General features: G+C 46.7%; 1 protein-coding gene across 2 annotated transcripts; it reads right to left on the reverse strand.

The window, feature by feature from the left end:
• Positions 1-28,651: 28,651 nt before the first annotated feature.
• NUAK1 (NUAK family kinase 1) lies at positions 28,652-102,068 on the reverse strand. Of its 2 annotated transcripts, XM_036297515.1 has the most exons (7): positions 101,423-102,066; positions 68,323-68,443; positions 53,722-53,873; positions 50,026-50,091; positions 37,966-38,085; positions 35,793-35,925; positions 28,652-33,136 (listed from the first exon to the last, which is right to left on the reverse strand). In XM_036297515.1, exons 1-7 carry the CDS (start codon positions 101,675-101,677, stop codon positions 31,983-31,985), a joined length of 2,001 nt encoding a protein of 666 aa, XP_036153408.1. In that variant the 5' UTR covers positions 101,678-102,066; the 3' UTR covers positions 28,652-31,982. The 2 variants fall into 2 exon arrangements, with proteins under 2 accessions (XP_036153408.1, XP_036153409.1); XM_036297516.1 differs by lacking the exon at positions 37,966-38,085 and having other exon boundaries at positions 101,423-102,068.
• Between the last annotated feature and the right edge of the window lie 42,111 nt (positions 102,069-144,179).

Consider the following 144,179-nt stretch of genomic DNA (forward strand, 5'->3'; position numbering starts at 1 on the left):
TGTGCAATGCACAGCCCTGCGATCACAGCCCCAGCGTCGGCCAAATTCGCCTAATCACCAGCGTCGCCTGGGGCGTTTATTAAAAATGGGGACTCCCAGCCCCTCCTTGAAGATTCTGATCTAGTAAGTTTGGGGTGGGGCCTGGGAATTTTTATTTTTAACAAGCTCCCCAGGGAATTCCGACAATCAGTCCAGTTTGGCAAGCAATGCACTGTGCCGCCTTTACCAACCTCCTTACTCGGGTCTATCATCTGCCAGAGTCCCGCCCAGCAACGCCCTGCTCCTGGGTCCTGCTCTTCCTTCTGCATCCTCAAGCTCGACAATGACCCCCCAGCCACCCCAACAGCAGAGCCTGGAATCTGGGGCACAGTCTTGCTGCACTTTCTCCTTCGCTCACCATTTGCTAGTAATTTCTACCTCCTACCAAATACCAATCAGCCCTCCCCTCCTTTGCCACTGCCCAGATGACACTCTAGCCAGGCCAGCTTACTAACAAGGCTTTCTGCCTTCGTCCTTTGCCCCCACCTCATATCTGCCACCCCATAGAAGGCAAATTGCATATTCCAAAGGTGGTTACAATACTATCGCCCATCTCATATGTTCTTCTGGAATCACACCACTATTCTACCAAGAGGTGAGGTCTAATTCCCCTTTTCTTGAACATGAGTGCCTTTTGGTGATTATTTCAATCCATAGAGTATCTACATGCTCTACAAATGATGCTACATGACTTCTAAGACTAGTCCAAAAAGGTGATTCATGTGCCCCTTTTCCCACTATGATACTCACTCTTCACACTCTTATTTAGTCTCTATCTATGCCTCCAGATCAACAGTCAACTGTCTGAGCCTGCCATGTTGGGAGGAAGCCCAAGCTAGCCCACGCAGAGAGAGCACATGGAATGGCCCCGAAGCAACCAGCTAAAGAGAGATGCGTGACCAGCCCCCAGCTGCCCCAGCCCTGACTATTTGGTCTATCACCACCATCTGGCTGCAACCACACAAGAGACCCCAAATCAGAATTGACCCACCCAGCCCTTCCCAAATTCCTGACCCGAAGAAATGATGAGAGATAATAAAGTAATTGTTGCTTTAAGCTAGGAGTTTTTATGCAGCAATAGCTTAACAGGAGCCTCATTTAATGGGCACAATGGCCAGAACTGTATGGAGCCATGCTACTCAAAGTACGGCCCCGGCCTAGGGCTGGAGAGCAAACTGTTACTAGTCAGTGTAGATATTGAGGATAAGTGTTGAGAAGCTTTTGATGGGGTGATTTTTTTTTTTGCTCATTGAATCTAATCATTTTTTGAAAACGGACTTGTGCTGTGTCTGGATTTGGGCAGACTTGGGCTCAAAGAGTGGAGGGGAAACCACTTTGGTTGGGTTGGTCAGACACAGCCCGGTCTCGGGAACTGCACTGCATTGAAAGAACGAAGAGAGGCCATGGGGAGTAGTGAGGGGCAAGTGGGCCACGCAGAGGCAGTACATGAGGGCGTCTCTCTAACGCAGGAAAACGTGTGATGTGTTCACTGGACTGAAAGAAGGCAAAGTGCCCTTAAAGAATGGCTGGCTTTGGGAATCCCTTCAATTGCAAACAACAGAAAACCCTACTCCGGTGACTTAAACCAAACTTGCTTTATTTTTCTCATTGTATCAGAATCTTGTCCATGACACTTGGCACTGGACGCTATGTACCACAGTGAGTCTCCCAACTGTATGAACTGGCACCTCTAGGGGGGTTTTCCCCAAAGTCACAGAAGGTCACTCTGCCCGTGGCTGTGATAACTGACGTGTGTGTTCTACACCGGCTCCCACAGTCCCCCAGCAGGATTAAGCTCCAGGTGCCCAAAAGAGATCATGTGTAATAACTCACCCTTTATTGCCTTCCTTCCATCCTTGTCTCATGTGCCCTCTCCCTTATCAGCGTTTCCTGGAATCCCTTACCGAATAAACAGCTTGCATTCTGTGAATTAAAGCAGCATACGCAAGATGGAGAATGCTAAGTGATAACACTGGAGAGGTAGGCAGAGACGGGGGCGGGGGGGGGGGCGGGGGAGGGGAGGCGGGACTTGCCCAAGAACACACAGGGGTTAGGGGTACGGCTGGAATTAGACCGGGCTCCTGGGATTAGCCCTTCCCATCAGGCTGCATGGCACTCACTGAGAAGTCAAGAAACGAAGTCGCAAACCCACAGTTGCCTCCAAACTCTCTTGGTGATTCTTCTTACAAATGACCTCACCTGAAGTTTTACTTTTCACAGCTTCCTCCCACCAAGCAGCACCTTAAAGGGGAAGCTTAAAGGGGAAGAAACGAAGCACTTAAAGTCAAACAGACTCTGTTCAGCATGTGCCTCCTCCGTTTGCTAGCTGTGTGACTGAAGGCAACTTTCTTAACTTCTCTGGGCCTCCTCTGTAAGTATAGGTATGCTTATAAAGCTAACTTGCTGGATCATTGCAAAGTAAAATGGATAACATGAAAAAGCACCCAGGGCATGGCTGGCACACAGTAGGTGCTCAGTAACAGCTGACCTCCTCTTCTGTCTTTCCACACACTCTCTTTTTCACAACAGAATGAAAGACCAAGTAAAGATGCATTGGCCAAATACTCAACTCCCTTTGTCTGGCATTTCTCAACCCACTTGCTTCCCGTGATTATTTCTATGAGGCTAATACCTCATTACAATAACACTGCACTCTAATACCGGTGGGCCCATAAACAGAGGCCCAAGTAAAATAAAACCATTATAATCATGGCCCAGATTTAATCACTGACTAGTGGGCTCCCCAGTGGTTTGATCAAGAGCCAGGCAATAGTCAAATAATCAAACTGCAGATGCTGGGATAGCAAATCGGCTTAAATTTAAACAGTGGCAAAGACCCAGACTACAGTGGGGAGAATAGAGCGACGGGGGGGGGGGGGGGGGGGGGGGGGCGGGAGCCTTGTACAATGCTGGAATTTCCCTTCCACAGCCTCCCAAGTTAATTGGCCCATAAAATGACCAGGCTTGTTAACGAATAATGGGCTCATTCCTGAGAGGCACCTAGGTCTGGCGTTTGCTGGGGGCCTGTTGACTCCGCTCTTAGAGCTGAAAGGGCTCCCAAGGGTGACATGAAGGCAGAGGCGATGATCTCCGTCCTGCTGGCCACTCACAGGCGCGCAGCTACTTACGAAGTGGATCCTAAGTCACAGAACCAGTAATGAGAAGGAAGGAGAGGCAGATCAGTTTTGGGGGTCCTAATGCTTATACAATCTGGGGCCCTCTTTGAGAAAAGAAGATGCAACTGTGCATATAAAATATGCTCAGTCACCCAACACCATCTTGCACAAAAGAGTGGTCACCCCAGTGCCACCCAACCCAAGGAGAAGTGTGAGGGAGAGGAGGTGAAGTGGAAAGAGACAGCAGCTTAGCCACTGCAGTTAAACATGGTACAAGACCATGTGACCCTGTGAACCCGAAGCTGGGGATGCCCCCAGGCCAGTGAGAGGCCCCGAAGCTTCGTTAGCTTCATGGTAAGCCCACCTCTAACGAGGAACTAAGACCATGACCTTCTGAGTTTTCCACATTTTGCTTCCCAATGTCATTCCATCAAACTAGGAACCCTGGTGCTACCTAACTTTGGAGCTGGGCTGCCACTAAGAGCACAGCCTAACAGGCATGGTGAGCGGAGTCCATCCAGGGGCGAAGGCCTGAGGGCACATCAGATTGTTCCCCAAACCAAAACACCCAGGACTTTTGATTACCCAGGTTTCAGTTGTCTCTGTGATTCATAAGAAACAGTGCATTTAAAAACGACATGCTTTGTGAATCAGACAGAACTTAAAGTGCAAATTCTTCCAAGGAACCTGAATATTCAAAGAGAATTGTGGTTTAGACCCTCACTGGCGCAGGCAGTCTGTGGCTGAAAGCATTATGGTTAAGATTATAGGTGTGATTTTTTTAAATTGTATCTTTATTATTGAAAGTATTACATATGTCCCTTTTTCCCCCCATTGATCCCTTCTAGCCTGCCTCTCCCCTCCCCCCCAGGCCTTCACCATCCTATTGACAAGTTCTTTGGTTGATCTTTTCCCACCCACTCACCCTCCCCTGCCTTCCCTTACAGAAGACTAGAACAGATTCTGCAAACTGTTCTATGCTTCTATGTCTCTGGATCCATTTTGTTCATCAATTTATTTTGTTCATTAGATGCCACACATGAGTGAGATTATGTGATACTTACCATTCTATTTTGCTTAGGATATGCAAAGACCCATGCAGATACATAACAGAGAGACACACACACATTCACCTGTGTGGAGTTTAGTTCCCAGCACCCTCCTTAGGCAAGTTCACAATCCTGTGATGCCTGTCTTCCTCCACTGAGCCAATTCATCCAACCTGCAAATTCAGTCCCCACACCTCCCTGTACCAGTGATTGCATCCAGAATTCAGAGATCTGAATCTTACTTTACTTCCAGCCTCTCACTGCTGCTCCGGGGGCTGTTCTGTTGCAACAGCCGGAATAAAATCTGTCACGAGCATATGTGGAGATGCAGCAGAGAGGAGGCGGGAGCCAGTGGAAAGTTCACTGGTGCCAAAGCAGGAGAAGCAGAGCATGCAGATAGATAAAAAGCCAGAGTCCGTATTCACTAAGATTGGGACTAAATCCCAAGTAATATTCACAGACCTAACTTAGCACCATAATAAAAGAAATAACAAAAATCATGAAGTAAGACATCTATGATTGTAATGCATTTACATGAACTCATTCAAAAATATGTATTGTATTATTTGAACACTTACTCTTTGCCAATGTAGTATTGGTTCAAGGGCAGAGCAATCGAGCAAAATAGATGGATAATTCCATCTACGAACATATTCATGGAATAGATTTCAGAGCTAGACCCATATATATAGGACATACTCTAATGATGTGATAATATGTGGGGCCCCACTTCTAGCATTATGCTGGGGTTATACCAGAAGAGAGCATAGGAGAACATCTTTACAACCTTGAGATGGGGCAAGGCCTTTCTATGCAATACACAAAACTCAAAAGCTGAGGGGGAAAAAAAAAGGCTGATTGATGTGACCATCAGAATTCAAAGCCCTGTCTAATTAACACCAAGGGAAGTACAAGGACAAAACACTACAAACAACTCAAACCATGTTCAACAGAGAAATCATTTATAAATTTGATAACATAATTTATCATACAGCCATTTTATGGAAACTTAGGGCCATAGTTACATAAAACGATGGAAAGTTATATATACACGGGTGTGAAAAAAAATTTCCAAGACAGAGAGCTAAGTGTCAAAAATGAGTCATAGAACTGGCTAGATGGATAGCTACCATTCCTATTTTAAAAGCATGTGTGAAGATTGTGACAAAGCTTCATAAAGAATGGACTACACCAGTGATGGTGAACCTATGACACGCGAACTCATTTTTTTGGTTGATTTTTCTTTGTTAAATGGCATTTAAATATATAAAATAAATATCAAAAATATACGTCTTTGTTTTACTATGGTTGCAAATATCAAAAAATTTCTATATGTGACATGGCACCAGAGTTAAGTTAGGGTTTTTCAAAATGCTGACACGCCAAGCTCAAAAGGTTCCCCATCACTGGACTACACTCATCCATGATGAACTGTTAATGGTGGTTATCTCTGAGGAGGCCAATGAGGTCAAGAGATAAATTTCACTTTTCACTATATAGGCTTCTGCATTGTTGGGTTTTTTTTTAAAGAAAAATAATGCATTTGTGCATTTCATTTGTATGATATATGAGGCAAAGAAAGTCGTAACATTTGGAATCAGATAGGCTGTCGTCTTGGTTCCAACGTATATTAACTTTGTGACCTGTGGCAATTTGCTCAGTCAAAATGGGGCAACAACCCCTACATAGCTCTGAGCACCAATGTGATGAGCACTGAATAATATTGACTTATAACTACTGTTTATTGAGCACCTATATTATCCCGGGCTTTTCAAATGCACTATTGCCTTTTAAATACACTCCCATGCTGAACTGTAGTAGCAGCCTCATAAAGTAGCTATTGTTGTGTTTTGCTTGTAAAGAAATTGAGGCCCAGAGAGGTGAAGTAACTTGCTCAAGGTCACAGAGCAAGTAAGTAGCAGAGCTGGGGGAAAACCTGGATCTTTTCACTCCAAGATCTATGCTGGTCCTTCCCATGTTTGCCACTCCAGGTCCTTCGCTTTTCTCTCGCAGAGGGCTGCTGCTCACAACTCGGCTTTAGGCAACCCCCCAGCATAAACCTTAGACCAGCTCCAGGACTGCTCCCCGCCCAGACCCTGCAGAAATGGGACCAGGAATTATTGACTCACAGTCGCGGCCTATTGCTCACAGACAGTGTCTGGAAGCACCGTCTCCCACTTCCTCTGAAAGAGATAAGGACGGCTATTTTAGCCTGAAATGTCACTGGTATAAACACACAAAGAGTAATAAATCTGAACTGAGGGGGTGGGGAGAACTCCTTCTAAAAGAGCAATCAGGAACTTGTGTTATAAACCACCCCCCCCACCCTGCAACAGCCAGCTAGGATCCCCCATTGTGGCGACCCCAGCCACAGAGAGCTGGGAACAGGTGCGACATACAATAGGGGCCTCATTAGAACCTTCGGCGGCAGAAGCTGAACAGACGTTTAAGACCAGGAATAGCTCATCGGATCATTGACGTGTTTACAGCAGGGCACACAATCTGATTTCTCTCTGTGAGCCCCAAATGTTCAGTGAAGTCTAAACGCCTGCAAATATTAACTAATTGCTTTTGAGGATTTATTAAATGCTAAGAACTGTTCTAGTGATTTCCACTAAACTAAGTGGATTCAATCAACCCATTTAATCCCACAACAACTCAAGAATTATTCCCATTTTCCAGGTAAGAAAACTAAGGCAGAGAGAAGTTATGGAAGTTGTCCAAGTCCCCAAAGCTAGTACGTGCCAGGCCCTGGGCAGTCTGATTTCAGAGTCTATGCCCTCAATTACCTCTCCACACTGCCTCTCGAACACTTGGCATGGTGGAGTTTTTGCACTGAGGTTCATGAAAGAGCTGAAGGTCAGGACTGGATAAAGACTTCTCCCCACACCACAACACGTACCCAAGGCCTCCCCACCCCAAACACTCCTGGACTGACGCAGCCAGAAGAACAATAAGATCCAAAGTCCCTCTCCAATTACCATCATCCCTGACAACTGGCCCACAAGAATGTCCTGTGGGGCTGGCCTTTCCCCCCTGTGGAGAGCTGAGTGAAATCAGCTCTCTTTGCCTTAGTCCAGTGAACCATATCCCACCTCCCTTAAAGAAGGGGATTTGTCATTTTAGCCACAATTTTCCCCTCTACCCAGTGCCGGTAATGAACAGAATTTCTCTGGCTCCATCTCCACACTGTCAGGAAGCTCCAACCACCATCAGATTCCCCAGTGAGTTCTGGGGGTCCCAAGGTTTGGTTGTGGTGAAGATTAGAAATAACATCGCTAAGATGTCTGAGATTTCACAGATGCTCAAATAAAAATGGTAGTGGCCTGCAATGGTAAGCATAGAGAGAAATACATTGCTATTTTATTTCATTTTATTTTTTTAATATTTTTATTGATTTCAGAGAGGAAAGGAAAGGGAGAGAGAGATAGAAACATCAATGATGAGAGAGAATCATTGATCGGCTGTCTCCTGCATGCCCCACACTGGGGATCAAACCCACAACCTGGGCATGTGCCCTGACCAGGAATCAAACCGTGACTTCCTGGTTCATAGGTCAACGTTCAACCATCAAGCCACACTAGCCGGGCCATTGCAATTTTAATTAACTCTTAGAGAGAGCCTACTCCATGCCAGACACTGGACTAGTGACACCTGTCATGTGTGGTCATGGTGATCATTTTATGATCAGGACAGAGGATTGCTTATTCCCACAGGGCAAATAGATAGGGTTGTCCAATTTAGTAAATAAAAGCATGGGATGCTTGGATAAATTTGAATTTCAGGCGAACACTGAGTCATTTTTCAGTATATGTGTGTCTCATGCAATATTTGAGACCTACTCCTGCTTTAAAAAAAAATGAAGCACAATGAAGTAACTGTGTTTTACATTGAAATGTGTAGTATGCATTAATAGATGCCAGGCATGGCCCAGTAAACAAAAGTAATAAAACAGAATTGCAGCCCTTGAGAGCATTCTGGGTCAGGGGTCAGTCCTTCAGGAGGAAATTTGGTAATGAACATCAAGGGCCTTAGAAATATTCTAATTCTTTGACCTAGAAATTCATATGACTTTTGGCTATATTAGCTAATTTTCTAAGTCTTTAACATATTTCATAATTTTTTGCACAGCAGGTTACAATTGCAAAACATCAGCACTTCCATCAGGACAAATAAAAAAGAAATTATATGAACTAATGTCTTTATGGTGATGATTAGGAATTATTATGGAATGAATTGTGCCACCCCACCCCCTCCAAAAAAATTATGTTGGAGGCCGAACATCTAGTACCTCAGAATCCTATATAATAAAAGGGCAATATGCAAATTGACCCTAATGGTGAAATGGCCTGGAACAACCGGTCGCTATGACATGCACTGACCACCAGGGGGCAGACGCTCAATGCAGGAGCTGCCCCCTTAGTGGTCAGTGTGCTTCCATGGGGGAGCGCCGCTCAGCCTGAAGCCGGCTCATGGCTGGCCAGCACAGCGGCGGTGGTCAGAACCTCTCCCGCCTCTGCAGCAGTGCTAAGGATGTTCGACTAACAGCTTAGGCCCTCTCCCAGCGGGGAGAGGGCCTAGGCCATTAGTCAGATACCCCCTGAGGGGTCCCCGACTGTGAGAGAGCGCAAGCTGGGCTGAGGGACACTCACCTCGCCCCCCACCCCCGGCACACAAATTTTCATGCAACAGGCCTGTAGTGTGATGTTACTTGGAGATAGTCTTTCTAGAGGTAGGTACTCACATTAAAATGAGGTTGTCAGGGTAGACCAGGGGTGGGCAAACTTTTTGACTCAAGGGCCACAATGGGTTCTTAAACTGGACCGGAGGGCCGGAACAAAAGCATGGATGGAGTGTTTGTGTGAACTAATATAAATTCAAAGTAAACATCATTACATAAAAGGATACAGTCTTTTTTTTTTTTTTTAGTTTTATTCATTTCAAACGGGCCAGAACCGGCCCGTGGGCTGTAGTTTGCCCATGGCTGGGGTAGGCCCTAATTCAGCAAGACCAGTGACTTTATAAAACAGGGAAGTTTAGATACAGAAACAAATACACAAAGAGAGAAGATAATGCGAAGTGACAGAAAAGATGGCCATCTACATGCCGAGGAGAGAGGTCTGGGGAAGAGCCTTTGTTCACAGCCCTCAGAAGAAACCAACCTCACTTGGCCGGTGTGGCTCAGTGCTTGAGCATCGACCTATGAATCAGGAGGTCACAGTTCCATTTCCTGTCAGGGCATATGCCCTGGTCGCGGGCTCGATCCCCAGTAGAGGGCGTCCTGGAGGTAGCTAACCATTGATTCTCTCTCATCATTGATGTTTCTATCTCTCTTCCTCTCCCTTCCTCTCTCTGAAGTCAATAAAAACATATTTTAAAAAGGAGAAAATGGAGGAGGAGGAGGAGGAGGAGGAGAAGGAGGAGGAGGAGGAGGAGGAGGAGGAGGAGAAGGAGGAGGAGAAACCAATCCTGATGACGCCTCAGTTTTGGGCTTCTGGACTCCAGATCTGTGAGGCAATAAACTTTGCATGTAGCCACTCGGTTTGTGGTATCCTATTAGAGCAGCCCTGGTAAACTAATCCAGGAACATCTTAGCTCGCTTTCAGAGTTTGGAATGAAACTGATCATGAGTTTCTTTTTCTTTCTTTCTTTCTTTTTAATTTGGCACATGGTTTGAAATCTGTCTACCACCCTGGGTAAAATGAATTGTGGTACAATAGAAAACTTTGCAGCTAGACCTATAGAAAAGGATTAGAATGGCAAGCTATTCCCATCTATTTCTAAATGAAAAAAAAGTTTGAAGTCAAACTGCCTCATTCAAATACTGGCTTCAGCACTCACTGCTGGGCTACTTTCTGTAACCTCTATGGGACTCAGTTTTCTTGTCTCTAAATTGGGCATGACCATATTAATACCTACCTCATAGTGTTATTATGAGGACTAAATGAGAATGTGTAAGACATTGGAATAACTCCTGCACATAGAAGTTCCTCTATAAATATTAGCTATTAACAATTTGTAGTGTGGTTTGATCCCATGTTTGTAAAAAATCACTTACAGGCTTTTATGTAATTTACTTCTATATCTATAAACTAGAGGCCCAGTGCACAAAAATTTGTGCACTCGGGGGGGGGAGGGGAGGGGGCCCCTCAGCCTGGCCTGTGCCCTTTCGCAGTCTGGGACCCCTCGGGAGATAACGACCTGCTGGCTTAGGCCTGCTCCCGGGTGGCAGAGGGCAGGCCTAATCCCTAGGTGCAGCCCCTGGTCGGGCTCAGAGCAGGGCCGATTGGGGAATTGGGGCGCCGCCCCCTGTCATGCACAGAGCAGGGCGGATTGGGAGGTTGCGATGCCACCCTCAGTCACACTCAGGGTAAGGCCGATTGGGGGGTTGGGGCACCGCCCCCGTCACACTCAAGGCAGGGTCGATGGGGAGGTTACGGCACCACCCCCTGTCACGCACAGAGCAGGGCCAATCAGGGGGTTGGGGCGCTGCCCCCTGTCACGCGCAGAGCAGGGCCCATCAGGGGTGTTGGGGCTCCGTACCCTGTCACGCACAGAGCAGGGCCGATCAGGGGGTTGAGGAGCTCCCCCCTGTCACACTCAAGGCAGGGTAGATGGGGAGGTTACGGCACCACCCCCTGTCACGCACAGAGCAGGGTCGATCAGGGGATTGGGGAGCTCCTCCCTGTCACACACAGAGCAGGGCGGATCAGGGGGTTGGGGCGCCGCCCTCTATCACCCACAGAGCAGGGCCAATCAGGGGGTTGGGGCGCCACCACTGTCACACTCAGGGCAGGGCCGATGAGGAGGTTATGGCTCTACCCCGTCACACCCAGAGCAGGGCCGATCAGGGGGTTGGAGTGCCTTCCCCTGTCACGAACAAAGCAGGGCAGATAGGGAGGTTGTGGCCCCGCCCCCTGTCACACACAGAGCCACAGGGCGATCAGGGGGTTTGGGCGCTGCCCCTGTCACACTGATCCCGGTGCTGGGAGGCATATTACCCTTTTATTATACAGGATATAGGCCTGGTGCATGGGTTGGGGCCGGCTGGTTTGCCCTGAAGGGTGTCCTGGATCCAGGACAGGTGGGGTCCCCACTGGGGTGCCTGGCCAGCCTGGGTGAGGGGATGATGGCTGTTTGCAGCTGGTCACACACCCTTCAGGGTGGGGGTCCCCACTGGGGTGCCTGGCCAGTCTGGGTGAGGGGCTGAGGGCTGTTTTCAGGCTGGTGAGTGACTAAAGCTCCCAACTGCTCCTTTTTTTTCTTTTTTTTTATTCTGGGCCAGCTTTAGCTTTGAGGCTCAGCTCCAGCTCTTAGGCCCCCACTGCTGAAAGCAGGTTTCTGGCCTTTGTTTACCTTCTGTATTTGAAACAATGTTGCGATCCTGCTGGCTGAAGCCCGAGGGACTAAAGCAGGTTTCTGGGGTTTTGTTTAGCTTCTATATTTGTAACATAGTTGCTTAGAGTTGCAGCTTAGAGGCCTGCAGCGGCAGGCGGGGAACATTGGGGTCCTCCGTCACTGAAGCAAGCAAGCCTCATGTTCACTTTAAGCTGCCTGGCTGCCGGCCGCCATCTTGGCTGGCAGTTAATTTGCATAGTGCCCTGATTAGCTAATGGAAAGGGTAGTGGTCGTACACTAATTACCATGTTTCTCTTTTATTAGATAGGATATTTTCAAATCCTAGATAAGTAATGGTGACTAATTCTGGTTGGTGGAATTACAGGTGATTTCCATTTACTTCCTTTTGTTCATATTTATTAACTATTCTACAAGAAACATGTGTTACACACATAACACATCTTTACAGATGTTTCTATTATTTCAGAAATGTATTTTTTGACATTCCTAAAATTATATTGCAGCAAAGTAACAAACAAGGAGTTGACTGACAGCCAGTTAACAAACATCTTCATCCCTGTGACCTGGGCTGGGGGTTTTGGTGTCAGGAAGAGACCCACAGTTTGCCATTGGTAGGTTGAGCCCTTCTTCCTATTCCTGGCCAGGCTGGCATGGGGAAGGGGGTGTGGATAAAAAGGAGAAGGACCCATGGAGATCACAGCCCATGAACAGAGGGAAGACTCAACCCCTGTCTAGATGATCTGGCTTATGATGTGAGTCTACACTAGGAAGGCCTCATGTATTCACTTATGCTCATTCTATTTGCACTCAAGAAACATTGATTAAGCACTTACACACAGCAGTTCCTGTGTTAAGGACAAAAAGATGACTCAGATGTGGTCTCTGACCTCAGAAAGCTCAGAGTCCAATGCTGAAGACAGATGGCAGCTGCCATGACAATACCTGGAGCTAACACATGACACACAAGAACACAAAGACCCTGAGGAAGGCCAACCGAGCCACAGAAGCTGTGGGCAGAATTCTCTCGAGAGCTCCTTCAGAGCCTGCTCGGTGGATTCTGAGATTTCAACCTCACATCTAACCTCCAGTACCCCCAGTCCAGGGGAGAGTCAAACACTACCCTGGAAATTTTGTTCTTTGACATTTATACAACCAGCAGAAGAGATAAACCCAGACATCTGAGAATGAAAGCATTCCAGTTCCACAGAACGTAACTGTTCTGTTTTTCACGCAGGTGCACCCCTGCCAGGTCCATAATAGCTAATAAAAAACAATTTGAAAAGTTCTTTGCAAATCCGATAAGAGGCATTGCCATAGATCCTGTCCAACGTTGAGAGATACGTAAATGTGCAATAGCAAGCAATCAGACCTGGATAGCATTCTATAAACTCACTCCAGCACCTCAGGCCTCCGGCCAAGAAAACTGTGCTGCTTCATGTCATAACCTCCCAAAGGCCCTGCCTTCCTGCACTGCCTACTGTCCTCAAGCCCTGCACTGCCTACTGTCCTCAAGACACAGCAAGACACAGGGAGGGGCTCTGAAGCTGAGGCAGGTCAGAAAAGAAGCCAGAGGAGTAGATTAACGAGTCCTCATCACCAACAGTCATTACCATCGTCACCACGGTCATTCTCTCTTTCAAGAGATTTTCTTGAGCACCAACTACAAGTATCTCAGTGCTACCTCGGCTACCACATGAGTAACATAGATAGAGGACATTTCTGCCCTCATGGAATTTTCATCCTCTTGGAAAAGAGGCAATGAAAATTTTTCAGAAAATTCCAGGTAACGATAAATATTATGACACAGAGTGATGTGGTAAAGAGGAGTTTGGATGAGGGAGGAAAAGGTAGCACTCTTGGAAGTGAGAATTTAGTGATAAGGAGAAGCCAGAGTTCTCCACACAGAGGGAACAGCACACGCAAAGACTCTGAGCTTGGAATGAGCTTGGCATGTTTGAGGAGCCTGAAGAAGGTCGGCATGTTTGCACGTGTACAATAAACCACAGGAACGGGACGGGAGGCGGGGTGAGAAACATGAGGGCCCAGATAGCTATTGGTGGGGAGCTCTCTGTGTTCCCACCTGTTGCCCTGGGAAGTAGGCTTCTTGCAATGTCAAGAGAAAAGGAATTTTGTGAGACCCACACGGAGGAATAAGTGGCATTTATTTGTGTGGATTTAAATCCCTGAGTTTGCAAGGTCCCCTCTCTCCAGTCCCACCATGGGAGAAGTATAGCTGTGTCCTTAGCAGAGCCAGGATTAAAGCCATTGCCCAGAGTTTCCATTCCGTATTTGCACAGTCCCGTCCAGCATCAGACTAGCTCAGCTTGTGTTCCAGCTGCAGTCTCTCAGATATATGTGTGTGAGGTCTGCATGGCCATGGGTCATACGACTTCTAGGGTCACATGGGTATGGAGGGAACACAGCGAATGCAGGAAGCACGAGCGAAGCAGAAGGAACAAGAGAGGAACCAGAGAGAGAATTCCTTTGTCTGGGGATTTTAACTTCCTAAGATTCCATGGGCTTGCGGTGGCTCCACCCTCTCTGGCTAATGGTCAATGTTCCAGGTGAGACTGAAAGGCACCTTCCCTACATCACCTGACTTCACTGTGTGTGAATCCATCTCCCCCCGTTGTGGGACCTCTTCCCCCGGTAATATGCAGGGAATAGACCAGTGGTTCCCAAAATGTCTATAGACCTTGACAAATGTCCCCTGGGTTGTGGGGGAGAGGATCACCCCCGATTGTAAACCACTGATCTAGACCAAAGCCATGAATGTCCAACCCATTGCATAATCTCAGTGGTAAAATGTGAAACCCAAAGATCCCAACATTTTCAAGGACACAAGCAGTATGAAGTTTGGAGAATCGAATGGACAGCTTGGAAATGCAAATTACATGATTGTGGCGAGAGCAGCAACATAGGTAAAAAATAAAACAGCTTCTAGAGGCATTTTCTTCATCATCATCATCATCATCATCATCATCATCATCATCACAAGGTAGCATGTATATTGTGTGCTACCAGGCACTTTTCACTTTTCACTTATTATCTCTCTTAAAGTCTCACAACAGCCCTGTAAGAGGAACCTGTATTAGGGATAAATCACAGGTGGATAAACAGAGGTCTAAGGAAGTTAAGTAACCTGCCCAAGGTCACAGCCAGCAAGGGGCAAGGGGAATGTCTGGGATTCAAACATAAGTAACTTGAATTTACAGCCCAGACTTTTAGCCATGATGATGTACTGACTTTGTATGAGATTCCATCAACTGAGTGCTGAATTTATTTGATAATAAATCATAGGTGATATCAAAGGAATTCCTGAAATAGACAGACAGGTGATAGATGATAGATAGATAGATAGATAGATAGATAGATAGATAGATAGATAGATAGACAGAATCAGAAATATGGAACCAGAAAAGGTCTAAGATATTATTGAGGCCTGTGGGTCCCATTCTGGAGACCAAGTCCAGCAACACTGCTTCCCAGATGCTGATTAGAATCTGTGATTGGCCGTCCATAGAATTCCTAAAGGCAATTTTATTACATAAGCAGAAATATATGTCTGAATCATAAGTAGCAGGAAAAGAATATCAGCTATTATTTAACAAATAGTTTGCTGAGAAGACAATATCTTTCAAAACATGGGAAGAAGAGAAATAAGAAAAATGGCCCCAGGCATTACAAAGTCTGAGACCTGCTCCAGCACAACCTAGTTGCTTTTGATGAAAGTGGGAAATAATGAAAGCCAACCTGGACAAGACTATAAAAGAAAACACTCAATTTTCCTAAAGTCACAGTCCTGAGGACGCTATCAGAGGAAGATGTGCCCGCACAAATGTATTTCTTTTTTCTAACTATATGTTAGAAAAAGACTTTCTTACTGTGGCAGACCAGTTGGCCAACCTTTCTAGATATGGAAACATTCACCTAGAGCCTCTTAAAATGAGCATGTGACCAGCAGGGAGACGTGGAGAAAGCAGAACAAAACCACCAGACTCGTTCATCCTGCTCAGACTTGGGCAAGAGTAGGAAGGCTGGCGTGGCCTGATCACACAGACCATCCGCATGACTCATGCGCACGGGAGATGGGCGTGTGTAAATGCAGACCATAGCCATGTGCTTATTTGCTGATCTCCCTTTCACGACTATATAACCTCCTCTTTGTATCTCCTGTGCCCAGTGCCTTTCTTGCCATGCAGTAAGCACTCCATAAATGGTTGTTGAATTCATTCATTTGTAAGGGCTAAGGCATTAGTCGATAATGATCAATATGAATTTCAAGGGCCAGAGTTCAAATCCTGGCTCTTCCTGGCAAACTTTGTGACCCCATCCAGGCTTCCTTGCCTTACCTGTAAAATGAGTCAATTCGAAAGTAAAAACTCTATGCCATGTTGGTGGAAAGTGAATGGTTACAGACATTTTAGAAAGCAATCTGTCAGCCCTGAGTGAAATTAAACGTGTGTATGCCCTGCTGGATACATATACCCCATGTTTATGGTAATGGGCGTCACCAGGGGAAGTAACACAGTTAACTGTGATGAATGCACTCTCTGGGATGCAATGCAGCAGAAGCAACAAACTAGACATCCTAGAGCATCATGGGTAAATTCCAAAGGTGCAGTGTTAACACACAAAATGAGCAAGCAGCCAGAAACACCTGAAAAGACCTAAAACCTAACTCATAATAAGAAACAATGCGAATTAAATCTATATTGATAAGCTGTTTCTCATCTATTAGACTGTTAAAAATATAAAAATTTGCCTGGCCAGTGTGGTTCAGTGGTTGAGTGTTGACCCATGAACCAGGAGATCAAGGTTCAATTCCTGTAAGGGCACATGCCCAGGTTTTGGGCTCGATCCCCAGGGGGGGTGGGGGGGGGCATGTGGGAGAATGAATCAATGATTCTCTCTCATCATTGATATTTCTTTCTTTCTTTCTTTCTTTCTTTCTTTCTTTCTCTCTCTCTCTCTCTCTCTCTCTCTCTCTCTCATCCTCTCTAAAAGAATCAATAAAAACATATATATATATATATATATATATATATATATATATATATATATATATATATATATATATTTGACTTCATGCTGGGCAGGACTGCAATTAACTGGCATCTCGTATATTACATCTCATCAATGCTCCACTCCTTGTGGAGGGAATTGGAAAATTTCGCATAAACGGATGTAGCATTTGTCCTTTGATCCTGTAAGTCCATTTCTAGGAATCCACACTGGAAATGTGCCCCCATGTGCAGGGTGGTTCACTGTGGCATTGTCTGTAATAATAGAAAAATGGAAGCACCCTAAATTTCCAGCAGTAGGAAGGTGGTTGGGGAAATGATTGTGCACTGTCACAATGGAATATTGTGCAACTGAAGGACAATGAAGAAGATCTCTGTATACTGATTGGGAGTAACTCCTGGATATATTATTAAATCAAAGGAAAACAAGGTATAGAATGCTTGTTTATCCATGTACTACATTTCACATAATAAGAAAGAGAAAGAAGAATATATGTACAGATATATGTATATGTTTATTTTTGTCCCTTCCAGAAACAACCACTACAAAGAACAACCAGAAATAAATAATAATGGTTACTCTTACGAACAAAGGGGCCAGAAATGGGATGGAGGAGTAGGGATGGACGGGCAATATCTCTGAGTGGAGTTTCTAATTTAGTTTCATCTTTTGAACGATGTGTGTTACATAGTCAAAAAAAAAAACACACACAAAAAAAAAAAAAAAAAAAAAAGAGGGCAGAAAAGACAAACCTCAAAAATGAAAACAAACTTTTGAACACAATATCCTAACTATTTATCTTTAGTGGCATATCGTCTGAGAACCACAACAAGAACACCAGAATCTTGCAGAGAAATCTCAAACTTCACTCAGTAGCTTTACTGTTAGTAATATTTGTGTGTGTGTGTGTGTGTGTGTGTGTGTGTGTGTGTGTGGTTTTAAAACAACAAAACAAAACATAGTATTGAATGAGAAAATGAGGAAAGAATAAGATTTATGGCACAATATCATTTGTGAAAATTAAAAACACAGATCGGCGATATTTACAAAGACACGCCTATATTGAAGGACATCTACCTCACATTAGGATGAGGACCCACCTATTGCAGGGAGAGAGAATGGTCACAGGCAGCGGTTCTCAACCTGTGGGTCACGACCCCTTTGGCGGTCGAACGACCCTTTCACAGGGGTCGCCTAAGACCATCCTGCATATCAGATATTTACATTACGATTCATAACAGTAGCAACATTACAGTTATGAAGTAGCAACAAAAATAATTTTATGGTTGGGTCACAACATGAGGAACTGTATTTAAAGGGCCAGAAGGTTGAGAACCACTGGTCACAGGTATAAGGAAACAAGGGGGAAGGGAATAAAACGAGAGAGAGTCTTTGCAGGGACGAATGATGACAATGTGCGACCACAAATTTAGAAGCCTAAGAAATAACACCCACTTGTTATCTCACAGCTCTGTAGTTCAGACGTCTGGCTTGACCTGGCTGAACTCTGTTTCAGGGGCTCATGAGGCCGAAACCAAGGTGCCAACAGCGCTTCATTCCTTTCCGGAAGCTCTGGGGAAGAGCTCACCTCCGAGCTCATTCAGAGTGTTGGCAGAATTCAGTTCCTTGAAGCTGTAGGACTGAGGTTCCCATTTCCTTCTCTTGTGGCCCCTCAGCCTTCAAGCCAGCAATGGCCGTTGAATCCTCCAGGTGCTAAGAAGTCTCTGACTTTCCTTTCTGCCTTCTGCTGCTGCTTTAAGGCAGTGGTTCTCAACCTTGGCTGCACATTAGAATCACCTGGGAATCTTTTTAAAATCCTGATTTCTGGGCCTCATCCTCTGGAAATTCTGTTTCTTTGTTACTAATGTTGTGGCCCCACCCCATAACAAAGAAACAGAATTTCCGGAGGATGAGGCCCAGAAATCAGGATTTTAAAAAGATTCCCAGGTGATTCTAATGTGCAGCCATGGTTGAGAACCACTGCCTTAAGGGTTCTTGTGATTATACTGAGCCTCCCTGGTAATTTACCAGGGTAATTTCCCTCCCTTGGAGTGAACTGATTCTAACCTAAATTACACCTGCAAAGTCCTTTTTGCCAATAGGGCTGGAATCTTGTTGGGCCATAAGTGTGCCCATCCCCCTCCCCAAAGCCACCCTGCAAAGCCTCCAATTTATCTCCGTGCTAAGATCGTTGGTATCACCTAGAAAATGTTTTGAAGGGAGGTTTGATCTGTGTTTTAGAAAGACTTGGGTGTCAGTGAGAGGAGGGAGTGAAGAGGCAGACAGGGAGATCAGCTTGTGAGAGATGATGAGGGTGAAAACCAGGGCGGTGGCCATGGAAGCAGGCCTGACACTGAGAGTAGTTGAGAAGCCAGCTGGGGGCCAAAGGAAGGCCACGGGGAGGCAAGGCAGAAAGCAAGGCCTCTCTCCCTAGGTTTCTATCCTGTCCATCTAGTGCCCTTAAGCAACATGGGAAACTGGGTTTGCTGGGTGAGAAGAAAGTGGTTTTGATTTGAAGACATTGCATTCAAGAGGTCTGAAGATCATCAAAGTGAAAATGCATCCCCAGGCCCTGGGAGGAGGCAGAGGGAACTAGAGAAAGCTTAAGCCAAAGCAAGAAGCAGTGAAAGCAAAGGAGGGAGAGGGAGGAGGAATCCAGAGGGAGTGGGAAGTACAGGCAGGCGAGTGAGAAGCTTCTTAGACGTCCTGACAGCTCGGTTAGGGGACAGAGTGTGCTGGCTGCGCCCACTGCCACATGTGATTTTACCTTCCCATCTGCTGCACAGTCAGACGTGTGGGCCTCCGCTTCCAAGGCACCAGGCTTTCACGCTTCCCGGAGAGGCTGCAGCCCAGCACAGGCCTGCTCTCCTGATTCTGCAGAGATAAAGCTGCTTTGGGACCTTATGGAACTCCAGATGGCACTCTGGGATCCCTGCCCACGGGCCTTATGCTTCCCAGAGGGTCCCTGCACCTGAATTCTCCTCCGTTCCTGCCTGCCATCGCCAAATAGCCTATCCAGCAGCCTCTTCCTTATTTCCCTCACGCTCCCACCCCCTCCAGTCTCGCCTCCCTCATGCCTGAGCTCCATGATCCAGTGGAAAAAATCAGGGCCCGGGAGCCCAACAGACCCGCATTAGTACCTTAACCAGCTGTGTGGCCTCGAGCAAGTTTTGTAATCTCTCTGAGCCTCAGATTATTCACAAGTAGAATAGAGTAAATCAACCCGTCTCAATGAGTCTGTTGTGAGTCAATTGCCTAGTACAGTGCCTGGCACTATACAGTAGAAACTCAATCGATATGGGTCCTCAATCCTCCAGTCTGGAGCACTTTTCAGAGGCAAGAAGGTACAGCCAAGACCCCTAGCATTAGGGGAAGTGTGGTGGCAGATACCTCCAATTATCAGAGGCCGTTCTGAAAAGCATCATTGGCAGTTCACGGGCAATGCTGTGACCACGAGGGCTGGCCTGATTATGTCTCTGCCCGGTAAGTTCTACCACACAATTCTGTTTCTGCGCCTGTAATCTCGCCGTCTGACCCTCCTAAAGGTTCAGTGCCGACCACATAGCCTTCAATAATTTCTATTTCTGCATAAAAGAGCCAGAACTTGCTTCTGGTGTTGGAAGCTAAGAACTCTGAACTGATGTAGCCATTGAAATGACAGCCCCTTGGACCATGAACCATGTGTCTTGATCTCCACTGTAACCACTGAGTTTCGGTTGGCGTTTTATCACTTTTATTCTCAGAAACTGTGTCAGCCAAGAATCCTTCTGTTGCAAGTGACAGAAACCCAAATCCAACTAATTAAACCCCCCACAGAAGGTACTAACTCTCGTAAATGGGGAAGTCTCGGGTTAGCATTTGCTTTAGGGACGGCCAGACCCCGAGATTCAAATGATGCCACAGTACCCATTTCATTCCGTCCTTAGTTCTGGTTTTCTCTCTCATGGCTTCCTTCTCAGGCCATCTGTCTTATCACTTGGTGCTGAAACAGGCCACCATCAGTATCTCTAGCTTTGCATCATTCTCCTGGTAATCCCACAAAAAAGAGAAAGAAGGACACAAACCCCTCGACCCCAACAGTGGCCACCCACATGGGACTGATGGGCCCTGTTTGGGTTTTGGAGGGACCCTGGGTCCGATCTTTGGGTCCAGGAGAAACAGAAATGCAACTAGTTAGAGTGGGTGGAGATCTTGCCTCTGCAGTGCAGAAGGTAACTACAGTGAGGTGATGCCTACTGGAGTCCCATTGCACGGGGAGGAGCAGTTCCCCAAATCAAGTGATGCAAGCGGGCAAAAAGAATAGATTTCCACTCAAAATTCCAGGTGGCACAGAGTATATATTTTTTAAAGCTACTAGGCTTGGCCAGTGTGGCTCAGTAGTTGAGCATTGACCTCTGAACCAGGAGGTCACGGTTTGATTCCCGATCAGGACTCATGCCTGGGTTGTGGGCTTGATCCTCAGGGTGGGGTATGCAGGAGGCAGCCAATCAATGATTCTCTCTCTTACTCTCTGAAATTATGTATATATATTATATATAGTATATATGTATATATATTAATTATTTATATATATAATTATATATATTGCAGCTTTTCAAAAAAGCTACTAAAATGAAAACTAAAGTAAGGAATAAGTAGTTCTCCTACAAAGATTAATACATTTATTTGTCTCCCTTCCTCTTTCCCTTCCTCCATCTTCTTTCTCTCTGTCTCACATACATACACAAGGAAAAGGTTTCAAACAGTCCCGAGGGCCCTAACAGAGGAAAATGGCCATGAGGATCTATCCCAGGATTACTAGGGGGACAGAGCTAAGGTCTCTTATTACATTGAGAGAAAAAAGCAAAACCGTGAACTGAAGCATAAATTTCCTAATTGTGAGAACCATAATTGACCGGCAGTAAACACCTCATCGTTCTCGAATAGACTGCAGCTTTAGGCAGCCTTCATTAAAAAACCTATTATAGAGATGTGAATAAAGTTAAGGAGGAGCGGGATGTACTGAGGCAGTAGAGACTCAAGGGTGGGGGGTGAGAAGGGGGAGTCTGATGCCCCTTTGTATCTCACTTACCCAGACACTAACATTGAACCACCACAGTGAGCCAAGTATCATATTCCCAAAAAATCTGCCAGACATTCCTGCCATTTCAGCTTTATTGAATTACTATGTAGTGCAGCCTTAGAAATATAAATCATGGAGAAGCAGGAAATGCGTTTATTTCATTAACCCGTGCTAGCCTTCATGCAAGGCCTGCTGGGGCCTCTCTTAGGGACAGCCCTGCTACCTCACCCTGCAAATACATTGCATTTTGTTTCCCAGAGCAGACTTAACAATGGGATATCATTTTAACTCCTGCTTCTCCTAAAGAGGCATTTCTTTCTAATGTAGTTGCCCAGATGTAGTGCAGAATGTTAAGACGAGAACATCTGTGTGTTGTTCATTTGTCATTTCTTGGTCTTCCAGGCAGTAGTTGGCCAGACTTGCTTTTCACTTTCATTCCAATCAACCCTCCACGAAGAAGAACTCGTCTCCAGGATTGGCAACAAACATCTGGATGACATGCAAGGACCCAGATGAACTTTGGCACAAAAATTTGGTGCTCAGCGGAAGGGCTGCACGTGCGAATGCTTAATGGACAGCATGAGGAATGAAGACAGAGATTACTCGGTCACCGCAATCCACTTCCCACTCTTAGATGACAGAGCAGAATTAGAATCGGAAGCCCCGGAGTCAGGTGGCCTGAGTTCAGATTCAGGCCACGCACTTCTCAGCTGGATGACGGGAGCCTGTGACTTCCCCTCTCCAAGCTTCCATTTCCTCCGAGGTATTACTGTTTACCTCCAGGGCCTACTGAGAGGCAGCCTCAAGGAAAAGTGAGTTGGAGGAGGAGGGGCTGTAACCTACAAAACATCACTCAGCTTTGTTATTATCATGACACTTCACCAAAGAAGGAAAGAGACATACTTAAGTGGCTTAGCTTGAGGCCAAAGTTCAGAGTCTGTCCTTTCCACCTTTCCTGTGAGAATTACCCTGCTTTCTCATCCTGTCCCATTTTCCAAGGGGCCTATGTTGTAAATTTCTTCTGGCCCTAGTTGGTTTGGCTCTGTGGATAGAGTGTTGGCCTGCGGACTGAAGGGTCCTAGGTTTGATTCTGATCAAAGACACATGCCTGGGTCCTGGGCTCGATCCCTAGTAGGGGGCATGCAGAAGGCGGTCAATCAATGATTCTCTCTCATCACTGATGTTTCTACCCCCCCCTTCTGAAATCAATAAAAATATATTTTTATTTTAATGGCTGGCTAAATTGAGCTGATAACGGCTTAATGTGTGATTGCTCCCAGGAGTACTGGCATTTGTTTTAATAGGGAAGGGGATCCTAACCTCTCTCCTAACCACTCAGAAGCTCCACTAGGGTACAAGGAGTCATCCTGAAGATGTCACTATCTGGGCCTTTCCCACGTGATCTTGAACATGAAGGTTTTGGAGAGTGAGCAAGGAGCGGATGAAGAAAACCTGTTGGGAGTTAGTTACTTCTCACTCCCTGACATGAAGAAAAGGCTGGAACATGCTAGGGGCTCCATAAGTAATCTTGAGTGGGTGAATAAATGATAGGATTAAGTAAATGCGTGAACAGATGAATGTCCCATACACTCTCCTTGAACCAGATGAGTACACTTTAAGATGATTCTAAGAACACAATATGAAATTGCCTCCCTTTGCAGATGAGAAAAATGAAGTCCAAAACGAGAATACAACTGGGTCAAGATCACAAACACCAAGACTAAGGTCTCTGAACTTGGTATAGGCATCTATGTTAGACTAAGACTCCTGACTTTCTTTGGCTTAAAAGGAAGATTCCCAATTATTTATCAGGCACTGGGTCCGACAGCAAGGTCACCTAGTGCAGGTAAAGGGTGAAGGCTGATCCAGGGGTCCATGCTGGGATGTCACAGCAGGGCTCACACTTAAGGAATGGGTGTGAAGATAAAAACAAAGGTAAGCAAGATTCTAAGGGCAGGAGAAGGCCAACATAGTTCAACAGGTGGAGGAAAGAACAAAGCACCGAGGGTCAGAACACTGGCCAGGAGCAATGTGGTTGACATTGGCTATAGTGGCAGAATCCTGAGTAGGTCGACCAGAATGGAAGATGCAAGGGCAGGAAAGACTTCAGGTACAACACCAGTCAAAGCACCAATGTGCAACTGCATTGGAACCCTGGAGGATGACTGGTCTCTTTTAATCTGTTCCTTCACTTCGGAATCCTTTCCTCAACAAGGACAACATTGTCGCACTATCCTGGATCCCCAATGGGCCTGAGCATGCGATTAGGAGTTGTTTCTCTAAAAGGGGAGGCAATTTTTCCATAACCCCCCCCCCACACACACACACACACATACACACACCCTGCTTGTCTCTTTAAATCTTCATGTTGCCCAGGTAGATGTGTTCATGAGAAGCCAGTCTAAGCATCAACTACTGCCAGGGACCATCTGTACTTCCTAGGGACTAAACCCACAACCATGGCCACTTTGGAGCTGACCAGCAGGCCTGGTTCTGAGGTCTGCATCTGGCTTTCTGCTTTGCACACATCCTTTTGTCTGGGCTCCAAAGCCTGACGGCTGAAGCTTCTGGAATGCCCTAGGCACTGCTGAATCTGATGTTTTTCAGCTTCAGTGATTCACAAATTCCAATTTGCAGAACTTTCTCAGAAGAACTGTATTTTGGGAGCCGCTTTTCTCCAGCTGCCTCCAGAATGAACTGTTCCCCATCCTCCGTCTTTCTTGACTGTAAAATGTTCCTCTGGAAGTTTAGTTTGGGACCATGCCCGTGCCATCACCCTGCTCTGGGCTTTGAAGTCGTGGCAATACTCTCCTTTCTGTGTGATTGAAGTTGCTGTTGCAATGCCTGACCCCAGGCAGGTCATGCAGCCCGCCTTGGCATCCTGTGTTTCCATATGGCTCCAAGCAGTGGCTTTGAGCAATTAGCCCTCTAGAAGCAGGGTCCCCTGAGGCCCAACAGCACAGGAAATAGCATGTGGAGCCCTGTTGGGGGATGAGTGTGAATACACAGCTTTGGACAGAAGGAACCCAGCCACTCAAGGTCTACTATCCCTCTAGTGAGTTCTGAACCATAGCAGGTGCTCAGAATGAAGACTCACTCCTCCATCCCATTCCACTCTAGAGGAACTATGAACCCTGAATCATCTCCATTAATTCCATCTGCGGAGCCTGGATCTTAGAACGTAAAACCACTGGGGTTCTGGGGGACAGTTGCTCTTTCCATACTTGTTTAGAGAGAGCATTGACTTGGGCCGGTGTCTTCATTCCTAATGGTGTCTGTTTAGCTCCTGCAGGAAAATTCCATTTACATGAACAGGGATGATAACAGGATGGGGCTTATGCTCAAGGAGCCCAACTTGAAGAAGGACCATCTCAGGAGCACAACAGAGCAATTAAGAACTGGGGCTCAAAAGCAAGTCAGCTGGGCCTGTATTTGAATCCAACTCCACATTTAATAGTTGGGCAACTTGGGCAACTCACTGTACATTCCCAACCCTCAGTTTTCTCATCTGTAGAAAAGGGCACATGAGGAGCATTAAAAGAGATGATGTGTGTAAAGGGTAGACACACTGCCTGCAGTTCAATAAGAACTCAGTTAAAATTAGCAATCATTATTTTTACTTGTGCTGGGACCTTCCCATGGGAAGCAGACATCCGTTATGACAGAGACACTGTTATGTGTCCATCTGACTCTATTTTATTTTCCACTTTTTCAGTACTACAGACTTGAAGACTATCCAGGAAGTTAGCTTGGGGTCAGGTGACTGAGTTCTGGCTGATGGGCTGTGGGCCCAAATGATGTACATCACATCCAGGCCTGATTCTTAAAAGCTCTTGACTTGTGCTTTCTCTCTCCAGCTGCACAGCTGGAAATGAAGGACCCTCTAATGGCAGAACCACTGGATGGAAGAAGTTCAGATCCCCAAGTGTCTGCATGGAGACCACACGATGCAGAGAGCTGCCCAAACTGCATTGAACTTGGTGAGAGTAAGAAATAACCGTTTATCAGATCGAGTCATTTCAGGGCTTGTTACTTTGGCATAACATGGTCTATCTAGACAAAGTCCCAAATGAAAACTAGCGCAGGGAGTAAGTGAGGAACCAGAGATCAAAAAACAGTGGCTATTCCCAGTCAGGTAGAAATGGGCAGTGTCAATTCTTCATCAGTAGAAAAAGATTGTCACAATTTAAAAACTTTTAAATTTGATTGCTAATTTTCCACACAACTCCCTACCAGAACCAGACAGTTGTGATAGCGTGGGGCAGGTTTTATGATTTGGAAGCCTTCGTCTGAATTTTCTGATCTTTATAGAGCGTCACCACTGCTCCACTTCCATGTCCCAAACCCTGCATGATTCTGTGGCTTAAAAACATCCTCGCCATAAATTTCAATAAATTGGCAGTGAATTTCGGCAGTGGAAACATATTCTCATTTAATATGCACGTCATGGCATGTCTCTCGTCTGGGGACCACCTGTCAAAGGAAGCAGCCATTGGTAATTAAGGGTACACCAAGTATTAAATGATTACAGCCAGTCCACATGAGAACAAGCCACATCTGTTTAGCAAAACAACCACACTCCCTGGGCCATGGTTGTCCTATGCCAATGGACCAAAAATTAACCCTGTAAATCTCTGTTTTAAAGACCCAAGGGCCTTTGCACATACTGTTCCTGCTGTCTGAAATGCTCACTCTTCATATAGCTGGTTCTTTATCTTCAGATCTCTGCCCAAAAGTCACCTCTTCAGAGATGCCTTCCCAGAATACTCTTTCTATAAGAGGTAACCCTCCACCCTTAATTCTTTATCTTTGCACCCTATCCATTTCCTTCATAGCACTTATTACAATCTGTAATTTGGTGGGCAAGGGGGCTATTAACTTGTTTATTATCTGTTTCTTCCACCAGACCCAAGTGATCATGAAATCCACCCTTTCTCTAGAATTCCAAATATATGAGCTAATAAAGCCATTACAGTGTTTAAACAAGTTTCAGCTGGGTTTTCTCATATTATAGCTGATTTTACAAATATATTTCCTCTCTATAGCATTATATTGTGTCTTCCTGATGCTAGCTGTATAAATTTAAAAGCTTCTATGTGTCAGGCCCTGTATTAGATACTTTATATTACATTTAATTTCCACAATAACTCTGAAAGTTAGGGATGATTTAATGCTATTTTGTAGATGCAGCCCAAAAGGTGTAACTTTTTTTGTTGGCTCTGCATCCCATTTACGGAGAGAGCTGCCCTCCCCCATTGTGCAATTCTGAAGGAGCTGTCATTCAAGTATACCACAGGGGTGGGCACAGGATTCAGGCTGGCCAATCAGGGCATCTCTCCACCTGGACTCTGTGACTGGGCCAGAGGGAAACACATGATCTCAGCAAAGCCCATCACAATCTTCCCTGGCACATAAATATTGGGATATTAAGATTCTCTCTCTGACTCCAGGATCACACACTAACAGGACCTGTAACCCTATTACTTCCAGGAGCTACCTTGCTGCCATGCAGAGAAAGCCTGCCTAAGAACAAAATCCACATTTAGTGAGAGTGAGTGAAAAGGCCAATGACATCACTTGAACCCTGGATGCAGCTGTACATGAAGTAGTAAGTTTTTCTTATTACTTAACATGGTCTGAGTTGAGTTTCTGCCACATCCATTGACTAATGTGAGCACCATGTAGAAGCTCAATGAATATTAGTTCTCAATATTCCCCCTAAAAGTGACCACTCCCCAGTAACCTCACCAACCTATCCGTTGACAGCATGTCATCTGTGCCACTCCAGCCACCCCTATATTCCTCACTAAGTTACATTGGGTCCAATCCCTAGGCCATGCACATGCTATTCTATCTGGCTGCAGAACTATGTCTTTCCAAAGGGACTCATTTTTAAGCAGACTTCCTCTTAGTCCCTTACCCCGGAAATGACTGGCAGGCCCATTTGCTAACAAGGGCAGGGACCACAGCAAGAATTAAGAGCTTCCAAGCCAGGCAGATTGCCTTTAAAATGTCCAAAGTCAGTGAATAGTGCCCTGTAAAGAAAGGACTATGGTTTCTCATTCATGTTGAGTTTTACATTCAAGGAAACTTGAATATACAGTGAAAGTTGCCATTTCTTTGGAAAGTCAGACTTTCCTTGCATGGATCCCCTCTAACACTGCTCTTCAGTACAGAGCATGACTCTCAAGGTTTGATTCTAGGGCAGGGCATGATGTCATTTGATATTGTGACTGGGTTCCAGGAACTCCTCAACCTCCGGCATTCTTCATCCCTCTTCCCAAGAGCTTCCTGAAGGGTCTGTGCACAGAAGGAACAATAGCACAATGGGACTCAGTGAGTGCCCCTTTTTTACAGGCAGAGCAGTGGCCTGCACCACGGGGAAACATGGTCCATGGATCTGGACTCTGAGCAATTGGAGTAGGGATGTGTCTGCCCTTAGAGTAGAAGGAGGTGCCCAGGACGGGGGCAGGCAGAGGAAGCTGAGGCTGGGCCCGGAGCGTGGCTGTTAACCTCTGCTGCTGTCTCTAGTCCAGGTTGAAGGAATCGGGTCAGTAGTCTCCTTTGGAAACCAGAACTGAGAACATGTAAATGTGAAAGTTATCTGATAAGCCTGGACGGGCCAGAAAATCAGGGAGGGGAAAGCCAGGCTACAAAAAGGGAATAATAAAGCTGATATGCAAAAGAGGAGCAGAAAAGAGAACCTGTCCTTCTCTAAGCTCCCACGTCTCCAGTTCCTGCTCCCAGCTGCACTGCCAACTGCTCCCCGCCTTCTGAGAACTTCGAATAAATCCCCCATTTGTGCTTAAGCTTGAGTGGGTTTCTGTTAGTTATACCCATTTTATCACTTAGTTAACAAAACGAAAAACAAGCAGATAAAGAAGCAAAGTCCCAGTTCAGTTCATTGCAATTTATTTAATTTAAAAATAAAAACAGAAACAAAAAACAAAACAGAAATCAGTTTCCAACGAAAATACAAACACTTTGGGTGGTTATCCAGCTTTTTTTTTTTTTTTTTTTTTTTTTTTGCTTTTTTTCTTTTTCTTTTCCCCCTGTAGGCTATTCTGGGCTCAAACCAATCAAATGAGTGAAAACCAATTTTGACTGGAGCCATAGCGCATGTTGCACCAATTAAATTACACCAATATATTATTATAATACCTTTGAAATGCCTTTCAGACCAATAAATAAGAAAAGACAAATTCAAATAAAAAAGTCAACTTTTTATTACCAAAAAAAAAAAATAGAAATTAAATAAAAGTCACAACTTGGATTTTTTTTTAAAAAATGTGCAGTCAAGTTTCTCTCTCTCTCTCTTTTTTTCTTCTAGGAATGATACCATGCCAGTTAATCCCTACAGAACATTTCCAGTTTGGCAATAAGCAGTCAGTCGATCATTCACATTTGTACTCAAGACAGCAGGCCTGGGCAAGCCTCGCCTGAATCCCACCCTGGAAAGTGCTCCCTGTCATCTGAAGCAGCAGCAGGGATGGAAATTCAGTGAGTTCGTAGCCATTTCATTTCGCCTGGGGTCTTGAAGTACTTCCTGAAAACTGATCGTGCCTTTGAAATCTACCTGTAAAAAGAAGGGTCATTCTATTCCTTTGGCAGATGTGTAAACGAAGACACTGAAAGGCCCAAGAGGCAAGGGAAGGACCAGGAGAGCTGACAGCCAACCCCCTGCCTGGTCCACCGGGTCATAAAAGTGTCTCTCACTTGTGATTCCGTGGAAACGAATCAAGCACGACCTGCTTGGCTGGGGACTGGCAGGTAGGGGTGGTAGGACTTACTCAGGAAGCAGGGAAGTGGCTTTTCTGAGCTTTTCCCTCTCTTCCAGGGTTTTCCTTGAAAAGCAGAGTCAACATCACATCTAGATCAGAGGATTTAGCAGAACTAGGCAGGGCCTGAGAGACCAGCTAACCCACCCCTCCAGCTCTCACAGAAAGGGAAACGTAGTCCCCAAAACTCTGCAGGTGCCCAAGGCCACCAGCTAGTTAGCAGCACACCAGGACTCAACCTAGAATCTCGGCCTCAGGGTGGAAGACTGTCTTTGCCACAATCCAGTCTGGGTTTACTGACAACAGAGAACATACGTGTGTGTTTCTCTTTGAGGGGCTGGGGAAGGAGAATAGTTTTTCTGAATAGTGTCATTTTTATTTAAAGATTAGAAAGTTGGAAAATACTAAACCGAGGTAATCACTTGGCAAAAGGAAAAAAAAACACATCAACCAGTAGGTAGGTGTTATACCTAAGTCATACCGACAGCTACCCACAAGGCCGGCTGCCATGCATGGGGACCAGCAGTGTGGCAGACCAGGGAGCTCCCAAAAGGTTGTGGAAAACGAGATAAAGAGTAGGGAGCTCAGAGGCTGCCGAATGCCCTCCATGCGCCCACACACCCTTTGCCACCTACAGGATTTTCTTTTTCCCTTTGAACCTTTATGGGAGCTCAGGAAGGAGGTGGAATTGAATGCAAGGAAACTGAGACGCTTCCCACAATACATGACTCAGCTGGACCTGAAGGAACACACAAGACAAAACCCCAGAGCTGGTGGCAAAGGGGAGAAATGCCGCCATCTCCTCAGGGAAAGGGTGGCTTTGTTCTCATTAAATGTTCTTCGTGCCTTACGGTGAATTCTTTCTCATCTCCCCATGAGCTATTGCTTGTTGGTTTTCCCAAAAATGCTTCCAAAAACCAGTCCTCCTTGTTTCTCTAGGTGGCTACCGGAAGTTGGCTAACTTGAAACAAGGGTTTCCATTTCCCCAGGCCAGTAGAATCTGAAGTCATCCCAAATTCACAAATAAGACCATTCATTTCAAACCCAGTACCTGAAGATGTCCCATTGTGGGAGTGACAGTCTTGTCACCTGCAATCTGGGTGTCTTTTCAAGGTAAGAGTCCTATCACACCTCTTCTCTGCCTCCTCCAGAACCATCTGGATGGCTTCCCAGGAAATGTCTCCTTTTCCATATGCTTCCTCCCAGCCCACTCTGCTCTTTCAACACCTTATTCATGTGAATGGATGAACATTCTTTCCCCCCAAAGCCTAGGAGTTCAAACCCATGACAGAGAATACCTAGAGTTGGGGGGAAACACCTTCCACCTGACTTTCCTTTCCTCGTCCAAATATCCTACCTACACACTAACTCCCTACAAGCAAACTCGCCTACTTCTGAGGATCCCACACGTGGTGGATGGGGAAACCGTCTGCTATTACTAGACAGGGTCAATGGGTGAGCCAGTTACTCCCTTGGAGACTATGGACAGTATCACATCCAAGTGAGAGCATTCATGCAGATGAGAATGAACCCAAGAGGCAGCATTCCAGTTAATATTGAGATGTTAAAGAAATTGACAAGTTGTCCCCTTGTTGGTGCGGGTCAGTTTCCATTCATCTGTGCAAAAAGCACAGAGGGTCCCAGGCTCTGTTATACACCAGTTTTAACCTCTGACACCACCATCTTTTTCCCATCCACCCTTGGGAAGTTGTGCTGAAGAGCAAGGCAGACATCAGAGAAGAAGCCAAAAAATCACCATAGGCTCTAAGTCCTTAGCTGAGTTCAGAGCATCCTCTCTCTGACCAAGGCCCTATCTTCCATTCAAGATAGAGTAGCAAATGGACAAGTGCCACTCCAGTAGCATTCAGAGATAACATAGATCCCACAGGGTGCCTTAACCTAATTCCCAGGGCTTAACCAGGTCAAGGATGGCAACTACATGGCATGAGTGCTACGGCCCCTCTTACCATACCCATGGCAGCCATGACTAGTTGATCACAGAACTCCTTCCCATGTGCCTGGGCTACTCACACCAGCACAGCCAGCAGCCACTATCAATCAACCACCAATTCAAACTCAGGTTGCCGAACTCTACTTGCCAACCCCAAGCAATCAGACCAGACCAAGCTTGCTAATGTGAGAGAAGGAGCAAGCTCTGAGCTCACCCAAAGCAGACATCTCCAGTCTCTCATGCCTCCTCCAGAAGCACTTGGATGACTTCTAGGGAAACGCTCCCTCTTCCATAGGCTTCCTCCCACCCTCTAAGTGCTGGCCAATGCCACCTCCCCTGATAGCTTGGCCTCTAGGAGGTACCATAAAGCCGATGCCAATTAGGACCCAAATTCTGGATGGCAGCTGACAGGACTGGCAGAGAGCCCACTTCTCCCTTTTAGGTGCTGGCTCAAGGTTGCAACCTTGGCCAAGTGAGATGGCACCAATCCTTTTTCAGTCTATCATCGTGGCCAGCAAAGAGGTAACCAGCTCGTTAGCACAAGTCATTGCTTCCCTTCCTCCCTCGTACCCACCCCCAACCCGCCCCTGCACCCCGGGGGAGCTAGTTGAGTTTGTTGCAGATCTCCAGCGCTTTCTTGTAGACCTGAGTCACGTCATCCATGTCCGTGAGGAGGGAGAAGCTGCTGTCTCCCAGCCGGTTCCGGTACCGCTTCGGGTACTGAGGCCGGGGCCGGTTCTGGAGCCCCTCAAAGTCCTGGATCTGGAGGAAGTTTTCCGCCGAGACACAGCTGCGGATGCGCTGGCGGGCGGGGCGATTCTCCTGCAAATCCAGCAAGTCAAAGGAGTCGCTGGACAGGACACTGTCATCGCTGATGATGCTGGAAGGCCGGCTGTAGCTCCGGGAGAGGCCCTCGGAGGAGACGCTGGGCTCCAGCAAGGATTCCAGTGTGGGCATTTCGGGGCTGGCGAGGGCCGGGTCCATGGTGCCTGCAGAGTACTTGCTGCTGTGTTTCAAGATGCCCTTCCTGCGGCAGGACAGGCTGTGGACAGTCACCCTGGCTGTGTCTGGGGGGCTGGGGGACGGGATGCTGCTGCCCATCCCATCGTTGCTGTCCAAGAGCTCCGAGGACTCGCTGCGCTCCGGGGAGGAGTAGTAACCCGATTCCCTCTGCTGCGTCTTTTTCAAGATGCCTTTCTTGGGCATGGTGGCCGCCTGCTTGGGGCTGAGTTTACCTGGCACCTCTGCCTCGGGGGAGCTGGGGAGGGGCACGCCAGTCCGGCACAGGTCCTGCTCCATCTTGAAAGCAGGGGGTAAGGCAGGACTGACGACGCCTTCGATGAAGCCGGTGCTGTGAGAGCGATGCTCGCTGTTGCTTCGCTTCTTCAGGATCCCTTTGGGTCTCTTGGAGCTCAGTTTGGATGGACTCTCGGGCACCGAGTCCTGGCCGGACTGGGCAAAGTCGTTCTCTTTCTTGGACTTCTTCAGCGACCGCTGCCGCTCCAGCATGACCTCCGAGGCCCCCGGCTTCGTCAGGTTCTTCATTTTGGCTTCCGCCTCGGCCTGCAGCCCCGTGGACCGGTGGTGCCAGTCGATAATCCGGGCCAGGAGCGGCGACTCGGAGTTGGGGAGGGCATCGCAGTCACAGACGCTGCTCTTGTAGCCCCAGTTCACCCACCAGTGGTTGGCGATGTCCTCGATGGTGGCCCGGCGATCGGGGTTCACCATCAGCATCCACCGGATGAGTCCTCGAGCATCTACGGGGCAAGAAGGAAGAGGCCTTAATGGGAGCCCCCGGCTTTGTGACAGGGACGACACTCCAGGAATGGCTAAGGAGACACGCTCCCTTTCCGAAAACTCCAGTCGGAGCCCCAGGCTAGCCAAAGTCTTCCGGACTGTACCTCAAAAGCCTCATCAAAACTTAGAACCACGGGCCAGTTCGCCATCACAGCCTGGCACGTGTTTGCATGTGAGTGAAGGGATGTCACGAACTACTGGGCTTCCTATCAACTCCAGTCTTTATAAAATGGGCAAGGCCGGGTACCCTGCAAAGAATCCAGACCCAACCCCAGCAGCGCCCCACTACCCCTCCGGTGAATGTCCCTTCACCGAAAGGGAACACAGCTGTAGATTACTGTGGCGCTCTTCAGTCCTCCGGACAGAGGCTTGCATAAGCATGCAGTGCTCACGGTCATCGGGAAAGCATGTAGCGATGACAAAGAAATTTGGGGCCGAAATGGCGAGAAAAAGGCTCCTCATCAGAGAGGGAAAGACGGAGAAGGATGGAGAGGAGCTCAGACCTGGCACACCTGGGCAGTGAAGGGGCCAAGTGCAGGGCCATGCCCACGGCCGGCCTTGGCCAGGTTCTGAGGCCCACACCCCATGAGCTCAGCTCCTTTCCCTCTGACATAAGCCACAGCGTGCTGAGCTGTCAGATCAGAGAGCTGATCTGCCTGCTGTCAGCTCACCGCCTGTCTGACAAACTCCATTTGCAAATTTCTGTTGCCAGAGAGGTTAGGGGAAGCCCCAAAGGGATGTCGAGGAGGCACAGGAACCAGCTGCCTCTCACAGCTTTCACACTGACTTCAAAGATCAACTGTGCTTCCCTGATGGGGGCTGAATTACATCCCGGGAGGCGCCACCTCCCCCGGCCACTTATGTGGGCTAATGAGTAGCTGGCAAGGGCCTGGCAAGGGGGCCGGGGGGGGCCCCACCCCTGAAAAGTGACAGGACGATGTTCATTCAGTCATTCCACAATTATTTCCTGAACTCCTGTAATGTGCCAGGAACCCGTTAGCTGGAGAGGCAAGTAAGACCGCCATAGAGATCACCCTGAAATTTCTCAAAAAAGAAAAATTCCCAAACAGGTTGGCTTATTGACAAAAAATAGAGATATGACCCTCTCTATCTACACATGTGCAGTAGTCAATCCTCATTATTCACAGATTCTGTACTTGTACACTCACCTACTCACTAACATGTATGTGTGACCTGAACATCAGCACTCAGGGTGCTTTCCTGGCCTTGAGCACAGTGGAGAGGCAACACCCCGAGCTGCCCGACACGCATGTGTGTTCCCAGCAAGGGGACGGCACTCTGCGTGTTGTGTCTGCGCTCATGACTCACCCAGTGTCCTCTTCAGCCTATTTAGTCCACGTTTTTCACATTTTTGCACCTTCTGTGGATTCGGCTGTTTAAACTGCCCCAGGTGTAGTGCTATCTAGTGATCCTAAGGGCAAGAAGGCTGTGATGTGTGTCAGGTAAGCTTGTTCAGGCATGAGTCACAGGGCTGTTGGCCATGACTTTGATGATAAGGAATCAACAGTATATTTTAAGCGAGGTATCTTTAAACAGAAACATATAAGGTTTGTTGAAAACAAGGTTACCTACTGTTCAGTGACAAAAGCACGGGGACTTCAGAGGCTCACAGGAATCGAGCCCTGTGTCTCGCTGAGGAGCAACGCTCCGGGACTCACTAACCAGTGCTCACAGCAACGTTACAGAACGTCACTACCTGAATAATGAGAATCACCTATGGGTGTCCATATATGGGTGAACATATATGTATACATATATGAAGTGCCTGTGTTAACTGTATAATAATGGCCCCCTGGGCACACCCTTTCCCCACACGCAGGGCACTCTCCCATCAAGAGGCAGAGCCTGTGGCCTCGGTGGCTTTGCCCAACGGGAGACAGCAGAAGGGACTTTATCTGGCTTCCAACACAGACATTAAGAAAGCCTGGCAGCTGCTTCTTCCTCTCTCTTAGAGCCCAGAGCTGCCACGTAAGAAGGGCAGGCTCCCTCCCAGACTGAGAGGCCTGGGGAGGCACCTCATGGACAGAGAGTCCACAAGGAGTGTCCCCAAGTCAGCCCCGCTGCCATCGGTTACAGCTGCAGGAGAAACCCCTTCCAGCAAGGCCAGCAGAGCTCTAGCCAACCCAGGTGATCGATACGGTGACATGGTAGCTTGGGGGATGGGACAGAGCCCTGATGCAGCCACAGATCATGAAACAGTGTCCCTGGTGGCACAGTGGTGAAAAGGGGCCGTTGCCACGCTCATGACGGTCTCGTCAGGGTGGTCTGTATGTCTACCTGGACCAGAAGACACCAAAAACACCTCTTCCAAATTTTTAATTTTTAGTGGAGAAACTGAATCCAAACAGGGTGAGGGGTCTGCCCAAGTCCGCACAGCGAGTGAACGGGACTCCTCCGAGCCTTCCGGCCGTGCAGAAGGCTTGTTGTGAAGTTCTCATTCGGGAAAGCGGCCTCACAAGCCAGCTCTGCCAGAAAGCAAAGAGCTGGAGGGAATAAAGAGGAAAAGCAGGAGACTCCGTTCAGACGCTAAATCAGAAGCAGAAAGTGTGAGCTCGGGCAGCTCCCACTCCACCCCTGACCCTTCCAAGCACGCACCTGAGGGCTGCGTGGGCTCCCGGTACTCTCCGCTGCTGATCTGCCGAATGAGGTTTTTGTGATCGAAACCATCGAAGGGCATTGTTCCATAAACCAGGGTGTAAAGCAACACGCCCAGGGCCCAGCTGTCCACCTGGAGCAGAGAGACAGGACATATAGGAGCTGGGAAGCCGATTCCGGATGCCTTCCAGACCATTAGCATCACAGCGTGGGAGCAGCCACCCCCAGTGACCCCGGAGCAGAGTTTAGCACCTGGCAGACAGGTTCCCATGGCAGCCTGACAACTGATACGCAGTGCAGCTGGGCATTTCCACTTCAAACCAAGCCCCCGCAGTCCCAGTCTTCTTTGATCCTCACTCTAACTTTGTGAACTAGGTAGGGATGGATGACTTTCACCCGCCCCCCACTTCACAGATGAGAATACTGAGGCACAAAGACCTCCATGGTTTCTCTCGAGAGGCCTCTCCCCAGTGACGGAGGGTAAGCCTGGGACGCAGGGCTCTTGGCTTCTCTCACCCAGGAATCCATTCCTTCCTGTACCTTCCTTCAAATGGATCGGGCGGCAAACCCAAATGCTTACAGGAGCCAGGCAGGCACAAACATGAACGGAGCAAGAGAGAATCAGGGAACCAACGTGGAGTGCTGGGGACAGAGACAAACCGTACAGTCCATTCATCCATCTCAAGCAGGCAGCCCCCCTGGCTAATTGCCGCCTCAAGGCGACACACAGACCCCGCACGGCTCGATCCTTTGGGTTTTTTCAAGAGAAGTCAGAAACCAGACTTATATGTGAAATCTCCCAGTTATTAAATGTGTGTTCAATATTTTTTTTTTCTTTTTTAGAAAAACAAATGTGGCCAAAGAAAGCACGCTTGCTGGCCGGTTCACAGGCTGCCAGCTTGTAACCTCGGAAAGAGATCCTCCAAGATCAAAGAGGCGTTCATTGTCTATGATAACTTTACAGTGTCGAGTTTCTGCAGTTTCGTAAATGGAATCCTGTGCTCCTCCCTTACATTCTTGCTTCAGAAAGACTTTCCCTGCACTGTCGCTGGCAGAGGCTGCTGGCATCCTTCTCTCCCGCCTCCAGCCCTGCCCCAAACACTCTCAAACAGATAAATATTTGGAAGGAAACATTTCAACCCAGCGAACAGCTGCTATTTAAAGAATACTGAGTGGATGAAATCTCTCTGTAAAGAGAACCATCTTTTTTTTTTTTAAGAAAAATAGCCACTCACAAAAAATAGCCACCCGCTTTTAAAATAACATTTCCACCTAACACACGGCCCCAAAAAGCCTTAGGCATGTAGAGCCGTGCATTGCTCATGAGTTCAAAGATACAATTAAAATGTATTTCCTTAATCAAAAAATACAGGCTGTCAAACTTATTTGCGAAAAGGTAGTCATTCCCAGAGCTAAGGAGTTTTCGGTTTGATGTTTGTTTGTTTTCTTGTTTTGTTCTAATGAGGAAAAACTGAAAGTAATCTGTCTAAATCTTGGGGAGTGTTTAAATTATAGTATGTTTAGTCGTACAATAAAACTTTGTGTTGTCATTAAAAACTATGTTTTTAATAACAAATTCAGAAAATGTCATAATGTTAATAAAATACACACACACACACATATATACATATACAAGGACCTCAATTATTTTTTAAGATTTTTTTATTGATTTTTAGAGAGGGAAGAGAGAGGGAGACAGAGAGAAATATGTGTATGAAAGTGGAGCATCGATCAGTTGCCTCCTGCAGGCTCCCTACCAGGGACTGAACCGGAAACCCAGGCACTTGCCCTGACTGAAAACATTTAGATGCTCAGAACGATGCCCAACCAACTGAGCCACACAAGCCACGACTCAATTTTTGAAATGCAGAGATTGACAATGGAAAAGGGTCTTTTAAAAAGCCACAAAAATATTAACTGGTTATCTTTTATGGGTAGATTGCAGATAACTTTATTTTCTCTTTTAGGCTTTTCTGGATTTTTCTATTTTTCTCCCAGGTGGGTGTGTGTTATGGCTTTTATAATCATATAAGAAAAAGTTTGCTTTGCTTATTTCGTTGGGGTATTTTTTAAAGTATTTTCTGGATTAAGCTCTTTGCCCTCTGGCCTTTTCTCCCCCCCAAGACCCCCAGCCCCCACTCGCCCCGCCATACACATCAGGCAGCCTGCTCACCTCTGGCCCTCGGTAAGGCCTCCCATTGACAATTTCAGGAGACGCATAGAGTGGGCTCCCACAAAACGTTTGCAAGAACTTGTCCTTCTGGTACAGGTTGGAAAGCCCAAAGTCAGCAATCTACAAAGAAAGGAAGATCCAGGGGGCTTGTTAGCGTCGCAGTCAGTGTCTGCATTGGATCAACTCGCACGACCCAGCACTAGAGCAGCTGAGGGCACCTGGGGGGTCTGCCGGCCGAGTCACCCTTTTCTCTGTAGCCCTGGGTCTTCATACAAGGACCAGTCAACACGACTGGGCCCGTGACTCCCGGCGGCGGTCCTTGGCATCCAGCACACGTTCTGCCACATCTGCACACACCTGCTCTGTTCCTTAAAATTACTCCTTACATGGACGCTCTTTTTTAAAAAAATATTTTTTTATTGATTTCAGAGAGGAAGGAAGAGGGAGCGAGAGATAGAAATATCAATGATGAGAGAGAATCATTGATTGGCTGCCTCCTGCACGCCCCCTACTGGGGATCGAACCCGCAACCCAGGCATGTGCCCTTGACCGAAATCAAACCCGGGACTTTTCAGTCCACAGGCCAATGCTCTATCCACTGAGCAAACTGGCTAGGGCTGGACGTTCTATCTTCACTTCCATTTAGATTTGCCTGAGAAATCCACAAAATCACAGGCTTGATGTTTCTGATGAACACCGAAGTGCATAACCACCTGGTATTAGTTTGAAAAGTGTTCATCTGTGGCCTACCTAATCACACTGCACCACGGTCGTGTGCACATCGCACTTTGGAAAACCCTTACCTGTGCACCTGACACCACCACCTCTTTATCCGCCCACACGCTGATCAGAACTGCAGTTTGCCTACCTGGTGACCCTAGAGCAGTGGTTCTCAACCTGTGGGTCGCAACCCCTTTGGCGGTCGAACGACCCTTTCACAGGGGTTACCTAAGACCATCTTACATATCAGATATTTACATTACGATTCATAACAGTAACAACATTACAGTTATGAAGTAGCAACGAAAATAATTTTATGGTTGGGTCACAACATGAGGAACTGTATTTAAAGGGCCAGAAGGTTGAGAACCACTGCCCTAGAGGAAATGGACTCAGGGCTCTGGGTTTTGTTAAATGAGTTTTTAATCATATTTCAGCCATCTGTGTGACATGGAGCAGGTCCATTAGCTACTCTAAGCCTCAGTTTGCTCGCCAGAAAATGGGAATCCATGATCCCTATCCTGTTCCAGCTCACACGATTATTGTGAGAATGAAAAAAAATCCATCCAGATGAGACCATGACTGCAAAAGTGCTTTATAGTCCTAAGCAAATGTTTTACCTAAGCTTGCTGCTCTTTAACCGCACAGCCCTTGAAGCCATTCTCTGTTCCTTGAGTTTAAATGTTTTATTTATTGCTATTTATGGCAGCACTCTTCCATATATATATATTTTCCACATATGTATCACAAATATACATATAATGTTCATATATGCATATGTGCATATATGTGTGTATATGTGTGTGTGTGTGTGTGTGTGTGTATATATATATATATATATATATATATATATATATATATATATATATAAGAATTCACCTTGCCTGTTAGACTTAAGTCCCCTGAGGCAGGTGGGAGGTTCCATATCTTCCCCTCATCTTTGTATCACGCACTGCTTAGCACCTGCTCGTACCCAAGAAACAATTCTCACTAGAATAAGCAGTATATTTTGAAAACCACAAGATAATTAGCAGATAATACAAAGGAATAATGATAAACTTAGTTTCCACTTACTGAACAACTTCTAAGTATCAGCCACTGTTCTGAGCATTTTACGCTCTCTAATCTAATCCTACCCAAAACCCCATTTACACAAGAATGTGAATGTACTTCATGGCACTGAACTGTACATCTAAAAATAGTTAAGATGGTGAATTTTGTTTTATGGATATTTTACCACATTAAAAAAAAAAAAAACCAAACATTTAACAGATGAGAAAAATGAGGTTTAGGGAGACGAGGCTATTCATTTCAGGTGAACTAACTAGTAAGCACCTATGTAAACCCATATCTGTAAAGTTTCCAACCATGAGCCTTCCTGCCCCGGGTAACAGCAAATTTCACTCCACTCTCAGCCTTTCACGCAGCCTTACAGCCTGAGCCACCGCGGGCTTCTGCCGCTCCCCAAGCTGATTTCCACCGGAGGCTTAAAAACAGCCTGAGTGATCCACATGCCCAGCCTGACCGCAAACCCGCTAGGGCTCTGTTTTGATGCAGCCCCCCAAATAAGCCTATTTTATAGAAGTCAGTCCTGAATGAATGGAATGTCACTGCAAGTAGCTGGTGAAAAACCACCCTTAGAAAACGCATTCTCGGGGTTCAGATTGCACTTAATTGCCCTGAATTCCACTTTCTTATCAAGGCCCCTGCCTGGCTTGCTTACAGGAAGTTGGTTGGAAGCTATATGAAGTGTGCCCTGTCAACCAGAAGAGGAATGACATGGCTGCAGCCCTGGGATATACCGAGAAGTCGCAGACTGTGTCCTCTCCGACCACTAAGGCAGAACTAACTGTCCCAGACAGTGTGCATCCTGCGGACAATACATTCCTTCCCACCCCACAATGTCAGAGGCACCCGGGGCACCTGTGAGCTTCCAGATACACACACGTGTGAGAGGCACCCGCCAGCTCCGCGTGCAAAACCCCACGTGCACACACTCACACGCGGAGTTCTCCAAGCCTGGGCATCCTTGCTTTCTTTTCAGCCCTCTGAGAGTGTGTTTATGTTGTACCCACTCCCATCCTCACAGACGGATGCTTATCAGCCTCTCCCAGTAAAGCTGTCAGGGCTGCTGACAGAAGATGAATAGAGATCTAGATTAGTCCATGTTCTTGGCACTTTAATGGGGAAAAGCAATACTAATACACACACACACACACACACACACACACACACACACATCGTTCTCAAACCTTAAGCCACTTAAACTTGGGCTGTGGCTCTAGACCGCATGCCCTGTGGAGCCTACATCAAGTGGCCACTGGTTATGAAACTTCTCAAAGCCTCAGTTTTCTCATCTGTAAAATGGAGGTAGGAACAGTGTCTACCCCCACAGGGTCATGGCGAAAATTAAATACCATAATGTATGTAAAATACTTAGAACAGAAATTGGTGCAGAGTTGAAGCTCAATAAATATTTGCTTCCCACCTTTAAATCCATGTTGATAACTTTAGTAACTTCATGATACTCAAAAGGATATTCCATTTCCATTTAAGAGAATTACATAAGGCTTCTATTTCAAATAAGTATAATTTTTAAAAGTGAAATGAACTAAATATATTAAGTAAAATAGCAACAGGAGATACTAGGGAAAGTCAAAATCCAAGAAGAGAGTGAAAGAAAGGAAATTTGGGCCCAGCTGGTGCAGCTCAGCAGTTGGGCATGGACCCAGGAATCAAGAGGTCACCGGTCAGGGCACATGCCCTGGTTGTCGGCTCAATCCCCACGAGGGGACATGCAGGAGGCAGCCAATCGATGTTTCTCTCTCATAGATGTTTCTATCTCTCTATTTCTCTCCTTTCCTCTCCTCTCAAAAAATCAATAAAAAGTATTTTTTTAAGAAATTTTGGAAAAGCTAAAAACATGGGGAATAACAATTTTTGAACATAATAAAACAAAAATAACCCAATCTCCGAAATGGTTTCAACCTGAAAGAGCCTTAAGGGATGAGCTAATCCTACCCCTGGTTCTGTAAGTGAAGCAAGTGGAGGTCAGAGGACTTCAAACTTGCTGAAGGCACGAGAGACAACCCCACAAGCGTCAGGTTCCTCCCAATCTGTGTGCATTCTCTGCACCAGAGCATCAGTTGTGTATCGAGGGTGACTCCGCCAAGGAAGCATCTGGGCCCCTGTTAAAGTTGTATTTTGCTGACACACTGGTCACCTCTGGAGAAAGGTAACTGCTTTGCCCTTCTCTCCTGGTTGTGGACTGTTCCCCTGGCCCATGCTGGTTCAGAACCACCCTCTGTCCCCACCCTGGGTTCAGTTCAGCCTGGACTCTGAACAGGAAGCGAGGAAGTCAACACTCGTGTCTTTAACGTTTGGAGTTTTTGTTATCGAGTCTTTCTAGACGTGTGCCCTGCCGGATGGAAGTCAGAGTCAGATAAACTAGGAAAGGATTGTTCGCATTTCAGAAGAATTCACCTCACTACAGCATGGGCGGGCCTAGAAGACGCCGTGGTCAGTGAAACAAGCCAGACGCCTAAGGATAAATAGTATGGGATTCCACTTACATGTGGCTCAGAGTAGTCAACTTTGTAGAGGCAGAAAGTGAAATGATGGTTTCCAGGGGCTGGGTGGGGGTGTGGGGTGGGGGAGGGGGGAGATTGGGAAGTGGTTTTTTTTCACTGGATACAGAGTTTCAGTTGGGGAAGACAGAAAAGTTCTAGAGACAGGGCGGTGGTGATGGTTGCACGACCATGTGAGCATACTTAATGCCACTGTACCATACACCTAAAAATGGTAAACTTTATGTTACATGTATTTTACCATTTAAAAAAAGGATCAGGTGGGTGGATGGGAAGAGATCAACCAAAGAACTTGAATGCATATAAGCGTAACCCGTGGACACAGACAATCTGGTGGCGAAGGCCTGGGGTGGGGGAAGTGGGCGGGCTAGAAGAGGTCAATGGGGGGAAAGAGGGGGCATAGGTAATACTGTCCATAATAAAGATTAAAAGGAAAAAAAAAAGCAGATTTAAAAATTTTAAAAAAAAGGATTAACCTCAGATCACATGAATAATCACTGTTAGCTCACTTGATGAAAAAGGAAGTATCAGCTTGCTGGTGATTAACTGCTGGGAAAGGATGCTGATGACAATGACAATGTAAGCCATGGTCTGATGGTCATTTGCAGTGTCTAAGAGGAAATGCAGTGGACTGAGCAGATCAGAGGCTTAGAAGCCAGGAGAACCTGGGGCTAACCTTGGGCTTAGCACTACTAGGTGCTCAGTGGAGCCTGCCAAGTTCCTCAATTTCCTCATCTGCAAAATGGGAATGATAACAGGCCCCACCGCATAAAGGTGTTGTGAGGATCAGAGAACCCACATGTGAAGCCCTGAAATAACCCTGGTTCCCACAACTCTCTACATTACAGCTGTTACGATAATGCTGATGATCTGGTTTTCTTAACACTGTTTGCCAGGCAAGACACAGGACTGAAAGCCACGATGCCGCTGTCCACCAAACAGCCAACGAAACTGCCATGATTCATTTCAGAAATAAGCATGAGAGACTGCGCTGCATGAGGGGAAGAGTAAGGGATGGAGAGCTTGAGTGTTTGAGTTCAAATCCCGGCCTCAACTCTTCCCAGCTGGAACCTTAGGCACCTCAGCCCCTCCCTCCTCCACTGAGGTCTGAGGACCAGTAGCATGGGCACTGGCTGGGAGCAGGTCGGTTACAGAATTGCAGGCCCCACCCACTCCGGGCCTACTGAGTCAGGTTGCATCTTAGCAAGATCTCCAGGGGACTCCCCAAACATTAGCCACTCTGAACTTGGGTTTCTTCTCTATACAACAGGGCAGCGGTTCTCAACCTGTGGGTCGCGACCCCTTTGGTGGTCGAACGACCCTTTCACAGGGGTCGCCTAAGACCATCCTGCATATCAGATATTTACATTAGGATTCATAACAGTAGCAACATTACAGTTATGAAGTAGCAACGAAAATAAATTTATGGTTGGGGGTCACAACATGAGGAACTGTATTTAAAGGGCCAGAAGGTTGAGAACCACTGCAATAGGGGATGATGATAATGTAACCTGTTTTGCAGGACTGTTGTAATATCAAATGAGTGATAGATGGAAACCATGCCTCACATGGCCTGCAGTAAATGTGAGCAATTACTACTTCAACCTCTCTGAGTCTCCGTTTCCTGAGCTGGAAAATGGAAAGCAACTGCACCAACCACGTGATGTTGTGAAAACCAAAATCAGGGTAAATGAGATAGTAACAACAATAAATAATAACAACAATAGCAGCATCGCTACAGGCCAATCACCGCTCCGTGAGCACTACCTATATGAACGTATTAAATCGTCACAACAACTACGACGAGAGGGTGTCATCGCTACCCCATTTTGTAGATGAGGAAACTGAGGCCCAGGGCGGAGCCATGGCTGGCCTGAGACGTGGAGGAAGAGCTGCTTTGGCTTAAAGCTCCACATAAAGAAGAGTGATTGCTCTCAGGTGGCTGAGAAGGAAACCGCTTCCTGTGGAACTCTTCAGGAAGACAGAAAGCCCATCAGGGAAGCCACACTCCATAGCTCCTTTCCGGCCGAGGAGTTCACGGCCGTGGCTTTCCCCATGACAGCCTCCCTCCCGAGTTGTCAGGAAGTGGAGGCAAGGAGTGGAAGTGAGCAGAAGAGAACGGGGTCGGCTTTCATCTTCAAAAGATCCACGCCCACACCGCCTCAAGAGAGAGACTGGAAATGACTGATTCCACGAGATCTGGGGAAGCTCTTCACCCAGGGCTCCTCCAAGCAGCAGCCTCCCGGGATGCTACTGAGCAACCCGTCCCAGCTCACGGCTCCAGTGACTCAGGCATCCCTGTGCCTGGAGAGTCTCTCCCTGGGACAGCTGGACACAAGCTGCTGCAGACAGGGGAGGCGGCCTGAAGCAAGGGCCAAAAAGTGTCTCCAGGATGCTCTCTTGGATGTAGGGCAAATCTGGGTGGGAGCAGTGAAGGTTAGAATTTATCCAGTGGCTGGTCTTTAAAGTCAAAGACCCTTAGCTGTAGCCAGTCCCATGGCTTCTTAGCTGGGGGAACCTCCTCATCTGTAAACTGGGAGTAATCAGACCCATCCCAGTGGAGATATTCTAATGTCCGAATGAAAGAAGGCACGTGGAAGGTCTGGCTCTGGGCTCTGGTTCTAGCAAGGACTCGATAAAAGTTGCTTTTTTTTATATCCTTCATGCCCTGTTCTTGCATTTGCTGCTCCTTCACCTTAAAAGACCATCACATTCCCTTCTGTTGAACTCCTACCTGTCCTTCAAAAACCAAGTTGAATCAAAGGCTTTCTGGTCCCTCCAGCTAACAGACCCACCACTTCCTGCTCAGCACTCCCACAGCATATCACACAAGGCACCCTGAGGCAAATAGCAGGGCCACCTGGTCCTGCCAAGGGACAGGAATCAGAAAAGGCTTCCTGGCCTTCACCGGTTTGGCTCAGTGGATAGAGCGTCAGCCTGCGGACTCAAGGGTCTCAGGTTCGATTCCAGTCAAGGGCATGTACCTTGGTTGCAGGCACATCCCCAGTGGGGAGTGTGCAGGAGGCAGCTGATCGATGTTTCTTTCTCATTGATGTTTCTAACTCTCTATCCCTCTCCCCTCCTCTCTGTGAAAAATCAATAATTTTTTTTTTTTTTTTTTTTTTTAAAAAGGCTTCCTGGGAGAAGAGGCGTTCAAGCTGAGACTCAACGGACAGATAGGCAAAGGGCAGTGGGATGAGCATCCTAGGCGGAGGGAACCATGTGTGCAAAGAACAGGAATCCAGAGAAAGCTTGGTAGATTTCAGGAGTTCAAGTCCTATGCAAGGGCCTTCTCTGACCACCCTCCCTAAAATAGTACCTGCCATTCTCTAAGTTAACCCTGAATGAATTTTCTTCACTGCCGGACAGTTTCATTATATATTTCTGTTTATTGCTTCTGTCCCAAACTAAAATTCTAAGTCCATTAGGGCAGGTACCTATCGTCCTCGTTCCCCTCTGTATCCTTCTCATGACTCGACATGACCGATGGTTTACCTGCTAGATTCTGAGCTCCAAGAACACAGGAACCCAGCCATCGGGCTCACTAGTAAATTCCCAGCAGCCAGCACAGGGCCAGGTACCCAGTAGGAACTTAGTAAACATTTGTGGTTGAGTAAATATTGTCCATTGAAGAGATTGGGTCTGCTGAATGCATAAGTGCAGGAATGGATGAGTGAATGCAAGCACACATGAATATATATGTATACACCCACACAAATGGATAGGCCAACAAATGAATGGACTAATTAACGCATGAATGCACACGCTCACATTCATATACTCAAAGCCCAGAGGCGCAGATGCTGAGCTGCCTCCCCTTGGTCTTCTTAAGCCTCCGAGGCTTCTATCTCGCCTGAGCCCTAGCCATTCAAAGCTTCTTTTCTTAGCCCCAGCAGCTGAGTTTCCATTGTCATCAGGGGCAACAGGCCATTTCCCCTCCGCCCCTCTACTCTGAGTCCTGGGAGCTCACTAAATTCTCAGCCCTCTTTGAGGAGGTCAGCTGACCCTGGTGCCTGGACCTCTTCTCATTGTAAGGCATTTTTTTGTGTGTTTTTTTACAGGAGCCTCCCATGGGAATTGTCGGCGTTCCATTCTCCCAGAGAATGGGATGTGAAATCTGGCCCGTTATTTTTTTTTTTATTAATTGCAAATTAATGCTATCCTGGGTGTCTATTTTGGTAGACATGCTTCTCCTTGGAGTACGGAATGCAACCCAAAGAAGCACATTGCTCTCATTCTTTCTGCTGACCGACTATGTGAATATTTCTAGAAGCCACACCCTCTCGCACTGGCCAGATAAGTAATTCCCAATGCCAGATGTGCTCTTTGCCAATCAACATCAGGCAGGGAAGGGACGAGGAACAGTTGCATGGCTCCCACCGAAACTGCAGCGACGTGACAAGTTTAAGCCAGTAGCATTTTTACAGGCTTCCTGAGCAACAGCCCCTCTACCTTTGGAATTGGGGGGATGCACCCACATTTAGAGAGACACATGAGGGGGCTTCCAGAGGCATCTCGCTGTTCATAATCCATTGGCTGGTAAGAAGCCATCAGTGTCAATGGTCCCCTTGTCCAGATACCAATGACATGGGCTCTCTTGAACTTGGGAGCCCAGCTTGCAGCCATGTGTCTCTGCCTGCTGCCTTTATCACAAGTGCCCTTTCATAAATATGTTTTCAGCAAAATGCTGACTTGGGAAGAGCTGAGAATATCCAGCCGGAAGACAAATCAACACCAGCTGAAACACATTTTTAAAAACCTTGGAAGTGGGTGTGAGATGATGAAAAGAGAATTTGTCTGGAAGTCAAACATTTGAATTCTAATCCTGGCTGTCATCCCTTCACTCCAATCAAATAGCTTAAGAGCACCTACTGTGTGACAAGCACTGTGCCACACTCCAGGGAAACAAAGACACACTAATTTCATCTACACTGTGTCTGACCCTGGGCACATCAGTTGGACTTTTTGGACCATAATCATTAAAGCAAAGGGTTTGGAAATGACCCTCAAGGTTCTTTCAAGCTTTAGGAGTCTCAGATCCTAGCAGCATTCCTTGAATAAGCAGAAGGAAGGATTCGTGTCAGAGAATGGGAGGGTTTAGTTTCTGTTCAGGAGGTGTGTGTGTGTGTGTGTGTGTGTGTGTGTGTGTGTGTGTTTCCTTAGTAAATGCCAGAAACAAAAAAATCTTAAGGATTAAGAATCCTAGCCCAGCTGATGTGGCTCAGTGGTTGAGCATCAACCTATGAACCAGGAGGTCACGGTTGGATTCCTGGTCAGGGTACATGCCTGGGTTGCCAGCTCGATCCCTAGTAAGGGGCGGGGGTGTGCAGGAGGCAGCAAGTCAATGATTCTCTCTCATCATTGATGTCTTTATCTCTCTCTCCCTTCATCTCTGAAATCAATAAAAATATATTTAAAAAAAAAGAATCCTAAAGAAAAAGATATGACCCAAACCTTAATTTCTATAATGTGCTATGTCTGCAATTTCTCCACCTAATGGACAGGGATCCTAGATTGAAGGACTTGGTCCTGGGAACTGGGTGGCCCAACACCATGGCACTATTGCTTATGCCAATGAGCTATTCTCCTGGGCTCCTGCCTATTGTTCCCAGCTCAGTTGCATTCAGAATTCTAACCATTCTTTTCCTCTGGGCAAGTCTATGACTCCCTAGGAAGCTATGTGCCTTATCACTTCTGGGACTACATCATGGGAGCAAGAGGTCACATTGTACTACAGAACCCAACCCCCAAGTGAGAGGCTCACATTCCAGGCCTTGTAAGACTACATTTAGTTTGGAGAGCTCTGGGGGCAGGTGGGAGGAAGAATCTGCAGAGGAAGTTAACAGGGTAGATGACACAAGCCCTTAGAATGTGTCCCTCAAACCAGAAGCCAATTCTCTAGCCATGGCCTGACCAACAGGTACCTTCAAAGCAACTGGTGTCCTGTCCAGTTTCCTCCCCAGGGGCCACCCATTTAAGTAGGCACCTTGGACATGAAGCGTTAAGTGCTAAGTGCTTTGACTATATGTTGTCTAAAATCCTCATGTTTGTCATTGCCTCCCCCGGAATGGGAACAGGGCATGGCACACAGTAACTGCTCTGGAAACACTCAGTGAAAAAGTGAACAAATCCACAACAATCATCAGAGATGGACTGGCAACCCTACTGGACAAATGAGGAGACTGAGATTTAGGCAGGCAAGTCATTTATCCAAAATACTGCCATTAGTAACAGGCAGGGCTGCCATTCAAAACCCAGGCGAGCCACCTCCAAAGCCACTGCTCTTACCTTGGCTCACTACACAGTGCTCAGCAGTGTATAAAGCTAAACGCAAACGATCTCACTTACTCCTCCGAACAAGCCTGTGGCATTGCTGTTACCCCATTTTCTAGTTAACAGGGCGAAGTGCATTGCCCAATGTCAAGGAACTAGTAAGCCACACAGGATGGAGTGTCCCAACTGTGCATCTAGCCTCCTGCTCGAATTCTCCAGCCACTCGGCAGAACTGGAGATTTCACTTCCTGCTCCTAGAGAAAGCTGCTCTGACCAACTCTTTTCTCCTCATTCTAAGGACTACACAGAACTATGTGACCACAGTCAGCCACTCGCAAAAGCAAGATGTCACCGGACGTGGCTTCCAGGAGCCTCTCGAAGGATGATGATGACTAACGATGGTCAGATGCCAAAGCAACTCCATCCTTCCAAGCAAGGAAAGAGTCCCCCGTGATGCACCCCCTCAACTTAGAGCAACAACAACAACAAAAGAGGGCGATGCAAGGTCATTCCCAGGCTTGGCCCTGGGGCCAGGGAGGAGGCACTAACGTCACCAGCGGCTAATTAGAGGGATCCCCCGGTGCCAGGAGGACTGAGGCCATTTCATAATGAAACCCACGCGGTGAGCTCCGTTTATTTTGAAACCGTATTTGCTTATTTTGCCAATGGGATCAAAGGGACGTCCCGAGTGCTCTGCAGGAGGCACTTGAACCCTATTGGCCAGGAGCACTTTCTCCAGCTCCAGCAGCAGCCAGCAATAATACTCTCCGTAAAAGTAAACTCCATCACTAGACAGGGTGCTCCTTCCCAACAGCGAACACCACCTCCCTTTCCATCAGCTTCCCAGTCCCAGGCAGGTCTCAAGGGTGGAGGGGAGGGGAGTGACAGCAAGTGGCAGGGAAAGTGTCCCAGCTCTAAGGTAACTTGGGGCCCTGCAGGCAAACCAAGCATAGTGGCTCGAATGAGGGCTCATGAGTCAGAAAGACATGGGTTCAAATCCCAAATCCACTACCTACTACTGTGTGACCTTGGGTAAGTTACTTAACTTCTCTGTGTCGCAGTGTCTCTAGCTAGGAAATGATGTAAACAAGAGGACCTATCTTCTAAGGTTCTTGTAAAGATCGAATTTAAATGATATCAGGCAAAGATGATTTGAAATACGTAACGTACATGTAATTGTACTAAGTATTTTTATGGCAATGATTGTAATGATTGTAGACCATGAACTTGCTGAAGACAGAGACTGTATTTTAGTCACCTAATTATCCCAGCATGAAGAAGAATGTCTGGCATGTAGCTGAACATGGGTAAATGGCTTACGGAGTTTGAACTGAGGACTCAAGCCCAGTGACGCTCCCCACCCACCTGCCGGGGAAGGAAGTGGCCACCTTATTTCTAAGCCGTCGTTTGGAGCAGCTTAAACCCCCACCAGATGCCACCCCCAGGCCCTGCATATCAATCATCGAGGGAAGAGGTTTACCTTAATATTGCAGTTGTCATCGAGCAGTATATTTTCCAGCTTCAAGTCCCGGTGGACCACACCGTTCTGAAATGAGAAGACAGGCGGGGAATTGAATGGGAGCAGATGGGATGAGAGAAAGAGAGGGAGAGAGAGAGAGGAAGGAGGAGGCAGAGCAAAGGGAAGCATCTGACAGATGAAAGATGCACCAGCCCGGTGGTCTTCGCCTCCATCCTTCAGGGCTGCTCTCGCTGTCATGCAGCTCCCGCCAGAGACCGCGACAGCAGAGCATTAGTCACTTGCTGTGTGGTTAAGGGAAAAATGACTGGAATCTGTTCTCCCCCAGAGCCTGTAAAACAGCAGGGGGATCCTTTGTCGGAATGTCATTCCACTGTGTGAAAGCAACACACAGTCCCAGGCGGCGGCAAACCATGTCTGTCTGTGATGTGATTCCCAGGGAAGAAGCAGATTTCTCTGCTGGGGACTCAGAATGCAGGGCTCCCAGACCTTGCGTGTCTGTCTGTCTGTCTGTCTGCCTGCCTGCCTGCCTCCTCAATGCTGGAAAGAAGCCTGGTTCAATCTGTTCTGAGGATAACCAAGTTGCTACCATGGGTGTTTCCTCGGCAACTGGGAGGGAAGATTTTCAAAGTCCCCTTCTGCTCGGTGGGACTCAATGCAGATAAAGGGTGAAGGTGGGGGAGGCTGGTGAGACTGTCGCCACTGGGTTGACCACAGCAGGTCGGCAGGTCGCTGCCACCCTGGATGACCTACCCATTCAGGTAAGCTCTAGGAAGGCTGGGAGCTGAGCTGCAGTGACAAGCAGTCAGCCCACCAACAGGTGAAAAGAGTCATCAGCCAATAGGCTGTTGGCCTGTATCTATAGCAGTAACAACTGGTGTGCTCGCTTCTCTTTTAAAACCCAGTGATCTTTTCATGGTGGGCATGGGAAGAGGAGTGGAACGGAAAGAACCAACTATTCCGGGCTGGGCAGAAAATCAGCAGGGAGAGAATTGTTAACATTATTCAGCATAAAGGACATTTACAAGCCAAGCTGCTCTTTTAAGCGCATGAACTACCTAGAAATTCTGTCTTTCAGTCAAGATTTTCTTAGTTCAGTGCCAGCAGCCGGTCCATCCTTGCTGTTTCAAGGGACCTGGCATATATGGCATACTGTTCTTAATATGTTTGCTCACCTTCTTGGCACTATGTGTTTTAACCAAGGTCACCTCTCTGAGAAAGGTTGTTTCCCCAGGTAGGGATTTTCCCCTGAAGTTAGGGAGGGGATAAAACCCCTTAACTAAGTGGCAGGCGGGTAATTAATCACTTTAACTACGAACAATCATGCTTAAGCTACATAATCTTTACTCCCTGGAATGGAGATAAGAAACGCCCTAACCTTTGGAATAGAGATTGATAGGATTGGAATCAACTGGTATAAATACAGATGTAACAAGACAACAGGACTCAGAACCTAGACTCAGAAACTGGCCACAGAACCTAGACACAGAACCTACAGACAGAACCTAGACACAGAACCTACACAGAACCTAGAAACAGAAGAACTTCGCTGGAGAGAACATGGCAAAAGATCCTGGACAGAAACTGGAGACAGAACCTAGAGACCGAACCTAGCGAGAGAACCTGGCTGAAGAACCTAGAGACAGAACCTGGCTACAGAACCTGGATAGAACATGGCAAGAGAACCTGACTAGAACCTGGTGACAGAACCTGGCTGGAGAACCTGGAGAACCTGGCTGGAGAACCTAGCAAGAGAACATGGACACAGAACCTGGCTGGAGATCCTAACCAGAACTTCGCTGGAGATCCTGACCAGAACTTGGCTAGAGATCCTGGCTAGGCTGCTGATCAACTGAACGCTGTCTCCGTGTCATTCCTTCTTCGCCGACTCCATCCACACCTTTGGGGAGCCCTGGACCTGCTGGGGTTGGACCCCAGCAGTTCAGAATCCCCCTTTTTCCAATTGGTTCTTTATTATTCTCCTTTCCTTTTGCCAGTTCCTAACATCTCCAAAAGTACTGACCAGAGAGAAGAAAAGGACATATATTTTTCTGAGACTTTTTCTAATCCAAACCTTCAAGGTTGTGTTTTGAATTCAAAAAAATGCACAACATCAGGCTCCTCGATGAAAGATATGAAATACAAGGTACCTAATTCTGCTTTGCTTTCAATATTGGGAGTCGTTCGGTTTACACTGCTACATTCCTCTTTTTCACAATGGAATGAGTCTAATAAAGTCCCTTAGTATGCAGAAACTTCAAGTAATAAAAGTACCATCTGCAATGCTTTTTGATGATGCCTGGTGATAAAATACACACTGTCGTATGATCTGAATAATCAGGACCTTGGGTTACGGGTTTTAGATCTGAATAATCATTTTCTAATCACTCCCAGAGCCACTACTGACGAACCAGAATACCTGGCAAACCAGGGGACCCTGTACTACAATCATTTGTGTGAAGAAACTGACTATTTGGTATGCCATGTTGGATTCAAGTCACTGCTGTCCTCAAAGTGAATGAGTGTTCAAGGTATGATAGTTCGGGGGGGGGGGGGGGGGGGGTAAATGAGATGATTAATAACATTAATGGCTGGACTGTGGCTTGGAATTATCTGGGGACTTCATTTCCTTCTCCAGAGGCCAACAGTGGCTAACCCAGGGGTGGGCAAACTTTTTGACTCAAGGGCCACAATGGGTTCTTAAACTGGACCGGAGGGCCGGAACAAAAGCATGGATGGAGTGTTTGTGTGAACTAATATAAATTCAAAGTAAACATCATTACATAAAAGGGTACGGTCTTTTTTTTTTTTTAGTTTTATTCATTTCAAACTGGCCGGATCCGGCCCGCGGGCCGTAGTTTGCCCACGGCTGGTAACCCATGGCTGTATGATGAGCACATCCAATCGGATGTATTGTGACAGGATGTACATGAACATCTATGTGTCACCCCTTTGGAAGCAATCAATGCAACAAAAGGGACCAAGAGCAGAGAAAGGTTCAGAACCTGTGGTGCAGGAATTCCACTTCTAAAATTTCTCTTAAGCAAATTATTCAAATGAGAGGAAAAGGTTACCGTCTAAAAACGTTGATCATTATTTGTAATAACCAGAAACTGGCATCAGCCTACATGTCCAACAATCACAATAATTACAGAGACTTTTTAGTAACATAGGAAAATGTTTAGATTAAAATACTGAGTGAAAAAATACGACACAAACTTTGTAAAAATTAGGCAATGCATTACTCCTGGAACAGAGAAAGGCCATTGGTGGAAAAACTGGTGAAATCCCAATAAAACCTGAAGTTGTGTTAATGGCAACATATGAATGTTGGTACATTCATACTACAGCAATGTATTATGGTAAGATATTACCATAGGGTTAGCTGAGTCAGGGGTATATGGCAACTCTCTGTACTATTGGGAAACTCTGCTGTAAATCTAAAATCATTCTAAATAAAAAATTCAAATAAAAAACAAATGTTAAAAGTAGGAGGAAGGAGATTAGAAAGAAACAAAAATGTCAACAATGAGTTATTGCTGGATTCTGGGATTATGGATGGTGGTAATTTTCTTCTTTTCACTTTGTAAATTCTCCATAAGTACTATAATGAACAGACATTACCCTTATAATGTGAAAACAAACAAACACGTGATGCCATAGACACCATCTGTGGCCAACGCTCTGGCCGGCCGGTACCTTGTGACAATAGTGAACGGCCGAGACGATCTGCCGGAAGAAGTGTCTGGTCTCCCTCTCGCTGAGACGTCTCCTCTCGCTGATGAAATCATACAGCTCCCCTTTGCTGGCGTACTCCATGATGATCACAATCTTATCTTTGTTCTCAAACACTGTGGGGGGAGCAGCAATATACAAACACCCTGTTAATCCAGCAATCTCACTCAAACAGAGATGTCACTGAGTGAGGGGCGGGGCAAACAGCTACCGGGAAGGACACAAGTTGGGCCGTTCAACATCACGAGGAGTTGGGCGAGTTTTCCAGCCACGTGGGCGATATCATCACTATTGTTACTGGACAAACTATTTTATATGGACTAGCTACCAGGACCTACCAAGCTCCTCTGACCCAAAGTTGGTGATGATCTTGTCATCTCTTTGCTTAAAACCTTCCAGACTTTCCATCTCACTCAAAATAAAACCCAAAGTTTCAAATGTGGCTCACCAGGTCCTATATGATCCTGTGGACCCTTAGCCTTATCACACAACAACTGTCTGTATTTGTTTATTTTGTCTCCTCCGTTAGACTGTAAATGAGGGTGGTTCCAGTTCATTCACTAATGTATCCCCAGCACCCGGTGTGCTAGTTGGCCTAGGAGCTCAATTAATATTTATTAAACCTTCATAAGTGCATTCTGGACAATCATCTATAATAATAAAAGCTTAATATGCTAATTAGACCAGACATCCTTCCAGATGACCTTCTGGACGATGCCAGGGCTGCGAGGGAAGCCCCAGTCCCAGGTGCCAGAGGGAAGCCAGTGCCAGCAGCTGGGGGAAGGAAGGCCTGTTCTTGCAAGAATTTCGTGCCCTGGGCCTCTAGTAGTAAATAATTAAATATCACTAAGTGCTTCTCTCCCAACCCTGATATTCTCAAACAGCGATATGTTCAAAACTCTGCTCGTCAGAGGTCCTGGAGTTCCAGGCAGATGCCTGAGCGCCAGGCTCGGGGAGGCCTCAAAGGACAGGCTTTGGTCCTCAGCACTGCCTCAACCAAAGGGACTCTGCTGCTGTTTCATATTTTGGGTTTCACATAAAATGCCCTTTGAGCAAAGACAAAATAATAATTGTTTTTGAAAACCTTCACTCCCAGGAGATATTTTATAAAAAATAAAATAAAAACACTCCTTTTTAGGCTACCCAAGACCCTCCCTGAAGGACCCCGACTACCTTCCTCCATCTCACCAGCTTCTACCAATCCCAGTAAGGCACTACATGCCCAATGCCCACCAATGCAGGACTCCTTGCTGTTTCTGTTTTCTTCTCTCTCTCTCTCTCTCTCTCTCTCTCTCTCTCTCTCTCTCTCTCTCTCCCTCCCTCTCTCTCACACACACACACACACACACACACACACAACTGTTTCCCACTTCCATGCTCTTCTAACTCATCAGTTGAGAATGAACTCAAATATGGCTTCCACTATGCCTTCCTTCTGCTTTTTACTGCACTTGCATCATAGGACTTTCAGACTACATGAATTTATTTGCTAGTTTATATATCCAGTTCCTCTGCCTGCCTGAACTTTGAGACAAAAACTACAGTTTTGAAACCAGACACTGGCAAGTAGGATTCCTGGATCTGCCTCTTACTTGCTGTGTGACTCTGGGGAAGCTGCTTGCCCTCTCTGTGCCTCAGTTTAGTCAACTATAAAATGTGCATAATATTAGGATGTACTTCTTAGAACTGCTGGGAGAGTTTATTGATAAGTGGTAGTATGCTAAATGCTTAGAACAAGGCCTGTCCTTACGGCATGCACTCAATGTTAGCTATTACAATTCGTATCAATATTATTGGACCCCCCAGGGCCTACTACACACACACACACACACACACACACACACACACACACACACACAAACACACACACGCACACGAGCGTGCACACACACGGAGGACTGAATTAAACTGGAATGTGCCCAGGCCTGGGTCCCCTGTCCTCCCACACCTTGTCACTGCCGCTAGGAACTCAGACCCCTCCGGTCCTTTTTGGCTCCTTCAAGTCCAGCCAAACCTCTCTGATAAAACTAAGCGGGGAGGAGGGCAGAGAGGAGGAGGAGAGTGAGAACAGCCAGATAAAATTGGCTGCTCCTGCATCTGCTGGCCTCGGTGTACCCTGCGGCTCCGGCTCCTGCCAGGGATTTCAGCCTGGTTTGCACTTTTCATTAACAATAAACTTTGGAAACGGGAAAAGCTGCCTCAGGATGCATGGCTCAGGCTCCAACAATGAGAGAGTGATATTCCCAAACGCGGGCAGAGCGTTTCCTCATTTTACAAGGGGTGGGAGGAGGAAGGAGAAGGAAAGTACTTGACAGGGAAAGAAACAAGGAGCCTCACACCCCAAAAAGTCTGATGCCAAAGACTGAAGGTCAAAGCCAGCGGTCCCTTCAGTGTCTATCAGAAGGCGTGGGTCAGTGCCCCCTGCAAACCAAAGGGTGGCTTCAGCCACTGGCTTCTTCCTTTCCCAACTGGCTGACATGGTATCAAGGAGACATAAATGCAGTTCAGTTCAACACACTTCAATATGCCAAATATTTTACTAAGCAGATTGCATCCCTAAGTCCTGCTGATCCTACCTCTAAAGTATATCCCAATCCTGTCCACCTGTTCCACATCAGCAGCCACCCCTTGTTCCAAATCCCCATCCTCCCTGATTTCCCATCACTCTTGCCCGGCTGCTGGCTGCATTTGGAGGGGTGTGGGGAACAGTTCCAAATGCATGTTCCATGGAGCACTAGCCCTGAAAGCTATTCTGAGGCAAATGGGGTTCCATGGTCAAACTGAGGTAACATAATTTGGAAAATGTTAAGACTGAATGGCCCCTTGGAGAATCTGGTTTCTTTAACTCAAGAGCTTTGCAGGTTGCTATGGTCATTTCAATATTCCTATTATAATCCCCAGGAACTACCCAGGAGCCAATGTGGAAAACACTGGATGAATGAGATGATACCCAACTGATAAAATCAGCTCCTCACTGTTGCAGGTAGAGCTGGGGGGGGGGGGGGGGCAGCCAGGTGAGAAAAATGTCCAAGTGGCCAGGCCTGGCTCTGGAACCCCACCCTCAGCCCTCCCACAGGAAACAGCTGGAGTCTCATGGTCATGGCCCTCACTGGAACTCTAGATTAGCAAAAGGCAAACAACCGTTCTAGACTGGAAGCATCAATGCTTCTTCAAGAAGGCAATGCAGTGTCCATACGTGAAGCTTCTTGAGCCCTTCCTAACAAAGGCAGCACTTACTGAAGGTTTACTATGTGCAGGCACTGGACTAATAGCATTCTGCATGAATTCTGCCCTATGGCTTTGGTCCTATGAGTATCCCCCATTCAACAGATGATAAAGCTTGGGTGTAGAGAGGTTAGTAACTGCCATAGCCACAGAGCTCGGACGAGGCCAAGGCAGGCCTGAGCCCGTGGTCTGACTACACACTCCATACTCTACACTATTATTCACTGTACTGTTACTCACATGCACTAAACCCTCTGACCCTTGGTTTCCTCAACGGTCAAGCAAGGTTAACGATCCCAGTCACGTGGGATTCAGTGAGCTGCCGGGCCCAGCATCCTCCGTACAGTGCCTTGGCCAGTACTCAGTAAATGGAAGCTCTTCTCGTAATTACTTCATCTGCCTCTTAGGCAGCTTCTGGCAAAACAAAACCCTAAGACTTGCCTCTCTCTCTCCCCGCCAACGTAGCTCTTTAAAACATGCTGTGGCTGCTGCAGAACCAGAGTATTTTCAAGCAAAAAGAACCTTATAGATCAACTATTATTTTTCCAGAACAGCCCGGGATTTATAATGTATGAGAGCGAGGCCTTGGGAATCTGTTCTAAAGAATGACCGGCTTCCGCACCCGCGGCCCAAGGCTCCTTGCCCACAGTCAGGCCACTATCAGTGAGGTGACAGGACCGCTCTTGGCCATTCTTATGGCAAAAAGGGCTGCTTCCCTTGGGCACTTTTACAGCTGGTTATTTATAAGCCCAGAAATCTTGTCTGTGTTTATGTTATTAGTCACTAAGCAAAAGCTTATTTTCCACCAGTTGGGAAGGGTTTCCTTTCTGAAAAATGAAAGCCTGTGTCTCTTGGCCAGACAGTTTTACCCAGAAGCCCAGTGGCTCCAGAGTGGTAAGGAAAACTATGGCCCCTGGCATGCTAGGCCCACCAGGAAAATCAAAGCCCTGAATAGAAACCTAGCTTGGCTGGAGTCAGCCCACAGCGCTGGGCCCACGTCCATGTGCTGAAGATCTGTGTTTTAGCACAACAACAAATTTTTATGAAGCACCCACTCTGTGGATGGCATTGAGGATACTAAAGGAAGTCTTTACAAGGTTGAGAAGGAAAAGTGAAAGAGGGCAGAAATAGGAGCAGAACTACCAGGGTGCCAGGGATTAAGACAAGAGGCGTGGCTGTGGTTGAGCATTGACCTATGAACTAGGAGATTACTGTTCAATTCCAGGTCAGGATATAGGTCTGGATTGCAGGCTCGATGGGGTGCTGGGGGAGGGGGTGTGCAGGAGAGCAGGAGGGCCTGCAGAAGGCAGCTGATCAATGATTCTCTCTTATCATTGATGCTTCTCTCTATCTCCCTCTCCCTCCCTCTCTGAAATCAATAAAGGTAATTTTTTTAAAAAGAGAGAGAAGAGAAAGAAGCAGGCCTTGAATGTAACACAGAGGCCTTGAAGGCCCCAGGGAGCTCTGGGGAGGAGGAGTCAGACACAAGTGACCAGACATCGCCAAGAATGATAAAAACGTGGAACAAAGGACAGGGTAGCATCCAGGATCCTGGACCTATGAAATAGTCCAGGGCTCTCTTCTCTCCAGAGCCTCCCCAGACAGCTATCGCTCCTTCCCCGGAAGGCTTATTCAGAATAACAATAGTTCACATTTATTGAACCATTACCTCATGCCCTGGATTCTCACATTTAATACTAACACTCCTATGAGATAGGTATTAATATTATTCCTACTTCATAAATAGGAAATCAGCATTCAGATCAAGAAACAATGTGGCCAGCACCCTGCAAACACCCCCCAGGGCCTCTTTCTGTCACTACCCATCTCCCCAAGTGTGTGTGCTTGTGTGTATACACATATCTCCACCAATATCATGAATATCATAAATATAAGCTAATAGCACAGATTAGTTTGGCATTTCAAGTTTTCTAAAAATGAAATCATGCAGTACATATTCTTTTTTGACTGGCTTCATTAGCTCAACATTATATTTGTAAGAATAATCCATGCTATTCCATGTAGTCAAAGACTGTTCACACCCATGCTTGTAGAGTTCTCCATGTTGTGAATGCATCATGGTTTAGTTATCCATTCTACAGTTGATATAGACATTTGCATTGGAAAGGTGGGGGTCAATATGAGCAGTGCTGCTGCGAGCATTCTCATGCATGACTTTTAATGCTCATCTGTATGCATTTCTGTTGGGCAGATCCTTACTGGATCTGATCCCAAATCTGTGTGACTCAAAAGCTTATGTTCTTGCCACAACTCCACACCACCTTACATAATACTCAGTAATGTAGCAGGACAGAATATTAATATTCAGATATCAGTTGCATTTTTATACACCAAGAGCCAATTATTGGACTCTCCTTACCTAATACTCAGTAAAGATTCTCTTTCATAAAAGAGAACCAACATCACTGTCTCTTCTAAAAATGCTCTTTTATCAGCCTACCTGAAACATGTTTCTGAGCATTTTGTTATGTGTTTAAAAGAATGCAATCATAGCATAAGACACAGTCTTTGTTCTCCAGAGTTGCTATCTGGTTGAATAAAACTAGTACTTCACAAATAAATCAAGGTCTCACCTATACCATATAGGCTTTAAGTACCCAGATGACCAGAAAGATGGGTGAGGTAACTTGAATGGGCCTGAAAAGATTCCTAGAGAAAGCAGGCGTGGAACTGACCCATGACAAAGGATTTGGGCTTTGTTTGCAGGAGAGCGTGTTAACCATTGTTTCAGCTTATCCTAAAATATCCAAACTCTCTTCGTTTTCTTCTACTGTCCCACAGAAGGGCCTTCTTCCCAGACACCAACTTGAATTGTTTTGCTTGTTTTCTGTTTATTTTCCATTTCAAAGGAGAATGGGGATTGGTCGCTATGGCAACAGCGACTTCTCCAAATTAATTCTGAATTTCATCAGATGTTCAGTTTGACAGGCCAGTTCTGCCTCCTGATTTGTCTGGCTTTCACAACCACGCTAATTACCCAACTCCTAACCATTCCCTCCTGCTGCCCTCGGGGTTAATAACACAACTGTATAACTTGAGAATATGCGTATTATCAAAACAATGCTCTGGCCTGGGAGAGATGCTGATGCGTGAGGAGATCTTGGGATTTTAACCATCCACCAGCCATTTTAGAGCCAAATTCAGGAGGCCATTTAGGAAGATGAAGGGCTTGGGAAGGGAGAGGGTGGGAATCGATTTACAGGATACTCTGTGATGAGCAGGTTCGAAAAACTGGAGGATATCTTTCTGCTTGACATGTAACCTTAAGAAAGGAAGATTAGTTTGTTGGTTTTAAGCAAAAAAAGGCCAAGGGCCTAGAGTGGACCAGTCTGAATTCTTTTCCTGCCTCTGTCAACTTCATATCCCAAATTAGTTCCAGGAAACTGCCATTCCTTCCATGGCGTTGCCTCCCCACATGGCAGCATTTTTATTACTTTCTTAAAACCTCAGACAGAAGTACCGTTCCATTTCTCGGGGATGCTCTCTTCTTAAAGGTCAGTAGAATCCTCACAGAAAATTGCTTATTTTCCATTTTAGAAATGGAGACATCTTTCCTTTGCGAGAACTGTCTGCAACCTAATTACATCAGTTAGTCAATACAAGATTCACTCTTCAAGAGTTTCCTCTCCAGAACTAAATTTCAAACACCTCATGGGCTCATGGCTTCACAGAATGGTCTTCTGATCCCTTAAGTCCAAAAGCCCAAGGCAGTGAGAGTGAGAAAATTAAACTGGACTGGCAGCTCCCCATTGTCAATGAACTGGTCAGAGTTGAGTCAATGTGTTTCCTGGTTTGGACAATGAAAAGCTCTTTAGTTCACTTAAACCCAAACTCTTTCTAGATGTTGGCTGGCATGTCCAAGGAGAACCATAGCCAACCAGGCCATCCACTGCCAGCAGTAGACTCCATAGAAAGAAGAAGAAATGGTAAGAAAGTATGCAAGTGACCTGCAGAAGACAGAGATGCAGAAGCCTACCAAGAACCAATCACCCCTGCTAAGATTAACAGTGCTATTTGAGGGCCCAATATCAAATCCTAGGAGGACAGAGGACAGACATGGCCAGGAAAGAGAGGGCTGTTGCATGGAAGAGGAGATCAAATGCACCACTTTGGACCAGCCATTGGACTCCCCTCCTTCCACAACCACGCCTGGTGGTGTTTCCATGGAAACCAGCAGGGCTTTGAGGGGATGAGCTCTGTCAGCCATCATCACATACTCGTCAGCCATGCCCACAGTCTCCCTGATCATTTTTCTATTGCTCTGCTCAGCCTTTTTGTCACACACACACACACACACACACACACACACACACACACTCTCACACACAATCCTGAATCTGAGAGAGCAGTGACAATTGATCAGAACATCTCAGAATCATCCCAGACTGAAGCTAAGGCTCTTTTACTTGATACAGTGAACTTCTGAAAAAAAGCATGCTCCCCTAATTTGGGCAATGAAGCCAGGCCTATGGTTATCACACCTCTGCTTCTAGCACTGCTTGACCCACCATGTACGGCTCATCTTGTCCACTCTAAATCCCAGTCTCCCGCATTGGACAAGGTAGTGCAGTAGTTAAGACCCTGACTCCCAGAGCCAGGCTACCTGGGTTCAAAACTAGGCTCTGCCATTTACCAGCTGAGTGACCTTAGCAAGTTACTTGACTTTTCTGTGCCTCAGCTTCTTCACCTGTTGAAATGAAGACCATCCATATTGTAAATATTATCATAGCTCACAATAAGCATAAGTATTAGCCTGGTATTACTAAGCGGCAAGTATTAGTTTAAGAAAGAACAAATGAAGATATGCCTGGATTAAATCCAAAATTATTAAGGCTATGTATTTGCAGAAGCCGCACCTGACATTATACATGTGGCGTTGAAGGATGGGGAAGGCAGGAGACTGAATGGAGGAGACAGAAAACTAATACTCAAAGACAACAAAGCCTGAGGTGGAAGCAAGCCCGATCTCTTAACTAGGGTCCATTCCTCAGTCCCCAGTGGGGTGCCAAAGCGTGGATCTCAATCTCAGTCCATACCGACTAGAGGAACCTCCTGTCAGAAATCACGGTGGCCAGTGGGACCTCTTCTATACCCTATGGGCCTCCCTAAATGCAGCCTATGACTACCAGGGGCAAATTAACAGAGCCATCCCAGTTAATTCCCAAAGACCCCACATTAAATGACAACACGGTTCCAGTTTTCTCCTTAAAAATTAGCTTCAAGTACGAGAGGCATTATTTGAGGCACTAGAAAATACTGAATTCCAGGAAACCCAAGAGGGTGAGGCAGGACAACCAGGGAGTAGCGTTCATTTGCAGTTGTTTTACTTCTAATCTCCAGCCTTCAGAAAAATGGCTTGGGTGTAATCAAAAGAAAACAATGAAAATAATACACTTGAAGGTCAAATAGCTAACTTAATAGGAAACTCATTAGAAACGTGGCTGGACAGACTCGCAGCTGAAGAGCTGGTTCACATGATTAACAGTGAAGACAGCTCTCTGGTGCTGTGTTATGAACAGGGGCGAGTCCTTCCTTTGCATCCAGTCTGCAGAGACTTCGTGTGGAACTTGTGGATCTGGCAGCAAAGGCCGTATGTTTAAAGGCTCAGCAATTCGCCATGGGTTCAAAAGAGTAAACACAAGCATAATACACCACGTTGCCAAGTTCAACAAACTGTTTCATGGGGCTCTGAGTCCCTGATGAGGGCAGCAACCAAATGGCTAAGTAAGTAAACCCAAGCCCAAAGGTATCGCTCACTGCTCACTAGACACACTGCTGCCAGACACACGTTCTTCTCTGGAATTCACTGATGACAAATGATCTGACCAAGACGAGTTCATAGAGCAGGGCTCTCATTTCCCCTTAGTTGCAGGACTAAGTCCATATTTCTCAGCCTGGTCAATTAAATCTGAATCTAAATGCAGAGGCATCAGCATTTTTTACAAATACCCCCATGAGATTCTAATGTGTTATCCAGCATCCAGAATCACGGATCTAGGCTATCTGGTCAACCTTCTCTTCCAGCACCTCCCAAGAGGAGTTTCTACTCTAGCCAGAAAGGACCTCTCACAGCCCTAAAGATCAATCACATTGGGAAGAATCAATATCATTTATTGAGCATGTACCCAGCACTGTGCTTAACTATTTTACATATTATTGGAGTCATTCTTCACAACCTTATCTATTCAGATTCTAGCTATTGGCCGCATCTAACAGAAAAGATGACTGAGCCTCAGAGAGGTTAAGTCACTGGCCTAAGATCACACAGTAAAAACTGGTAGAGCAATTGGCTCATTCAAATCTAAGCCTATTTGGACAATAAAGATACTCACACTCGTAGAACAGTACCTGGAACATAACTGTTCAATACATTTTTGTAAAAAGAAATGAATGACCGAAGGAATAAATGACTAAATAGGTGAATGAGTGAACGAGAACAGACCTTGTTAGATTAGTTCAGCTGACCCATGCCTTTTAAAGGGCCTAAATCAGGATTTGCTTGCTGCCAGAGAAACCTAAATTAGAATGAATACTTGAGCCTAAGAGAAAAAATGTAAATGGCTTGCTCTGTAGGTATTTCCAAATACCTGATGCTAGCAATACAGCCCTGCTTTGGTTTCTGACCTCCTGAGCAGGGGTTTCTCCAATACAGCGAGTGTTTCTCACACTTAGGAGTGTGTGGGAACACCAGGCCCCACCCCTAGGGTTTTGGATTCAGTATAGTAGGGTGGGACCAGGTGATGCTGATGCAGCTGGTCCTGGACCACCCTCTGAGAACAGCAGTTTCTGACTCCAGGACCTCTGCTGGGTCCTGTGAAACATCAGCGCCACTGCCCCTGGCCACAAGAGTAGGGAAGGAGAAGGCGAGAGGCGGGAGGCGGAATGCCCTTCTACAAGCCTGCAGTAAACAGCACAGGCCAAAAGCTGTGGGCTTGTCCACAGATCCTATCTCTTGTTTTCCCCTCTTCATCTCTGGCTGGATGTTCTGAGCAGCGATTTTCACCAAAGGCCAAAAACAATATCCCCTTCCAGAAAAACCAGCAGACCCTCAGGAGGCACAGGTAACTCGAAGAAGGGTATTGTAATGCGTACTTCTAGGAAGAAGATGAGAGGCACGTTCAACTGATCGTAAACTCATCCAAAGTGTCTTCGTGGTAAGAATTTGGAGAATTTTCTACAACCCAGACTCTTTTGCCATCTTCTTGCAGACAGCAGGTGTGAGGTTCAGAGGGCAAGGACGTGAGACTCACGTGCTTATCAAAGACGGCATGCTTGTTTGTCTATTTTGTTTTGTTATTTTACGGTTGAGAAACTCTTCCGAAGGCGACAGATTACAGCTGACCAATGCCACATGGGCCTCCTCCTTCGTCCCAGAAAGCCAGGATCGCCCTTCCTAAGACAGGAGCCGCGATGAAAGCAGATCACCACGCCAGGGGCCAAAAAAGAGTCCAAACATGGAAGAGAGATTTCCAGGAACAAAAAAAATCCTGGGCATAAAAGGGAAGGAAAGGCCCAATCGCCCCCACTCCCTCGCCTTTTCCTCTTTACCCACGGGGCCTGTTACCAGATGGGGCGCTAAGGTTCCCTAAAGTACAAGATGTTCATTCTCTTGGCTGTGCAGACTGGGTCTCCTAGGCTTTCAAAGGGGAAACGGGGGGGAGGGGGGGGGGGACCCCGGGCCTTTGATGTTTGAACTCAGATCCTGAAATCAGAACCTCAGGCAAAAACTGTTTTTATCTCTCCCATCCTAGGCAACCAAGTTGAAAGCTCTGGCGGGCACTTCCTTTTCAGCTGCTCTTTCCATTTTGTCAATTACCTCCCTACTGAGAGAATGGAATTCCTCTGACTGGAAACAGGGGTCCAGAGAGCGATGGTGCCAGAGATTTCTTCCTTTTCTCTCTCTCTATTAGGTTACCCTTCCTATCCCACACTGGCAGGTGTATTTCCATCCTTTCATTGGACTGGGCATCAGAAGCCAGTCATGGTTCCTGTTGGCAGTTGACAGATTTGTGGGTTAATCACCTTCCCCCGTGGGTCCACAGGGGAGCAACCCCAGGGGCTGGTTTGAGAGAGAAACATTTGCAGGGATTATTTTTGAGATTTGGTCAACAGCAGCGCTGATTCAGCGAGGTCGCAGATTTTATGAGCCTGCGGGTATTATGAATAATATATAAATAACTTACATTTCCATGGACTGCTGTGCAGAAATATCTTCTAAAATACTCACAACGCTGGGATTTAATGCTCTCTTGTATTTAAGACAGCCATCTCTGTGAGGGCCAGAAATTCCCCTCATCACAGGGTCTAGGACAAGGCCCCCAATGGGGGTCGCTGCAGACCACCAAATGACCTGGTTAGTTTTATGAGCACCAGCTTCGGAATGTCCCTGAGACTGGGTTGGACTTTCAGACCCACCATCTATTAGGTGATGTAAGCTTGGGAAAAACTACATTTTCCTCACCATGAAGTTAGAGATGTTAACAGTTCGTATGTCATGGGTGGAAGGATTAAACTCGATAATGCATGTACTAGGGCAGGGTAAACACTTAACAACTCCTAGTTTTATTAATATTATTTTAAAGTACAAATTGAAAAATGCTATTTCCCTCATCAAAATCAATGGCTTGCCCTCATTCCTGGTGTAAAATCCACACTCCCTCCTTTTGCCAATGTGACCAAGATCTGGCCCTCTCCAACCTCCTCTCTCCTGCCACCATCGTACTCACTCACCATCTCAGCCTCACAGCCTCACGGGCCCTCTATCACTTCTACCAACATAAGCTCCTCCCCTCCTCTGAGCATCCACACATGCTGCTCCCTTTGCCTGGAATGCCAAACTCTTCCAAAGACTTACTCCCTGCTCATTCAGGTCTCAATTCAAAAGCCACTTAATCTATTCACTTGCCTACTCACTGAATGTCAGCTCTATGGGGCCTGAGCTTATCTTGTTCACTAGAACAGAGCCTGGTACCTATTAAGCACTTACTTGATATTTTTTATGAATGAATTACTTTTTCTCTGGAACTAGTATTTCAATATCACCAGATAATACAGCCAAGATGGTGCCTTCCCTCATGAAATCCCCAAGTTCCTAAACATAAAGGGAGCTACACCATTGCTTTGTCATGTTGCTATTATTATTGCTGCTGATGCTACACGTGTGTATGTGTATGAGTGTAAGTGTGAGTGTGTGTGTGTGTGTTTAAGCATAAAGGTCCTTGTTGAAAAAGAAATTACAAAGTTCCTTAACAGCTTCTATTCACTTGACTGTTGTCCAAACAGCCACTTAGATGCCTTGGCATTGGTTTTTCATTATGCAAATTAATGCATCTCTGCACTCAGCTAAGGCTCTTGACTGCCCTGTCAACCAATCAGCTTCCAAAGAGGTTTCCTTTCTCTCTGAGAAAGGCTGAGAGAACAGCCCATCAACTCACAGACTCGGGTCCCACCACCATTGCTACCACCCACTGTTCCTGCCATGTCCCAGCGTTGAAAAGGATAGCAAAGGCCAGGTTGAGGGGGATGCCTGAGGCAGAGAGTTCAGCCACAGAGCCAACAAAACAAGACATGAGGTCAAAAACACAGGGCTGAGGTCTGGCAGAGGGGAAAAACCAAATGGGGTCAGAAGACTCCTGTGCTAGGACCACCAACTAACCAGTGTTATGAGCTAAATCTGGGCCCTCTGAAATTTACATAGTGCAGTTCTAACTCCCAATGCCTCAGAATGTCACCCTATATCAGTGATGGCGAACCTATGACACGCGTGTCAGAGGTGACACACGCGAACTCATTTTTTTGGTTGATTTTTCTTTGTAAAATGGCATTTAAATATATAAAATAAATATCAAAAATATAAGTCTTTGTTTTACTATGGTTGCAAATATCAAAAAATTTCTATATGTGACACGGCACCAGAGTTAAGTTAGGGTTTTTCAAAATGCTGACACGCCGAGCTCAAAAGGTTCGCCATCGCTGCCCTATATGGATATGGGGTCTTTAAAGAAATAACTGAGGTTAAATGAGGTCATTAGGGTGGATGTTAATCCAATGTGACTGGTGTCCTTATAAAAAGGGGAAATTTAGACACCGACACACAGAGGGAAGATGATGTGACAACACAGGGAGAAGACGGTCCCCTACAAGCCAACGATTCAATAAACGGTGGCATTTCCATAAATGGAATACTATAAAGCATTTTAAAATGTCTTTGTAGGGAATTTTTTTAATATAGTTTATTGATTTTTTTTACAGAGAGGAAGGGAGAGGGATAGAGAGTTAGAAACATCGATGAGAGAGAAACATCGATCAGCTGCCTCCTGCCTACCCCCCACTGGGGATGTGCCCGCAACCAAGGTGCATGCCCTTGACCGAAATCGAACCTGGGACCCTTTAGTCCGCAGGCTGACGCTCTATCCACTGAGCCAAACCAGTTAGGGCGAGAACATTTATTGACATAGGAAGAGATGCATAACATAAAAACTGAAAAACAATCAAGCTAACAAACAGTATAAGCTGTATGATCTCACTTTGGGTGAAGACACACACAGATATAGAGAAGTAGATAAAAATATAACATGGATAGCGAGCTTTTTATCAAATTGGGAGTTAGAACAGAAAGTATTTTTTAATTTTAACATTAATATTTTGATCATTTCTGCAATAAACACATATTGCTTGTGTAATATTTTTCCAGGATATTTTAAAAATGAAGATTTGGGAAATTTATACTCTCCGTTTCTTCCCACGAGGGAGCAAGGAGGTTGAAGCAAGAGCAGTTTTATAAGCTTTGCCCCACCCTGCCTTTCTGTAAACACCAGCTACCACTTGGACTCCATTTGCACCAACAGATCCCTCTTCTTTCTCAACATTAATTGGATCTTCTCAAAGGTACTTCCTAACTCAAAGAGCCTAAATTGGAGTAACTCATGACACCCCGCCCTGAGCATCAATTTTGGGGAATGATGTTGACAATTTATCCACCTTTACTTGGTCACCCAACAAACTTCCATTTTTCAGAAACCGAGGCTGTCTCACATACCGGTGTTCAATAGGGTGGGTTGCTTAGCAACCACCAAAGGCACTGGGAAGCCGGAAGAAGGCACCCGCCAGAGGTATTTTATAACCAAAAATGAGCTGTGCTACGTGTGTCTGGTTGCATTCAAGGTAACTAAATAAGAGATAACACCCGGCTATTTTTGCATCCTGAGGAAAAATACTTGGCTCCTGCCCAGAAGGGCAATTACCTAAAAATCTTGGCAGGCCCCATGGTATGAGGAATGGTAACTGATACGAGGATGAAAAAAAAAAAAAATCACTGACCTTCATAAATACTGATGATATGAGGATGGTTGAGGGATGACATAATCTCAATCTCTCGTCTGATGTGAACCATGTCTTGTTCATCCTTAATTTTGTCCTTACGAATGGATTTTATAGCAACCTGTAAAGTCAGGAAATGAAATGTTACTCAGAGAGCTAAACAGATGCAAATCAGCCATTTGGGGGAGTTTGGAAAATAAATACAGATGTTACTTGTTGGCAGAATTGACAATAACAAAACAAAGCTTCGAATACCCCCTGTCATGTCTTTCATTTATAGCAGAAACACCCTTCTCTGGACAACAGAAAACATCAGGTTTTAACAGCCTGGGGTTTGGGATGGTCATTTTTTTTTTCATAAAGCAGAGGCAGCCTCACGTGGCCAGATTCATTTACTCTAGGAATGGTGATCCTTGGAAAAGAGGAAAACGGAGAGCTCGGTTTACAGGGCATCGATGATTAAACGTGGATCCGTGAAATTAGTATCACTCAGCTCCTCTGGCAGCTGCCTCCGCTCTGGCTACAAAAAGCTTTACTGCATGTCCTATCTGGAGGCCACTTCTGCTCCAACCTTGGGTTTTAAGACGCCAGGTTGTGCTTTGTTTATGCACTTGCTGAGAAGCTAAATCCTTCCTCCATCCTTCCTCTTGCCCAAGGCACCGTCAATAGCACATCATGTAACCAAAAGACTCGGCCTGGGGGGAAATCAGCATAAAACCAAGGGAGTGACAGCTAGACTCCCTGCCCAGCCCCAGTGGATTCCCAACGTTCTGTACCAATGTCGCCTGCAAATCCAAACCGTTGAGAAGTGCCAGGGCCAAGATGCAGAGCAGTTACTCAAAATAAATTCATCAATAAAAAGGCATTAAATGACATGAGAATCTAATAAGGAAAAACATGTTTGCCAATGGATTCATCTTTGCTCATGAACAAGTTGGTTGGTAATTTAGTTTTCCTTGGCTCTCAGGGGGACACAAGCTACTTAGGTGGGGGAGGTATCCATGGTAACTAAGAAGCTTGCCAACCAATTTGCTGAGGGTTCTGAAAGCCTGCTGAGTCACCTCCTTCCTGGTGCCTCTGTGCCTTAACGTACCTGTCCCACAGTTTCCTAGTAACTCGACAAGAACTGGGAAGCTATTTTTATTATTGTTTTTGCTATTTACTAATCTTCCCAAAACCGGTTAAATGGGCTAGCAGCTCTCTGTACTTCTCTTTTGCAGACCCTTGCCCCGTTGTAGTTAAATCAGTTTTTGTGTCATTAATTGGCTCTCCACTAGTGGAGATCTTACTCACTGCTTTATCTCGGTGCTTAACACCATGTCTGCCACGTGGCTGGCCTGAGAAAACACTTAGTGTGGGCAGGCAGGCAGGCAGGCAGACAGACAGAATGGGAAGGAGAGGAGAGGAGGAGGGAGGGAGGAGAAGGGGAGGCAAGGGTTGATGCTATTAGGTGATGAGTGCTCAGACAAGAGAAGTGATAGTGGAATTGGAGCGAAAAAGAAGGGAGACTCCTGCTGATGGGGAAAATAAGACATTTGGGGGCAGCCAGCAATCTGAATCTGTGCCAGTAACCTAATGTACATTCTTGATAGCGTATAATTAAGTCACTGCCCCTTTCTCCACAATCTGGTCTTGCAAGACCTGTTTACCTAAGTACTCCCATTTTACAGAGGCCATAAACCATGAACAATACACAACCCTCAGACGGAGTTATCAGTGCTGGCGCCAGGCCAGGCCTTTCGGTGTGGTCTCAAGGCCCCCATCCCAACACAGGGGGCTTTGGTGAAAGGTCCGGAAGTCCCATCCATATTTGGGAGTCAAAGAAACCAAAGGGTATCAAGGGAGAGCTTCCTCCATATTGGTTTGCTCAGGGTTTGGAGAGAAACAGTCCCCCTAAGTCACTGTACTAGTACATGCAAAACATCTGAAAATAAATGGGTTTTTCCTGTATCTCCAAGTACTCCTGTGTATTTTTTGGTCACCTGGTAAATTCAGTAACACTGCCAAAAAACACCACCAAGACAGGCACGACGGGAAGATGACTTGGGATTTCTTGGACATCCTACCTACAGGGGTAATCGAGGAATGAAGGAAGCAGATAGGGAACACGAGACACCCTGCCGGATAAAAGGCGGCTGCACAGACAAGATTAAGCTTCCGGCTACAAGGCCCCTTTTCATCAGGGTGCCAGGCTCAGAGCTGCCCCGGGTCTTCACGACAGCCCCATTCAGTATGCAGCAAGAAAAGCCTCCTGTGCTTACGTCAAATGTAAGGATATGACTGGAAGGCTTTATTTCATCTGAGCAGGGCCGGCGATCCTGAGAGCTGGTTCTTAGAGGAAGCAGACAGTGAGCACACACAGGCCTGGAGGATGTGGGTGGCTGTTGGACCCACTGCTACATTCCTCCATGAACTAAGATGGGAGGAGGGGAGAAACCACCCCTTTGATCATGCAGCAGGCTGAACTTGCCCTTGAGGAGGCCCTATTGTCCAATGACAATAGGAATACATTCTTTCAGCATCCAGGGTCGGGGAGGGTAGTGACATTCTGGGGGTAAGAAAATAAGCCCACTTTTCAACCCCCCCCCCCCAAACAGGAGCCAGAGGCCACAAGAGGCCTCGAGGGTCCCACGAGGGTCCCGCAGCGAATTTGCCAGGGTGTGCTTCCAGCCCAGTGTGAAAGGGGAGTGCCCACATGCTAATAAAACCCCACTCGGCATTGAGGTCACGCAAAGGGTTCGTTCCACAATGTCAATAAGCATGGTGGCTGTCCCTCCACAAAAGCTTCCCTCTTCCCACAATGAATCTTCTGTTGAAAATGTGAAAGAGGGGTCATTCTATCCCCTATTTCAAAGGGATGGTGGAAGTCAGGAGGAGACAGATGCTAGAAGTCACTCAGAACTGTGCAACTGCCAGGGCCAGAGGGAAGGCTTTCAGTTCAGCTCCCAAGAGCAGTGAGATGACTACCCAAGGTCACAGTTAATGGCAAACCACAAAAACGATAACGATAGGCATTCATTCATGCCTAATAACAGTAGGCATTCATATATGGCACAGACACTGTGCTAAGCGCTTTATACCCCTCAGATCATCGCATCCTTCTCATCAATCCAGCTTCAGCTTCACGCAACCCCCCTAGGGATGACGCCCTCTGACCCCACTGGTTGATAAGGCCACCTGGCCGCCTCCTCTACACCTTTCCCCATGTTATCTCTTTGGGGGCATTTCACATTATCTGAAATTATCTTGCTTCATTGTTTGCTGCATATTCATTCAGCCTGTGGACCAAATTCAGCTCAAGGCCTATTTCTGTTAGGACCCCGAGAGCTAAGAATGACTGTCACATTTTCAAACAGTTGTTTAAAAAGGAGGAGGAGGAGATCTATACTAGTAAATGAAGCTTCTGCAATGGAATATAGTGCCTGCTTCATGAAGTTGAAGGAGAAACCGAGCCAGGTGCACAGTGAAGCAGTATTGCATAATGGCTAGTGACATGGCTTTGAGTCCTAGCTAAAATCCCTCACTGGCTGTGTGACCTTGGGCAGGTTACATAACCTCTCTAAGCTTTAGTTTCCTCATCTATAAAGTACAGAAATAACAGTACCAGCTTCATAGGTTCCTCCCTGTGAGGATTACACGTCGGGTGCTTAGAATGTGCCAGGTCCAGGCAGGGTAGGTGTTTAATAATGTCAACCATGTTTACCCCAGAGAAGAATGTCCCAGAAATAGGGCCTTTCTTCCTTTCACCCACCGAGCAAACTTGAATTCCACCTGATTCCTCATGGGGCCATGAGTGAAGGCCTTGGGAATGGAAACCACATTTGTTCCCAAAGGATACAAAGGGCTGGAACCTCTCTCTCCTGGGTCTTTAAATTGTACCCTCATCTGAAATGTCAGGAAGCCAGGGCCCTCAAGATCATCATGGCACCCGAGTCTGAGACCAAACAGGAAATGAACAACTTGAACCTAGGACCGTCTTCCCCATCTTCTTCTTGTGGTTGTCCACCCAGGTGAACAAGGGAATAAACTCTTCCTCCTTAGAATAAAAAAGCTGACTCAGCTTTCCTGGATTTGTTTATCCACTTATTCCTTTGAGCGCCAACCAGGTACCAAGCACAGTGCTGAGACAACGCGAGAGGCAGCCAACGCGACTTTGCTCTGGCCCTCACGGTGGAGGGGAGGGGGGACAAGGACAGGGCGGAAACATTGCACAGATCATTACATAATTTCCCTCAGGACCAAAAGCTACCAAAGACATGCACAGAAAGGCCAGCATTATAGAAAAAAGCCCCTTTCCAGTTTTCCTCCATCCTCACATCGACAAAGAAAGACTGATAAGTAAAGGGGCCAGCAGGAAGAGATTACCAAATGTCTGAAACCATACACCCTCCAAAAAGAAAAAAAAAATCCAATTTGTTCTTGCACGAGTCAGATTTCACTCCGCCTTCGAAATGACTAGAGCCAGGAAGTCAGGTGTCTGAGCCCAACGCGCAGCACAGCAACTTTCATAAATGTCCCCTCGTCTAGACAGCACCGTGCGCCTTATAAAATGGTCTGCTTTTAAAGAAGGCCACCCCCTAGTTTAATGTTTAAACCGTCTGCAGCCGCAGGTCTGGCCAGGGACCGGCCAATGCTGCCTGTGGTGCCTGCCTGTTTAAGAGGCACACTGGGCCCAGCCAATTGCCACCCCTTGTTAAATGTAACGGGCTCAGCCTCCTCTTCTGCAGAGGTTGGTTTGCCTTTTTGTAAATAACCACCCAAAACCACCTGCTCTGCCGCCTGCCACCGTGGCTGCTGTACATGAAGAGAGCCCGGTGATTTCAGCAAGGATACGGGGAAGCAGAGAAGTATGGTGAAAGCTTAGGCTTGTACTGGCTGGCTGACCGCAGGCAAGCCTGAACCTTGCAGGCCTCAGTTTTCCTGATCTGTAAAATGGAGTAAGCAAGTTGTACCTCCTGAGGCTGTTGTAAGGAATAAAAATAATATAAGTGCCGGGACACAGTAGGTGCTCACTGAATCGCGATGACAATAAACGAAGCCTATCAGATACAGCGTCCTGGGCCATGTTTTAGGGGTGATGAGCCCACAGACCTGCCCGTTTCCCCCACACAGCTTCTCCCCACAGTTATACTGCAGGAAGAGCAGGTGAAAATTCATATCCAGCCTGCCTGCCTGCACACAGCAGGCAGCCAGCTGTCTTCCTAGCCTGCTTTGGGGAGTGGGGACGTTCCGGGCAAGTTGTGTGTATTTGAGGCTGTAGCCAAGAGAATCACTGCCATATGTCAGCCTGCAGGGAGTGCTCTAGAACAGTGCCTCTCCTACAGGGGTCATGGGCATACTGTTAATTAAAATGCAGAAAATGAATCCAAAGGTCTAAGGGGGGGCCTGGGAGTCTGCATCGCGGGCAAGCTCCCTTGTGATGCCAGTGATGCAGGTGCAAGGACCCACTTTGCGTAGCAAGATCTTAACGCTCTGCCTTTGGCCCTGACAGACCAATATTTTAAAATCAGTGACAACATTCTTCATAATAACAGTGACTGACATTACATGTGACCATGTGCCAGTGGGCCTTAGCTCATTTCATCCTTACTGCACCCCCGTTTTAGAGGGGAAGAAACTGAGGCTTAGAGGACATAGTATTGCCCGAAGTCACCCAGCTTTCGAAAAGCAGAGCTACGACTCCAACCCAGGCAGACTGAGCTCAGAGGCTGCTGATCCTTGAGGCTGTGGATAAGTCAGGATGGACAGCAAATGTGGTAGCTGATAGAACCTCTCATACTATTCTCCCAAGCTCAGTGTGATGGGCCCCCTCCAAGCAGATGAAGTTTACAGGGTCCCATGTCAGGTGCTAAGATGTGGGACTGGGGAGTGAGGAGCAGGAAAGACACACGCCATGAACATGGCATTAGCATCAGTTAGTGAAAACAAGGCTATAGTTATCTGGCAGCAGGAGCTGGCAGCTTCCCCTCCATTCACAAGGCGTGATCTCACGCCCAGCCACATTCCACCAGCCACGTTCCACGTTCCACATTCCACCTTCCCCGGGGAGCTGCAGGGCATTGAGTCAGAGGCAGCTCAAGGACCTTTTCTTAACAGGGGCCCAACGCAAGTGGCCTCCAGGCAGCCAAGCTGGAGGCCAGTGCATGCTCCCACTCCTGTCTGGTTGATGGTCAGAGTTCCGGCAAGGCAGAGCTCCACCAGGCCACACGGGTCCCAAGCTCCACAGGATCACCCATTAGCTTTCACTCAGAAAGTCAACCATCACCCCAAAGATGCCACCCAGGAGACCATCTTGCAGCCAAAGCCCCTAATTAATTAAATGACCTCCAGCTCTTCGTGAGCAGCCTGGCCAACTCAGGAACACACTCCAGCAAGTTGCAATGATGCAACCGGCCACACAGGGACCCAAGCCAGCTCCGCCGTGGGACCCACAGGCCTCTTCCTCTCGGGCCTGTTGATTCATGTCGTTACATGGATGTTTTCTCAGACAGAAGCAGATTGGAAGCCAAAAGCTGTATCAACAGGCTCTGAGGAGAGGCACCCTGATGCCAGGGAGCACGGCGTGTGTGAAAAAGAGCTTCTCCTTCAAAGAATGGTATCCCGTCATTCGCCACCACCAGCCCTTTAATCTTGTAGGAGGCTCTAAAAATATAACCCTCTGTAACTCGGTTCTCAATCCTCTATTTCCCAAAACTCCCCATCAGGGATGCTGTTTCCTGGGATGATACTGCTTTTTCTCCTGCTATGAAAAATGTGTTCTATTTCCAGAACTTAAGCAGCAAATCAGATTTTTATTTGACGGTGCCAGGGCCTGCTTGGGAGCACCTCAGAGAGGCCTGGGGTCTTTTTTCTACATGTACAGTCAGACCTTGATCTCCATCGCCCTCCCTTCAAAGACTGAGCTGAGACTGTCATCATTGCACGTGGTGATGCCACCAGGGAAGTCGAATTAATGACTAAGCAATCTCGGGCGGATTTACACTCCCTGCATGGCCGGCGCTGGGGTTTGTAAACACGAGATAGTGGCCATGGCTGACCGAGCAGCGAAAAGAAGGCCAAGGGAAAGTTAACACCGGTAGCAATGCCAAAAGCAAGCAACAAACCAGCTCGGAGTGCAGTTAGAGTCTCAGAGGAAACAGTGTGCAAAAGGGTGGTGAGCACACCCCCTGCACCAGACCCCCTGGCTGGGGGGCAAAGAGGAAATGGTCAAAATGCAGATTCCATGGCCCATCCGGGTCTACTGAATTTTCAAGGTGGGGGCCAGCTCCTGTCAGCATTTTTTTATGTGCTTCCCTGGTGATTCTGCTGCATTCTGAAGTTTAAGAAATGCCATCTTAAACCAGAGTGAATGTGGCCAGGATGGCCCTTATTATTCTGTACCTTAAATACTAAACATTAGGTGACTAGTGAAAATTGATGAGCTGCCCATCCATAGAGAGGGGATTACAAACAAGCTGCTTCCTGGGGGGACTCAGTGACCCCAATTAAGTTACCCCTGGCACACGGAAGGCTGCTTCCTCTCGTCCTCGCCCGAGGCGGGCCTGTGGCCGCTGTAAGGGCAGGAAGCGGGCTGCTGCGAGGTGACTTCATGCTCAGCATACAACCGGGGGCTCCCACGCCTGGTCAAAATAGATGTGTCCAGAGGAGGAGAGAGAAAGTGAGCCCCGGGGCCTGACGCCCTGCCCGCTGGCTGCCGGAGGAGCCTTCTCTTACCAGGATCCCCTGGACGTCTCTCAGGGCTCTGCTCTAATAAACACCCCACGGCCGCTTGTGTGAAAAGGCCTCCAGCAGCACAAGAGATGCTACACCAGCAACTGGGGTCACAGAAGGCCTGAAAATGCAGGCTGTGTAGCTGGGACTCCAGTGGCCAAGCAGCTGTTTATGGACTCCCGTGTCAGCAAAAGCCAAGTGCAACAGCCACTCGAATTCGCACGGGCCACTGCTCTTCTTTCAAGTTGCGACTGCCCGGGGGAGGCAGAGGCCGGGCGGGGCTCGAGGGCTGAGGCTATTCACAAGTTGGACAGCCTCAACTGGTAGCGTCCTATCACTCTGACTCTGTTTATAACACGGCTTGGATAAGCGTAGAGTCGTGCAACTTTTATATATCAGCCTCCAAGCCCAGCAGAGCTCCAGCCAGAAACGCTAGGAAACCAGGCATCAGCGCCTGTGCCTTGTCATCAAGCACAGCCACTTGGCCCCCTGCACAGAGGGGTCCTCAGGAAAGCATGTCACAGGCTCAGCTTCCTCGTCTGCACTGAGGAGGACAAGGGTACCCACAAATTGGTATATGCAGGAATCAAATCGGCTTGTGCATATGATGGAGGGCAGAGGCCAGGAGTCACTATAGTAGAGGCACAATGAGCACCATGATCATCCGCAGACGTCAGAGTTGCAAGGACCTCAGAATGCTCTCTGCCGCCTCCTCTCCCCTCATTTTACAGATGAGGAAACTGAGCCCCAGCGAGGCTAAAGCACAGGCTCCCACGCTAACAGCAGCAAGAGTCCTGAGTCTCACTCCGGTCCTGGATTATTACTCTGGGCAAGGAGTCCTAAGTTCCCAGCCACGGCCAGCAGCAGTGCAGGAACTGCCACAGAAAGGTTCAACATGGACCTGGGAGGCGGGCTCTTGCACGGTAAAGTCCCCAGAAGAGCTGCATTATTAATGCACCGAGATAAGGAGTGACAAACACTCCTAAGGATGCTGGCCAGTGATGACCCGTTTCACAGCACGATGCATTATTTCGGCTCCATCTAATTCAGACACTCCGGGGACACCGTTTTCAGTCCAATTCAGCCCAATCATTGTTCCAGTTTCTTAAGGCTGATTGGATATCACACATGGATAGGCATACTTGAGAGGTTTTCATCCCATTATTTCTTAATTCACTGAAAACACTGCTTTTAAATATTAACCTCGGGCTGCTACAGAATCACTGACCTTGGGAGCAATGAACAAGGAACACAAAAGACCTAAGAAACAAAATTAGTTTTCCAAAGGAAAAAGAAATGAGTCCATTGAATTTAGCTCATCCAGGTGAGGAGTACAAAGAAGAAGTTTTTAATTTCTTACAATGAAAAAATACATAAGACATGCAAAAAAAAAAAGGGAGGGGGTGGCTTTAAATTTTATTTTATACTTTAACCATGGGTAATTTTATAGCTAAGTGAAAGAGAAGATTCTTCAGAAGTTATTTTTATCCCGACAGACTCCCTCTTAGTCGAAAAATTGATTTATGACCATTAGAGTGAGCAAAGACATATCAGACAAGGAAGGAACAATAGCCCGGCTGCAGCCTGTCCCCCGGGGCCCTCATTCATCATCCCCTCACAAGAAGAAGCTTTTTGCCTTCCAAGGGAAGCTCTCCTTGTCCATCCACCCGGAGAGTTAACAGGCTGGTTCCTGCTCCACAGCCCCACTGCCAAATCCATCTGGATGCTTATCAGCCCGCTAATTACCTCTGCAAACCTGCCCAGGATGCTTGTCATGGCAGCACCTCCGGCTACAAAAGCTCAGCCCCCCAGGCGATGACAGCCCGACCCCCAAGGAGCATGCTCAGTTCCAGGAAGGCATTTCAGGATCTCTGCCAGGATCCCTGTCCTCAATAACTAACTTCTTCAGCTGACCGTCTCCTCCACATCCATCCATCCCCTGCAACGAGTCCCATAAAGTTTGCGCAGGTCGCTTTTCACAACCTCGCTCACCCTTACTGGTGGGTTTCAGTGGCACAGAGACCGTACAACTCCAGTGCCTAGCAGGTGCCTGGTGTATAATAAACGCCAAAAAGCTGTCGCTGAAATGAACCCCAACTATTTAAAAAGGCCTCTTAATATTATGCTAAGTGAAGTCAGACAGAAAAGGACAGATACTGTATGATTTCACTTACATGTGGAATATAGAAGACCCAAACTCACAGACAGAGAGTAGATGAGTCGTTGCCAGGAGCTTGTGGGGATGGGGGGCCGAGCATAATGGGGGGATGTTGGTCAAAGGGTACAAACTTTCAGCTATAAGATGAATAAGTTCCTGGGATCTAATATACAGCATGGTGAGTATAGTTAACAACACTGTATTAGATACTGGAAAGTTTTAAGAGAGTAGATCTTAAATGTTATCACACAACACACATACAAATTAGAAAAGTGATACGTTATGTGAGGGGATGGAGGTATTAACTAACCTTATTGTGATCATCATTTTGCCACATACATACATATCAAATCATCACCTTGTACACCTTAAGCTCACATAAGTTATATGCAAATAAAGATAGGGGAAAGGACCCTTAAAAAGCCATAAAACCATAGCAGGACATCTTCTTCCACATGCACCTGTCACTGAGTCTTCTTTTACTTACTAATCGCTCAAACATTGAATCCAATCCGTCTTTGTCCTGAAATCACTTAGCCTGAACTTGCTGGTCTTTAAAATGGAGCCAGGCTGGGAGATAATTCACAACAATAGCTAAAATCAATCATAATCACCACCTGTCAAGCCCTTCGATTAGGCCAGGCACTGGGCACCATCCCGTTGAATCCCTCAACCTCTCATTCATTAAATTCTTACAGAAACAGCATTGTTTCTGCTTTCTTAATGAATGTAAACTGAGTCTGGGGGAGGTTAAGTAACGTGCCCTGGGGCACACAATTAGTAAGTAGGAAAGCTGGGTCCTGCCAAAAAAAAAAACAAAAAACAAACAAACAAACAAACAAAACCCCAAAGACTATATTCTTAACCTCTGAACCACTGACAAAGCACCGCACCATCCTGGCACATGGCCAGTGTCTGGTGAAAATGAGCTCCATCAGAGTCTCTGGGGATGAAGGCCCCACCAAAGCCACATGGCCTTATCCCCACCCTAAGTCTTTTTTTTTTTTAAGCTAAAATTTAAACCACTTCCATCTTCAAAAGCACACCCACTGGTGTTCCTTGCTGCTCTCTGTGAGGCCAGCCAATGCAGTTGGCAGAATCAGACAGCGGGGTCTGGGAGGCGTGTTCCTAAAGTGATGCAATAATGAGTCAATTCTCCAAGCAAGCAATTTTGGGAACTCTACTCTGAATAAGGCATTCACCCAGATGCTGTAAAATATGACCCAGACCTATCCTTTACATTGCTTACAATCCAACTGGAAAGGGCAGTGGACACGGGGGCTCCTCCCTGTCCGGTAACCATTCACCCTTCTACTAGTAGACACTCCCTGGCTTTACTCAGGGGACCAGCCCTACCCCATTGGATGCAGTTTTAAAGAAACTGTCTGTCAAGATAAGTCATGCCAATGGGTGGATCCATGATCCTAGAGTTTGACTAAGGAGAAGCTCTTTCCCCAGAATTGAATTTTCAATGGTCTGAAAGCAGCTGGGGCATTCATCCCAGCAATCTTAGAAGAGAACATCTGCTAGTACTTTCTCCTACCTAGTTCCACGGGGCTTCCTTAGTTCTTGTCTTTCTTTTCCCAGTTTGGTCCTGTAGGATATGCTGACTGGAGGTTCAGTAAGGATCACTTAGACCCATCTTGCAGAAAGGTGTAGGAAGTCTAGACATATTTTCTCCCAAATAATGTTCACACCAATAAAATATTTACTAGTTGTTATTGACTGAATTGTGTGTGTGTGTATACATACACACACGCACACACACATTTATTGAAACCCTAATCCTTAGAGATAGGACCTTTAGGGAGGTAATTAAGGTTAAATGAGGTCATAGAGTAGGGTCCTGATCCAAAAGGGTCGGTGTCCTTTTAAGAGCAGAAAAAGTCACCAGGAGCATATGCATACCAAGGAAAGGACATGTGAGGACACAGCAAGAAGGTGGCTGTCTACAAGCCATGGAGAGAGGCCTCACCAGAAACCAATCCTTCTGGCATCTTGATAGTGGACCTCTAATCTCCAGAATTGTAAAAAAAAAAAAATAACTTTCTGTTATTTAAGCCACTCAGTCTGTGTTAGTCTGCTAGGACAGCCTGAGCAGACTAATATACTAGTCATTATCCATTCTACCTAAAACCCAGTCGACATGTAAACTAACAAAAGGGAGGGCCATCCATGGTCAATACCAGGCATAGCAAGCAGAGAATGCAGAACAGCAGCTCTAACTGCTTTGTTCACCCCTGTGTCCCCAATATCTAGGAAAGAGTCTGGCACCATAGCAGACATCCAATAAATGTTTATTGAGTTGAGTTGAATCAAAATGATAAATAGCAAAAGTCTTAATTTTCATAAGGATGATTCCTTTCTCACCCATCCACCCACTAGTACCAACCTGGCCCAGTGTCTACAAGTTGCTGAAGTCAGACAACCTACCCACATGATATCCCAGATTCCACTCTGGTCCACGCTTCCACGCTGCTCCTGTACTTGTGGGTAAGACCACAAACCCCTGTACTTGTGCAATACCATGGGGTAAATGACCAACTCCTATGTACACATGGCCACCCCACTTAATTTTACTCCCCCACCCCATGACACAGGCAGGAGAGAGAAACAGTAACTGAGGAAAAGAACTCCCCAAGTCCCCACAGGTCATAAAGTCAACACCCAAGTTTCAACCCAGGTACTTGGATTCTGTAGCCAATGCTGCTTCCGCTGAACCACAGCTGTTTCCACATTTCGTCAAATCGACGGAAACGTGGGGTAAAGAAGAAATACTCTGAGTCCTGGCATTGCGATGCTTCCTTTTACTGGAGCTTAAGCCTTGGGGAAAACTAACTCAGATTTCGAACTATTCAAATGTTGTGGGCGACCTGGCCAGGGAGCTAATCAGAACAACTTGGGAGTGCGGCGAAACAAGGACACCCCTTCCTGGATCCAGCATTGTCTTTATGGCAACACTTCATAAGAACCATTCTCTTACAACAAAACTGTCAAATCCAGCAACCACAGGCCAGAAACATCCCAGCTGAACCCCGCCAAGCGGCTTTCTGATGTACTGTACACACAGATACCAATATTCCCCAGATGTTCTCCATGTAAAACATTTGGTTTGAGACACAGCCCTTCTTTCCCAAAAACTCTTACATTTGTTTAATGGACTCATACAGTTCAGCTAAAATATCCTGGAGCAGACATCTGAAGCCAGCCCGGCTCTGATGCAAGCATCCCATCTGCAGAAAAGACAAACAAGTAAATAAGACAAACCTCCCCAAGATTTATGCTGCCTGCATCTTTTAAGCAGGTCATAAAATGTAAGCTATGTACGGAGAGCAATGCATGTTGCTTTCAAGTGTGTTTCTGAATCCATTTCCTTGTTAATCTAAGACTGATGTTCAAACAGAGAGTGGCCTGACATGCTCAAGAGGAGGCGACATGCTCTCTCTACTCCCTCAGAAAAAGGAGTTAAAAAAATCTGTCACTTGAGCAATGTAGACGATTGAGGTAAAGGGAGGTTTTTCCTGAAGTTAGTTATCCAAACACAGCAACAGTTCCTTTATCCCAAAGCCCCTTATCTCTTCACCCACAATCGAGAACACAGGTAAGAGGTGGCAAAAGATTTGGAAGTGCCCATCCGTAGACGAGTGGATAAAAAAGCTGTGAACATTTACACAATGGAATAGTACTCAGCTATAAAAAAGAAGAAAATCCTACCTTTCGCAACAGCAAGTATGGACCTAGAGGCCTTATGCGAAGTGAAATAAGCCAGTCAGAGAAAAACAAATACCATATGATTTCACTTATATGTGAAATCTAATGAACAAAATAAACAAAATAGAAAAAAAATCATAGATACAAAGAACAGGCTGACAGCTGTTAAGAGGGGAGGGAGAAGTGGGAGCTGGGTGAGAAAGGTGAAGGGATTTTTTCAAAAAATCTCACAGATACAGACAACAGTATGGTGGATGCCAGAGGGAAAGAGGAGTGGAAGGAGGTATAAGAGGGTAAACAAAGGATAAATGGTGAGGGAAGGAAACCAAACTTTGGATGGTGAATGCACAATACAACATACAGATGATGGACTATAGAATTGTACACTTGAAACCTACATAATTTTATTAAACAATGTAACCCCAACAAATGCAATTAAAAAAGAAGAGATGGTGAAATGAGAAACGCATTGGAACTCCAATCAAGGGATCCAGCTTGGCCACATACTAACTGGGTGACCCTGGCCAGCCCAACTCCCCCACAGTGGCTCAGCCTATTACATTAGAAGAAAATACTTCAATAGGCTCCTTGTCAGGGACTGTTCAGCTGTGAACACTATACACATAAGAGCAACAAAACCATAGAAAAGCCAAGAAATGTCATCAAGTTCATGCACTGAGTCCCCACAGATGATCAACAGTAGTTTTCCTACTAACAGTTCTAACAAGCTTCGTCACGGCTGATCTGTGGGCAAGTGTGGAAATAGAACTAGAAAGTCGCTAGAGACAACCTCACTGACAGAATCAAGACAGGACAACTAACTTCACCTTTAATCTTGTCCTATGACAATGGTTCTCAACCTGTGGGTCGCGACCCCTTTGGGGGTCGCCTAAGACCATTGGAAAACACATATATAATTACATATTGTTTTTTGTTTTTTGTTTTTTTTAGTTTTTATTTATTTATTTATTTATTTATTTTTTAAATTAAATCTTTATTGTTCAGATTATTACATTTGTTCCTCTTTTTTTTCCCCCCATAACTCCCCTCCTCCCAGTTCCCGCCCCACCCTCCGCCCTCACTCCCCACACACTGTCCTCATCCATAGGTGCACGATTTTTGTCCAGTCTCTTCCCGCATCTCCCACACCCCTTTCCCCCCCCAGGAATAGTCAGTCCATTCCCTTTCTATGTCCCTGATTCTATTATAATCAACAGTTCATTCTGTTCATCAGATTATTTATTCACTTGATTCTTAGATTCACTTGTTGATAGATGCATATTTGTTGTTCATAATTTGTATCTTTACCTTTTTCTTCCTCTTCCTCTTCTTAAAGGATACCTTTCAGCATTTCACATAATCCTGGTTTGGTGGTGATGAACTCCTTTAGCTTTTCCTTATCTGTGAAGCTCTTTATCTGACCTTCAATTCTGAATGATAGCTTTGCTGGATAAAGTAATCTTGGTTGTAGGTTCTTGGTATTCATCACTTTGAATATTTCTTGCCACTCCCTTCTGGCCTGCAAAGTTTCTGTTGAGAAATCAGCTGACAGTCGTATGGGTATTCCCTTGTAGGTAACTGAGTTTCTTTCTCTTGCTGTTTTTAAGATTCTCTCTTTATCTTTTGCTCTTGGCATTTTAATTATGATGTGTCTTGGTGTGGTCCTCTTTGGATTCCTTTTGTTTGGGGTTCTCCGCGCTTCTTGGACCTGTAAGTCCATTTCTTTCACCAGGTGGGGGAAGTTTTCTGTCATTATTTCTTCAAATAGGTTTTCAATATCTTGCTCTCTCTCATCTTCTGGCACCCCTATAATTCGGATGTTGGTACGCTTGAAGCTGTCCCAGAGGCTCCTTACACTATCCTTGCATTTTTGGATTCTTTTTTCATTTTGCTTTTCCGGTTGGGTGTTTTTTGCTTCCTCGCATTTCAAATCATTGACTTGATTCTTGCGCTCCTCTGGTCTGCTGTCGGGAGTCTGTATAATATTCGTTATTTCAGTCCGTGTATGCTTAATTTCTAGTTGGTTCCCCAATATAAGATCGAGGGTCTCATTAGTTTTCTTGTAGATCTCATTAAGTTTATCGGCGGCTTCTAAACAGTTCTTGAGAGACCTTAAAAGTGTGGTTCTGAACTCTATATCTTCCATTGACAATTTTGTCCTGTTTCTTTGTCTCCGCATTTTGTTATGCTTCTTTGGTGCACCCCCTAGTGGTCTTTGTTCGCAGTCTTATAGTTAAATCTTGATTGTTATGTTCAATTTGTAACAATGAAAGTACATCCTGCATATCAGATATTTACATTATGATTCATAACAGTAGCAAAATCACAGTTATGAAGTAGCAACGAAAATAACTGTATGGTTGGGGGTCACCACAACATGAGGAACTGTATTAAAGGGTCGCGGCATTAGGAAGGTTGAGAACCACTGTCCTATGAGTTTTCAGTATTGAGCATGCATTCTTTTTGCTGTAGGGAAAAAGAAGAATTTCACAAAAAGGTCACAAAAAGGAATGAAAGTTGATGAGGGAGAAGATAGGCAAACTATAAATAGCAGACATGAGAATTCCAAAACACAGTACTGAGGACTATTTAGAAGTTCCCCAAAGACATCAAGACAAGGATAACCTCCCTTCAAGGTACTTTGTTTTAAGGAGCAAGAAAGTGTGCATGTACCTAGAAAGATTTCCATAATAAATGGATACAATCTTTTTAGTGAGCTTCAGTTACCTGGAAAAATATATTTAGACCTCTGTATTATTACATAATCTCTCCACTTAACCAGGAGTCGTATTAACCAGTATTCTCCATTTCCTCGACCGAGGCTCATGCAGGTTGAACAGTACTGGTTCCTGGGCTCCTCTCTGCCTTTCCCAGGCCCTTCGGTTCAATCAGCCAACCTCCTACCACCATCCCAGCCAAACCAACGGCTCCAATATGGCGGCCTCGACAGTCCATGGGGCATCTCATTCTCCAACAAGGCCAGCAAATTGTGGCCCGACTGTAACTTCCTCCATTCTAAGGATCATCCCCAGAGTTCAGACTTGTGCTTACTCTCATGACTTCCAAGAAAAGGCAACATGCAATGAGATAACATATAGAAAATGCCCAGGAGTGTGCCCAACATACAGCAGAGTCTCCAAAGTTGCTTTCTGAATAACTATTATTAACAAATAAACCATATGCAGAGGTGTGTGTAAGTAAGAACTCTACAGTGAGAGCCTCAAAATATGAGCCTGAGAGGGCGATGTCAGAGGGCAAAGTGAGACAGGGGTTGGGAGGAAGGGGACAGCTGTAGCCTCTTTTAAGAGGACACTTCAGGTCACCCCACTAGAAGAAATCCCTCCGAATGTACTTCTGTAGCCCCTAGGGAATCAAGTTTGCAGGATGGAATTATTTCCCTGAAATAAACAGACACACAAAGGTCGCGACAGCTGGGGCCTAAAAAGAAAACAAGTCGGCTGCCGATTTATGGGCAGCCTCTGATGCAACAGAGCCGAAGGTCCCGGCCCAGGCCCCGCGGGATGGCTTCCGACACACCCGTCCCCACTGAAGAACGCATACTGGGGGCAAGAGTGGGGGTTGGATCCACCTTCCTATGGGCCAGGCCCCAGCGTGACCAGACATGGATGGGGACACCTTCAGGAGTACGGATCCTTGGACCTCCACAGTCAGCGTGCTTCAGCCAGAGGCTCTCAACTCCAGCAGTGCATTACAGCAACCTAGGGGACAGTTTAAAACCCCCGATGCTTGCGCCCCATCCCCAGAGAGCTTTTTTAAAGCTCAGCTGGGACTGAGAACCAGTGGGGTAGCGGGAAGAACCCCAGAAGGACTTGAGTTTTGACCTACTGTGATTACTGGAACAGATCGGTTACTCCTTCTGAGCATCAACTTCCTTAACTGCAAAGTGGGGATAAGAGTCACTACATGTCACAGAGTTGCGGTGAAACGAGGGGACACATGTGTACTGCCTCATTCAGTGTCTTGCAGAAGACACACTGTGTTCCATAGACATTCACTCCTCTCCCTTTCACTCTCCTCTGTCCAGGTTCTTCCAAGTGGGTCAAGAGTGCTGGGCATGCCCCACTCTATGGGGTTTCCTGCCTTGCTAAGGGGTTAAAAATGGGTGGAAGGCAGACACATCCTTCCTTGCGTTGGACCCCCCTCCACATATACAAAATACACCCACAATGAACCCCTACTGGGTGAAAACAGGCATATTCTATAGCAAAACTGTAAAAACTGAGTCAGAAGCAGCAAAATGAAGGAACTCCTAGTTTTTAAGGTCTGCTTTGCTTTTCCTGTCTAGATGATAGACCCATCTTGGGTGTGTCCCTTTCTCTGGAAGTCCCTGCGTATGCCTCTGTTCCCCTTTTAGGCCAGATCTAAGAACCGCACAGGCCTGGTGCATAGTAGGACCAAGGGAATGTTCGTTGAATGAATGAATTATGCTTCTTGAGGTCAGTGATGAGCATTTGTAGATCAACAGAGCTCATAATGACCAAATGTGTTAATCCCCTAAACAGGCAATTCAGAAATATACTTGCACTTTGATTCTGAGCAACTGGCAGAAAAGGAGATAAAGGCCCATTTGGCATTTGGAAGGCAGCTAATCAAAGCCCAGTGACCGTGAGTAGCACTTCATGGGCAAATGACTTAAATTTCTGGGCCTCAGTTTATCCATGTAAAATGGGGATAATAATGGTACGCACCTTTTAAGAGTACCTTGAGGATGAAGTTAGGTCAATGATTTAACGTGCTTAGATTCTCGCCTGGCACTATTACTGCATGCAACTGTTTATTTTTGTTATTATTATTATTACTCCATGGAAGGATAACAGCAAAGAGACCTCAAGCTTCAGGTCCAATGTAAGGATGCAGGGTCTTCTGATTATTACAAGAGAAGGGGTGGGCTAAAGAAAACGGGGTGGTATATCCCCAGATGAATACAACAACTAGCTTCCCGCTGCTATATTTCTCCAAGTACAGACTATGGACCAACTCCTCACACTCACTTGGGTTGCCTGGTTAAAGCATTTCAGTCTCAGGTCACCCTGAGTCCCACCCCAGACCTGCTGGATCAGATTTTCTGGGGTGGGTGCTGAGGAGGGTGCATTTTAACAGGCACACCCAGGAGATTCACACCAAAAGTTTAAGAACAATCGGATTGGATAAACTCCTTTACTAGAGAATTGTGTCTGTTTGCTCATCATTGTATCTCCAGAGCCTGACACATAATTTGTGCTCAACTCCAGAAGAATTCGTTCAATTTTCTGAAGGCCCACTGTGTGCGAGGCACATGCCAAGCAATGCTGAATCAGACAGCTTCATTCCTTCATTCTAAACGTCTTTACTGGGCGCTCACTACATACCAGGCACTGTCCTAGACACTGAAGGCACAGAAAAGATGACGCATGAGGTTGCTTAGAGATCATTGACAGATGGTGACAAGGGCTACATATGGAGCTGATCAAGCAAAACAAGGGGCGGAGTGTGTCACAGCAATGATTAAACTCAGCATCCAGAGCAGGTCTGCCCTTCATAACTTTCCATGATGACAGAAATTACGTTTTCTGCTCTGTCCAATGGTAACCACTAGCCACAAAGGGATATTAAGCACTTAAAAAGTGGCTAGGATGACCAAGGCACTGAAATTTTCATTTTATTTAATTGTACTTAATTTTCATTTTAACAGCCACGTGTGTCCATAGAAGACAGTGCAGGGCTAGAGGCAGAGACAGATAAGTAAACTGGAAATTATAACACAAGGCAATACGTGCCAGGGACGGCATGCGGGGAGTGCGGGAACAGAGCACCATGTGTTATCAAACGCCTCTCACCCAATTACCAGATGCCCTAATGTTCTCAGGCTCCAGGATCTGAAGAAACAAGGTCAGGTACAAGGTACTGTGCTTGGGCTGGAATTTTTATAGCCCATGATCAGTTGGAAGTGGTATGCAGCCCAGCCAAGCCCCAGAGACTGTAGTTCAAGAACACACCACCGTCCGAAAGGCCTGCCCACAGCTGTCAGAGAGCTCTCTCTCTCTCTCTTCCCTGTCATTACGTTGATGGTCATTTTGTCCTTGGCTAGAACGTCCCACTGGGCCCGAGACACTGCACGGATTTTATGAGATTTCTTCACTTCCAGCTTGAGTACAAACACAAGCCTCCCAAATTCCACCGGAAAATTGGGGGCTAATCCAAACATTTCATAAAATTAGAACTCGTTGTGGGGCTGAGAGGAATTCAGACTGTGCCGCCACCAGAGAAATGCAAAATATTTGTTATAATTTTTCCCTTCATGAGCTGTATTTTAAGAAGCAAGTGCTTTTTCTGGCTCAAAGCAAAGGGGGTGGAGGGGAAAGGACGAGTTTTTGTTTTTTTCTCTGGTTTGCAAAAGGCATCGCCAGATGAAAATAATCGAGGAATCCTGTCCGATTTGCTAATCCCTCAGCTAGAGAGGTAACAAACCTTCCCACTCTCAGCTGCATCTTGCCTTTAAAAAAAAAAAGTGTTTTTCCTAGAAAATGGCACTTTGGAGCCATAATGTTCTTCTTGAGCTTTAAGCGCAGAATTTTTATATCTGAGATTCTGTTAGCAAGAGAGGCACTGCAATCATTCATCCAGGCGTGCCTGCCACATATCACCAATATTTACTTGCCAGGCACTGTGCTAGGCACTTGGGATGTATCAGTCAGTAGAACTGATGGACATCCTGCCCTGGTGGGACACGCCTTCCAGTGAAGAAAAGCAATCGAGAGGATTTGGCGCCCTCCGCTTTGAAGCAATTTGGGGATGAGACATGAAGTTCACCAAAGGCAGAATCTGAAAGAGGCTGGAATGTAAGCTCTGAGTGATAGAGCAGGAATCTGTCTCATTGTCATTGTCGCTCTCTCCCTGTCGCCCAGAGCAGAATCGTGTTGGACACATAGCAGGCATTCAACAAATATTTGTTGACTGAATAATGAATCCTAAAACAAAACTCAGGCCCAGAGCACTCCTCTCACAGATAAGCTGGTTGAAGTCACAGAAGGGACATCTCTTGCCCAAGGTCACGCAGCTGAAGATGTGGCAATGCTGGGACCGGCTCCCAAGTCTCCTGACGACATCCCCAGACTCAGGACACGCCACAGCCATTCAACAAATTTTTATTGCATTCTTCTCGTGTGCCAGGCACTGAACTAACACTAGGAGGAGAAAAATGAGTAAGACACGGAAAAATCAAGATTATGGAACCAAGTTCCTCAAATTACTGTCTCGCAGCCTGGAGACAACTTTCTCTGAGCTCTATGTCTGGGTTCAACGAACCAAAGCAGAGGCTCACAGGGCTCCATACCCATGAGAGGCCCTGTGGCCCAGTGGTTACAACCATGACCCTGATGTTCGACAGCCCAGCCCTAAATCCCGCTCTGCGACTTTGGGCGAGGCACTTGATCTCTCTAAGTCTCTCCTTCCTCGTCTGTAAAATGAATGCACTAATAACACAGGCTCAGAGGATAGAAGGCATGTAAAGTACTTAGAACAGTGCCTGGCACACACTATCACTCACTAAATCTTTCCTGCTATTAGGGCTGTTAGGGAAAGGAACACACACACACACACACACACACACACACACACACACTCGCTCTGGACCTTCCTACACATTCAAGAAGGTGGATACGATTAGTAGAGATTTCCACTTAATTCCTCCCCTCTCCAGGATTCCTGCTACCAGCTGCTTCCACGCCCACACACTGGGTCCCTCCTTGAGCATTCCATTTGATTCTGCCCCAGAAAAGTTATCAATTAACCTTGAGGAAAAGGCAAAGGGGACTTCTCCCTGGCGTGAGAGCATCACTGCCCTGGCCCTGCCTTTCCATCCACACCCGTGCTGGGCTCTGCACTCAGCAGATGGACGGACTGTCAGCTTCTTCCCTCCCACTGCTTCTGCGGCTTAGAGAAGAGTTCACTTTCCAATCTACCCAGAACCACTCACCACAATTATGCGATGGACTGCGAAGAGCTTCTCCAAGTTTGTTGGCATCTTTTTTAATTGATTCTGTGAAAATCAAGGCTGTATAATGGATGTGCTTGAGGCAAAGGAAGGAATTCTGAGAGATTAAAAATAAAAAAAAACCTAACCCAAGGGAATCGGTTTCCTTGAATAGACCAGCAAGTAAGGGTAAGTGTGGACCACAAGATGGGGATCTAGAAATGACCGGTAGGTACACCTTCTACAACCAAGCGGTGATGAGCTCCTTTGGGGCAGAGGTCATATCTTGTCCCTTATTGTCCCCCACCCCACCCCATGCCTACACAGTCCCTGGCACTGAGGAGGAGCTCAACAAATACCTGAAGACATACATATTTTTAAATGTGCTGCCTGGGAGAAACAGAAGGAACACCAGCCACAAGAAAAAATGACAAAGATAGTTCTACTCCTCCTTAGGAAGCTGCTTAGGGGCACCGCTGAGAACTCAGGCAGACGTGGGCTTCATTCCTGCCATCATCAGACCCTCTGTGGTCAAGCAGGGATGGCAATAGCATCTCTCTCACAGGCTGGGTCTAAGGCCAACAGGAAAATCAGTGAGATGAGCCTGGCAATGTGCTTTCCCCCTGGCCTGGCAAGTATAAAGTGCTCCCTAAAGGTGAGCTTGGTTGATTGATCAACTGATTTCATCTTTAAGGTTGCAACAGACATCAAAACATGTTAGGGAGTCAATTCTTCCTTTTAACTGAGGCTGCCAAAAACATCTCTTGCCCTTGGGGACAGGGCCCCTCCTTAGTCTTTTCCTCATCCTCCGGGTCTTGCCTCCAGCCCCCCAGTCACCAGGATGAAGGACCCAGGCTGAATGGATGCTGAATGCCCGCCCCCTCACTGCTAAAGCCACTGGGAGAAAAGTGGTGTCTCCGGGGAGACCCAAAGGCACAACTGAGAGCAGAGGCAGCCAGGGCTCTGGCTTCATCGGGACCAAAAGCAAAGCCTCTGAAATTCTAAGCTTCTAAGGAATGAGCAAAGAGCCTTCCAAGCAACCCAGCAGAATGTGAGCCGGCCCCCCTCTGATCCCCAAATAATAACAGTTAGCATGTACCGAGACCTGCTACACATCAGGCACTGTTCTCAGCACCCTCCCTGCATCCTGAGGACAACATATGAGGCAGGCTCCGCTATTATCAACCCACTGTGCAGATGAGAAAATGGATAGGTTCTTTGAAAGCGAGAATTTTCTAATTCACAAAGAGCCTAGTTCAGAACCCACCTCACAGACATGCTTAAAAAGTAGGGCCTGCCCGGCCAGTGTTGCTCAGTGGTTGAGCATCGACCCATGAACCAGGTCACAGCTTGATTCCCAGGCAGGGTACATGCCTGGGTTGCAGGCTCAATCCCCAGTACGGGGCATGCAGGAGACAGCAAGTCAATGAATCTCTCATCATTGATGCTTCTATCTCTCTCTCCCTCTTCCTTCCTCTCTGAAATCAATAAAAATATATTTTTTTAAAAGCAGTGCCTGCCTAGAGCTGAACGGGACCCTAAAGGGCCAGAGAACAGGGAGGGTGAGAAGTCCTCCCCAGCACAGGCTGACACTCCCCGTGGGAGACTTTCCTCACACCTGACAGAGCCTGCACCAAACCATCTCAAAAAGGTTTGGGAGCTGAACATATGCCCCCTCCCCGTACACGGAGTCCTTCTGCCAAAAACCAGGCCACCGGAAATGAAGTCTACATCTCCCCAATTCCTTTCAGTGAACACAGGATTCTCTTCCTAGGACCTGGCAAGGGCTCTGGAGAACATTTTGTCCCAGCCCCGCAATGTAAAGGTGAAGAAAGCGGGCTCAACACCGGGGCACCTACTATGTGCGATGCACTGTGCCCAGGGCTTTCAAGGTACAGACAGCTGAGACCCCGGCCTGCCTCCCAAGAAGAACACATAGAACAGTCACTGTGACCACACACTTTTCTGAGAACTGGACATACAACTCATTTCTCCTCCCAGCATTCCCATTTCACAGATGAGGAAACTGAGTCAAGCTCACCATCTCAAGGTTACACAGGAGGTTTGAGGGAGACTCTCAAACCCAGGCAGCCTGGCTCCAGGTCACGGCCATGCACCCTTTTAGGCTGAATGGTCCACTTCCCTTCCACCACAGCTGTACAAGACTGGGATCTGAGTGTCCTTGGGGTGAATCACAGGTGAAATAACAGCGAGGGGAGGAAACCTTCTAATCTGCCGAGATCTGATTGATGGATGCCTTTGTGGCTTTTGAATCAGCTGGAAGGGATGGGGAGGGAATGGTCATTGGAAAATACTCAAGAGAAGCAGCCCCCATTTTTTACTGTGAAACTGCCCTGGGGAGAAAGAGATTCAAGCTGCACACCCCAAGCCACTTGAACACCACCAGTCCCCTCCCCTTCCAGGGAAGGAGGGGAACCTACCACAGAGGCCTCTTAGCACCTTCCCACTAGAAACCTCGGGCTGCCTCTGAATATCTCTAATGAAAGTAAACAAGTGGAATTCTTTTCTCCAGTTTAAAGGGCAAATCGCCATGGTGTTTCTTGCAGACATACATTACCTCTGCACCCCAGCCAGTTTACAATTCTTTAAGTACTTGATTTACAACCGGGATACAATGTTTTGAAAGCCTCGCAAATGCACTTTGCATCTAAAGCCCGTCTACTCTGCAGAGCTGATCGCCAGGGTGTCTCGGATGGGAGGCTGGAGTCTCGGGAAGTATGAAAGCAACCCAAGAAAGCAGTGCTTTGGGGAGCAGCCTGCAAGGGTGAGGAACAGGTTCGCTCTGCCTCTCCGGGACCACAGCGCAGTCAAGAGGCACCTGGCAATGCTGGGCTGTCCACAGATGTCCTCACAGTGACGAGGAGAGGGGTGACCCAGGAAACGAGGAGGAAGGTCCCATCTGGCCTTCCCCACTCCACTGCCTGCCACATTCACAGAACTCCCCTGTCTCAGGATTGCTTCATCCACTTGTTCATTTGTTCATTCATTCATTCATTCATTCATATTTACTGAGCACCTATTATACGCCTGGCACCAGGCTACAGACCAGGATGCAGTTTACCTTCTAATGGGCAACAAGGTCAGCATGTATACACACAGATCACCAAAACCACACGGTTTGCGTGCTCTGAAGGGAATGGATACGGGTCCAAGATAGAGGAATAAGGACGTGAGGGTTCAGATACCCAGGAAGGAACCTCGAAGGACATGGAAAATTCAGAGTTTAGTCCCCTTGCAATCAGGAGAGGTGACCATCTAAGATGAGAAGGTCACCAGGTACTCAATGCTAGTACTTCTCATCAAAATAACAATGCTGGCTCTAGTTTTCAAGAGCCTATTGTGCACCAGGCTCCAAACCCCATTTCTCATGAATCCCACTTGGTAGCCGCCTTTTTCTAAATGAGAATGCAGAAGCTCTGAGGGAACGGGCAGCTTGCCCAGATCGTCCAGCTGCCCAGTAGCGGGGAGGAATCTGAACTCGAGTCTGCCTGATTCCACAGCCGTGACTTCTTCCTCCGCCCCTCATTGATATACTACCTTGCATTGCTCTCAGATGATTCCAGATGTGTTCCTTTCACATCCCAACTAACTTCTCGGTATCTTGTCGGCAAGGCTCATCACATTCCCTGAAATATCCCACAGTCCTGGGCCCTTTAGTAAGTGCTCGTTAAATGCAACGGGTTTATTGCTAGAGTGACAGGAAAAGGTGTGTCAGCCCCCAAAGTATGTTGTGTCTTCATCACGGGGAATCTTCGGCCACAGAGTAGTGATGCACAGTAGCTGATCAGAACCATGATGAAAGCCACTTGGAGGGGCAAGTGACAGGCACCCAGCCCACACTGTTCTCACGCAGCCACCGTCTGGGGCGGCTTCAGGTAGTCAGGAAAGGAGCTTTTCCACTCATCCACCCAGAGAAAGGCCTGTTTCTACTTCGTACAGATGTGCCTCTGAGACTATCGTACATAACATATGATCTGATTGCCCGCCTACGACTTAGCACAGGGCTTGGAGCCACAGCACCTGAATCCTCTCAACACTCCATAAAATAAGACCTATTAGTAGCAGCTGAAAAGCAGGTTTAAAGGAGATTGGGGAGGAGCCCACGGTCACACGACGGAGCACTCTCCCTTGACCATGGCACACAGGACGGCGCTTCCCACTTAACACAAAATGCACGTGCGCGCTCCCTGGACCTGCAGGTTGGAGTCTTGCGGGCCTGATAGGAGCCTCTACCTCCCAATCCCACTCCCCAATCACCTCCCCGAACTACAGTTGTTCTTCATAACAGAAGCATTGAGATCTAACTCACATACCATCAATTCACTCATTTAAAACGTGTATGTCATAGCTTTTAGTATATTCAGAGTGGTGCAATCCTCATCACGACCAACTTTCCAACACTTTCATTCCCCAAAAGAAACCCCATGCCCATTAGCAGCCACTCCCAGCCCTAGGCAACCACTAATCCATTTTCTGTCTCCATGGATTTGACTACTTCAGATACTTCAGAGAAACAGAACCATACATTATACATGATCTTTTGTGACTGGCTTCTTTCACTTAGCATCATGTTTTCAAGTTCACCTATGTATCCACGCTTCATTTTATTTCTGAATACTATTCCAGAGGTCCTCCATAAATAAAAGAATGGAATTGATCATAAATAATGTTCATACATAAAATGAACATTCCCCTGTTTGATCCATCCATCAGCCGGTGACTATCTGGGTTGCTTCTACTGTGGGGCTCTTAGGAAGAATGCTGCTGTGAACATTTATGTGCAAGTTTCTGTGTGGACATGTGTTTGCACTTCTCCTGGGCAGACCTAGGAGTGGAACTTGCCCAGCCCGGGTTTAACATGCAGTTGAAAGTTTACTGAAGAGCTTCGCCGTGAAGTCAACATCTGGCTGCTTCTGGGCCATTTCCAGAGAATTTTATCAATACAGCCAGACACCGCTCATGGGTGGGTCATCTGGCCTGGCCCCTCCTGTTCTGGGCCTGGGACCTCCTCATTCCTGCACTGCACAGTGTTGTCTGGGCCAGCGTGATGATAAACGCATTCTGCTTTAAAGCCGGTACTTCGCAAAGCATAACCTACAGATGCTCCGGGACTTCCATGTGGGAAAGACAAATGAGACTTATGCTGTCTGACCCGGAGCCACTGAGGACAGGAAGCCGAGGCCAGGAAGCTGACAAGCCCTGGAGAGACGGCTCGCTCTCGCTCTCTCTCTCTCTCTCTCTCTCTCTCTCTCTCCCCCCCCCCCCCCCCCAACGAGTGCATGAACACAGGTAACAGAAAGGGAATTTGTGCAGGGGAGGGTCTGCCTGGCTTTGCAAACTTTGCTACGTAATTGGCCATTCATTTCCAGCCATTGTCTTTTCTTCCCAACACATCAAAAAGCTCCGTGAGGTCAGAGATGATGACCTCCAACCTCTACACCTCCTAAAATATTCCCCCGGCTCAATGTATTCCTTTCTGTTCCATTCTATAAGCCTTTGTTGAGGACCTACTATGTGCTTGGCATGATGCGAGGCCTTGACAGAGTTCAAGACAGTCAGACAGGGCTTACCGACAAAACAGACCAGATACCTGACTCAACCCTTATCTGCTGATGCTTCCCAGGAGGAAATGACGCCATGAAGACCTGGTGCGTGGTGTGTGTGCATTTCTGTCTCCAAGCAAAGAAGCGAACGGGCTGATCTCCCGAGGTCCCCTAGGGCTTCTAGAACCTGAGGATTCTTAGGCAACAAAAAACGCAGTGTGTGTCCAGGTAGAGAGCTCTTTGACCTGATTCATTAAAACATACTTGTGGCTCAGTGAGCAGATAGTTTGCCAGCAGACATATCTTTCTCTCCCAACGCAGTCTGATTCTTATCTTCTCATACCTTAACTCTTGCGAAAACCTCCGGGCCAGCCTCCCTGCTCCGAGCCAGCCCACCAGTCAGAAGGGTTCAGGGCCCCACTGTGATCAGAACCTAGCCCAGCCCCTTAGAGGAGGGGAGATGGCCAAGTCTCTGCATTCACACGACCTGTGACCTTGGCAGGCTAGTGAACCTCTCTGTGACTCAGTTTCTTCATCTGGAAAATGAGGTCACTACAGAATTATTAGGAGGCTTAAATCAGTTTATATGTGCCTGGCATGTTATAATCACTCAAGAAGTATTAGCTGTTGTTATTATATATTAGTATTACCCCCATCCTATTTTACCCATCTTGCCTCCCTCTGGGTCCCAGCTCACACTAGACTCTGCCCCCTAGCTAAAACCGCCCCTCCCCCCATATTTCAGTCTTCTGAAACTCAAATCAAAGGTCATCTTCAACAGCACTTGTTGTCCCTAATCGTACAGTATTCCATGGCCTCTTCTCTAGATCCCCTGCTGAACAACAGCGAGAAACCCCCCAGGAAAATAATCACCCCATGGCTGCTCTGGCACCAGGAGCGGAGCAACCACGCCCAAATCCAGAAGTGACCAGCTAGACTACATAAGGAAGGTTCTCCATTTCTTTAAAAGCAACAGGTTTCAAAACAGATCGATGTATTTGACACTGTCTAACTGTATAAACCCTGGGCAAGTTACCAAACCTCCCTAAAGCCTCACTGTCCCTATCTATTAAATGGGTCTAACTAGAGTACATGCCTCTTAGCACTGACGAGAGGCTCAGAGAAAATATCTGTAAAGTAGACACACCCCAGGCTCCCCAAGATATCAGCTGGTAGTAATAATAACAGCAGGGCTAATACTGGGAAGGGGCGCTCCTCTCCAGGATCAAAGTCATTGAACTAAGCTTCAATGAACTACATTCTGACTTGAAAATCACCTGAAATCATCAAGTCCTGCATAGAAGAGGAACCCATGACCTACCATGGGTGGGCAAACTTTTTGATTCGAGGGCCACAATGGGTTCTTAAACTGGACTGGAGGGCCGGAACAAAAGCATGGATGGAGTGTTTGTGTGAACTAATATAAATTCAAAGTAAACATCATTACATAAAAGGATACGGTCTTTTTTTTTTTAGTTTTATTCATTTCAAACGGGCCGCATCCGGCCCGCAGGCCGTAGTTTGCCCACGGCCACTGCTTAATTCTATCTCTCCTGCCAGACGGTAAGTTCTTTGTCTATGTCCCAGCATTTAACATGGTGAGAAGCATATGGCAGATGGTAATAAATCTTTGTTGAACTGAGCTGAATTAGTTCAATATTTGTAAGTACACTTCATCTTTGCTACCAGATTATAAGCTCTTTAAGAGTGAGGATCATGTCTTGTTCGAGGAAAGATTTATGAAATGAGTGATGGAAAAATACCAAACCAAGAATCAGGTTTCTTAGACCCAGCCCAGTCACTTAGGAGCTGTGCAACCTCAGAAAAGTCACCTAACGCTTCTGTGCCCTACTTTTTCCACCTCCAGGATAAGAAGTTTGGACCACATGTTTGCCGAGGTCCCTTGATCCCTGAAACTGGAGTCGAGTCTTAGCTGCAACATGGCACCTCCGACATGTGCATATGACAGCCACACATGCCCTGCCCTGGCTCAGTAGGCCCAGCCTGCTAATTCACTCCCTTGATCTGCAAATATTCCAGCACCAGGCTATGAATAGCAGGGCCAATGCTGAAAACACCCATTTTGGGTCAAATCAGTAGCTTTGCCAAGTGAGGATGGCCCATCCCTCTAACTAGAGCTCTAGGACCTGGGGGCACACTCTGCCCACCAGTCCTGCCACTCCCATGCCAGACCCCTCCCACAAACCTTTCCTCCTGCTTATACAACACCATGTACCAGAGATAACCTGGTGCCCAGGGAAAGTTGAATTTGGCTCTTGGCAGTGAGGTGATCACATGACACCTATCCCCAAAATGTTGTTCTTGGTTTTGGTATGTTTTGTCAATATTTTGTGCTGCCTGAAGGTCTAGGGAGTTTGGCTCAAAGAAAATGCATGCCGTGTTTCGACACAGGGGCTCACTCGACAGTGTGGCCAAAATTGTAGCAAAACAAGAATTCTGCAATAAACAAAGCCTAAATTCAAGGCTTCAGAAACACTTCCAGAGCCTACTGGAATACGGCTGCCTTGGCTTCCTGTGGGCACACTTCCCTAGCATTCCCTAATTAACCTGAAAGGTTGATTATTTCTTCTCTCTCTTTCTCTCTGAATGATACAAGGCTGTCCAGAGCATCATGCCTTTCTGATGGTCTTAAACTCTAAATGGAAGTCCAAGTAAAATGAGGGGGAAGGGGAGAACTTGCTAAAAGAGGCAACTGAAATGGGCTTACTAATATTTCCCCATTTGAGGCTTTCTATAGATAATTTTACTCAATTCTCACAATAAGCCCATGAACTTAGTACCATTATTTGCCCATTTTACAGATGAGAAAACAGGTTTCAAACCGCTGCATAGCTTGCACAAGGTCACAAGGCTAGCAAGGAATGGGTCAGGATTTGAATGTCAGCCAGGGCTCTTAGCCCTTCTGCAAGAGTACCTCGTTGTTGGGCTTGTTAATTTCTCGAAGTCCCTGTCTTGTGGACAGGCTCAGGCAGTGGCCTCAAGGCCACATTTGAGATTGAAGAGGGGAAGATGCCGGAAGATGCCTGGACCATGCGGAGGGCTGGACTAGCTGATCCAATTTCCTGATTCTGCAACACTTTTTGGAACTGCCTTTCACAGAAGATGATGCTGTGCGGTGTTTTGTTTGATTCAGAAGGCCCTCCAGACATGCAATTAAAAGCCACAACATTCTTGTTTTTAAACACTTCTCTGTCTCAGGAGTACTGATTGCACAGCATCTCATGCAGCCTGACACCCAACACCGGACTCCAGCCACTCGCATTGGCAAAGTCGCTTAAAACCACCACACCTCACGAGAAGTGCTCTAGAAGGCGAGGCTGCAAATGAAAATAAATCACTGCGGAATTCTCCCTGAAGAGTGAAAAGGCAGCACGGAGTCAGCGCTTGTCAAGTCACCTCAATGGTACCTTACAAGTAAATTGTCACCGTTTAGGGCATCCTTGGAACCAGAAGAAAACTGCCAGTTTAAATGAAAATTTCTTGCTGCTCTTGACAGATTCTGAGTCACCAAGCGCTGTATGGCAAGAACAACTCATTGACCAAATTTTTTTTATGTTTGTTTTATTTTCTGTTCAGCCAGGCACAGGGAATTTTCCACCTGACAATTCCTGCTTCTCAGTTAAGTCCTTACACCGCCTGTGAGCAGTGTGCTCAGCAGGGGCAGGACTCAAGGCCAAGGAGGCCTCCCATTCACCCCACCTCACCCACTAGTTTTCCACCTCTTTAATGCGAGGTTTTCACCAGATGATTTTGCTGACATTGTAAGCGCATCTATCCAGTTGAAAGCAGTTTGGAGACTGTCGGTTTCTGGGGCTGGATCTGCTACCAGATTCAAAATCTCTGCATTAATTTTTTGAGTAAAACAAGAGATGGGGCTGAAATAAACAGCACAATGGGAAACTGAACTAGGGCTGGACAATAACATCCAGGACTGAAGTCTTGCGGCTGAGAAATGAGCCTCTTCCGTTCTCAGGGCGCCCCCTCGTGGGCATTCAATTAAATCCCGACGGAATGCTCAGAGTTTCTGCAAAGACAGGGAGACACCCACAGAAAGAAAAGGGCAAGCTCCCCTCTACGGATGCAGTCCCTTCCACTCTGACTTACTCTGTGGATCCGACAGTGAGAGGAATGCCCGGCAGGAAGCTCCAGTAAAACTCAGGAAGGTATCTGCCATAACACAAGGTTTCATTCTCTCAGTTCGCGGCAGCTCCCCAGCATTCAGGCTTCTGTGTCCCCTCACAGATCCCCCCAGACACACCCTTACCACTCAACCCCTCACAAACCCACATCCTCAACCTGCAGCTCCAACCGCGTCTGTTTTTCATTATCCCACTTTCCAACTTCCCAGCGCGATTCTTCAACAGCTATTAAGACAACACGGGCAAGAAGCTAAGCTTAGTTTTTGCTTATTCAACATCCAGCCTGGGGAATATCACCTCAGAAGAAAAGCATGAATGAAGCGCACGTTTCTCAGCCTCTTCTTCCACAAACCTGGAAAGGTGTTCCCCGAAGGGCATCGTTACAACCATGTCCTCTTTAAATATTTTCAGCCTTCAGAAATGGCACCTGCCCAGAGTGAATTCTCCACTACTTTTGCTTGCTATAGAATTTTTACATTGGAAACAGCCTAAAATACATAATGTACAATGTCTCAAATTTCCAATTAACCTACAACAGACTTTTTTTTTAAGCTATAGGATAAAGTTATATCAACCCAAACAGTGACGCTTAGAATGAGGGAGTTATCCAGGAATCCAAATATTTAAGAAGGGGGGGGGGGGGCTGAACTTTCTGATTGGTGCCCCCCTTTTCACAGAACAATCTCTGCACTTATGCAAAAGAAAAATACCAACATCAACCTACCAATTCATTCAACGATTCATTTTGCTTCCCCCCTGTCTCCGCCCCCCCCCCCCCTCACTTGTTAAGTTTATAACCAACCCTGGGTCATGAAACATCCCAAAATGGGCACACAAGGAGTCTCAAAATTAGTCTGGCGCTAAATCGATGAAAATGCATCAGATATGCTTCAAATCAAAGTACCCTGTTAATTTTCTGCCACACACCACACAAAATCCTTCTGCAGCCGTCAGTCACTTTGAACCCAATCCTCTAGCCACAAGCCGTGTGGATTACTGGGGCCTGTTCTGCAGAAAGGAAAATGACAACAAACCAAGTTGGCGACCATCTAGAGACCCCAAGGCACTCGAGGAGCTTTTGGGGGCTGTGCAAATGATGCCCGGATGCTGGCGGGGTTTCAGCTGTCACAGAGAGTGGGGCGGCTGGGCCAGACTCAAAGCAATTTAGTAGCCCTTGCAGCCAGGACCTGAAGTGTAATTGAGTCGGCTGCAACTCAGCATCTGTGTGGCTACTCATGCCCTGGGCATCTCAGTCCTCCCAGAAGCCAGGCCAAACTGTCACAGCCCTCATGCCTGCAGCAGCCTTTACTTTTTGCTCCCTAACCTTCTCTCTGAAAAACAGGCAGGAGTGCGCCCTCCCTTGCAGCGACAGCAGCATCCAGGTGATAGGGAGGATGAGTGGGAGGGTGGGGGGCAGGGGGGTCGCATTCATCTGCAGGACACGGGATTTGGGGGACCAGCTCTGAGCTGAGAGCTCGGACCTGGATTGGAGTTGGAGCAATAAGGCTTTCCAGGGCACGGTCTGAACGCGCGCCCTAGAGGGAGACCCTGACGGTCCCAACCTTGCAAAGTGTTTGCAAATCATAAACACTACTTTGCTGCTGGGATAAAACCCCCCAAAATATGCGCAGACAGGATGTAACAAGTGTTTCAGGAGAGAAACACGCCTGAGTCCCGGGGAGCTGGGGGCAGAGTGGAGCTGTCTAGGGGTTCCCGGAAAGCCCCCTCTCAGGCCAGAGAGACGCAGCACCCGAGACCCCCCGCCCCTGGCGCCCTCGGTCCCCAGTGCGTCGGGCCCGCGCCCCCCGGGGCTTCCCGCACTCACCACTCGGCCCGAGAACCTCTCGGTGGCCCTCTTGACTTTGCCGTAGGTGCCTTTGCCCAGCGTCTCCTGCAGCTCGTAGCGGTGCTTCAAGTTGTGCTTGTGGTGATGCCGCTTCACCCCGTGCGGCTTCCTGGGCTCCGGGGCCGCCGCTGCGGGGGCTGCGGTCGCCCCCGCCACCGCCTCCGGGGGAGAACCCGGCGCCCCCGGCCCCAAGTCGGGGCCGTCCCGGGCCGCGGGCGCAGCGGCCCCCTCCATGGCCAAACTCGGGACGAGTGGGATGGACAGGGCAGGACCCGGCACACGGCACTCGGGGTGTCGGGGTCCCCGCCGAGGGAAGTCGGGGTGCGCGCTCAACGTCGCCCCCGCAGCATGGAGGAGGCGGCCGGATCCAACTGGGGCTGCGGCTGGGTCACTGGCGGCGGCGGGGACTGCACATCTGGCGCCCCCGGCGCGCACGGTCCGCGCACCGCCCACCGGCCGCGCGCACTGAGGAGCGGCGGGCGAGGTGGCGGCGGTGGCAGGAGAGGCGGTGGTGTTTGCAGGAGGGAGGGGAGAGGGGGTGGCTCCGAGCGCAGGAGGGGAGTGTTATGTGGGCGCCGCGCCCCCCGAGCCCTCCCCGGGAGGACGGGCAGACGGGCGGGGGCGGGGCGGCGCGCTGGCGGGTCCCGGGGGAGGGGGGCGAGGGGCGGGGCGGCCGGGGCTTCCCCACCTCCCCGCCGCCCCCCGCCGGGCCGCCCCCGCCGGAGGGGGATGGGAGCCTGTCGCCACTCGCCCTTTGTGCCGCGCGGCGCAGGCCGCAGCCGTGGCCGGGGGCTTTGTCCTCGCTCGGCCGGACCGGGAGCCGGGAGGGGAGGGGGGGGCCCAGCCCGGGCGCCCCCGCCCCGGATCGCTCGCCGCAGCTACCGCGGGCCCGGGCCCTCCACCGCCGCCGCCTCCTGCTCCGGCCTCCGGGCCTCCCTTCTGGCTCGCTCCCCGGCGGCGGCGGCGGCGGTGGCTGCTCGCCGAGCCCAGGGCCCGAGCCTCCGAGAGCGCTCCGCGCCGGGGGCCGCCGGGACCCGCTCGCGATCCGGCCGGGGGCGCCGCGGGCCCGGGCGCCCCTTCATTCTTTTAGGTGTCGCCGCGGCCGCCCAGCCGGAGCTGGGGGAGAGGCTGGGGGAGGGGAGCCGGCGGGTGTTGGGTTGCAGGCGGTGAGTCACGGCCCCCTCCCGCCGCATGCGCACCCCTCCCGCCCCGCGGGCCTGGGGGATGGCTGCCCGCCGGGGGCCGTGCGCGACCCTGGGAACCCCAAAAAGAGCGCTTTGACCCGGGGGCCCGCCCCGAAGGACGGAGGAAGGGAGACTCGGAGGCGGAACCTGGGGCCCGCCGCCGGCCTGCGGGTCCTCCGTCGCCATCCAGGCCCGGGAGAGGAGGAGAGGTGGGGACGTGGAAGAGACGGGGCGCTCGAGGCGTCTGTGCGGAGCTGGGCGCCCGCCCTTCCCGCCGAGGCCTCCGAGGCGGGCAAGCCCGGCACCTCGGATGGAGCAGGGCCCGGGGCCTGCTGGGCGGGAGGCCACTTGCAGGCCTCTTGGCCCCTTCGGCCTTGGAATTTATCCTTAAACTGGAAGGACCAGATCCTGGAGGTGGTAACAGCGACTTTACACCCCAAGCTGGGAGTCAGGCAGGGAAGGCCTCCGCCGCAACCTCCCCCAGCCCCCTTCTTTAAGAGGCAAAGAAAAATAAGGAAGCCGGCAAGAGAGAAATGTTTAGGGACATGTTTAAAAATGGTGCAGTGCACCAGATGGGGATGGGAAGGGTGAGGTATGTCTGGTGCGATCTGCAGAGCGCCGGGTGGTTCTGTACTTTTTTCACCAGTGAGCCAGGGCTCGACCTTCCTGGCAGCTCTCGGGTTCATCCCTCCTGCATTCCTGCTGTCCTCACACCCGTCTACCCCTATGGCCTTAGCTTGGACTCCTGCAATAGCATGACCTCTCCGCGAGCCCCCTCGCTGCTGCCAGAGTAATGGCCTAAAAACGAGGCAGTCTTCCCATCCGCCAGGCCTGCCCCTCTGCCCCGTCCAGGGCTTGGCATTATCTGTCCACACTTCTCTTCTAGCCAGGCTCCACATGACCCCTCTGCCCCTTCCTGCCTTCCCCAGGCGCACACTAGTTATTGCATAAGACAAACACAAAGGCCATGTTTACTTAATCCCTATTCTGTCCTCCGCACTTGCAGTGCCTCCTCATCCCCATCCTGAAACTGTATTCTGCTTTGAGACAAAGTCTGTAGACAGTTGTGCATGTAGAATAAAGCGTCAGAGTGAGTAACGTGAAGGGTTGAGCCAGGCTCCCTGGGGAATAGGACGCCTGACCTTGGTCAAATGACTTACCCTCTCAAGGCTTCAGTTTCCTCTTCTTAAAGTACGGGTTACCCATCTGTTTTACAGGTAAACAGACTACGTCTGTAGTGGTAATTAAGACTGTTGACCAGCTCTTTTCTGGTTCTTTCCCTTCCTGGGGATGTGGTAGGAATCCACGACCCCAACCTCTTGAAATGAGCCGTGGGCCATATGCCCTGCTTTTAGGGCAATGGAATGAGAGCACTGTTTTCATGTAGAAACTTTTCAGATCCAATGGGCAAATCCTCATGTCTTGACCATTCTGAAAGTACAGTCTTGGCGATCCTATCCTGACAACCATGGAGGTACCCAGATAGAGCCTCCCCCAGCCAGCCTGGGTCTCTGTAAAGATGGCCAAGCAGTCCCAGGTAACCTGCATTGGAAAAGTAAGTGTGAGCGAGATTTCGGGGGCTGGAGGGGTGTTACAGCAGCATAACCCAGCTTATTCTGGCTGATAGTGTGCTCACAAGTGCCTGGGACGTCATCGGTATTTGTTGAGTGACTAGCTCCTACCATAGGCTGGTACCATTTCATGACAGTAACCCTTTAGGGTGGTTGTTGTAATCCGTATTTTCCATTGAGGAAACCATATCAGAAAACTTAAGTCATTTGCCTGAGATTACACAGGTTGTAAATAGCAGCACCTGGATTTCAACCCTACCTGTCCAGTCCCAAACCTTATACTCTTCCTCTTCCACATGTGCTGTGCTGCCTCTCCTTAAATGGGAAGGATGGAAACACCCGGTACAATGCCTGGCACACAGTCCTACCCAAGCACTGGGAGTTCCTCTCCAGACTGAATTCCTATAGCATTTATAATTGGAACCACACTTCAGCACAATGTTATCACGCACTGTATTCCGTGTTTTCCATAGATAAAGCTTTTCCTCCAACAAGACCTCCCCACGCCCCCCTCCTGGATTTAGGCAGAGCTTGCATTCTGGAGTCAAACTGCCTGGGTTCAAATCCCTGTCCCACCACTAGCAATTGACAATCTTGGGCAACTCTTTGCCCTCTCTATGCCTCGGTTCTCTCATCTGCAAAATGGGGATGCTAATAACATAGGTGATATTGTCGGTGGTAACAATAATATGTCCCATGGGGTTGGTGTAGGGATTAAGGGATATAATATATACATTCAATAAATCATGGCTATTAATATACTTATTTTTCATCTTCTGCAGCTCCTACTAGAATTCAGACAATTCCAAGCAATTTAATCCTACTGCTTGTATAGGCTGATTTCTGGGATCATCCCGGATACAGGACAGTTGTTGTAACATCTGTAGTTGGAAGCATTACATCCACATGGTCCTATAACTTAGATTTCATAAGGCTCATTGCTTGCTTTTTATTACACTTTCTTTCCAAACCACTTGAAAGAAGGTATGTGTGCTTTCTTGAGAAATCTTTGTTCAGAAAACAGACCTTTATATGTATTACTTCTAATCACCGTAAAGCTGCCATTTGGCTGTTATGATCCCCATTTGGCTGTTGGGAACACTGAGTCTCAAAGAAGGTAAGTTGCTTGTGATCAGACAGCTGGTAACTACCTGAATCCGGGTTTGAACCCAAGTCTCTGACTCTAAGATTTTGCCCAGGCCCCTATTCCAAGCTGCCTGACAACCCAGCTCACATCAGTGAATAGCTGTGCTTTGGTTGACACTAGTCTTCCAGTTTTCTAGATGAGGGTTTGGAAAGTTACCGAAGATTGTGGCATTTCCACCTTCAGTATGTTATCTGGTAGACATCTTGCATTAAAGAGCAATCTAAGAAGATGCTCATTCTTCACTGTGGCAGAGATGGCTAGCTGCCCGCCAAAAATGTATGCTTCTCCTTTTATAGGGGAGTTGATGAACTGCTGTTCAGCTGGGGCTATATTTCCCAGCTTCCCTTGCATCCAAGCATGGTCACATGACTAGTTCTCTCTAATGGAATATGAGCAAAATTAATGGTCATTACTTCCAGGCCAGGATGTTTAAAATGGGGTGTGCCTTCCCCACTTTACCTTGCTGGAAGCAAAGGATTCCAAGGCTCCAGTAGATGGTGGACTCACTAGAGAAAAGGAGCCTGGGTCCCTGCATCACCTTGAGGAACGAAGCCACCCTCTGGTCAGGACATTGAACTGGTACATGAGTAGGAAATAAACTTGTATTCTGTTAAGCCCCAGAAATTAGAGGGTGTTTTTGTTTTAGCAGCAAGTATTGCCCTCACTAATACATACAGCTTATACTAAGTCATATTTACATATAAAAAACCAAAATTGAAGATTATAACAACCATCTGAATAGGTGAAACCAAAAATCCCACTTTTTTATTTCCTGTCTACTTACAGGACTTATGGAAGGAGAAAGCAGAGTATATGGAGCCAGTTTTTCCTTTAATTTTTTTCCCTCAGTTACATGTATCAGAAACCAAAGAGGAGTATAGAATGGTCATAAGACATTAAGCAATAAATTTACTCATTCAACTATATGTCTTATTTTCTTACCACATGCCAAGCATCTGGGGCTGAGGATGTCCTGGACAACACAGGAATGGTCACATCTTCATGAAGCTTCCAGTCTGTGGGTATTAAACATAATTTACAGCAGTCAACTGACCTCTGGCCACCAGATTTCTTGGGAGCACCAAGTCTATTTAAATATGAAATAGAGACCTAAAATAAAAACTAAAATTTACTCACAAATCAGAACAGAAAGCTATGTTGCCCAGCCAGTGTGGCTCAGTGGTTGAGTGTCAACCTATGAACCAGGAGGTCAGGGCACATGTCGGGTTGCAGGCTTGATCCCCTCTGTGGGGCGTGCAGGAGGCAGATGATCAATGATTCTCTCTCATCATTGATGTTTCACGTCTCTCTCCCTCTCACTTCCTCTGAAATCAATAAAAAAATATTTTTTAAAAAAATAGCTATGTTTTCTTCCCCTGCTAGGTGACTAAAGAAGCAGTACGAATGGTGGTTAAGAGCATAGAATCCAGAATCAAAACCACTGAATTCAAACCCTGCCATGCCCACTTTTAAGCTGAGCAATCTTGGACAACTTCCTCTTTTTTTCCTCATCTTTAAAATGGGGACATTAGTAATACCTGGCTCAAAGGGCTTTTGTTGAGGACCAATTGAGTTAATGCCAAAAAAAAAAAAAAGTACTAAAAACAGCATGAGATGTATGTTGCCATTAATATTATTTGCCACCTTCCCACGGGTATTATATTTTGTGTGTAAAAGGATGCAAGAGGAGGCCTCTTCATGGGAGTGGACAGATGACAAAAGGAAACAGAATTATTAATAGAACCAGCGGATGTTACAAGGATTCCACTGAAACAATCCAGACTGAGATCTTACTTTTCGTTTTTCTCATCCATGTGGTGATGAAGAGAGCAGAAGGCTCCTGTTTGGGGAGAGCACTGGTTTGAGTAGCCACCATCGTATGGGGACAAGGCCAGGGCGTCTACCCCTGCTACACACAGTGGTGCCACCTCAGGCAGGAGTCTCTGCCTCTCTGTGGAATGACGTCATCAGGTGAGATGAGTTACGATGACTGCTGTGCTGACCATTTGGGCCCTTTTGCAGATTTCGGTTTTAAGTTTCTCGCACATTCCTTATTTTTCTCCCTCCTCTGTGCCCGAGTGCAGAGGATGGGGCAAGAGGACAGTTGGCAACAGTTCCATTGGCTTTGTTTTCTCTGTCCTGAACTTTACACTGAAAAATAAGATAGCTTCTTCCTGAGGGGAAAAAACCAGCAGGATTCGTTGGAAGGTTCTACTATAGAGAACAGAAACTGAAATGTGAGAAATTCCCCGCCAACAGGGAAAGCATTCCAGAAGCAGAAAGCAACACTGTGCCACCCTGGGAAGAGCAGCCACCAGAAAGCAAATGTGTCACATGCAGGAATGTGCTGGAGTAGGTGGGGGAAATACCTCTGATGGGCGACAATGGGAGAGCCTTCAGGGTTCCACTGAGGTTAAATGAGGGGTTCTGGGCCGGCTGGGGACATATAGAGAGATCAGCTCTACATTTGCTACCCGAATGGGCAGATGCATTCAACCATAAAGCACTCAGCTTTACCATGGGCCCATCATGAACCCAGGTACCGGGGACACAAGTGAACAAGAACGAAGTCTCTGCCTTCATTAGGTGTAAGGGTAGACAATTTACAGCTGGACAAATACATGTATTAAATGTCAGGCTGGCATGGCTCAGTGGTTGAACATCCACCTATGAACCAGGGCACATGCCCAGGTTGCAGGTTCAATCCTCAGTGTGGGGCATGCAGGAGGAAGCTGATCAATGATTCTCTCTCATCGATGTTTCGATCTCGTTCTCCCTATCCCTTCCTCTCTGAAATCAATAAAAATATATTTTTAAATGTTAGATAATGGTAAGGGCTGGTAGGAAGACCAAATCAGGGTTAAAGAGGTAGGGAATGATGATGGGGGAAAGAAAAGACTTTCTGATGACAAGGTGACACTTGTGCAGAGGTCCCCAAGGAAGCAAGGGAGTATACAATCTGGATATCCAGGGGACAGAATGGAAACCTGGGAAAGAGCCTACCAGGCACTGGACACAGTAAGTGCAAAGGCCCTGAGACAGGAATGCCCTTGGCATGTTCCTAAAACAGTGAGGAGCTCATAATAAAAGAGTGGCATGAAATAAAAGAGTAGCAGGAGTGGAAGCCAGAGTTAACGAAAGACCAAATCCTGCAGGGCTATGTGCAATGGTGTAAGAACTTTGGGTTTTATTTTGAGTCAGGCAGGAGCCACTGGCCAATTCTGATTAGAGCAGTGACGTAATCAGACTTGAGTTTGAAGTCTCCCTCTAGCCACTGTATTGAAAATTGACTTGGGGAGAGAAGGATGTGATTTGGGGGCTGGAGGAGGGGCTGTGACAAATGCTACGGAGAGACACCTACAGGAACCACCAAGCAAGAACCACAGCACTTCGGTCAGTCTCCTCAGTGCCTTCCTTTCTTCATGCAGTCACCATAGTTTGTTCCTGAAACACACATCCCACCCTGTCTCCCGCCTCCAAGATTCTGCTGATTTTCCGTGGCCTTTAGGACAAAGTCCCAACCCCTTAGCCTGACACAGCTTGACAGGGTAATGACAGCATTGACTTTAGCATTAGAAAGACCCGATTTGAGGCCTGCCCTGACCCTTCACCAGCTGGGTGACTTTGCCCAAGTTACTGGACTGCTTAGACCTAGGTCTGTTCTCTCCTACCTGTCCTGACCTACTTGTCAGCTCCAGGAGGGCAGGGACTTTGTCTTGTTCTCCGCTGCATATTCAGCACCCAAAACAATGCCTAGCACACAGTAGGCACGCAACGAAGGAGCTCAACAATGAATGAGCTAATGCAGGAGAAAGTATCGGGCATAGTGGCTGGCACACAGGTGCCCAACGAATGTGACTTTCTCTTGCTGAGTAATGCCCATGGCCCTTTCCCTGTGTGGTGGGACCCTGACAGTACTCCTGACTCATATCCACACCACCTCCTCCCACCAAGACCCTGCGTTCCAGGGTCACTTCTCACTGTTTCATGCCTCTCAGCCTTTGCACGCACTGTGCCCTATGCCTGGTATGCCCCATTTCCTGTCCTCCAGATGACAAACTCCTACTCATTGTGGAGACCTAGCTTAAGATGTCACCTCTCCTCTAATCTCAGAGCTGAAGGCTCAGTTCTCTGTCCCCAGCGCACCCAGTTCCTGGGTCTATTATAGCACTTGCCTCATGGTTTTACAATTATTCCACCATGTGCCCAGCTCCTCCCAGTTGCCCGAGAGCTCCAGAATGGTCATGTCTAGAACAAAGCTGTCCAATAAAAATATAATGTGAGCTACACATCCACCTATGAACCAGGGCACATGCCCAGGTTCACTTTAACTTTTCTAGCAGCCACATTAGAACGAGAATAAAACATAAATTAATTTTAATAATGTATTTTGTTTAACCTACTATATCCAAAATATTACCATTTTAATATGCAATAAATATTAATCCATATAAAAATCAATTGAAGAGATATTTTACATTCTTTTTGTAGTTTTCAAAATCTGTTGTGTATTTTATCCTTAAAATAAATCTCAATCCAGAGTTAAGATTTTCCTGGTTAAACTGAAATGTAACCCTAGTAAAACAGTAAAGTTGTAGTTAAAGAAAAATATTTTGCATCGCTCCACGGTTTCTTAATTTAAATTTTAGTTAATTGCATAAAATTAAAATTTTAATACCCCAGTCACATTTTAAGTGCTCAATAGTGACTACTGTTTCCAATAGTACAGGTCTAGATCTTATTCTTTTCTCTAAGGAAAGTATAGATCTGGTTTGTAATGGGTGCCATATAAACATTAAGTGGATGGATGGATGGATGATGGAGGGTGGATGGATGGATGATGGAGGGTGGATGGATGGATGATGGAGGGTGGGTGGATGGATGATGGAGGGTGGATGGATGGATGATGGAGGGTGGATGGATGAATGGATGGATGAAAAGCATTGGGCTTAGGGGCTGGCACACAGGCACCCAGCAAATGTGACTTTCTCTTACTAAGTAATGCTCACTCCTCTTTCCCTGCATGCAATGCTCAAAGCATGAATTTTACTATCTTTACTTCCCCCTTAGTTTGCTTTCTTATTTCTTACTCAGGATTTGCATAGTCCAGGAAAGAGAGAATAAACTAAAGGGAAAGGTGAATCCCTAGAAATTCTCCTTGTCCTCCTAATTCTCCAATTTGCCCCACTGGGAAAAGTTCAAATGCAGCAAAGTTCTACTCTCTAACCCAGGCAGCTCAGCAACCCAGCACCATCAGCTCTCTGTGCAGATGTTACCTTGTCAGCGGGTCTTTCCTGGCCATCCGGTTTAACGTTGCAGCCCTCCTTCTCCTCCCTGTTCTCGCTGCTGGTGCTCCTAACCCCCTTGTCCTGCCTTATTCTTTTCTTAAAAAAAAAAAAAATATGTTTTTATTGATTTCAGAGAGAGAAAGAGAGAGGGAGAGAGAGATAGAAACATCAATGATGAGAAAAAATCATTGATCGGGTGCCTCCTGCACACCCCACACTGGGGACTGAGCCTGCAACCCAGGCATGTGCCCTGAATCAAACCATGACCTCCTGGTTCATGGGTCGACGCTCAACCACTGAGCCACATTGGCTGGGCTTCCTGCTTTATTCTTTACTGTAGCATCCACCAGCATGTAATATATTATATAATCTACTAATGTGTTGTATTTGTCTGGACAAAGCAGAGGTTTTTATCTATATCATTCACTCATGAGTCCTCAGTACCTGGTATATAATAGATTCTCAATAAGTACTCGTGAATGAATAAATGGGTGAATGAACAGTTTGAGTTCCAGCTCTTTTATCTACTAACTCTAAAACCCCAGTAAGTAATTAAAGATTAGGCCTCAGTTTATTCATGTATAAAATGGGTACCATACTTACCTTATAGAGTTGCATGATATGACCCTACAGGGTTAATGCTTACCTTCTAGCACTAAATAAGATAATGGCTAAGAAGTGTTTAGCGTAGTACCTCCTTAGGCATGTGGTAAGCACTGACACACTGGTAGCTGCTATTATTACTTTCTAAATAATAATACTATTTATTTAATCTATCAGGTCTATAACACATAAACAATATCTATATCATTCACTCATGAGTTCTCGGTACCATACAAGTAACCATACAAAGCAAATACAATTTCCCTTGTTATACTGTCTCAAACAAGAAAGCTAGGTCAGGGAAAACTAGTCTTGAGATCTAAATTTCCTACATAATTGCCTATATTTACCTGTCCTGCTTTTATTTGTATCTCTAACCATGGGATACGGGCCCCTCCTCCCCAATGTTTACTGTCACCAGGGACTTGGGCTCTGAAAGCAGGCACGAGAGGGTGAGCATTCCAGGCACGTCACCAGCCTGTCCCTGAGCAGCCTGTCCCTGACGGCAGAAGCTCTTGGCCCGCCTGCTCTGGAACAGTCACATGGGCCTTGAGCGGCCCGGGGCCTGGCAGCTGAGCACAAACGGAGCCAGGCTGCCCAGGCAGCCAGCTGGTGCGGGACAGTGAGCTGCCTTCCTGGCAGATGAGGCACGTGCCCCGCATTCCTCTCCAGGGCCTGCTTCTCCTGCTCCCTCTCCAGCCTTACCCTTTGAAACCCTTCATTGAACAGGCACATTTTCAATCTGCCCTTCACTTTACGGCCTCTGCATCCACCTGTTCATTCATTCCTCCCACCAGTGTCACCCGAGCATCTGTGAGAAGCAGCTATTGTGCAAGGACTGTGGCAGTTTCCAGCACCTTCCATGGGTATCATGCTCGACAGTTTACAAAACACTTTCACAGGAGTAGTCCCTTTTAATTCTCACTGATATCTCACTTGAGATTAGATACTTGTGTGTTCCCCACTTTTCGCTTGACGTGCTAAGAGACTGGGTGCCTTACCTGAGGTCCTGTAGCTCACAAGTAGGGAGCCAGGACTCAAACCCGGGTTTTTCAGCTACACCACAGCTTATATCCAAGCGACACCACATCTCACAAATGGCTGCCCTTTAAAAGTCACAGGAAGTCAGCTCTCTGAAAGATAAAGGCCATTTGACTGTGTACCTAATGCCTCAAAAAAAAAAAAAAAAAAATCTGCGTGTTATACCTGGGGAGGAGAGAGACTGACTCTCCCCAGCAGGACAGAAACTCCCAGGAAGTTGGATGAATGGGATGCCTGGCCAGATCTGTCTTTCCCTGGCCCCTCCAATACCAGCACCTCACTCGGGATTCCTGGAACCGCTGAACTCAGAGGCCCAACTGCCCATATTAACAGGATGTGGACAAATGCTGGAAACATACGCACAGGTATGAAGCACACTGCGTCCCCCGTGCCCCCCCCCCCAACCCCACCCCCATCCCCCCTCAAGCACCATTTCTGGTGTCACTGCCTTTAAACCGGAATTCTCCGGGAGAAACTTCCAGGTGTCTTGATGAGAACAAACATCTTCCCACAGCGCCACCAAGCGGCTGAGTGTCCGCTAAAGATGCCAGGAAACAGAGTCCAGAGAAGTCCAGCTCTCTTCAGGGCGAGCCAAGGCACAAAATACCAAGAAAAGGAACTTGGCAAAGTGGAGGTGGGGTGGAGAAATTTAGGGGAGATTTAGGAGGTGTGGACAGGCAGAAGGCAAGCAGCCAAATCTGTTTATCAAGAAGCAATTTGGCAGAAATGTATTGACTATCAGGGTTACAACTGGCCAATTCTTCTCTTAAAATTTTTTTTTTATTTCAATTACAGTTTACATTCACTATTATTTTATATTAGTTTCCGGTGTGCAGCATCGTGGTTAGACACATTCCCAGGGCCCACCTGGCACCATACATCGTTATCGAAGTGTCATTGACTATATCCCCTATGCTGTATTTTGCATCCCTGAACTATTCTGTAGCAATCTGTCCTTCTCAATCCCTTCATCTTTTTCACTCAGTCCCCCAGCCCCACTCCCATCCCAACCCTTCCCTTTTTATAGAGGGGGAAATGGATGTTAGGGTCCTGATCTCCCAACCCCTCAGACTGCACACTCCCCCACCCCCATCATACAGTCTCTCTGGGCTTTGGTTTTCCCATCTATAAAATGGAGATAATAATACCCTTCATCACAGGGCTATTGTCAAAATAAATTTTTAAAAGGGTATGTATGTGCCCGGCCAGTGTGTCTCAGTGGTTGAGCATTGACCCATGAACCAGGAGGTCACGGTTGGATTCCCGATCCGGTCAAGGCATATGCCTGGTTTGCAGGCTCCATCCCCAGTAGGGGGTGTGCAGGAGGCAAAGAATCAATGATTCTTTCTCATCATTGATGTTTCTCTCTCTCTCCCTCTCCCTTCCTCTCTGAAATCAATAAAAATATACTTTAAAATAATAATAATAATAATAATAATAATAATAATAATAATAATGTTATGTATGTGAACGCCACTTGTAAAATCTTTGGACGTTGTTAGTTATAGGGTCCCCTTTTCATAGTGGAATGCATAGGGTTTTCAGCCTCCAGATTAGAAGAGTCCTTCGAGCCAAAACAAAGAGCCAGAAAAAGAACAGGACAAAGAACCCCAGCCTGGCTTCGGCTTGGCCTCCTGCTCTTTCAAAAAGAGCAGCCGCTTCCATGTCCTTTCAAAGGGCAGCTGGCTGGATTCTGGGCGCCTTCGTTATGCCAGAAGGACAGTTAGGGAAATTAATGTGTTCTTGGGGTATTTCCAGCCAGCCACCCCCTCCCAGCCTTGCTTTCTGCTTCTCACCTCTGGCCTTCTCAGGTTACCATCTGGCAGACCACAGGTGATGAGTGGGTTCCGGCCGGAGGGACAAGATCCCTACACTGACAAAGAATGGATCGGGACAGTCACCCAGGCAGTCCCTGAAGAGAGACAAGGATCTGCTGCTGAGGCGGAGACAACGGTCAGCCCACTCTGCCTACCTGCGGCCACAGCAAGACACAGCCGTTATCCACAGAGTTTAGGCCCCCAATTCTTTTACCTAAAATCTCCCAGGAGCTCTCACCATATTGCTTGGGTCATGGGCCTACCTGCTGTCTCAGGTCTCTATTTGACTGTGCGGTTCCTTAGCATCGGCTGCATCTGCCCAGAACAAGCCCAGCCAAAGCTGAATGGAATAAAGCACAGAGGAAGTCCAATATAGGTGAGGCCATGGGTATTGAGAAGGGAAGCTCTGAAGCCTGTTCTGGGTCAAATCCCCCTCCATCCATTGCTAGCTATGTAACATTTGTGCAAATTGCTAAATTTCTCTGGGCCTCAGTTTCTGCATCTACAAAATGGAAACAATACCTAACAAATATAATTTGGTGAGGGTTATATTAAGGTAGCCTGTGTCTGACACATACAAGGGCTCAATTAAAAGGGGATCTTGTTATTTTTTACTGTTGGGGCAGCAATTTCTCCTTTGGCATTTTGGTAGCCCTTTATCCCTCAGGTCAGAACAGCTAAGAATCACTTGCTAATGGTGACTTAGTAAGTGAATGAATGAACTGACAAGTGCAAAAGCTGTCTGGTAATGTCTAGAAGAGTCATGCTATTGCATTATTTTGTCCAATTTACAGATGAGCAATGTGAGTCTTACCCCTCCTGAATCAGCTACCCCACTCCTTGAATCTGGGCTGGCTTTATGACTTGCTTGGCCAATAAAATGCAATGGAAGTGATGTCTGACCAGTTCCAAGCCTGGACCTCAAAAGACCTTGTTCAGCCCTAACCGGTTTGGCTCAGTGGATAGAGCGTTGGCCTACGGTCTCAAGGGTCCCAGGTTTGATTCTGGTCAAGGGCATGTATCTTGGTTGCAGGCACATACCCAGTAGGAAGTGAGCAGGAGGCAGCTGATTGATGTTTCTCTTTCACTGATGTTTCTAACTCTCTATCCCTCTCCCTTCCTCTCTTTAAAAAAATCAATAAAGTATATTTTTAAAATTGTTCAATTCTTCTCTTCTTCTCTCTCCCTCCCTCTCTCTTTCTCTCTCTCTCTCCCCTAGCAGCTGACTACAAATGTATGAACCCAACAGCCAAAGTCCCACCTAGCCCAGAGAAGAGAAATAGCCAGTTACACTGAGTCTTAAGAGCTAAATAAATGATTGTTGTTGCCATATCCGGTTTGACTCAGTGGATAAAGCGTCAGCCCTCTGACTGAAGGGTCCCGGGTTTGATTCCAGTCTAGGGCCCGTACCTTGGTTTCAGGCTTGATCCCTGCGCAGGCAACCAATCGATGTGGCATTGGTGTTTCTCTCTCTCTGTCTCTTCCCCTCTACTCTCTCTAAAAATCAATCAAAAAATATCCTCGGGTGAGGATCAACAACAACAAAAATGGCTGTTGTTTTAATCCACCGATTTCTGGAGTCCTTTGTCACACAGCGAAAGCTAACTCATACGATTGGCAGTCCCGGTGTGCACAGGATGGCAGTGAGAGCTGGTGAGAGTTGCAGTGACTGTGCACAGACCCTCTTAAGGTTGAAGGTCGGCAACAACCAGCCTACCTGCTGCCCTGGTCAATTAGGTCAAAGACAGAAGCTGTACCTCTTCCTTTTTGCTCTCACTCCCAAGACAAGTCACATGGTCTGCAAAATGAGAAAGAACCACGGTGGTTCCAAAGACTCTGAAAATCAGCCAAACAGGCAAACAGGTCTTTCACTCCAGTCCCCAAGGGTTTTAACATACCAACTCTCAAACCCTGACATAAATCTTGCTCTATCGAGAAGTGACTATTGTGTATCCCAGAATTAGAACATTTCAAAGGAATGTTCGATGAACAAAACAAAGTGCCAGGAAAGCCTCTTATGTAACCCAAAGGAAATTAAATCAGTCCCTTTGGAGGTGGCTTGGGTCTCGGAGAGGACACTGGTCTGTTTTTCTGGTTAGTGAAGAAGGACTCAGCATTTCTAGGAAGGGATGAGAACCTGCTGCTCTCTCACCAAGTCCTGGCTCCTCGGCCCCAAAGCTGTCCATTTTCGATTTTCAATTTTCAATTTTCGCCTAATGGGCTCTATCTCAATAAACGACGATGGCTCCAATGCCCTTAGGAGAGAGGAGCTGTCTTTTCAATTAGCTTCTTAATTGCTCTGCTGAGTTAATATAACCCAAATCAAAGCCTCAAGATGCATTTCTAGGAGAGTGAGTAGGAGGTCAGAGACAAGCTTTTCCTAGGAATAGCCTTTGTCATTTAGTCATGGGGGTGGGGGGGTGCCGGGGGGGGGGGGGCGCGGGGAATCTAGTAAACTGGCACTGTGCTGGGTCCTGGAAATAAAATGGTGAGAAGATACAGGACCTGCCTTCTTCCAGAGGGAGAAGGAAATGGAAAAGGAAGACAGAGATGAGGAGATCTTATGACTAGCATGGGTTTTGTTTCTCCAGTTAGTGATTTTTGGTTTGTTTTGTTTGACGCTTTCATGTATTGAGAGCCTGGGCTTGAGCAAAAAAGAGTATTAAGAAAATAAACACAATAGTATTTTGATAAATAATAATATGGTAAATAATAGCTTCCTTGGTTGCATTTTGTTTTGTTACGTTTGTGTGACTGAATATACAGAATATAACATGTACCATTTTAATCATTTTTAAGTGTTCAGTTCAATGGGCATTAAAGTGCACTCACATTGTTCTGCAACCAAACTCCAGAATTTTTCCATCTTCTCCAACTGAAACTCTGTATCCATTAAACACTAACCCCCCACTCCCCAAAGCCCCCCTGCCAACCTCCATTCTACTTTTATGATTTTGACTGGCTTATTTCATTTGCATAATGTCTTCAAGGTTCATCCCTATTATAGCTTTTGTCAGAATAGCGCTCCTCTGTAGGACTTAATGATGTTCTATGATGTGTATGTACCACATTGTGCTGATCCATCACCCATCAGTGGGTACCTGGCTGCTTCCGCCTTTTGGCTACCATGAGTAATGCTACTGTGAGCATGAGTGTGCAAATTTCTCTTCATGTTTCTGCTTTTCATTTCTTTTCGGTCTGTACCCAGAAATGGAATTGCTAGATCACATGCTAATTTTATGTTTAAATTTTTTAGGAACTGTCACTCTGTTTTCCACAGTGGCTGCACCATTTTACATTCCCATTAGCAATGCACAAGGGATCCATTTTCTCCACATTCTCACTAACACTTATTATTTTCTGGTGTGTTTTTTTGTTTAATAATAGCCATCCTAATGGGCCTGTGGTGATATTGAGGTTTTGATTCGCATTTTCCTAGTGATCAGTGATGTTAATCATCTTCACATGTGTTTATTGGCCACTTATAGGTTTTCTTTGGAGGGACGTCTATTCAGGTCCCTTGGGTTTGTTTTCGTGACCATATGCTGCTTTTATGTTTTGTGCCAGGCACTCTAGCAAGCTCCACAGATACATTATTGTATTGCATTTAATCCCCTGAATGGAGAGATTCTTATTCCCATTTTACAGGTGAGGAAACTGAGGCTCCTCTCATGACTTGCAACCTAGGAAGGGCCCAGAGGTGTCTGAGGCCAGCCTGGCTGACCTCACTGGCCTCATGGCATTTCAGGAGGCAGAGACCTGAGGGAAGACAGCCAGGAGTGCATACCTGTGGGGGTGGGGAGGAGCTGGTCTTGGTGTCTCACACATTCCATTGGTGCCTTTTGCAACACTTGGCTTCTCCTCTTTCTTCCTTCCCTTTTCTCTTCTCTCCTTTCAGGTCTGAGCCACTAAATGTCTCTTCCCTGCCTGCCAAAATCTGATAAATTCTTAGCACCTCAGTGAGAATGGCTCCCTCCCCAGGAGGATTTTCATTTGCAAAGGCATGAAGTAGAAGAAAGGTGCCAGAAAGATCTTCTGGAAGGTCACCCCTGGGGCCCTGACTGCGAAAACTAACTCTAACCTGAGGTGAACAGATCAGAGAAGGGGGAGGGCAAGCCAGCCCCACCCCCATGACCTGGTGACCAGAAAGTGTTAGCCAACTATTCCCCCGTTCCTACAGCAATGGGCTGTTGGCAGAGCTATAAAGTAACTGAGCAGCTACTACGTGCCAGGGACTGTTGGAAACACTTCACACATAGGTATTCACTCATCTAATCTTCCAACCACCGTGGGTTCCGCTGAGAGATGAGGAACTGATTCCTCCCGGCGGTGAAATAACTCCCGCCTCTGTTAAGTGGTCCAGCCAGCAGGCCAACGCAAAGAGTCCGTTCCAGAGCCTGACTTTGCTGCTACTACATACTGCCTCCGATTTTCTCCTGGGAGAATTTAGAGACAGGGATATGTGATAGATACTAGTAGATAGAAAGATGATAGATGATAGATAGATAGATACATAGATGATAGATATAGATGATACATAGATAATACATAGATAAGCTACTAGATGGGGGAAGGCAGGAGAGGGGCTTTTTCTCCATCCTGCCTGATTTTGCTTCCTTGTGGAGTAGTGCCACCATCAAAATCTGCCTCTCTCTGGCTCCTCACTCGCTCCTCCCCAGGGAAAGAAGTTTCCGTTGTCTGTTTGCCCTTTCCCTACCCGCAACATCAATGCATTCTCTTCTTTCTCTGGCTCAGGGCGGCTGACCCCTGTGGGCCACGCCAGGGCCCCCTTGACCTTTGGCTTGCAATGGTGGCAGCAGCCAGGGTCAGGAGGTGAGAAGTGTCCTACTGCTGGCAGTTTCTGACCCACCCTTCCCTGGTCATGGGCCCTGCCCTGTGGCCCCCTCCATGGGTACAGTTTCTCCAAATTGAAGACCTCCGCCTCCCTGGCATCCTTAGGGAGGTAAGTCCTAGTGCCACACCATCGCTAGCTAGCTAGCCTCAGTGCCACAACATCGCATGTTTGTTCCTTAACCCTGCCGCACTCTGAATGCTCCCTTCTCTGCCTTTAGATCTTCCCTGCCGGCTCTGCAGACTCTCTCAAGAGGTTCAGACATCAGATGGGAACAGCACTGTTTTTGTTGGACCCTACACACACACACACACACACACACACACACACAAATACACATATACACATACAAATATATGCTATGCACATGCACACACATATACACCTGCATGCACACATATACATAAATGTGCGTGCATAGATACAAGTGTGTACATGTATACATATGCACATGCTTATATGCGTGCACATACATGTGCACTTGTATATGCATACATGTGCACATGTAAACGTGTACGTGCATGTACATGCAGATGCTTGTATACGTGCGCACATGCACATGTATGTGCTTGTGCACATGTACACATGCACATATATACAATACACACACACACACACACACACACACCCCAAATACTGGGAGAGCACAAACCACAATGCCCACAGTGAGTTTCTCTGGGCAATAGGATTATAGGTGATTGTTTTGTTCTTTTCTTTATGTGTTTCTATATTTTCTATGACTTTGTTTTTGTAATGTTCTCCCCGCCCCCCAAAGAAATGGTGATCCCTTGGCGAGAAGGCAGAGCCAATGGGGATGTGTGGGAGAGGATATATTTAGAGGTCGGAAGGTTCCTCTCCTTTCCCCTGAGATCATAGCAGGGAGAGAGGAGCCTCCCCAGCCTTCACATAGGCCCCTGCCCAAGCCCTCCCTGGCCATCACTGAGCACTGAGCCTGCCTGCAGCTCTCTCACCAAGGCCACCTTGAGGCCCTGCACATCAGACAGGTCCTTCCATGCCCCACAAATGGCCAAAAGTGTCAGCTAGTCCCCCAGTAGCCTCTGTTCTCAGGTGTGAAGCACTAGCCCGCCTCTCCCCGCCCCCATGTGGGAGGAGCCAAGTCTGAGGACAGCCTGGACTTCCCAGACGGCCTATATGAAGTTAGGATCAGGTCAAATGCCCCTCACCCAGGCAGGGGCTGGGCCCACAGCGCCCACCAGCCCTCACTGCAGTTGTGCATGAGAAAGAAGTGTTTCCCACGACCCAGCCTTACTCCATACTCTCCCCGCCACCCACCCCACTGCACATGGGCCCGGTCCAGTTCTCTCTCAGGACCTGCTCTGAGACCCAGCCACGTCGGGCAACAATAGCAGGTCAGATGGAAAAGTGTGTCCGCTCCCAGGGTATTTACATCTCAAATGGAGGGATCATAGAGAGGCAACCCCAAGAGGGCCTTGAATGGAGGGATTCCAGCAGTGGTTGGCGCAAGTCTGTTGAGAAGCAGAGGGTGTGGTGTGGCCCTTCCATCAGACCACAATCAACTTGCTACTGCCTTTCAAAGGAGGGTCAACCAGGGTTAGCGGGGTCAGTGCCCTTGGCTGCTTTGGAGCAGCGGCTAGTAGTCTAACAAGGATCTAGCAACACCAGAGGGAGGAACCAGTTATTCAGAAGTGAAATTGGGTCCAAGCAAATGCGTCCAATCCTTCCACCCCACTTCCCAGCTGTGCTTGGTCTGTGAGATAGCTTCAGTCAACAGCCTCTATTGGGGGGAGAGGAGGGGAGGCGGGGAGGAAGAACAGCCCCTGGTCTAGAAGTTTAAAAAATCCTGTGCTCTGCACCCAGCTGTCTCCTAATTTACTGTGTGATGTTAGGCAAGATGCTAAACCTCTCTGAGCCTTGTGTCCTGACTGGCAATATGAAGAGACTGGATTAGATGGCTCTAAGGTTCCCTCCAGCTCCAGTAAGCTATGATCCCCTCCCCTTTCCCTCTTCCTCCCCCTCCCCTTCTCCCACTCCCTCACACACACACATACCCTCCCCCAAAGAATGCATATCAAGACAAAGACAGAGAGCCTTACTCAACTCCGTGTCCAGAGACTTCTGGGAACTGCAATAGGCCTGGAGCTCACGTTTGGTCAGCCGTGGCCGGCTGTCTTCAGGACTGAAAGAGCTTTTCTTTCCAGGTCAAGGAAAGGTCCAGGTCTAGATAAAAGGTCTGCCCCAGGCTCAGCTGGTCGAGTTGCTCAGCCCGCATCCAGGATTAAGGAAGGTTCCTCACTGGCTCTCGGGTTTCAAAACAAAACTTTGAAAGAGAACTGCATTCACTGGAAAATCCCCCAGTAACAAGGCCGCTGGGAGCATTATGGGAATACCATCTGTCAAGCATCGCTTCGCACAACCTGTGACCAAAACAGCCTTTTAATGTCAATACCAATCACGATAATCGCACCTCGCGTATTTAGACAGTGCCGCTGACCTTTCAAAGCCCTTCATCTGGGCTCAATTTGGCCCTGTGCAACTTTCTGAAGTAGGAGGAGCAAGGGGCGTTCAAATAACTTAGCCCGGTTAAACAGCGGTGGTGGGAAGAGAGACATTCAGAACTGGAACTAAATCCCCTAAGCAGAGTTCAGCGAGGTCCCGCACCCCCAGACCAGGGCGTCGCAAACACCACCTGCAGACGCTGCCCCGCCAGCTGCCTCACAACCATCAAAACCATCACAACCACTACAGTGAGGTTAGACGTCTTGGATGGGACCCCAAACAAGTGTTTGTTAGTTTCCCTAGTGATGCACATGCTTGGCGGCCACTACCCACTACGCTGCATTCACAGTGTCTGGGAGTCCTGGGAACTCCAGGCCAGAAGGACCACCTGAGCTCATCGCGCACCATCACCTGCTCAGTGCAAACCACCGCCCTGAGCCTCCCCGGGGGCTTGGGATACAGGTCCTGCCGTAATGAGAGAGGCCACAAATAGTAGCACCTTGAATGAAGGGCGGTCTATTTCTTCCTCATATCACCATCCGGGGGTAAAGGGTACAGGGCTGAGAGGGAAGCTCCTTGGGATCGGGGTCACAGGACTCCTCTCTGCTCTGGGTTCTTTAGGGTGAATTGCAGGTTGGGCCTCCCAGAAGGCAGACTCTGAGATGGAGGTTAGCTTGCAGAGTCCACACCTATGGAAAAGGGTGGGTCCCTGCTGGATTGAACACAGGGAGGAGTTGGGCTGTGATGTGGTCACAGACAACACCTCAGCCATCCCCTAAGGGAGCCCTGAAGCTGTCCTGGCCTTTCAGAGTTGTCCAAGTTGAGGCGAGGCCTTATACACACCCGGAGAGACTGGTCATTGGATATTGGCTACCCCAGGGAAAGGGTGTGACCTCGGACTAGAAAACTCTCTTCAACTGAGAGCAATTCTCAGCAAGGGCCTTTGGCTGAGGGCTGTGGGCAGGAATCCTTTGGTCCTGAAAAGTAATCTGAGCAGGACAGCTCAGCATCCACTATCAGGCTGTCAGGGGTTGAATTGTGTCTTCCCCGCAAGTTCACAGGTGGAAGTTCTAACCCCCAGAACCTCAGAATGTGACCTTATTTGGAAATAGGATGATAGTCGCAGATATAATTAGTTATATTTAGATGAGGTCATACTGGAGGAGGGTGGGACCCTAATCCAATGTGATCGGTGGCCTTATGCAAAGGACAAATTTGGCCTGGAAACGCACACAGAGAATGCCATGAAGGCATAGAATGGGTGACACTGCAAGCCAAGGAATGCCACAGATTGCCAGCAAGCCGCCAGAAGGGAGGAGACAGGCACGGGAGACCCTCCCCACAGCCCTCAGAAGGAACTTGGGCTTCAGTCCGCCCGAACTCTTTCTGAAGTGGGTAGTTAGCCCTAGCCGGTTTGGCTCAGTGGATAGAGCATCAGCCTGCAGACCAAAGGATCTGAGGTTTGATTCTGGTCAAGGGCACTTACTTTGGTTGCAGGCTCCTCCCCAGGGAAAGGGTGGGCACATGCAGGAGAAAACCAATTGATGTGTTTCTCTCATATCAGCGTTTCTTTCTATCTTTCCTTCTCTCTTCCACGCTCCCTAAAAATCAATGGGAAAATATCCTTGGGTGAGGATTAACAACAAAAATAAAAAAAATAAAAATAAATAAATAAATAAATGATTTCTTTAAAAAAATAAATAAATAAAAGGTGTAATTAGTACTCAGAAGTTCTGTTTCTTCTCTGTTGGTGCTTGAACACAGTTGACAGGTAAGAGCTGAGGTGGCCATTATGTCCTATATCCAGAGAAGCATAGAAGGCTGCAGAAGGAAGGAAAGAAGAAATAGACAGGCAGAGTGGGAAGGAGAGGTGGGAAGTCATGGGCATGTACAGTATAGCATAGGGAATCCTATATAATAAAAGGCTAATATGCAAATTGACTAAACGGCAGACCGACCAGTCACTATGATGTGCACTGACCAGCAGGGGGCAGACGCTCAATGCAGGAGCTGCCCCCTGGTGGTCAGTGTGCTCCCACAGCCAACCTCCCCTGGCCAGCAAACCTCCCATGGTCCCTCCCCTCAGATGGGGCAAGACAGCCCAATCGGCCCCAATCACCGGGCAGTCCGAGGGACCCCACCTGTGCACGAATTCGTGCAATAGGCCTCTAGTATCATAATAACTGTGTATCATGTCAATTAGGTACTAGAAATATCAGGGAGATCACTTTATAAAGTATATAATTATCTAACCACTATGCTGTACTCCTGAAATTATACAAAATAACATTGATTGTAAACTGTAATTGAAAAAATTTGTAAGTAAAATTAAAAGAGCCAATGTAAAGATAATTGAAGGAAACCCCAGGATCCTTCCATTGCATCCCAGTTTTTCTTGAAACTACTCAGTGAGCCTGATCTAAGACATCATTCTTTCAGGTGTCTCTTCAGCTCACTGATGACTCTCCTGTCCCTCAGTCATATGTATCCTGGTTCCTCCTTTGACAGATGAAGATATGAAGTTTGGAGAGGTTGAGTGTCTCGTCAAGGGCACACATCTGGTAAGCCCCAGAGTCAGAACTCAGAGTCAGAAACTGTCTCCCTAAGGAATGAGCATGGACCCAGGAGCCAGAAGGCCTTAGAGCAATGGTTCTCAACCTGTGGGTCACCAACCTGTGGGTCGCGACCCCTTTGGGGGTCAAATGACCCTTTCACAGGGGTCGCCTAAGACCATCGGAAAACACATATAATTACATATTGTTTTTGTGGTTAATCACTATGCTTTTATTATGTTCAATTTGTAACAATGAAAATACATCCTGCATATCAGATATTTACATTACGATTCATAACAGTAGCAAAATTACAGTTATGAAGTAGCAACAAAAATAATTTTATGGTTGGGGGTCACCACAACATGAGGAACTGTATTAAAGGGTCGTGGCATTAGGAAGGTTAAGAACCACTGCCTTAGAGGGAGGGGTAGTTCTGCCACTGACCAGCCACTTAGTCCAGTCACTGAATTGCTTGAGTGCCTCCACTTGCCTATTCTGTAAAATGGGAATAACAATGTCTCTTCCCCTACCCTCCAGGGTCATCGATGAAATTCTCTATGTGAACACACCTTTTAATTGTAAAACACTGTCCAAATACTAGCCATTATTCATTTATATATCTTTGCTCACCTTATGAGATTTTTCAGGTGAAAATCCCATAAAAAGGGACCGAGTTTTCTTGAATGCTCAAAAAGCACCTGGAATTCTGCTGGTCCTTGGAAAATGTTAAATACCTCCAAGTTGAGAGACCACAAGCACATCCATTTCTCTAAAGCAGAGGGTATAGGCTTTATAAGGAAAGTAAATATGTTTTTAAAAGTTACTCAATTTCTGGTGGGGGGGGAATAGAATCTATATAATACTTTCAAAAATAAAGATTTTTAAAAAAATAAATAAATAAAAGTATATAAGATAAAAAAAAATACAGAAATAAAAAAAGTTACTCAATTTCTTAACTCACGTTCCCAACTATTTTTAAAAAACAGTGGATGGCATTTGAAATGATGAACAAATAAGAAATAATTTATGAGCGTGCCTGTGTGTTGCGTCTTAAAGGAGCTATTAAAAACACAACTGAATAGCACGTGTTTTTCCATTCTCTGGAAAGCAAGAAATATAGAGCTGTTTTTACTCAAACTTTTCCAAAACAAATCACCTTTGGTGATGGAAAAATGCTGCCCTTAGGAGAGAAATTTTCAGAAAAATTATGAGTTAGTGAAGAAAAACAAGCCAACAAAACAGAACATTCAGTAGAAGCCCTATTCATGAGGACAAGAACCCTGGCCGTTAGGCCTCAATCCATTTGCAGCTGCTGTCACTCAGCTGTCTCTCATCTGCATGAGCATTGAAGTCAGACAGACCTGGGTTCAAATCCAGCCATAACTCTTATCTGAATATCCTGGGATATCTCATCACCTTTATAGAACTCAGTTCCCTCATCTGTAAAATGGGGACAAAATATTTTCCTCATATACTTCTGGAAAGCTTAAATGAGGTTGTATATTTTAAGTATCCACCATGCTGTAAACTTTAGATACAGTGTCATTTCTCTGGTTGCACTGGACACATCTGATCCCATTGAACATATAACACGGCCCTGTTAAGCAGCATCTTGGTCTTAGATCGGTGGTTCTCAACCTGTGAGTCTCCACCCCTTTGGGGCTCGAACGACCCTTTCACAGGGGTCGCCTAAGACCATCGGAAAACACATATATAATTACATATTGTTTTTGTGATTAATCACTATGCTTTAATTATGTTCAATTTGTAACAATGAAATTGGGGGTCACCACAACATGAGGAACTGTATTAAAGGGTCATGGCATTAGGAAGGTTGAGAACCACTGTCTTAGATGTACTCTCTTCCTAATGTTGCCTGCTTGAATATTCTAGTCCCCCAACTGAGATGTTAGGCCTCTCATTTTGATATCTAAAAGAATAGGGATTGTATATAGAAAGATAATTTTGTTTTGTTTTCTCATTTTTATGCTCAAAAAACATTGCCAAGTGTAAAAGAAAGATGAGAAGGAACCCCACTCAACACAGGACACCAGTGCCTGTAGCGTGTGAGGTGGGTAACATGGAGAAAAGAAAGTGGTAGGGGGAAGTGGACTGAGTAAGAATGAAAAAGAGAATTTCAACTTTATCTGTAATTTTAAATTTCCATTCATATAAAGATATTTGAGGGACATAAGATAAAATGTTAGCAGCAATTCAAACTGGTGGGTACAGGGATGTTTGTTATGGTATTCTTTGTACCTTTCTGCATTTTGCACTATCAAAATGATTTCCAATTGAGCAAATTATTCATTATAACCATAATAAAATGTTGAATGGAAAGAATTTCCCCATATCCTGCTACCCTAACAATTGATGTCATTGACATCCTGTTTCTTTTTCTTGTGTTTACACATGAGCATAGCTATTTTCCAGAGTAAGGGTGTGATCCATCCCCATTTCGGGATATGCAAGGGCGGCAGCGTACCAGCCCCAGCGGTGTTTTGTAGGGCAGAAACTAGATGTTCGCATTACAAGCAGTCTGGCACCTGTTATCTCAAATACGGCCAGCTTGAGGGATGCTCTTTTTCAACAGTCTGGTCCTTGAGTTTGCAAGTTCTGCATCATAACATAACGTCTTCCTGCTTTAGCTCATCAGTCAGTGATTTATCCATTCGTTCCAGGTGTCTGTTGAGCACCCTTATGTACCGGGCCCTCTGTGAGGTACATGCCTTGGGCCAGGTGACCGCCCTCAAATAACTGAGGGGCAAGTGGGAGAGATGAACAGGTAAGCAGCCATGAGAGGTTATGCAAAGTGATGCGGTGCGATGATAGGGAAAAGCAGAAGGTGAGGTGTGGGGGGCACCGAAGAGATTGCGGGGGGAGGAGGGGGAGAGCAGGGACAACTCCCCAGGAAAGGTGATGGCTGGAAAAAGTCTGGAAGGAAAAGTGAGAGTTTGCTAACATTTAAAACTTGGGAGATTACTTTGTGTTTTTTAAATCCAGATGAGGTGGCTTATCTTTCAAAAATCATTAGATCTGGCAACACTGGGGAGGAGTTCCATAGGAGAAAATCAGCTGGATCTCGTGGAGGGCTGTGTGCCTGAGCAGAGGAGAAAGTATAAGGTGAAGGGGCCCCACCGCCAAACTTCATCAATTTCAACTGACACCATGTGGGCTAGGCCATCATATGCCCCTTTGGTTGTTTGTTTGTTTTAATATATTTAAAGAAGAATGAAGAGGGAGAGAGAGATAGAAATATCAATGATGAGAGAGAATCATTGATCTGCTGCCTCCTGCATGCCCTCCTGTCACTGGGAGTTGAGCCTGCAACCTGAGCATGTGCCCTGACTGAGAATTTAACCGTGAACTCCTGGTTCATAGGTGGATGCTCAACCTCTGAGCCACACTGTTGGGGTTCTTGTTCCAGCATTAGAAGGGTTCTCAATCTGGAGAAGACTGTGCGTAGATTAAATAGGAGTCCAGTGACAAAATATAATTATGAAAGGCATTTGAGGGTCAGAGGAGCCTAGTTTAAAGGAAACTAAGATCTCCTTGTCTCAGGACCCCACGCTTTTTTTTTTAATTAAATCTTTATTGTTCAGATTATTATATTTGTTCCTCTTTTTTCCCCCCACAACTCCCCTCCACCCAGTTCCCACCCCACCCTCTGCCCTTACCCCCCCCCCACTGTTCTCATTCATAGGTGCGCGATTTTTGTCCAGTCTCTTCCCGCATCCCCCACACTTCTTTCCCCCCACCCAAGAATAGTCAGTCCACTCCCTTTCTATGCCCCTGATTCTATTATAATCACCAGTTCATTCTGTTCATCAGATTATGTATTCCCTTGATTTTTAGATTCACTTGTTGATAGATGTGTATTTGTTGTTCATAATTTGTATCTTTACCTTTTTCTTCTTCTTCCTCTTCTTAAAGGATACCTTTCAGCATTTCATATAATCCTGGTTTGGTGGTGATGAACTCCTTTAGCTTTTCCTTATCTGTGAAGCTCTTTATCTGACCTTCACTTCTGAATGATAGCTTTGCTGGATAAAGTAGTCTTGGTTGTAGGTTCTTGGTATTCATCACTTTGAATATTTCTTGCCACTCCCTTCTGGCCTGCAAAGTTTCTGTTGAGAAATCAGCTGACAGTTGTATGGGTACTCCCTTGTAGGTAACTGATTTTCTTTCTCTTGCTGCTTTTAGGATTCTCTCTTTGTCTTTTGCTCTTGGCATTTTAATTATGATGTGTCTTGGTGTGGTCCTCTTTGGATTCCTTTTGTTTGGGGTTCTCTGCACTTCCTGGACTTGTAAGTCTATTTCTTTCAGCAGGTAGGGGAAGTTTTCTGTCATTATTTCTTCAAATAGGTTTTCAATATCTTGCTCTCTCTCATCTTCTGGCACCCCTATAATTTAGATGTTGGTACGCTTGAAGCTGTCCCAGAGGCTCCTTACACTATCTTCGTATTTTTGGATTCTTTTTTCATTTTGCTTTTCCAGTTGGGTGTTTTTTCTTCTTCCTATTTCAAATCTTTGACTTGATTCTTGTGCTCCTCTGGTCTGCTGTTGGGAGTCTGTATAATATTCTTTATTTCAGTCAGTGTATGCTTAATTTCTAGTTGGTCCTTTATCACAACATCGAGGTTTGATCCTCACTAGATTTCTTGAGGATCTCACTACATTTATCGGCGGTCTCACCAGTCTTTTCAAGGGCCTTATTAAATTTATCGGTGGCTTCTAGACAGTTCTTGAAACACCTTAAAAGTGTGGTTTTTGAACTCTATATCCAGCAGTTTGATTTCCTCCATTTCTGTCATTTGTGTCTTGTTTCTTTGTCTCCACATTTTTTATGCTTTCTTGGTGCACCCCCTTGTGGTCTTTGTGCACAGTCTTGTTGTAGTTAAGCCTTGATTGTTGTAGGTAACAACGGGGGGATTTGACCTCCAGGCCAATTGGCTGTGAGAATCAGCTGTGTCTGCAGTGGGAGAACTTCTGTCCTGATCTCTAGAGAGGTGCTAATCTAGCCTCTGCCTGAGGCTATCCAACAAATGCCTCCGTTGCAAGGCTTGGGCGGGGCGGGTCCCAAGGGATCAAAAGGGCAGGCGGAGTGAGCAGTTATGGCGGCTCTCAGTCCTGCCTTCAGAGGCTCTGCTTCTCAGTGTCCCGGCAATTGCTGCAAGTACCTCGGAGAGAAAGCTGCCCTCGAGTTCCAACCAATGCCAGACAGTCCCGCTTCTCCCGTTTGAGTCTGGGTCCCCAGAGACTCGCCCAGAACTAGAGCTCAGAGCCTGAGACTCCCTCCAGATTGAAAACGACAACCGCGCCCTCAGCCCGCTCCGCATGCACCTCCGCACCTTGGTATTTTACTTCCGCACCGCACCTCCTCTGAGTCTCGGTGTGCTTTTCTCTTTCCTTCTAGTTGTAGAATTTCCACTCAGCCAGCCTTCCTGTGGTTCTGGGTGATGTCCGTTCCGTCTTTTAGTTGTATTTTTAAAGTGGTTGTGCGAGGCAGCAATCTCCGGTGTTTATCTATGCCGCCATCTTGGTTTCTCCCCCATGCTTTTTATTAACACAAATTGTCCTGAGGCGAGGCAGAGATATACACTTCAAAGGGTCAGGGTTTGGTACAGAGTCCATTGTCAGAATGGGGGAATTAGCCTACAGCTGTTCAGGTGTTTGGCCAGTAGGAGGCAATAACATGTAGAGTAAGATGCCCTGAGCTGTCTGGCAGCAATCAATCAATTTAATGTATCCTATTCAGGTTTGGGGAAATGCCATCAGTCATTCCCAGATTCAGCCCTGCTGTCATGCTGGAATTGGCTTCCAGCACCACACAGACCGGGCACGTGCCCCTTGAAATGCTCTCAGCTTTGCAGGGAAGGGCATACTGGCTCCTGGAGTCAGAAAGGTTCCATGTCAGGGTCTTGTAGGGCAGAGACAGATTTCAAACTGCACCCTCCGATAACAAGTCCAGAGCTCCTGTCCAGGCCAGAGAAGTCCCCCTCATGATGAAGATATTGGGGACCAAGGCCAGTCGGGAGGCAATTTAGGAGGGCGGATCATTGGCTCTCTTTATACCTCACGGCCCACTCCTTTCCCTGTGGCCTCCTGGAGAGGTTCCTGGGTAAATGAAGAGAGAGAAGAGGCTAGTTGAGGCTTTCTGAGACCCTCAGGGAGCTAAAATGAGATGGAAGCTGAGAAGGGTAATCAAGACACGCCTCGACCTATGATCAAGAAAAAGCCTATAGACCAGTGGTTCTCAACCTTCCTAATGCCTCGACTCTTTAATACAGTTCCTCATGTTGTGGTGACCCCCAACCATAAAATTATTTTCGTTACTACTTCATCACTGTAATGTCGCTACTGTTATGAATCGTAATGTAAATATCTGATATTCAGGATGGTCTTAGGCGACCCCTGTGAAAGGGTCGTTTGAGCCCCAAAGGGGTCGCGACCCACAAGTTGAGAACCGCTGCTCTAGACTGTCCGAAGTGTTCATATACTCAGATGCAATAATATACATTGTTGTGGTGGTGGCTGTTCATGGCTATGTGCCAGGTCTCATTCCGGCACTTACCACGGAAGCCTTACCAAAACCCTGGGACAGTGGTCAGCAAACCAAGGCTCGCAAGCCACATGCGGCTCTTTGGTCCCTTGAGTGTGGCTCTTCCACAAAATACCACGTGCGGGCGCACATGTACAGTGCGATTGAAACTTCGTGGCCCATGCACAGAAGTCAGTTTTCGGCCTGGGCAAGTCTATTTTGAAGAAGTGGCATTAGAAGAAGTGGGGGGTGTCGGTCGGGCGACAGAAGACGCAGCGCAGGCAGGCCATGGGATACGCAGCACGGGGCGGGGGGGGGGGGGGGCGCGGGGGGGGGGGGGGGGGGGCGCTAGCGATGAGTTGAGTGTGGATGGGAGAGTTGGGAGGGGTCAACCTCAGTGAACATACCTCAATCAGATTGAGGATGATTTTAGCAAAGGCCAGCTTAGGAGTACCCTAATTAAGTTAATAACAATGTACCTACCTATATAGTTTAAGTTTAAAAAATGTGGCTCTCAAAAGAAATTTCAATCGTTGTACTGTTGATATTTGGCTCTATTGACTAATGAGTTTGCCAACCACTGCCCTGGAAGGAGGCTTCTGAACCTACATTTAGAGATAAGACAGCAAAGGTGAGAGGGAGCGTGACTTGTCCAGGGTCTTCCCGCTACAGAATGGTGGAGCTGGTTGTCTAACTCAGAGACCTATGGTTTTTCCACTAACCATAGTCAACTGCCTCCAACTTCTGGGAACCTAGCCTAAGAAGATAATCTCAAACTTGGGAAAAAATGTTGTTATATAGAAAATTATTTGACCTGGGACTATGTACACTATTAGAAAAATGGACAGAGCTTACTTAAGTGTCCAATGGTTCACATAACGCCTGACCCAGCCAGGGCCCTCAACTAACATATTTCAGATGAACAAAAGGTAATAGTTAAAGAAATGATGGGCTACCTGACTTGATGGGGTATTAAATGCCCTTCACTAAGTACACTTAAGAGTTTGTGATAATATCTTAAGTGTTTGTTATATATAATGTTATAGGAAAATTCCAAGGGCACAATTATATATATTATAGGATCGCAATTATGTTTAAGTACATTACATCTGAACAAAAAGAATGCAAGAAAATACGACCTGCCCCATTGGTGTGGCTCCGTGGTTGAGCGTCTATCTATGAATCAGCAGGTCACGGTTCGATTCCCAGTCAGGGCACATGCCTGAGTTGCTGGCTTGATCCCCACTAGGGGGCGTGCTGGAGGCGGCCAATCAATGATTCTCATGATTGATGTTTCTATCTCTCTTTCCCACTCCCTTCCTCTCTGAAATCAATTAAAAAAATTTTTTTTAAAGAAAATATGACCCAAGAGCTTACACTACTGTAATTTGGCTGTTAGTTTTAGATTACTATGAGTTTAATTTTTTCCTTCCCCTCTTTTTCAGATTTGTAGTTATAAGTATGGATCACTTAAAATTCTTTTAAAAAGGAAACACTTTGTTGTATTTAAAAGAAACCTTGACTTTCAGAATCACAGCCTCAGGAAAGGGGGACATGGAACAGGAATATGCATGGAAAACTGGAAAACAAACTCTGTCAAATGGCCAGCCCATCAGGCAGGTGGCAGGGAAAGGGACAGCTACTCTGGAACAAAGGCTCAAAGGAGAAAGCAGGGTGGACAAGGACATCTGCAAGGGAGAAGGATGTTTTAGGGGCGGGGGGGTACAGAAAGGGCCTAGGATTAGACAGGAGCGGGCAGCCACAGTACCACACACGGAGTTAGCAGACGGGCATTCATTGAGCACCTACTTACCGTTTTCTATGTTCAGGCACTATTCGCATATGATGTCACTGAACCCTTGTTGTGAGTCTGTACATTATATTATTTCAGTTTTACAGGTCAAGAAAATAACTGCTTTGAAACCATTTTAGAGGTGGAAAACACCTGTGAGTTGATTGATACCAGAGATTTCCAGAACCAACAGTGTATTACAAACTCTGGGACACTTTTTAAAGTATGGTAATGTCATTTGGCCAGGCCCCTGAGCTAGCAAAGTGGCCAGGCTGAGATGAAAACCTTCCTATAACCACTTTGCCAGCTATGGCATAGGACCCAGGGTTTGGGGAAGCCCCTCTAATCCTCAAGGTTGATATCATGAAGGAGATCTAGCCTGCCCAAAGACCCCCCTCAATGCTTCCCAAGACCAGCACCCCAAGCCTGATCTCACCAGCAGTCCTATTTTTATTGTACATTTATTTACCCTGTGCCCACACAATAGGCTCACAGTTATGAAATATTAGTCAGAAGACATCTGAGAGATGACCTGGTTCAAATCCCTCATTTGACAAATGAGGAAATTGATATGCAGAGAAGTTAAGAAACTTGCCCAAGGTCACACAGCTGGGTGCTGCCTCTGGTCCTAATTCTACTAAAACTGGAACCCAAATGCTTTGACTTCAAGCCCACTTTCCACTTTTCCCTCTTTACGCTTAGTGCTCCCAAGTTCCATGTCATTCTTTTATGCAAAAAAAAATCGTTAGTCCCAAATGGGAGAGAGGCAAGCTTTTTTGTCCCCTAAAGATCTTATTTCTAATATTCAAGGAATTGCTGCAAATGACAATAAGCAACCCCATATAAAAGAAAAAGTCATTTCTCAGAAACTGGCTTCAAAGTCCTTTTTCAGAAATTAGAATAAGAAAAAACCAAGACAAAGACTAGAACTAGGAAAATCACAATGGATCCAAACAGAACACATGTAAGGTCTGCCGGGGCTCAGCCAAAGGAGGCAGAAATAGCCCATTTCTTCCAATTACCCCCGTTTTCCATCCTCTAATCTAGATGAAGACTGTCATTTTATTGGCTTGTCAAGTTTTAAAAAACTTAACCCTGCTTTTCATTTATTCAGTCATCTCCCCAGCCCTGGCACTCCAGCAGGAGGTAAGCCTGTGGCCCTTTATTTTCATTTTATTGCCCAAGTTGCTGCTCATTTCTCTGCTTCGTTACTTGTCCTTTTCTAACATCCTTAAAGCTCATGCTCATCCCATCACTTCAAGGTGTGGATTTTGGAGTCAGCCTGAAATTGGGTGTTAAGCCCAAGAAGAGCCCTCACTACCTGGGTAGCCTTGAATACCTGAGCTCTCTGAGAGTCACCAGCATATAGTAAGCATTCAATCCATACATGCTGGTTTTATCCCGCAGGACACCTTGTGTGACACACATATCATGTGGCTCAGGATACTCGGCTAGTTAACATTCGAAGTACCACAAAAGATTCCAGATACTTTAAGACTTGAAGGACACAAAGGGGAAATAATTATGAAAAAACAAATAGAAAAGTAGTTTTCCCTTTTTAAATAAGTCAGAATTGGGCCCTGGTCGGTGTGGCTCAGTTGGTTGTGTGTTGTTCCATGCACCAAAAGGTTGCTGGTTCGATTCCCGGTCAGGGCACATGCCCAGGTTGCAGGCTCGATCCCTGGTGGGAAGCATGCAGGAGGCAGCCAAATGACGTTACACTCTCACATGGCTATTTCTCTCCTCTCCCCTCTTCTCTCTCTAAAAATCAATAAACTATTCTTTAAAAAAAATCAGAATTGGTAATCCTAAGAAACATGACTGGAGATGAAGTTGGATTAGAAATCAACTAAAGGCACTGAGAAGTCCTGCAGAAAGAAATCTGTGTCCCTTGCTTAACTAAGCATTTCCTAAACTTATTTGGTCACAGAAACTTTTATCAAGTAATATCAATTAATCCCCACAAAAGCCCTGGCTACACAGAGCTGCCTCCTAAAAGGGCTCACAAAACAGGGTTTTATTGCTGCATCTGGACCCCGGCGGGACCTGGCACAGGGGAGGAGGGAGCAAAGTTAGGAGTGAGGGCAATAGTTAAACACGCTAGGATTTGTGCCATGAGCCGCACTCTCCACACAATGAGAAGGGAAACAGGTGAGCTCAAATATGACCACACCATTGTGCCACCCGGCATGTCCCCATGTCACCGAGCCCCTCCATGCCTCAGCTCACTGAGAGGGTCGAATGAAATAATACATGGAAAACTCTTAGAAGACATGGTAAACTCACAATAAATCCTTATTATTATTATCCACTATTATTCTTTTATTTCTCACAACAGTCCTCTGAGATAGAAATTGTTACCATTTCCACTTCTCTGAGGCTCACAGAGCTTGGTAAGTTGAAGCCTGGGCTCAAATGCAGCTCTGCCCCCAATGTCCACACGGTTACAATGTCACCCCTGCCCTGGGGTTTCAGACTCCTGGTCTCTAGCACATTCCTGTCTCTCTTCTGGTGGAGACAGAAGTTATAAAGTTTGTCCATTCAGCCAGTATCTGGGATATGGCAGGCACTGACTCACGATCAGGGATACAGTGGGAAGATGCCATGTCTGCCCTCTTGGGACTCATGGTCTATGACTGAGACAGAGATCAAATCAGCAGGAGCGAGGGGGCCTCATTCCAACGTGAGACAAATGCTATAAAGTATGCCATCCAATACGGTAGCCACTGGCCACACGAGGCTATTTTAATTCAACTTTGAATTTATTAAAATTCAACAAAATGAGTCATTTAGTTCTTCAATCACATGAGCCAAGTGCCTAACAACCAATGTGGCCTGTGGCTACCTTGCTGCTCAGCACAAACGTAGGCCATTTCCATCATCACGGAATCTTCTATTGGAGGATTGCTTCAGAGAAAAGGAACCAGAACTATGAGCTCTGGAGGTCCAGACACTAAGAGGCTTCCCTGAGGAAGTGGCATTTGAGCTGGAACTGAAGGATGAGGGGAAAACCCAGTCCGTGGTGGAGAGAAACCCAGTTGGGGAAGGGCAGGAAAGCACACTAGAAGGCCTGTGGTGGGAGGGACCCAGGCGACTGGAATGCAAGGAGAGGGTGTGGTTAAGAGCAAGGGGATTTGAATCCCAGCCCCAACGCTTGCTAGCTGTGTGTTATTGGACCAGTTACTTGACTTCTCTGTGCCTCATTTTCCTCACCTGTAACGTGAGGATAATGATAGGACCTCTCTCCCAGAGCTGGCCTGAGGACTGAAAGAGCCTGGCACAGGTTCAGCTCTGTCGTGTGTCTGCTGTTACTATTCCTGGAACAAGATGGGAGAGGCAGGCCGTGCGGGCCTTGTGGTCATGGAAAGAATTTTGGTCTGTGTCTTAAAAGCAATGAGAAGCCTGAAAGGTTTTAAACGGAGAGGGCGGAACGTGTCTGTGGGCAATGGGGAATCACAGCCATCTGAAGGTGGTGGCAGCCACCCTCCACACCAGCCAGGCACTGGAAATTGGGACAGTGGACCCAATATTACCAGGCCTTCCAATCTTCCAAAAGAGTCTGGAAATTGAGATTTTTTTTTTAATGTAAAATCTCCTAACTTTTTATTTCCAAATTTTTAAATATTGTGAAGGACAAACCAGCCACCTGCTAGGACTTCTGGTCTACCCCACAATCTGTAGATCCCCAAACCTCAATAAACCAAAGTTTGTAACTAAAGCCACATCACCTGGCGAGCCAGGTGGCTCCAGGAAGAACTCAATAGATTGCCAAGAACAAAAGTGAGACATCAAAAGAGTCGACAAATTAAATCTGAACCAAACTGCCACACACACAAATGGCTAGAGGCCCTCAGGGCCTGAGAAAGGGCCCCGTGATAAAAGCACAAGCTGCACAGCCTTTTTATTTGGTAACCTGTTGGTAGTAAAAAGAAAATATATAAAAACGACTATTCTCTTCGCTCAGAGGTTGTTAAATGAATGTATTCTCAGCCCCTTCACAGAGTCCACCAATTCTTTCCCCCACAGAATATAGGGAGCAGGTGTTCATTTGGGAGGTCTGTGGTTCTTGTCATCCCCTGGTGCCAGATTATAAAACAAAACCATTTCATTATGCCATGGTATTGGGTGGAAGAAAGAGAAGATATAAAGAGGAAAGATGGGTTTGATGAATAAAAACGCTTGAATGAAAGACTTAGGCCTGAGCAAGAATCAGGTATTTTAGGTTCTCATTCTTGAGAGCTTAATCTTCATTAACTATTGTTTTTTCATAGAAGTTCTTCTTCCAAAAATATTGAATATCTAAAGTATGCTAGGAACTGGGATACAGAGCCCTGGGCCCTGTCCTCAGGTAACCAGGCGGTGACTACTGTTCCACCAGATTTAGGAACAGACCCAGCTAAGCACTTGTTCTAGGTGGTCACACATTTGTAGCAAAGAGAATAAAGAAAAATCTGACTGGCTTTAGCATCTTATTAAGCCCCTCCGTCCCCATCCAGTCCCCCAATCAGAAAGAAAAAGTGGGCATTGAGTTCTTTAGGGAAGATTTTATGAATACTGGAGAAGTGGAAACCACCTCTGAAGAAAGAAGCTTCTAGCACTTCCTCCAAGGGTCAAGCCCAGGAAACATCGATTTAGAAACACCAGATTGCTCTCTAAGATGGGTGGGAATTTTACTGGGTGAAGCGTGTCAGTTTGTGCTGACATGATCGAGCTGGAGATTGGAGCTGAGGCTGCAGGCTGCCAGCAGAAGTCCAACCTCCTTCCCATCTTCCCCCATCACCCCACCCCAAGCAGCTGATGGAAGGGCAGGCTATGGATTGACTTATGGTGACCGTACATCTCAGTCCAGCTTTGAGAGCAGGTAAGAGTCACAATACAGAGACACACAAAATGCTTCCTGATCTTAAGACAAGGGCATCTAAATCTAACTATGACAGAGTTTCCATCCTGCATTCTGTAGATCAACATCTCCTTGAACATGGACAAGAAAAAAAAATGTATCTTGATTTTTATTAACCTCTAACTAAAATGAAGCATGTCTTTCTATTAGGAGTGGAGGCAACAAACCACAATGGTATTAACAGTACCTATGACTTTGCCACAAACGGTAATCACAGATATTCTCATATCACATTTCTTTTTGTGACAGAAACCTTGAAAGAACATTTATGGACATCATTACATCAAAACCATGGTAGTTATTAGACTTGCTGCTGTATATTGTTATTTAATGCATTAATAAAGAAGTACATTATATTACCATGTCACTAAGTTATTTTTTTCCATGGGGTCCAAGGCATAAAAAGATTAATGACCCCAAGACTAGGGGATGCGGGCACGGTGGTTTGAAGGACTGATTGCTTGACTTTAAAAGGCATGAATTAAAGCAGGCAAAGGAAAGGGGCAGGGGAAAGGCATATTGGTCTAGGGAACAGCACTTGGAAAAGCACATGCTTTTCAGACACTGTAACTGTTTGGTGAGGCTGCAGAGGGCTCCAAATTCAGGCTTCTGGTCCTAATCATCAAAGGAGATGGTATTGCCATTGAGTTTTTGATGCATGTGTTGAAAGTGTTACTTAACCAAAACATTTAAAATACTAGAGGCCCAGTGCACGAATTTGTGCAAGAGTAGGCCTTCGCAGTCCCTGCTGCCTCAGCCCTCGCAGCTGTGGCTTCGTCCAGAAGGTTATCCAAAGGGCTACTGTTCTGCTGTTTGGTCGATTTGCATATTACACTTTCATTATTATAGATACCTCAATATTCCTAGCCTTATTTTGACACGTCTTTATTTTTCTTTCAAGGCACCTCTCTTAAGGGGGTGAAGCTGGCCAAGAGAGAAGGATTTCCTGGAGGTAGGGAAGCAGATGAGATCAGCAAAGTAAACACGGGCCAGATCAAACAGTTGAGATTTGTTCCTGGGATTTGTTTTTTGAAAGTTTCTTTTTTTTTAATGTCATGCAAGTGACAGGATCTATATAATGTTCATTTGCTGATTTCCCTTTCAACATCTATCTCCTTTCTCCTGGCAACAATAGCTCAGATTTCAAACCACCTACCTATAACTCTTAGAGGCAGGGGGAAGGACATGTGACCCAGACTTGGCCAATCAGAGCACAGACTTCTCCAACCCGTAATGATTGATTTAGAGGTAAGCCTATCACAATAATTCCATCCTTATACCTTCATAGGGATTGTTTCAGGGGTGGGTCCTCTTCCAAGTTGGTCCAATCAGAGTGAATCTTGGGATTTGTGTAAATACTATTGATGAAAAGGGGTCTTATTTTTTAGGGTTTAACCCTAAAGAAAGAAGCTAAGGTAGCTATCTTGCTAGCATGCAAAGCCTAAGAACAAAGCCAAAAATGGGAAAGCAGAGTCAAGAGATGGAGAGAGATAGAGTCCTGATGGTAAAACTGCATCTCTGGGTAAACCTGGGCCAAATCTATCCTGGACTTTTCAGTTAAATAAACTAATAACCTTTTGTGCCTGTTGAGTTGGCCTCAACAAAAGAGCTGGTTTTAGAACAGGCATGCCATCTGCTGGGAGAGGAATGACCAAGGGGGTCCTGAAGGGGAGAAAGGGAGACCCAGAACTTCCAAGTTGGAGACTGTGCTCGTCCACTTTCCCCAGGCAAGGCTGCACTAACAGACAGCCCCAAACTGCCAAGGGCCCACCATTTCTCACTCACATTGTTTATTGGCTGCAATTGATTTGGACTTGGGGTTTGGAGTTCCTTCCTTTCGTTCTCATTGCTAACTCTGGCTCTGTGGCTTCATTCTAAATGTCCTCCCCATTCCAGTATCCAGGTTGGAGGAGGGGGCAGCTCCTATCATAGTCTCATGGCCAAAAGTAACAAAAAAAAAAAACGGTAACTGAACCTGCTGGAAGCCAATTCCAGCATGTCATCAGGGCTGAATCATCTAGAGATGGCTGAGGGCATTTCCCCAAACCTGAAAAAGATGCATTAAATGATTGCTTGCTGCCAGACAGCTGAGGGCATCTTAATCTACATGCTATTGCCTCCTACTGGCCAAACACCTGAACAGCCATAGGCAATTCCCCAATCTGACAATGGATTGTGTATACAAACCCTACCCTTTGATGTGTATGTCTCCACCTTGCCTTAGGACAAACTATGTTAATAAAAAGCAAGGGGTCCTGAGACAAGGAGAACTTAGTTCCTTTAGCTGAGCTCCTCTGACTCCCCATAATGCCTTTCAAAATTATGTTTCGTCTCTGGACTCTTATTTAATTTATGCACAGCGCCTTCTTCAGGTTTCTGAACCCTTCTAGATGCTGGATTAAGACCACCGGCAGAACCACATGATGACTCTCAAAGCTTCTGCTCAGTGGTGGCTCTGTCACATTTGCCCACATTCCATTGGCCAAAGCAAGTCAAGCCAAAGGAAGCACGGAGAGCTGTGTGGCAACGGGCAGGGATGTAGAGTCCTCTTATGAGAGAGGGAGTGACTAGTTGGAACAATAATAGGGTCCACAGCCAAGACTTTGGAAATGATTTGGTTCAGTGCCTCATTTTACAGATGGGGAAACTGAGGCCCTGGTTAATGAAGTAAGTTGCTCACAGTCACATGTGTCACAGTGGCAGACAAAGGGTGAGGACCCAGGTCTCCTGGTTCCCCTTCCAGAGCTCTTCCCTGCACCCCGGCTGCTCCCCTACAGATCCACTTAGACAAGCAAAGAGAGGTTGCTCAGGGTCCTCTGTCCTCTCCCATTGGCTCACATGGTGCGTTTCCCAGCACAGAGAGCTGGATGGTAGAGCAAAAGAGAGAATTCTCCAGAATCATTATTTGAGCTTGTTTCTCCCAGGCATCCAGTGACAACAGAAAGTTGACGTGGGGTGATCGGCCAGAGCCTTGGAAACAAGCACAAGAAATTATGATTCTGCAACATTTTTGATTTGAAATTGGGGATTTGAGTCTTCTTCCTTTTATTCTGATTTTTACCAGTTTTTAATCCTGCAGAAGAGAACAAAAAGTAATGGTTATTCAATATCCAGAAGGTGTCAGATACTGATAGATTTCATATGTATTCATTTATTACATGAATTTTCCTGGGTAACTGGGAATTTTTTTTAAATGTTTCTCAAGTGACATGTTTCTCTCCCTTCTCTACCCCTTTTTATAGCACTCCTGAGACTACAAAAAATAACTCACACGCTCTGCTACCTAGACTTTTGAGGAGCAATGCTCTATATGACATATTTTGAGCACTAAGTATATAAACTGGTTATAGTCACTAAAAATTTTGGAGAAGTCACAGTCTGAAAAACCCACGCACATCAGTGGAAGTAGGACTGACCTTCCAGATCTGAGCATTTGGGTTTGGACTCAATCCCCCAGTCTCCTGGGATTCTACTGGACCCAGTGCCCTGCCTCCAGTCCCAGGACCACTCCTACAGAGACTCCCTCAGTGGAGTCAGGGGAGGGTCCATGGACCCCAAGCTGAAAATTGCAACCAAGTAGGAACATTCTCGTCTCCTTACCTGGGCCTCTAAGTTACTGATGCAGAAAGAGAAGGTAGACTAGGCCACCACCAATGGTTACTAATTAAGGGAAATGAATGGATTCTATACCATGGCTGGCCAACGTCACCATCAGCTCTCTGGGGGTCTCTCTTTGCTAAGTTTCTTTATTAACTAGTATGTTAACTCATCCAACCCTCAAAACAAGCTCTGTGTTATAGATACTATTATCTCCCTTACGCAGATGAGGAATGTGAGACTCAGAAAGGAAAGGGGTCGATTTTGGTCATCTGATTACGAAGCCAGCATTTGACACCATCTCTGCCAGACCCCAGAGCCATTGATGTTGAAATCCATTCATTCACAAATACAGTAAAGCACCTACCTCCTGCAAGTCCTGTGTGAAACTGGAAATAAATGGTGCACAAGACCCTGTCCTCATGTAGCTTATTCAAAATTCACTCAACAAATAATGTCTGTATGGCCTGGGCCACAGTCGTTTATAAACTACTAGCAAATGTAGACAAGTTCACATGCAACTAACAGTGCAATTTGCTAAGTCTACAATAGTGGTTGGTAAGTAAAGGGGTCGATTGAGAACAGAGAGCATGAGAGCCACATGTTCTACCATTTGCCTTGTACTGGGTTTGAAAAGCCTTAGAACAAGCCTACCCAGCCCCACTCTCTCCAATTCTAATCATTCCCTTACTTAACAGCTCATCAAAAACAAAGACCTGCAGGGATTTAGGATATACTGGCCTTGGCCTATCCTTTGCAGCTATAGAAAAATGAATTGGAGCAGTGCCTTAGGCCAGAATCAATTTCCGCCCAAGAAGCCAGGCAGTGTACTTGCAGCTCAGTAATGGGAGGGTGCGGGGAGAAAGTCTGAGGTGGTTCTGGAGGAGTCCAGAGATGGCTCTGCAGTCAATTACTGATGGTGAGTGAAAAATGAGGTCAGCTCCCTGACAGCAAGGCCCGAGAGAGGCAGCGAAATACCACAGAACCCCCATTCTCTGTGGCCCGAGGACACAGCATCTAAAAATAGACATACAATAACACTGGATCTGCTGTGGATTTCACAATTGCTGGCCCAGCACAAACTGTTTGGCTTTGGCCAAGTCAGGATGCAATGAAAACCAGCCGGGAAGCTTAGCATGACCAAGATCAACATTCACCAGGACAATAGCAACCCATCTGTCCATCAGGCCTTGACCATGAAGCTAAATTATCCACTGCCCCAAGTCCTTGTTCAACTTGCTCCACCACTTACAGAAAGCCTGCCTTGCACGCCAGGGACTTTCTAAGACATTTCATTGCAGGGACACTAGGGTGGAGGAACTTGTGGACGATTGCCTGAGAACTAGAAAATTCGTGAAAAATGTCCATGATTTCAGTGTAAGGGAAATACAACTGCAAGCGTGGGATGTGGGTGGAATGGGGTAAGAAAACATTTTAAAGAGAAAATAATTGCAAACACATGAGAGGGAGAAAGGGCATGGCCCAGGCTAGGAGAGTGTAAGAAAATAAAATGAAAACAAGAAAAGATTTGGCATTATATTTGTGGGTTTTAAACCAATTTTAGAGTTGACAATTCTACTCTCCTGGAAAATGTCTACTCTTAGAATTTATGAGATATTATTTACTGAGTAGGTAGCGTGTGCCAGAAGCTGCTCTCAGCCCTTTGCATGTATGATTGCATCTACTCCTCACACCAACCTACGGGGCAGGTACTAAGATTATTCCCATTTTTCAGATAAGGAAAGTGATTTTACAGCTTGAACCAGACCTTAAAAATTTATCTTAACCAATAGTTTCTAGACTGACTTGTACAACAGAATTATCTTAGAAACCCTACAGAATCTGGGGCCCTATTCTAGACACCACACCCCAATCAGAAAGGCGATCGATAATTGACTAAAGAGCCACTTTGACAAAGCGCCCACAGGATTCTCACATTCAACCTTGTTTGGAATCCACTTCTAATCCAACTGACCTCTTTGTTTTCCAGACCAGAAAACCGAAGCCCAGAGAGTCCCAGTGACATGCCCCACATAACCAGCCTGCTGGGAGCAGAGCCAAGACCAGAACTCAGAGCTTGTAATATGATGCTCTTGCCATGATATCACTCATTCTTCACATGGGGGGAAGGTGGTTTCTTTCTCTCCCACGAAATCACTAGACTTGTCATTTGGCTCACCCAACTCTCGCCCAAACCCTTTAACTGAACTCAGTGCAATTAAACAAAGTTTGGCTGAGCACCTACTATGAGCTACACACTGTCCTTGGTGCTAGCAACCCCGTGGTGATCAAGACCGTCACGAGCCCTGGCCCTCAGAGAGCCTACAGTGCAGCAGAAAAGAACAACTTAAAAATATATAACCAGCCCTAGCTGGTTTGGTTCAGTGGATAGAGCATTGGCCTGCAGACTTAAGGGTCCCAAGTTCCATTCCAGCCAAGGGCACATGCCCAGGTTGTGGGCTCAATCCCCAATAGGGGGAGTGCAGGAGGCAGCCGATCAATCAATGATTCTCATCATTAATGTTTCTCTCTCTCTCCCTCTCCCTTCCTCTCTGAAATCAATAAAGATTATATATATATATATATATATATCTCCAGCTTCCTGAATGAACTGGAATCAGCAGAAAGCAATTTTATTTTCTTATCACTACCCCTTCAAACCTGTTCCATCTTCCTACTCCCTGGAAATCTTAGGTGTCTTAGATGGATCCTATAGGTATTCTGGCCACTCTTGAGTGTTAAAGAATAGCCTTGTGTTTCAGGTCTTTTGGAAAGTCCCATTTGGCCCAATGGCAAAGCTGCAATCCCTCATCCAGTTAAAAAGCTCTTCCCCACCCTCGGCTTGGGACTGGCTCAGGCTCAGGAGCTTCCATGGCGAAGGGGACAGCGTGATCTCCTTTGCTAGTTCTTGCCCTTCTCTCCAGCTCACTGGGCTTACTAGTATTTAGGCTCCTCTGAATGTATCCTATTCAGACACTGTCTGTTGGGATCACCTTGTACCTCATAAGGGATGGGGACCCCTCTCAAAATGACTCAAGTCTGGTTTTCCCTTCCTAGAACCAAATCCAGGTCCCACTGCTATTGGGAGGACTGTTCATCCCGGCATAGACCTTATTCCTCCCTTTCTCATCAGGGAAGCTCCAGGAGGCCTCTCTCTTTAGACCCTTCAGGCATGAGTTGTGCACCAGTCACTAAGGCCCTTCAGTGCCAGGGGTTTTTCCAGATGATTCTCAGAAGTCCTCCTCATTGGGCTTAGAGGAAGGGGAGAGAAGCATGCTCTCCCTTCCCCCACTCTGACTACTCGCTCTCCAATCTCAATTGGTTCTCACACCCCATTGTATGTCCTCCATGTGGGTGATGAGCTAAGAAT

This window comes from Myotis myotis, unplaced genomic scaffold (genome assembly GCF_014108235.1).
Source record: "Myotis myotis isolate mMyoMyo1 unplaced genomic scaffold, mMyoMyo1.p scaffold_m19_p_3, whole genome shotgun sequence".
NCBI lineage: Eukaryota > Metazoa > Chordata > Mammalia > Chiroptera > Vespertilionidae > Myotis > Myotis myotis.

Coding starts and splice junctions, on each gene's coding strand:
- NUAK1 (XM_036297515.1), bottom strand. CDS start 101,677: ATGGAGGGGGCCGCTGCGCCCGCGGCCCGGGACGGCCCCGACTTGGGG. Junction 50,092..53,721: donor CCGTTCACTATTGTCACAAG/GTACCGGCCGGC, acceptor TTCTCATTTCAG/AACGGTGTGGTCCACCGGGA. Junction 38,086..50,025: donor ATGACAACTGCAATATTAAG/GTAAACCTCTTC, acceptor CTTTCTTTGTAG/ATTGCTGACTTTGGGCTTTC.